Here is a 121,920-nt window from a genome sequence, read left to right as displayed (position 1 = left end):
GTGGATCATTTAGAATGTGTAATGTAACTAACATGCATATTTTTTTAGATTACAGACCACAAGAGAAAGGGAGAAACAGTGGAGAATTCATTTATGAGTCATTCTACGTTTTTTTTTTTTTTTTAAATAGCCCATTTATATGAAAGAAAAACAGATAAAACATCATAATTTATGTTTTTCTTTTTTTTTTTTTTAAGTCACAATATATTGGTCCATTCACCGTTTTCTCTGTTACAAATACTCAGGCACTTGGAAAAGACTAGGAAGTAGCTTGCTGAAGTCATTTCTGCTGAGTCATGTAGTCATTTTCTTCCTCTTGCTGGCTAAAAAGGTTGCCTGGGCCTGTGTTATGTTGACAGAGACAAAATCACTTTGACTACAGAAACATTTACATTTTATTTCAGGAATACTGTACACAAAAGGGGCGCAGCTTATTAGAAATTACATGGACTGAACAGAAAATGTGCTCTTATTCTGTAGGAAAGAACCAAATCAGTTGATCCCTCTGACAATTGCTATTTTGTGTGAACAAGCTGAATAAGCAAGTCTTAGTGGGCAGAAGGGCCCTTTTTACAACACATGCTCTCCAATGGCAGGAAATCAAGGTCAGTGTGACAAGTGTGTGCACATTTATGGCAGGGCTACACTTACTATACTCTCTAGGGCAGAGATTCATACACAACGCCACCTTGAAAAAATACTTCGCTTTAACAAGTACCACCATCATAGCTAACATCAAATACACTAGCATCGTTTATTTGTATAATTTGAAAAATGTAGTGATTTTTTTTTCCAATACTCAAGTAAACTAGCATAGCGCTACAATGTGAGTCACAACTGTCAAATTCACAATGCTTATTGTGCGACCCTATGAGAAATGTGTCACTTGTGTTTTGTTTGTTGCCCACTTTGTGGCACAGTTAAAAGGTACTAATCCTTTAAAAGCATCTGAAATGCTGGGCTGGGTCAACGAAGCATTACTGAATGAGACACGGTGCTGTGTGGTTAAGCGTTTCTCCACTTCCTAAAAAGCAGGGGTTTCATTGGCTTAAATACCAATAATATAGCAGAAAAACTACATCACAATGCTGCTGCCCATTTGTGCTATCTTTTTTCACACATTCACATTAATAATCGTCCATTTATAGCTCCCAACCACATCTGAATACATCATTTTCTACTAGTCACATGCAGTTGATACATACAATGCTGGCAATTCTTTGCTGATAATTATTCACTTTCACACATTTTTTCCTTATTCACATATATGTGGTTCATACAATTCTTGCTCCCTTTTGTTAGTAGACACAAAATTGACAATTATTGATGCATTTTATTCATATTTACATCCACTTTTATACTGTAGTTCTTCTCATTCATGTAAAGTGGTCAAATCATGTAATAATTAGGCAATTTCTTGCTGCCATCTCTTCATATTCAGAACTAATATTGTCTTAATTGTGAACGTACAGTTGGCAAAGATAATACTGCTGACTATTATTGTTGCCGTCACATGCGCTTATATAATTTTTTAATCATAGAGTCATTACATACATTATAATGCATATTTGCACACATCATTTTTTGAGTTACAGGATTAGATTTTTTCGGGGTGATTTTAATATCTTTGTGTGCTACCACTGGCTCCTCTGCCTATGTAAAACCATTATAGAGCTAATAAAGGCTTATTGTATTGTATTGTAATGTTTATGCAGGCTGCTTGTGCAGTTATTTGAAACCCCAACACGCAAGATTATTTATTGCAATCAAAAGAGTCCATGGAACAAAGACAAGAAGAAGCCACTGCCAGCAGCTGGGGCCGGCGGGTCTTTGTTTCGCACCATCCCGTTGGTTTACTTTAATATCCATTTTGCACGCATGGCCACACATAATCAATCACATTATTATGAATCCGCCACTTAACTCCGTGGTTTGAGTGAACACTTGTCATGGAAACTGCCAGCTCAACTTGCCTACACATGAGAGGTCACAAGTGTGTCACCCTGTTATTTCCTCTGGAATACTTTCCCCTTCACATCAAATCCAAGTTGTTTTTCCATCAGCAGAGGAAAATCATGCGGGGGGCCTTTTTCCAGCTCGTATCAGAGCCGACATAAGCAAAAGAGCAAAGAGGAGGAAGCTGGTTTTGTTTTCCATACCTGATAACGGCCCATCCTCTGTCTCTCCTCTGTAGGCTGTCGTGTCAGATGCCGTTTCCTGGAATGGAGTGTGTGTGGGGAGAGAAGACAAAGGGGATTGAAGTCCGTCAACAAACATAAGGACATTGCAGTAGAGAGAATACAGTATATCAGTGACACATGGTTTCAGTTAGAATTGTATAAAAATGATATCTTTTATATACTAGACAGCCATTTCATCATTAATGAATAAACAGAATCAAATAATTCGATTCTTTGGAAAGATGAAACCCAAGGTCAACTGGTTAATGATGGCAAGCAATAAGCACGTATAAGAACATGATCCAATGCATACTACATCAACATAGTGGTGGTGCTGTTTAAATACTTTCTGAAGGCAAGGAAATGGATTATTCATCACTGAGCAAGACATCCATCAGTCAGGCGACTGTTCTATTCACACATCTATCCACTCATTGCATCATCTTTTTGCCGATCATTATCCAGCTATCAGTTATCCATCCCTGCATTCAATGAGAACACTTATTGATTGATCTATCCGTCCATCCTTCCATGCCAGCTGTCTTTTGACATATACTAAACAGATGACACTGAGCTTTATGAAACAATAGACGACCAGAAATCATATGAAGTATTTTCAAATCCAACATGATGGAGTCATGAAAAATTCGAGACAAATTCTCATGCAAAAGATCTCATGTGTGATGCTACTTATTAAGTAATTAAAACACACACATGCAATGGTTAGGGGCACTCGTGCATACCAGGGAAAAAAAAAAAACAAACAAACACCTGATTTACCGCTAAATGTCTTCCTATAACCTAGGCGGTTTTGCATGGGGACACCATGTTTTGAAATGGATGTTCTATTGAGAGAGAACTATGTTCTTCTACGCACTTTTGTTAAAAAAACAACAAAAAACAACCCTGCTTAATCGCCATAGATTTGTTATGCTTTGTAATGGTTTGTGTGCGTGTGTGCGTGTGTGTATATTTGCATGTGTAAGCCACAGTGCAGAATGGTGTTATCATATCAGACATTCTTGTGTGAACCTTATCATTGTGACTACTAAGCACAGACAAACAAATTTCAGATTGCAGTTTTAGCCATCGCATAAACACTTTTGTGCACACATCACATAGAAAGGGTCACTGGTAAATGCTCAGTTTGCACAACACTCTTAGCATACTCAAATATGGAATTTTGAACCTTTGAGATCAATGCTGCATTCGTTGTGCAAGATAGCTAAGACAATATTGGATTATTGAAGTGAATGGCAAATGCAAACAGTAATCCCTTTTTCTGTCATGTGAGAGATTAGAACAGGGAACTTATTCCGATTTTCGCTCAGGAAAAGTCCATTTCTTCCAGCCAATCAGCAGAAGAAGTAACAATACATGCATAATTACAATGAAGGCAATCCTTTTTCTACCTAAATACTTTTTTTGCGCTATGTGGGCAGCAGCCCTTTCAAGCTAGTTTTGGACAGAAGACCAACATTTCTTTCTATTACATTTTTTTAGATCATAAAAGCAAAAGAAAACGTATATAGTAGTGCTCTCCAACTACCGCTGCACGGCCGGATTCTGGATTATGGTGTACTTGTTACTTTTTAAGGCCCAAAGGCAGCAACATGCATTTTCATGTCAAAGTTGGTCAGGATTTGTTCAAGGTCGCAAATGTTGGCCAAAATGTTCACCAAATTTCCACCAGCTGATGGTTAACTCTTTCAAGTTACTTTTCATGTCAATTTTGAGCGTTTTAAAAAAAATGATATTAACAAAGGGCTTTGACAATGTTTTTCCCTGCCCAGTGGGATAGGGAATTCAAAATTTGCCGGCCACATTTTTAAACTTGATTGACTTGCATGAGGCTAGACACACGCCGTTTACTGTCTAAAGCCCTGATCCCACCGAGGGGGTACTTGCTATCTTCAAAAGTGCATTTATGCAAAAGTGCACCCTCTCCTAATCAGCATTGTAATTTCCAGGATTCCCACTTAAAATCGTACACTTTTCCTCCTACTCTCCTCTTTGGCAGTTTTCCACTGTTGATCAGCATTATTGATTGTCCCCTGTGGATACAGCTTATGGTACATAATGTGCCCTCCCTGTCTCCATGCAGACACACGCACACGGATTAAGTGCTAAATACAAATACATTGTTAATTGCATTTAAAAAACAGATCCCGTTTCTGCACTTTTTATTAACACTAACACAAAATAAGGAAATGAGGAAATTTCACTCTAGTTTGTGCTTTCTTTTTTTTTTTTTAAATTTCTACTTACTATTGGAAGTGGATCGGGAATCATGCATTCACCAAATTATATATATATTTTTTACAAAGTACGTCAACCAAAGTACCGAGTAAAGTACTTTTGTGGCCTACTGAGGTGGACAAAAATGTGTAGCCGCTCAGCCAGTTCATGACTTCAATTGGTTTATTGCGCCCTCTTGTGGAGATGCAATATTCTATTCAATATTATGCTGAAAGGGCGTAATAGAAATTGATAATCGACGTATTTTTTTAGTTTTTTTTTTTAACTGATAGACTATTTGAAGTAGAATACTGAAAGACTGCGGTTTATATTGAGGAAATAACTTCAAGACCCTTTCTTCCCAATTTTCTTGATTCCATTCGGTGACGAGTCAAGTGCTAGGAAAAATATAATTCAACGTTTTTTTTCCCATCTAGATTTTAAATTAACTTTGACTTCATCCATACGACGCAGCAACAGATAAGGAATCTTTTACTAAAGTTAAAAATACAGTTGCGTGCTATTGACCTTCAAGGTCTTCTCTGAAAGCCTGAACATCTTCAAAGCACAGACTTCCATTTAAAACATTATATAAATTCATTTTCATCTGTCTTTTGGCTTCATTTAACAGTGAATGACTTAGCTGTGCAGCCCACAGTCGTTTGTGGATTACTATTATTAGTCCAATCAGATTTCAGTTTCTGTGTTTTGCTATACGATGCATACTTACCAATGCCTTCAGACTTTACTAGGTAAAGGATTTATTTGCTACATTCACAGTGGCAAAAGCTGCTAGCAAATGAGAATGGAGTTTGTTTATAAATGTATAGGCATCACTGGTGAGCATGATATACAGTATTTTATTCCAAGTTTTATATTCCTATGACATGTTATTATATGAAACGATTGAGAAATGTTATGCTATTTTGGGGTTTGATATTGAACACTACGATATTGTGGGCTGCACTGACCGATGACGAGCTCAGGGTGTTGTCTGCCTTTGATTATTTTGGTATTGAGCAAACTTTCTTCCGATACAGGTAGATTTGTCTATGAAGGGGGTTGGTGCTCAGTAAAAACTTATGTCTGAGAAGCATCACCCGGCATTGTAAACAATGTCATTCAAACCGAAATATGCTTTAGATTTTAAATGCTTCAAAGCAGGCACCTGTTTGTATTCTTCATGTATGTTGTTGTGATGCCTTCACTCATCTGTGATGTCACCACAGTAGGGTTCATAAGGGAGGACAGTCTTTACCTTGTGGTTGCTCATAATAATGGAGGGTCTGGGGATGTGAGAATATTTGAGCTCCATTTCCGCACACAACTCATCATCATCATCTGCTGAATTGGAGGAAAGGCAAAACGTTTTATCATCTCTCTCCTTAGGGCTGCATGTTGAGTTAGTTCCATTAATTTCTTGCGTGGAGAAACAGCCAATTGTCCATTGAGATCTCTGCTGAGATGAAGTGGCATCTGGCTGAGCTGTCACGGGATCAGGCACATGAGTTTGATACTCATCAGGTTCTGTTGCAAGAGCCGGATCGCTGTCGGAGGAGTTGCCAAAACAGTGGCGAAGAGATGGGCAAGGAAGTCCGTGCATGATGGGAAATTGGTTGCTAGATCCAGTGGACCAAGCTGTGTTTCTAGTATAGGAGTGCCAGGAGCTCATCTGTAAATAAAATAAAGTATGAAAAAAGTCCACTGATGGTGCAGTGATTCACTTGCCTGACTTGCATGCAAGCAGATTGGCAACGAGTCAATGGCGGTTTGGTATTATTGAACTTTTTAGTGCATTTGCATACGCAACTAAGTATTTAGATATGTCGTTAAAATCCAGTCAAATTGACAACATTTGGCTTGTCCAGAACAGAGAATGAAGACTTTGCAAACAAGAAGGCTTATTTTACTCTTATTTTTTTTTACTCAATGTTATACATTTTATGAGCATATACATGTTTTACTTTTCAAATATGGTATATTTTTCAAGTACAGTTCAGTTGCTTTTAACTTGGGTACAGTAAGTTGTACATACACTACATTTGCACTTAATCTTGTTAATTTTTTGTTTTGAAACATTGGCATGGCAATTTATTTTAATTTTATGTGCAATACATTTGAATTGAATCTTTATGTTTTGTTCTCTACTTTTAAGCACAGTGTTAATGTTCAAACTGTGTAATGTTAAACTGGTTTACAATAATAATATTGTATATTTTTTTCAGAACAAAACCTATTATGCTAGTGTATTTTACTAGTGATCATAATGGTGAAATTTGGTGTATTAAAAAAAAAAAAGTTTGTTGGTCATTGGCGTGGTGGTTCACTTGCCTGTCTTTTGTGCCTGACTGGTAACCAGTCCAGAATGTAGTCTGCCTTTTATCCAAAGTCTGCTGGGCGATAGTCCAGCTCCCCACAACCATTAAGAGGAGAAGCATTACATTGTAAAAAATTAGATAAAAATGCATAAAAAAATGAATGTGTCTCTAAATTTGCCTGTTAATCCAAGATTGTCTTCGAGGTATTGGCAGTTGTCCACTTTTCACTTGCTCGATTTGCCATTTGTAGCAATAAACAGATCCCAGAGAGTCTTTCACGAGGCTAACATTCTCTTAGTTTGTTACATCAGGAACAGTTCCAACCATCAGCATGCAAAAAAAAAAAAAAAAAAATCCTCGTTCTGCAGCTTGTCATGTCCTCTCTGGATTGTGGTATGGGTATGAAAAGTTTCTTATTACACCATCACGTAGTTCCCACACAGTGAGACAAGGTCACGTGGTCGGCAGATGATTTGGGGGGCGAGGGGGTCCAATTACGATCTGGGGTCTGTTGATAACATGCTTATCCTGCACTTGGACAGCGCTAATAAATGATTCATCTGACCTCAGAGCAGGACAAAGAAAAGCATAGAGGTTATCATAAGGTTGCATGACTGAATACGGAGACGGGTGAGGGGGCTCTGGTTACAGGCAGACAAGGTAAGTGATAGGCAGAAAGAGAAAGGAGAAAAGGATTAGAGCTTTCTTCATTTTGTGCTCAATTAGAGAGTAGCTTCTATAATAGACACACGTGAGGCCAATGTCTATAAGGTACTCACTCATCACGGTGCTGGTGCAATAAGTTTATACTGAACTCATGCATAATATATGAAAGCATGCCATAATCAATAGTTACCTTTCAAGTGCGTTCTCCAGGAATTTTGTCTGCTTTACTTTTGTTGTGCTGTGCTATGCTCTTACAATCACTACTTGTCGAAGTCCAACACTCTTGGTACTTCTCTTTTTTTCACTTTTCCCTTTATGACTACTTGTACAGTACTCCTCCAACTCCTAGCCCCTACTCAAACGCTTCCTAGTTGACATTCTACTCCTCCTTAATACGACGATAACTAATAAACCTACCCATTCCTGCTCAGACTAGTGTGCTACTTTTCATCCTCCTCTTCCTCCTACTCCACATCCTATTGATTCTTCTTCTACACTTTCCCCTTCCTTTATTGCAACTATATTGCAACTATACTTTACTACAAGTACTTTAGTAGTACTGTATTTCTAATTTCACCCAACACCAAAAACTACTTATCCTTTGCAAACACAATTTGCGTCGCATCGTCAATTAATTCCCATAACTGTACAATAGTTTTTGTCTGACATCTCGTGGTCAAACAGAATACTGCAACAACAGTATCAAAAACACAGTAACAAATAATAAATAAAATGTCAAATTGCGGGAATATTTACATTTTCCAGATGAAGACGCTTAAGGGCTTTTCCTATATTTACTCAGGCTTGTGATTTTGCAAATTATAAAGACAATACGATATTTATGAAAAGCGTCAATTCTCGGTTTTTATCTGGCGTTGTTCGTTGAAAAATTATTATTATTTTTTTTTTTTCAAATGCGAATTACAAAAAAGTCAGAATCAGGGGGCATTCGTAAACAAAGCATAAAATAAGGGTGAAAAAAACTTGCATTAAATATATATTCACATAAAAAATTTGAACATAATTCTTTTACTTCATCATTTTCACAGTCACGGAACCGTGGCTCAGCTGTCGTTATAGACACATTTGGTCGGTTACTAAAGCATAACCAGCAACAGGCTACGTTATGCGTTTTGTCTTCAAAATAAATCACATTTGTTTTTATTAGTATTGCAAGTCTGACGTTTTCAAGTGCCCTTAGCGCGTTAAATAACATTTATCCCGTAGTAGTACTTTTTCAAACAGAAAAGGGCACGACCGATTTAAATTTGAAATTGAACGCAGCAATGTGTTTTACTTTGAAAATTTGTATTCGGAAGCGCTACTCTTTCCCCAGTATCTTGACAGACGCGGGAGTGCGCTGTCCGAGGATAATCGCAGGTGGCGAGCCTGACAAATTGGCAGACGACAGAAACATGCGTTTGGATGCCGCTTAAACAACATCAAAAAAATTAAATTTGCCTCAATTATTTATCGCTCTCGGTCTTTGGATGCTCGAGAATGCGGTCGCCGGCTCAGATCGTTGCCAGCTGGGCTCTTACCATCCACATCCAACACCTCCTCCTCGACGTCGTCCTCATCTTCCTTTGCTGCACGCTGGCAATGATTGACGGGGCCGAGACACAGAGTCCCTGCACGGAGGTGAGCGATGTGCATATAATTCATGTTACGTTCATTCTGAATTATTGACCAATTCTCACCTTTCATTGTCGGTGTTGTGCACTGATTGCGCTGCGTGTGACGTTCAGTGCCCCCTGAGAAAGAAAAAAACAAAAACCCTTCCATTTCCGGTTTGCTGAGGAGAAGTCCGACTTAATTACGATAACATAGGGGTGTCCAGACGTTTCCTCTCCAAGTCCAATTTGACTTTCTTCTCCTTTACTTTATAAAAACATTTTGACTTGTGACGCGGGTCAATGGGCGCTCAAATCAACGCTCCCCATTGAAATGCATCGAACGCCCTTAATCGGTTTCACCTCCCAAAACGCCCAAACAATTTCTTGTTACCTGCACAAGCTCAAGTGAGTCCAAAAGGTTATCGTGAAGGCAAAATAAATAAAATAAGTAATACATAAATAAAATAACGGAGAGCCTTGAATGTCAAAACATTTGTTATAGGGGACAACACCGTATTTATCAAAGTAAAACTAGGACTGCAGACAAAGAAATCCAAGAGAATTACATATTGTTTTAGCATTTGTTTCAAAAACAGGTGATACGTTATGAAGTCAAAGGTTTCTCAATATTTTTGACAGAACTGAGCAGTAACAAAATAATCTTAATTTTCAGAATCAAAACAAGAGCAATCTGCTGATGAAAGTAAAGAAAGCTTTGCAAATTACGCTCTTTTCTACCGTATATATACAATTTGTATTCATCAGAGCATGATGCATCACAATGTTACACTTTTAATTATGAATATCTTCTTTGCATGTTTCCAATCTTGAAAAGCTCAATATAAAACCAGTGTCCCTTCCCTCACCTTTTAATCCAGTGTAGAATATAAATTGTATTGTACAATGCAGGCAAACGACCCGGGCCACATCATTTGTCAATTTTAATTCAGCATATGCAAAAGGCTGCTGATAAACAGGGGATGTAAATGGCCCTTGGGCCCTGGTTTGGACACCCCTGCAAGAACATGACTCATGAGCGCTTCCTTGCTCCAGTGCGTTGAACTTGGGCCACTGTGTGCTTATCAGTTTCCTGCATGGATTGTTTTTTTCCCCGTCCGACTGCTCTACATCAGCTCAACACCTCTGAAGCCCTACATTGCTGTCACACTGGTCCCTGAGATAGAGGGGCGGCATTCCTGAATGCAACCACTGCCTACTAGGGCTGGGTGATTGTGGTTTTAAAGAGACAAATTTCATGAAAAAAAATCTGATCATAGATTCTCTCTTTCTTGGAAAAGACATTTTTCAAAATTCTATCTTGGAGAGAATTTCTGCCCCCCCCCTGTAGACCTGCAGACATTTGCATGTGGCATTTCTCACTTCAAAATAACTGAAGATTTTGATCATGCAACTCCCTTTATTTGCACTGTTTTTCAAAACTTACTTGGCGGCGGACTTTTTATTTCCTCATTGCGTAACACCGCAATTTGGAATTTCTATCAAATGACTAAGATACTTACTTTGAGGTAGGTTTCATATTCACTGTTGCGGCGATAGCATGAGTGGTCCAGATGAGTCCACCAGCCCTTCTGCAGCTTAACATTTTCAAAAATTAAGACAATATTGAACTTCAAAAGAAAAGTAACACTGCAACATTAATATCACCTTCTTCATAAGTTAAGAAAAGTCTTTTCAAGAAAAAAATATTTTCAACATAAAAAAAATCTTTTTGTAGAAATGCTGTTATATTTTAAAAAATATCCATATTTGTAATATTCAGATGTTCATTGATACCTACTTTCATCAGACCAATATCAGTAGAAGTACTCAAGTCTTTAGTAGCCACCAATACCAAATATCATTTCCAGTCATACTTTTAATACACAAAACTTCTACAAAACAACAATAACAGATCATTTTCAATATCCGTTCATCCATTTTCTCGAGCCGCTTATCCTCACAAGGGTCGTAGGTTTGCTGTAGGCGGGGGATGCCCTGAACTGGTTACCAGCCAATTGAAGTGCACACAGAGACCAACAACCATTCTCGCACCCAATCACACATAAGGACGGAAAGTCCTTTTCAAAAGTGATCCCAACATTTCTTGAATAAGACCATATTTTCAAGAATAATTGCATATTTTATGTTCACAAGTCATACAATTTGAAATTAAAGTAATTTTCAAATTTCATATTTTTGAGATCCAAGCCAATACAATAATAAAGCTCTGTACTTTTGAAGCGAAAAATGTCTTCAAAATCCGTGACAGTGCAAAAAAAGTGCGCTGCCGTCTGAAGCAGTTGTTGCTATAGTTGTCAAGATGGAATGTTGTGCTTCCAGACAAACAAAAAGGAGTGGTAGTTATAGCATGGGTTCATCTCAGTGTAAATGACGTAGAAGCGCTTTGAGCTTTTAAATGTGGCAGCTTCATCTTTTATTGTTCAGTAAACCAATCTCTCTTGCATAAAAGAGGAGTGGACGAGGCAGTGGGAAGGTGTCCTTTACTCTCTGTTCCATCAAACGCACATTTCATGACGTACATATACAACATGCATAACATATACAACATAACATGTACAAACACGATCAGGTTCAATATGGATGCTGTTTGAATATATGCTTGTTTTTGCTGTTATTTTTTTTTTTTTACTACATCCCACCGATAACTCATCATTCAATATGGTACTACTATGTTGGCTGATACAGATCAGTGATGTAGGAAAAAGACACAAACACAAAAAGCCAGTCTCATTTCTTTTTTATTCGCTCTATTTACAGATTAGCACTCAATGCTAGAGTATTCATTGTACATGAGTCAACATTATTCTTCATGCCTTCTTCTAAGTCACCATTGTTGAGTTTAATGCTACCTTCAGAACAAGATGACTGAACTACCATTTAGGTATTCCTAAATACTCCTTGAAACACTGTTGAATTCAATTTTATTCTTTGCACTTTCCTATTGCACAACCACATATGTTGAATGAGACTTTTTTTCTAGCCAGTGGATATTTTCTTTCTGCAAGGCCTAGGCCGATATCAGATTCTGATGCAATGATAACCTTGAGCAAAAATATCACAGTGTCACGGTACCACAGTATTAAAATTACGGCTTTCGTTTATTTCATTCAACACAATTTATTTCATTTTTAAACAAAATATTGAAAATTTGATATTTTAAGAAATGCTTACTATGTTTAGTATAAAAAAAAGAATAAATAAATATACATTAACATCTTCTTGTATTTTAATTGTTTTTAGCTAATCACAGTGCCTCATCACTTTGTGATATTGATAGTGTGTCCTGTCTTCAATATTGATTAGGGATGCTTAATTCAATACCACTTTTCTCAGAACAATAGAAGTCACTGTTGTCGATACCAAGTACCGATACTGTGAGCACTTTGATGCACAAATTTCCACTTTAGCAATTATACTGCACCAAGAGAGCGTCTGATAGGTCGTTCTAGCAATTATCGATACCTTGAAATAAGGCGGTCGGTGTAGTACCGATTCTAGGTGTCTGTACTCGAAACTGTAAGCAGATAATGATACCTAATGTTGTAGTGTTACAGTTTGTGCTTTCTTTGTGGGTTACTTAGCAGTTGTTTTTTTCTTTTTTCATGTTTTGCAGGAAGATTACTACTTTGAGTACACTGAGTGCCGCAGCTCCGGCTCGCGGTGGCGGGTGGCCATCCCGCACAACCCCGGGGCTTGCGTTGGCCTGCCCGACCCAGTGCGCGGCACAGATTGCAGTAAGTTGTTGGCATGTTTTGTTATTCCTCCATATGTCTGAGAGGCCTGTGTGTTGTGCGTGTGTGCGTTTGTATATGTGTGTGACAGATTGTGTGTATGTATGCACGTGTTGACATCTCCTTATCCAGCAGCCCAGAATTTTCCTAAACGCATCTCGGCCGACTCTGTTTAGAGTCACCAAAGCCAGAGGCCAATGAACGCAGAACTAAAAAGAGGAGCGCCTCTCCTCATAGATGTAGAGCGTGAGCTAATTATTGAGTACTATGTTTTTTATTAACGTGGGATTAAAATTGTAATATTAGGGGAATGAAATTGCTCATCGACAAAATCTAAAATAACCCATTTTTTAAATAAAAAGTCGAGTAATTCTGAGGTTACGTTTTTAATTTTACAACTCACAAGATTGACACTTACTGTATGTAGGTAAGACATAAAGTCTTATAGGTAAAAATAAATGGAAGCAGGAAATAAATTCAGGTAAATAACTCACTAATGTGGTAAGACCAGTTGTTAGACGGAACTGCTAACAGGCGTGTCCTGTGCTGCCGTCATCACTGCTTCACTTTCAACTACTGTACCACAGCTGAGCTTGTGAACGTCACATATGCAAACTCAGAAAACAGCTGAGGTGTGATTGGTCTTTATCTGAGCCCTGAGCAACTATGATGTCATTTTCTTTTGACATAATATGGCAAGATAACTGGATACTCAGATGGATAGAAAGTACAATACAATGATCACTCGCTACTTCGCGCCTTACCTATCATGCCCTCACTGCATCATGAATTTTTTTTTTTTTTTTTTTAATCATTTAAAAAAAAGGTAAATTGTGGAGAGACGCGCTGAACATTCCCTGCCTGCCAGACTGTAAATGCACATGCCACGGGCACTCCTCGGACGTCAAACTACCGCAGTACACATATTTACTTCAATCTTTAATTATTAAACCTTTTACAGTAACTGTACTGTTATCCTTTCCCGTTTTCGATCCATCATTTATAATCTACTCCTTCCCTAATTGGTCGATGGTCGTACCGAGAACCTATCATGTATCTTGTAGGGGACCCGACTCGCTCACAAAACTCACACATGTTAAGCAGACGCGAAGCGAGAGCAGGAGAGCATTGTAAATCTCTTACCTCGATTTGTGGTAAGAGATTACTGTAAACTTTACAGTACGTACATTTTTTTTTCGAGTGTTTCGCTAATGGTGGGGTCTAAAAAAATGAGTGGTACTGAATTAATCAAGTAGTAAAGTAATTACTTCAGTAACCTAGAGTAATCAATTTCTTTAGTACCTAAAGTAATCAGTTACTTTTGTAATCAATTAATTTAGTACCCTAAGTAATAGATGAGGATAAGCGGTTATGGAAAATGGATTGATTGATGGATATACTTGGGATTGAGTGTAACAGATTCTTAAAAAAACATTAAAATGCGTCTTTGGGATTGAATGAGTTAATCAGGGTGCCTTGTTTAGACTTGTGAGAGCGCTTCGAAAATGTAATGAACACTTTGGGGCACCAGTTTTGACTTCAATATTAAACTATGTCTGGAATTTTGGTCAAAGCAAAGTTTAATAAAAGGTGAATCATTTTAAACGTTTTTGTTTTGTTTATTTTTAGTAGACAAGATGTAAGCTAATGATTGTTATACAAGAACAGTTGCCTGCCTGTGCGATATGCTGCGATTTAAATTTGATCCAATTAGTAGATTAATCCTGACTACTATCAGTGGACTAGTCAGCTAGCACAATAATCTTTTGTGGCAGGCAGCTCTAGTGCAATATCATTTAGAAAAGTGGTATTTGCCATCCCATCATGATTTCTGTTTGTGCGTGTAGCCTTTTCGTGCAAAGCCGGCGAGTTCCTGGAGATGTCTGCTCAAGAGTGCACGCGCTGCGCAGCGGGAAGCTACTCCCTGGGCAGCGGCATCCGCTTCGACCAGTGGGAATCCATGCCGCTAGGATTCAGTAGCCTAGCGACAGCCTCGGAAAATGGTGCCCACCGAGATGGTGAACTCACATGCAACAGGTGATACAAACACGCATTGTGTTTGTGGTTGTATGACACATGTAGTGGAGATAAATTGTTAAGTCTGTATATGGTATATGAGTTTTAAAAAATACAAAAGAGGATCCCTCTCACCAAAAAAAAGCAAATAGCTAAAATGTTAACCCTTTAGGTGCCAAAGATTTTCCAATCAAATATTCAGTTTTTCAAAAGCCCGTAGCTTAAAAATGGTTAGCTATGAAATGATTTATACATATTGCTGTTTTGGCACTTAAAGGGTTAATAATATGCACAGTTTGACTGCAGTTACTGTAAATCTAAAAGAAAAATTGAAACTTGTACTAGGTAAAAAGGGACCGGTTTAGAAATAATAATATGAACAATGTAAAAACAAGTTTACTTTTTTTGAGCATGTATTCTTTTGTATCATAGGAATAAACAGGTGTCTATTTTTTCCTATTTAATTATTTTTGGATGCTCAAACATGTGAATCACACCAATTTCTTTTGAATTATAGAAACAAACAGGCATGTTAATATATCGTGTAAACTATGTAAGTGATTGCAAAAATGATAACGTATTTTTTTTAAAATGTATCGTAAAACTGAGAAAATAAAAGTAAGCGAAGGAGATTACACTTTCTAGAAAAAAAATATTTGGAAATATTTTCTATTGATTTTCAAACTTAACGTGATTCTGATAAGCAACATAAATTAATATGTTTAAATAAAATGATCATGATCATGCTTGAATTTCCATCACTTTGTTTTTAAATTTCACTCAAAATAACATTAAATATAATTATTAATAATACATTTTAAAATTAATGTCCACATAATTTATCAAGAAAACTAAATTTTCTTATTGAATACCTACCATTTATTAATCAAAATACGGCTGTTCTGATGCATGCCGATTCTAATGTGCCAAATTCAATGTATATTGAACAATTTTAATGCATTTCCGGCCTCTTTTATTCACTTGTGTATATGCACTTATGATCCAGCAAGATTGAATTCATCTTGCATGTGGTTGTTTTTCCTGACCACCCCTATCCTCATTCCCTTGTGCCAGCTCCTCCTGGGTGCCTCAGGGAAGCTACCTGGAGTCCAACCGGGATGAATGCATAGTCTCGCTGGTGTACTCCGTCCATCTGAAGAAGCAGGGATCCATCACTTTTGAATACCAGTACCCAGACAATGACCTGCTGTTTGAGTTTTTTGTGAGTAGCAACACGCAAATCTTTTGCATAAACGTGTGTGCTCAGGGGTTTAGATTTTTTTTACAGTACAGATGGGCTAGCTCACTTTAATTGATGATGTTTAAAATAAAGAACATGTGTACGTTATTATTCATAATATTTATATTCCATTATAATTAAGCAGTTATTTGCAAAACAAAACTGGAACATTGGTTATTTTGATCAGACGTGTTATCCATTTTAAAATCATTCATTTTAATTTCCAGCAACAGGCTTTAAGTGTCCAGTGTGGTCATCAGTTGAAGTGAAGTTTAAATAATGGCAATTGGGTTGAATGGGTTGCAGATTCAGAATGACCAGTGTCAAGAGATGGATCAGGCCGCAGAAACTAAATGGCTTAAGCTCACCAACCAAGGAGAATGGGCCACCCACACGGTAAGGTGCAAAACACATTACATTCGCACTGACGTGTAACTGATTTTTAAACTATGACTATGACTGAAATATCTTGCACTACGCAATAACACTGGTCAGTTGTATTGAACTTCTAAGTAGAATTTATTTGTGCAAATGTGACCCATTGATGATTTTTTTTTTTTGTTTCTAACTATGTTTACCAGGTGAACCTCAAGTCTGGCACAAACATCATGTACTGGAGAACCGGGGCTGTCACGGTGGGCACCAAAGCGGTGAAACCTGTGCTGCTCAAAAATATCCATATAGAAGGTTTGTCTTTATCTTTTCCTCTTGGAATTGTATCTCCGTCAAATATTCTTCCGTTCCCCTTGTACCTTTTCCTCCCATCTCTAGGTGTAGCCTACACATCAGAGTGTTTCCCGTGTAAACCGGGCACGTTCAGCCGAGAGCCGGGCTCCTCCTCGTGTGAGCCTTGCCCTCGGGACACCTTTTCGGGCCATGGCGCGAGCTCCTGCTCCCCCTGCAACACGGCCACCCACTATGCAGGTACACAGACTGTAACTCTAACCTTTTCCATTTTTAAGCAAACAGCAGTACTGTCATTGTTTGACCAAAAACAAAACAACTTTGTGTTTCTGACCAAAAAAAAGCAGAGGAATGAGCTAGGGTTTCCTCTAAAATCTTCCTTTAAGTAATTGACAGCTGCTGCTTGTTGCAGACTGATCTTAAGTCACTGTCAAGCTTTACATCATATGAAATTACGCTATGCAAATTGGAACAAATATATATTAGCGAATATGGTCACGTACCTCCCCAGAATTGCGTGCAACCATCCTGTGCGGGTTGACCAATTGAAAAAGTTGTTAGCACCAGTGCTACCAGTGGAAGGTTAAGTGTAGTGTTATATATGTAACTATATTACTCAGTATGGAACAATACTTGTGCATGCTCATTTGCATTATGCTTGCATTACACATATTGATGAATAGTGACTTTGAAACAAATACTCAGTATATGTTTATATTTTTTGAAACCTTTGACAAACAAAACAGCAAAAGCAAGCTGATAAGTGACGTTCTGATGGGAGAATAAATTATTTTCAGATCCAACTAAGAAACTGGATTCGAGCAACACTTGACTGCTGTGTTATTTTGCAGATGAGGGATCTGAAAACTGTAAAAACAGACCTCCATGTTCCAAGAAGGACTTTTTCAGCATTCACACAGCGTGCGACGATGAGGGGAAGGTGAGGAAACCGGGTGACTCTTAACCAATCATTTATGTCGAAATCCACTCATTTCCCCCCTTTAATTACAGACCCAGGTGCAATACAAGTGGATCGAGCCAAAGGTCTGCCTGGAGAACGTGGCAGGAGCCGAGACGCTGCCCCCTGGCGGCGAAAGAGAGCCTTGCCCTCCCTGCAACCCTGGTTTCTATAACAACGCCACGTCCGTCTGCTCGCCCTGCCCAACCGGGACCTACTCAGACGGGATGAAACGTACTGGCTGTTGTTGTTGTTCTTTTTTTTTTTTTTTAATCATGGCCTTTACAGTTTTTTAATTCAAATGTTCGTTTTTGTATCCCTCGTCAGCATGTCAGCAGTGCCCGGCAGGCACAGAGCCCACCCTTGGCTTTGAGTATAAGTGGTGGAACGTCCTTCCTGCAAACATGAAGACGTCTTGCTTCAATGTGGGCAACTCCAAGTGTGACGGCATGAACGGTGAAAACAAACAAAGATATCCTTATTGGACAAAATTAACATTCAGGCGTCATTAGCCACCTTTTTATTCAAGGCGATTTTGTCTGTCTTGTGTGTCTGCCGGGTTAAGATAAAGTATGTCTGCAGAGGTGTTTACAAACTAAAACATAGTTATAAAATATGCATCAATTAAAAGAAGAAAAAGAATAGCAAAACTTTTTTTAAGTAAAATTTATAATGGGTGGTTTGACTTTAAACCATGTATGACTACTTCCTAATTATCAAGTCATCCAAACTATATAATATAAAAAGGAACATACTTTTATACTTTGAAGCAAGTTCTTCTTAAACTTGTGAATAATAATTGTTTAAATAAGCAATATTTTTTTAAAATATTTTTTTAGTTTTTGTTGATTTAAAATTTTTTTTTTTTTTTTACATTTTTTCCTTACTCTTGTCTGTGAACTTTGTGGACAAAAGGATTTGGATCTTGAATCCAATCAAAATCCTGATTGTGGCTTCTCATTCTCCAGGCTGGGAGGTGGCCCGCGATCACATCCGAAGCAGTGCAGGAAGTTCGGATAACGACTACCTCATCCTCAGCATTCATATTCCCGGCTTCAAGTGAGCATTTCGGACATATCACTCACTGTCGCGTCTCTGCTTGTCTTGTCACATCCTTCCGACTTTATCCAGGCTCCCGACATCCCTATCCAGTCACACGGGCACAGAATTTGGCCGGATTACGTTCGAGTTTGAGACGGTGTGCAGTGCTGACTGTGAATTCTACTTTATGATGGTGAGTGGAAACTCTTCGGTGTAGATAAAGGTGTGAACATTTTTGCTTTGGTGTACTGTTGACTTGTTTTACGCACGCACACACACACATACATACGTGTATGTATGTATATATAAAATATATTTTCTTTTTTTCAAGGATGTGAACCGGAAGAGCACCACCGTGGTCGAGTCATGGGAGAAGAGTAAATCAAGACAGTCTTATACACACGTCATGACCAAGAACGCCTCCGTTTCCTACACGTGGGCATTCCAAAGGACCAATATGCCCACAGACGTAAGTAGTACAATGCAAACATGAACAACTTACATGAGGCTCATTTGAAGTCCACTATAGTTTGTCTGCCTCACAGAATTTCTCTTGCAAACAGATTAGGCAGTTGATTTGCTGAGTCAATTTAAAATGCTTGGTCGCCCGAGGTACACGTATGTCCATTCACAACATATTGTACTTTTACCGTATGTTTAATGCTCCATTTGTACAGAGTACACATTTGTGTACGTTCATACAAGCATTGTACACATGTGTTTGTCCATTTGCACAATAGTCACAACTGTTCATTACACATCTATTTGCACAAGCAATGTTCAAATATGTCCATTCACACAATGTGCACAGCATTTTGTCCATTCACACTAGAAATGTAAACATCTATTGTCCATTTGCATAGCGTGCACTGCTCTTTGTCCATTTGCACTAGCAATGTACACACTGTTTGCCCATTCACACACAAGCAATGTATACACATCTGTCCATTTGCAAAACCAGTGTTCATATCTATTTGTCCATTCGCACACTGCGCACTGCTGTTTGTCCATTTGCACTAGCAATTGTACACATCAGTTTGTCCTTTTGCAACAATGTTAATAAGGATGCCTAGCTAGCTATCTAGCTGAATACTGTAGATGGATCGATTGCTAAATGGAGAGGTGGATAGATGGATGGAAAGATGCATAGAATTTATTGGAACTCCTCAGGGAAATTAACACTGAGTGCCGTTGATGTTAAAAGGGGTCAATGGGCACCGCACCATTTTTTTATTAATTTATTTTTTCTCATAGGAATGGGTAAGGGTAGCTCTGGTTTGATCATTAGACTTGGGAAGAAAAAATATGCTTGCAATTGATTGGCAGGTCCTTAAAACTGTTAAGGTTATAGCGGCATATAAAAGGAGCAGACTATTAAAAAAAATAAAAAGATTTTCTAATACAAATAGTTGTAAAAGCATCGGTTTGCTCATTCGAGCATGCAATGTTCACATTGCTTTGTCCATTCAAACAGTGTACACAGCTGTTTGCCCATTTGTACAAGCGATGTTTGTTTTCACAACCTAATGTTGCCCTGTGTGTGCGTTGCCCATTGCATAGGTTCGTCGCTACGTGAACGACGTAGCACGCATTTACTCCATCTCTGTGAGCAACGCGATGGATGGGGTGTCGTCCGATTGTCACGCCTGCGCCCTGAGTGCGCTGCCGTCCGGTTCGGCATGCGTCCCTTGCCCGCCGGGTCACTACATTGAGCCGCATAGCAGCCGGTGCATTGAGTGCCCCCCCGATACCTACCTGCTCCCCCAGGCCGCGCCGGGAAAGGACGCCTGCAAGCCTTGCGGACCAGGCAGCCAGAGCAGCCAGGTTGGTTGTGCATTCGCAGAAACATACAACGCAGCCGTACTTTATGTGTCACGTTCCGTTCCAGGACCACCGTTTATGCTACAGCGACTGTCACTTCACGCACACTGACGGCAACGCTACCATGACCTTTGACTTCAGCCCGTTGGGTTCTGTGGGAACTCTGATGAACGGGCCCAGTTTCACCTCCAAGGGAACCAAGTACTTCCACCTGTTCAACATCAGCTTATGTGGAGGACAGGTGAGATGACATGCGTGACGATGGCATGCTCGCCATGCCTCCACAGTCGAAAGAGGTCCCCATGGGATTTCATAAAATGTACGACATTTACGGGATGAAACCCCCCCCCCCCCAAAAAAAAACAAACAAACAAAAAAAACATATATATATATAAACGGTTTTCCAAGAGTCTATTTTTAACAAACAAGTTAATATATGCACTCCCCTCTTAAGGACCATCTGGCCTCGTGCAAAGACAATGTGACAGACCTGTCTGTCAGCGATTCTCTGAACGAACGCGGCGACGGGGCGAACGCCGTCAAGACCTTCATCTGCCAATCAACCATAATCCCAGCCAGCGGACGAGGCTTGAACACAGCTCTTACTTCGCAGTCCATTAACCTGGCTGACACCTTCCTCGGTGAACGGCGCAGTCCACTATGCACGCAACAATGGCTGGTTGTGATGTACGTGTTAAAACTTCACGTCCTGTTGAACAGGCGCAACGGTGGAGCGAACACTTGCTGGTATTCAGGCAAGGCCGGAGCTGTTTCCACGAACCTCCAAGAAAGTGCCAGACGTCAACTTCTATTTCCGGTAAGCCTTTTATTCATTTATGTTCTCGGTAGTATCTTTTCAAATTCTGTAATTCTATTGAGTAATACTAATCAACCGCCCCATATTTTACATGTACTGTACTCATGTCTTCTACATATGATTTATTAATTATTTAGAATGTATTTATTTATTATACTGTTTAATTTGCTAAACAGTTAGCAATTCCGATTAACATTAGCATGCTAGAGTTTACCATTTAAAGTCAACTAACTAACTACCATGAGGTTGATGCCTACGTAATGTTATATGTACATTACATGTGTAATAGTGTCTCAAGTTATTTTACTGCCCGTTTTGATTTTACCTTTTGAAACTAAGCCACGAGAGATTGTTTGCAGTAACTGGTTTTGGATTCTTGGATTTCTTGGATATTACAGCTCTATTGCTTTTAGGGAAGTTCACAATTTTTTTTTTTCCTAGTTTTTGGGGAGCTCCATCTGTTAATATTGCCTTTAATGAAAGCTTGTTAACTACTAAGTCAATGTGTGTTTTAAGCGCATAAATAGTATAAGCCAATTTGGCCACTAGGTTTTGACCATTTTGACCAGTAAGAAAAGAAATGGAGCCAGTCTTTGCATCAGGAGTTTTCTGTTTAAAGTGCGGCAACAAAGTACTGCTGTGGTATGCTGGATCCACTTCAATGTTTTAGGATTGCTTTATTTTTGTCATCCTTTTCTAAATTGTAAATTATCCATAACTTGTGATATCCTGTATTTTTCTGGAGAGGGGTATTGCAAGATTTTGCGTCTGCAGGAAAGGTCCATGTATAAAACAGTGGCACAAACATGGCAGATATTTTCAGTCGACTTCTTTTCAATGCTAACTTACGGACTATGCGCTCTTCTTTTTTTTTTTTTTTTTTTTTTGCCAAGGTCTTTGGAGCCCACGTCATCTTGCGAATCGGGCCGGAGCACAGTAGTAACAGTGCGCTGCAATCCTTTAAAAAGCGCCAAAGGAGAAGTCTCTGTGCCCAGGTAAGCACATCGCCACAGCCTTTCGATGAACCGGGTTCCAGCCATGGACATTTCGGAAATGCCTTATAAATGATCTCCTTACGTCTGTTGCAGTTCATGCCCCGCGGGAACATGCGATGGCTGCACATTTCACTTTCTCTGGGAGAGCTCCGGGGCGTGTCCCACATGCACCCAGAGCGACTACCACCGCATAGAGGGAGCCTGCAAGGCAGGACAAATGGTTTGTGAAGTCACTGCAGTCTGATGATGTTTTCAAAGCTTTATTTTACACTCCATATATATATATATATATATATATATATATATATATATATATATATATATATATATATATATATATATATAGTTTCATCAGTTTTCAGATGGTCTTGCCAGTTTTCATAAAGTTTGCTTTTCTTTGTTGTAATTTGTGTAGATTAAAGGACAAACTTGAGCGCTTGATGTGTGTTTGTGTGCAGGATCTTTTGTATGTGTGGATGGAGCCCAAGGTTTGCATGGGAGGCGTGAGTTTACCAGCCAAGGAAACGCTGCCGTGCAAAGGGATGGACCTCTGGGTGAAGCTCTGCGCCGGATCGGGCGCCATCATCGCCGTGCTGCTTGTCTCACTCACCTGCTACTTCTGGAAGAAGAACAAGCGGTATTTCATCTCTTCCTGTCTTATCTACTTATTTTTGTATGCCTCTTTTTATACACAGTTAATTTGAAAATAATTCAAATTCAATTCAAATCCCGCAAACACAATATTAATTAATGAGTCTTATTGAGACAGAGCATAGAACATATCATTGCAAAGGAACGTTTCAAGTTGACTTCCCCTTTCTAACTTATTGCTTTATAAAGGATTTTTTTCAGCCAGCTTCCCATTCACTGAACCACTCTGCATTAAATTAAATTATTTAGGAAGTCAGGAATATTCGCAGGTATTACTGTAAAACACGTATACAACTGATTGGGTCTTGAACTATCCAGTGTTCACGAGCCTAAAATGTTTATTAGCGCATTATTAGCATTTTACTAATAAAAAAGAATACAGTTTATTAATGCAGCAAAACTAATGAGATATCCCAGTGCATAGCAAGTTATGCACAAGCTATGAATGTTAAGTTTATGTTAAAAGTTGTTTTAAATCAGTATTCATTAGTTTTGTCTGAATATTTTCCAGGGGGATTTTAAAAATAAATATAACCTTTATCTTATTAGATTGAATTTAAATCTGTATTCATTATTATTTTATGAATATATTCCATACGATCTTTTAAAAATAATCATTTAAATCAGTGGTTCTCAAAGTGGAGCAATTTGGGATTTAAAAAAATATATATATTTGTGTTAATTTCATTCTATTTGATATGAAATTGTGAAAGTATTTATAACTCTTCAATAAGTCAATCAATTCAACAAGTTTAATTTATTTAAAAAAAATGTAATCGTTTGGAAATTTGTCAAATACATTTTGTGTCTACAATTGCTTGCTTACATGGTGATGAAGTCACAAAGATAAAACAGCATTTATTTTATAATCCTGTTTTTGACTAAATTGGCAGCAACCTATTTGGGGGAAATTGAGTTTGTTATAAGGATGCATTTTTTAACCCTTGTCAAATTGAATCTATTTGTGAATAAAAGGGCAGTGATGCTTGGCTTAAATGATTTTATTTATTTATATTTTATTTCCACAAATATTTGCAATAGGGTCCTTTTTAAAAGGGGTGCCTGGCTCCAAAAATTTGAGAACCCCGGCTGTAAATTATTGTTGGGTTTAGTTCTTCCATTCAAATCGATTAAAATCCTAATCATCCAGTACTATTGAAGGAAACTGACTGTAACTTTTGTCCATATAGATCATTCCTAATTTGTATTACCGTTTGTGATACACTAAACCTTTGTGGTTCAAACGGATAGGGTCATTACAGGAACATTATCCAACATTGACATCCATCACATTCACCGAGACATGAGACGCATTCAAATGTAGTCAGAGGTTTAAAATCCAAATAAAAAATGTCTCCCAGGGCAGTAAAGGTTTAAAGGTACAAATATCTTAACTATATGGGCGTGAATCTTTATGACTTCCCTTGCCAGTTCTTTCTCCACTCAGACTTTTTAATCCTCGGAATTCGTCCCATTCCCAGCGTTGACTGATTGTCATCTCTGGCAGGTTGGAGTATAAGTACTCGCGCCTGGTCATGTCCGCCAACAGCAAGGAATGCGAGCTGCCGGGGGCCGACAGCTGCGCCGTCATGGAGGGCGAGAATGAGGCCGACATGGACGACGAGGTGGTCTACTCCAAACCCTCGCTGCTCGGAAAACTCAAAGCCATAGCAGCCAAGGTGAGTTGCCTCAGACGCCCACTTGTCAAATGTTGGGCTTATTCAATTTTCAGCTGAAAACTATTTTTGTGAGTAGGATCTTGGGATAGTAGGAGGTTACTTTTGATACACTGAACCCACACTTAGCTCAAAAGAATTCTGATGTTCTGTATGTTTGAATAAGTTGACCCCTCACACATATTTTAGTTACATATGAATGGAAAACCATATAAACAGTATTCCTTAGCTCCTGTTATACTCTCTCATGGCCCCAAAATAAGAGCATAATATATATGATCGCAATGAGGAAATGATGACTCCTCTTTGAGTTCATGCTAAAAATGAAATATTAAACTAAAGATATTAAATGTTTAATCAAATATTCATGGATATTGATAGTTTTATATGACCACTGATTTTTTTTTTTTTTTTTAATGTAGAAAAATGGGGATAACTATGAAAACATGCAACTGAACTCATCTCATTCCAAAGCCTTGGTGTGGAGTTAATGCAACTGAGAAACAAACAGGGAGAGACCCTCAGGAGATTGTCCACTGGTGAGGACCCCTTTAAACCAGTCACCCACCTCTGTGAGCTTTACTGGGTGCACACACACATACGCACGCACACGCACACACACACGCACACTTTGGCCTTCTAGTGGGTATGAGTGGTTAAGAGCTCAGGGTAAGCCGGGGAGCTATGTCATTTGGTGAATTTCTTTAATTTGATTGTCAGTAATGAGGTGGGCATTTTGTGTTACCCCCCAACCCCCCATACTCCCCTCCCCACCTCCTCCTGCAGCCGCTCGTCATCTATGTGTATTGTTTTTTGTTTTGCTCAATTGTTGTACAGCGGGGTGGACGCTGTGGTTGCATACTTCAAATAAATTATGACTTATTTATGTATAAATGGACTCCAGTTTGTTGCTTGTTATTCACGTTAAAGGATTGGAAAATATTATCATTAAAAATATAAACATTGAATTGAAATTTTTAATGGAAAAAGAAAATAGATGATTAAATTAAATGATTCTAGAATAAAAATTGAGTTAAATCAGAAATTTTGCATGTCTGGTTTCAAATCTAAATACAAAATCATTTATGTAATCAAATATTTTGGTCTGTAATTTGTGGGATACATAGTATCCATCCCATCTTTTCTCATAACCGCTCATCTTCATAAAGATTCTCCTACAAACAAAATTGAGTAACTGTAGGATTAAAGTTAAATGGCAAATGACAACCTCTGTATTTCTTCACCTATATTTAAACCGTTTTTGAAAGAATACAACATTTTGAAAATGTTTAAAATGGTCAGACTTCAGTCTTCATCACAACCAAGAACCAGCTTTGTGCTAATAGCTTTATGAGAAATCATCAACAGGTGGAAACATTATTTAGACAATGGAAGACGGATACGATCACTGACGATCTTCCTCAGATTGGGGCTTCAAGCATCATCTCACCCCTTGGAGTTCAAATGATCCTGAAAACAGTAAGGAATCAGCCAGAACTACACAGCGAGAACTGTCATCACAAACATGACAATGAACATTTGTGTTGAGCACGTTTTACAAACCGCTCTGACGAATGTTTGTGTAATGACGTTTTCTACCAGCAGATGCCACTGTAACCAGGGAAAAGCAGCGTCGTCGTTATGACACTGCAACAGAATTAAGTATTCGGCCAAAAGTAGAGCCCATTTATTCGCCGGAAGTAGGAATTGAGCCGCCTTGCAAATAGGAAAAACATTTTTTTGGGCGATCATTACTCGTGTTGTTATAATAAATGTATTACCTTTATGATTTTGGAGTAAAATCTCTAGTTTATTTGATTATAATTTTAGGAGGTACAGTGTTTCAAGACGTATACCCTCTTAATAGTCAGATGTTTTTTTTTCCTCTTTTAATACCGTAATTCCTCAAATATTAGGCACACTTTTATTCCGCCAAAATGAAGGCCAAAAGTATGGGTGCGTCCTATAAACATAACTTTAAATGTATTTATTCATTTTATGATTCAACACCATTTGAGGAAGAATGATCTGTCAGGCACATGCACACACAGGCACACACTGTTTTATCTTTCTTGGAGCAGCCATTTTGTTACTTGGTGTCAATAGAAAATGACCACAGCTCAGAGTTTTGCCATTTGACATTCCCAACTGAGCTGTGATTGGTTGTTACTGAGCCCTGAGCCATTATGATGTCATTTTCAGTTGACAGCAAGTGGCAAAATGCCCCTCCCCCCCACATGTCCCAATAGAAAAATAAAATGTGGATTTTACTGCTTGATTCATTTTCTTGAATGTAATATTATTCAGAATTACATATTGAGACTAGAGGGATTCTTTGTAAAAAAAACAAACAAAAAAAAACGTTTTTAGCTTTATTATTTTTAATGCAAAGTGGCAAGGCACTTAGTCCTTGGGCGGCCAACTTGCCAGCAACTGCTTTAATTGGAGTGGCGTCACTTAGGAAACCGATTAAAGACAGCCGCAGTTGCATCTTCCAACACATCCACTCTCAATAGAGCCCCTGTGTGTGGGGGAGAGTAAAGGGCTGGTGAAGGCCTGCCAATGTTGCTGAGGAGACAGATCTATCCACACACTCACCAGTCAGCGTTTCTTCCTACAATCGAGCTGAGATTGGGAGTCACTTCACACACACACGGTTAGTTTTTTTGGGTAAGCGCATACATTTTTAAAATGTCATGGTTTGGTGATTCAGTCGCATAGCATTTTTGGTTAGGCTGGAAGAGTTCAGCATATTTTCAAACCTATTTTTGCAGAAATCCTCTGATCTTTAATCAAGCGGAGTTTTAAAAATGTGACCAACAAGTTAACTTAATACACATTGCATTGGCTCAATCCAAGCTATTCAAAGACCGCCTTCATTCGCCATGTCAGTGATCATTTGAACAGTATCTAGAAAATGTACTACATGGTCATATTCATTTTTTATCTTTACTATGGATATACAGTACATTTTACACGTTATTTTTGTATTTTTGTAAGATGTAGAGTCATTGCCTTTGAGCATCCATCCATCCATCCAATTCACCTAGCATGCATAATTTTGGGGATATGGGAAGACACGAGACTAGCCGGAGAAAACCCATGCGGGCACGGGTAGAATTTATTAGGAAATTAGAATTACATTATAAATAAATTAACACAATTATGTACAATGAATAGTCTTGATTTTTTTTTTTTTTTGTTAATCTAACCACATATTTTGATTGCATTCAACAGTTTTCTGTTTTCCCAGCCGTTCTTAATTGTGACCCCTCTACCCACTCCAAAAAAAACTCTCAGCATCTACAAAGGCATCCATGTGCTGGGTGTCATAGAAAGTGTGAGACCATTCGGCCCACTTAGTCAGAGCATAACAGGGGTTAAGTGTCCAATTAAGAGCCCCCCTCACTGAGCCAAAATCTCATCAGGCAAGACCTCCACCCAATACAGCCCCCCCACCCTCCACCCCCGCATTTGATTCCAGCTTCAAATGGACATGCCGGATGCTGTCGTCCGTAGCAACTTCGCCATCCATGCGGGGTGCATCTTTGTAGAAATGGCTGAGCTTTGTGCTAACAAAGACTGCTTGTATATAGCCCGTGTGCGTGTGCATGAGTGTGTGTTTGTGTGTGCGTGCATGTGCGTGTGTGAGTGCATGTGTGAGATATTTTGAGCTTGTACTGAAACACCATGACTTGTGGGAGTGCTTTCCATAATCTGAAAGCACCATGTTGCGTATGCATTTTTTTTTTTTAAACATGTAAAGTAAGGCTTTTATTTGTATTTTTTGAAAACCAATCATATATAGTAAACGGTTTTTCCTGAAGAAAAAAGGAAAAATAAACAAAGTAAGTGGAACTTGAAAATACTGTTTTGCCATGGTGATCAAATGGTTTAAAAGGAAACCTCCAGTGCAGGTAACCCAGTTTTATGCTTCACCATTGTTAAGTATGTAGAGTATTAGTTTTTTTTTGTACGTACTGTATATGTATAGCAGCTTTGTCCAATTTTTTTACTTTATTTTTACACAGTAAAAATCAAGCAACTGTACAATTTTTAATAAGAATAGTTACTAAATGGTTTACAATCCACATTTGGATGTGTTCAAGGATACTCAGTGCAAAAATAAGTTGCCTCGACAAACCTAAGTTAATGCGTAGCCAAAACGTCACATTTTGTCACAACAACAGAAATGACAATGTTATGGTTGGCGAATATAACACTCGCTAAACTCTACAACCTTCGCAGCTCAGTGGGATACAACCTAAAAGGACCTGGCTTGTGATATTTTAGACTTTCTAACGAGTGCACCTCTTGTCCTAGTCCACTAAATTGCTTGGAGATTGTACAGAGGCGGTATTCAATTAATGATGTAACAATGTGAGAACCCTGTTATTTTCACTGATCAGGCGGGCCTGGTTTTTGAAAGCGCAGTAATGAGCAAGAAAGCTCAGAGATGCCTGATTGGAGGAAAACACCACTTGGGGTGGTCTTAGTGAAGATGCTGTTTAGCATTCTAGCAGTTAAATTCTCATAAGTGTCACATTTGCATAACCCAGTCCCTTTAAAGTGACCCTGTGTAAGATTTAGGCCATTTTTCATTAAAAATGAATAAATTAAACTATTATAAATTTCAAACACTTAACGACCAACAGTATTTTTTAAACTATAATTCTAGGTCTAGTTATCATTAAATTATATTACATGGGGGGTGGCACCGGCGGATGTAGCCATGTCTGTTAAAGCTACGGATGGCAATAGAAGCTAAGCGCTACCCCATCACAGTTAAAGCTAGCTGCTATGCAAGCTGCTATTTGGTGTGTTTATTTTTAAAGGTGGGTATGTGTAATTTTTCACACGTGCCTGTAGGTGCTTTAGGGGCATTAAGGTAAATGTAGCAAAACACACTCCTTTCCTTGCTGTCCTACGGCACCCTCTGGAGGAGTGCCAACCCCCATGTAATATAGTTTAATGATAACTAGACCTAAGATTATATTTAAAACATACTTTCGGACATTTATTTTCAAGTTTTTGAAATTTGCAATAATTTAATTTATTCATTTTTAATGAAAAACGGTCTAAATATTACAGTGTCACTTTAAGATTTTTCCATACAAAAAAAATCAAACCTTATTAGGGCTTCTAAAAAAGCCCCATTGTGGACAGTCAGGCAATTAAAAAAAAAAAAAAAAAACGCGTGGTAAGTGGGTTTTCTACTGTATGTTGAATGTGTTTTTGTCATATTTACGTTGTTTTTGTCGCTGTCTTTTTGTTTGTCATGTATTCACATTCCATTCGTGGCGTATTTGTTAAGTGTGGTGTGTTGTATGTGCATTGTGGACTTTGTACTGCATTGTTGTTATGTGGGGTCACGCCTTCACAATCCAGCTGCTCCATCCAGCCCCTATTTAACACAGGCTACTACACCGCACACTTGAATAATCTCAGAATAAGCATGATCATAAACACGTCAACGCTTGATGTGCTTTTAATTGCAAGATGGACAAGAAAGGAAGGAAAGGGACAATACTAAACTGGTGTAGTGTCGACCACTTTTTGTTTGTTTGAAATGTTTAAAAAGCAACCTTTTACAATTTCCACCCGAGCTCTATCACACATAAGTAATAAGGCACATTGCCATATTCAAAACATCAAAGACATACACGACAAATCAGAAGAGCAGCTAGCACTCATCTGTCTCTCTTCCAACATCACATGTGTTCAACCAAGCACATCTTTCCTTTCAGTGTCATTCAGAATGACAGAAGGCTAACTCCATTTTTCTTTTTTGGGTGGGTAACTGTCCAATGCTGGATTAAATGATGTAATTTTCAAACATAGGGATAAATTAAGCATCACATTGTCTTGAATGCCAGTGCATTTTAGCATCTTTTTGGACATGGATACAACCTATGAAGAAGGTGTTGTTGGTAGCTCAGTTAGCAGATTGATTTTATAAATCATTGGTCTAAAAAGTTGCCAAAATCAGAGGTAACTAGAATCCACAAGAAGTAATCACTGCCACAAAGATATAACAACTCCCTCAGAGTTTATTGCGGCCATAAAACTTTGAATCACTCACTGCCCTGCAGATTGACAAAAATGGAGTTAGCCCACTCAATTTCTCAGCGGTGCAATTTAGCTTTACATCAAAGTGCACTTTCAGAAAGGTTAAATAACATTTCTCTTTTTTTCACAATATTGAGACTTTTTCTTAAATAGCATTACATTATTTAGGACAAAAATCTTGTCAGGATTTTATTATGCCTCTACTAATATTTCTACTGTAAATAATTTCTACTTTTGTTCATTTAAAATATATAAACTGTAATACTACTACAGTACTTAGTATATTGAGATTTTTCTGTTCTCATATTACAACCTTAATTTTAATTTAATTTGTGTTTTATTCCAGTAACATTGTAGTTTTGTCCCTTGTTATTAATAAGCCATTCTAATAATAGATAATATTCATGTGCTCATCTTTTTTTTTTTTTTGCAAAAGCTAGCACTTTCTCATGACAATTTTTTTTTTAACTTTTGGTGATGAAATTCTTTTGTAATATGTTGTAATATGTGAACTTCCATATTCTCAATTGCACCAGATTTTTTTAGAAACATTTTGAGTTATGTGATTTTCTTGTAATAATTTACCTACGTTCTCATACACACTCTTTTGTTGTAATATTCTCAATCTCACTATTTTTGTAAAATTTGGATTTTTTTTTTTTCTCAAATTTCGGCTTTGGTGTGTGCGATTAATTGATGACCAATCAAGCGTGTAAGATTGTGAGCACAAGCAGTTCAGAGGCTGGAATAAAGAATCAAAATGAGTTTTCAATTTAATTTCCAGATTTTTAATCATTTTGATCTCATAATCTCACCACTTTTGTTTTTCTTTTCTCCTTTCTTTCCTAATATTTCTATTGCTTGGGTGAACACACACAGGTAACTATGGCCATTTCAATAAAGGGTTTCTATGATTAGACTTTTTCTTTTATATAAAAACAAAAGTATCAAAAGCAACATAATCCATAAAGATGTATATGTATGTTTTTTTTTTTTTTTTTTGTAACATGTTGTCCATTGCACTCACATTCAGTCCTGCCCAAATACTGTCCCACACTTTGTGCTGTTTCAACCGTGGGCCAAACTACCGGTACACAAAAAAGTACACACTAGAAATGCATACATTGGAATATTGTTATCATTATTACAACGAGAATCTACAAAAAGACCAGGAGAATAATTATCATAACAATAATAAAAAAATCAGTGGGGTATTGCAAGGGTCTGCTTCCTCACCACCATCATGAGCCTATTTACATCATAATAACAAAGCTATCAAAAAACAAAAGGCTTCAAAAGATCCTCCTAAAAATGTTTTTTGTCTTGTCCTTTTTGATAGTCGACTTAAAACAATGTCCATTCCACGTATTTACATGCCTTTTAGAAAATAATTTATTTATAGTTACACACTTTCTACACTGCTCGGACTGGACAATTAAGGAGATTGCAACATTAGTTACGCCAATGAAATCTCATTGGATGATGGGGCATAGAGGGACGGGGCTAACAGTCGCAGGGCGTCGGGACCGGTTGGGGTGTGGGGTCGGGCGGGGTCCGCGGTCACAGAGAGGAAGTGGTAGAATCGACAATCTCTCTGCCGTTGCACACGGTCGGGACGTAGTGGGCGCTGACGGAAGCTGTAAACAAAATAAAACCATTAGCCATAAAAATTATATTTTGTGTTTTAAATGGTCAAATTGTGTTTTAAATGGTCAAATTTTCACAGATGCTGTAACAAGTGAAGACAATTGCAATTTCAGTACAGATTTTCTACCCAAAAATAGGAAGAAACCCATTTAGCCAGAAACGAGATTAGCTCTTATTGGTTTAAGAGGGCCCTAATAAATTAGGCAGCGGGCCAGCTCTGGCTCCGGGGCCTCGGGTTTGACACCGTACCATGAGCAACGTAGGAGGAGGCGGCCGCCCCGCTGACGCTGAAGCGGTTAAGGTTGAGCCTGTGACTGGTGACGTTCTTCTGGGGCTGGAACATGATGATGTGAACCTTGGGGGCAAACATGCAGCCCAGCACCACAAAGCCGCTCAGGCTCACCGAGATGCACATGGTGGTCGTCTGCACCTGAAAACGCACCCGCCATAAGGTCGACAAGTTTTTCACAGCACAGCACTACTTAACCCCTCTCCTTGCGGACAGGAGTGGACGTTACTGTACATAAAATTGGTAGTTCCATTTTTTTTCCCACCATACACCTCTCAGAGTGGTGTCATTGGCCTAATTTTTTTGTTGTTGTTTTTATTAAAAGGAAAAATACAATGAAATAAATGAGGTGTTTGTGTCTTGTGAAAGGTTATACGTACTCTGTAGTCACTGGACGTGACATAGAAGATGGGCAGAAAGGCCAGCCAGATGATACAGGTGGTATACATGGTGAAACCGATAAACTTTGCCTCGTTGAAGTTCTCGGGGCACTTTCTGGTCTTGAAGGCATAACTGCATGGGAAACAAGCATATTCATATTCAAAACCCAGTGGGGGCAAGGAAATAGAGCACTCTATTTACGGTACTTAAAAGAGTTTTCAGATGTCTGTACTTCACTTTTGTATTTATATTTCTAAAAATATACATTGCTCTTAGGTGTGATTGTGAGTGTGAATGGTTGTTTGTCTCTGCGTGCCCTGCGATTGGCTGGAAACCAGTTCAGGTCGTCCCCCGCCTAGTGCCCTTCAGCTGGAATACGCACCAGCAAGCCTGGGACCCTTGTCAGGATAAGCGCCATTCTACCTCTGTTGAGTTTTTCTATTTCATTCACTCTTTTATTTTGGCGGTTTTGCTCCTCCAAACCAATCCGTTGTTTTACTTTTACTTTTTCACGAGTGTAGAAGCAACTCTTTAAGAAACGCTAAATAACCGTGTCTTTTTCGCTGCTGTCAAAAAGAAACAAACAACAAAGGAGTGGCAACACTTACACCGTACATAAGATGACCAGGAGTACATCGTAGCTGAGTGACAGCAGCATGCTGGCGTCACGCACGTTGCACTTAAGGATGACCGTTTGCCGACGCTCAGGCAGCGTGAAGCGCCGTGTGCCCGGAACTTCTAGCAGCAGCCACACAGACACCATCACCAACTGAACCGAAATCAGGCTCAGGCAGATGAAGACCTGCGACACAAGGGTCGGGTGAGGATCTCATTGGATTGTGTTGCGTTGGACATTTTGGCCCGCCCTGACCTGAGAGGATGGGCTGATAAAGCGCGGCCTGGCCGCGCCCGCTCCGTCCTTGACGCCGCCGAAGATCCTGGCGATGCGGTTGGTCTTGGTGAGCAGCGCCGAGTAGCAGACGGCGAAGGACGTACCCAGGCCGAGGCGACGCAGGGCGCAGATGGCCGGCGACGGCTTGGCCAGGAAAAGGAATGTCATGGCGTACGACATGAAGACACCCAGGAGGAGGATGTAGCACAGTTCGCGACCCGACGCCTTCACCAGTGGCGTGTCGTTGTGGCGGACCAACACCCACAGTACCAGGCCCGTGCACATGAAACTAGAACGGGAATGGAGAGATTTTTTCCATCATGTACTGCATCCAAAAAAAACCAAGGATGCAAAGCATCACAGTGAGTGGAGACCCCTTGAGTAGGACAATAATCCATTCATCAAAATCAAACTTTAAACTCAAATACATGTGCCAGTCTAAGGCTTGGTAACACCTTTGAATTCAAATGGTTACATGCGACCCTTGTCAAGTTAAGCGGTTAAGGTCATTGATGGATGTATAAATGGATGTATGCATGTCTCTTTTTAGATGACATACATTTTGATTTCGTGACACATTTCCGGTCTGGGGCTCAGAAATCTCCCCCCAATGACAATCATTACAAGTTTGTGCTAGAAGCACTAGATAGTTGCTTATAAAGTAGGGTGCTATATTTTAGATGAACTGTGCAACAGATGCAATGTTGGCTCTATGGAAGGACGTCATATGCAAACAACTTTAGTAATTGAGGATATATTAAATAAATGGGGACATCTCTGAAACCAAAACCAGCACTTTAGCAAAACCTTGACATGAAAGCAGTACACAGCACTCCACAGCCCAGTGCATCTCAAGTAAGTTTTGCAAAGCTCCGCCTACAGAAGAGAAAACATTTCGCCCCTCTACTTGCGGCGGTGACTGTAAATAAGATCATTATCTATCAAAAAAAAATAGTACTGGTATGCCTAAAATTGTATCATTTTTAAGATTAAGAAAAAAGCAATATATAAACTTTCTACAAATGTTTACTATTAAGCCTAAATGTTAACTTTTAAGGCTGTTCCTTAGGGTTCTGCGTGCCCCCCATGTCATGGCCTTGCACCCCATGTGTGGAGTGCAACTATTTGAGAAGAACCACCAAAGACAAAGAGGACATGCTCTATGCAAGGCTAAACACTCATAAATTAAGCTATCACTGTATTTACTGGAATCATGAATTTAATGCTGCATAAGTTACTTCCAATTTAGGTATAAATTATGGAGCATACTTTAATTTCAATCAAGCAAACACAATCATTTGCAGGAGGCTAAGTCTTCCTTGGTCAAAGTGAATGCACACAAGATGCGTCATGACCATCCTCACTCACCCCACACAAGCAATGGTAATGGGCCCGATGGCCCACGCGTCTTCCCACATTATGTAATCCTCGGGGAGCTCATAGCAGGACGTCAGGTCATCTGTGGGCCACTGACCCGGAGCGCAGGGCGAGCATGTGAACTCATCGGCCAGGTATTCATGAGGCTCGCAGGCGGTGCAGATCCAGCAGCAGTATTCACCTAGGAGACACACAGAAAAAAACAAACAACAAAAACACCATGGAGCTTGGATTTGATCTGCTCCCCGACTGATAGGGTGTGTTGAAAACGCAAGGATCTCACCTGCCTGCATTTTCTTCATCTCGTTGCGCTCGCAAGGGTCGCTGCACTGCGAGGTGGGCACCGCCTCCCTCGGCCACTGGATCAGGCCGCCATTAAGACTCAGACTCTCAGCCCATTCACCGACCGGCATGTAAGCGTAGCGCTCGCCCGAGTGCTGGTAGCTGAAGATGTTGTAGCGGCCCACGCCATCACCCTGGGAGTCAAATTTGACGGCCGTCTCACTGCCGGCGGGGGAGAACGGGGCTGAAGAAAAGATGAAGTGATGAGTGGATTATTACAAACAATAACGTCACAAGAAAATTAAAGCTGCGATCAATGATAAATGAGCCCTGGCAACTTTGGAGTGTCAAACCGATCATAAAACTTTAATTCCATACTCCGCCCACCTTCTGTGGCATAGGTACAAAGATATTTGCTTGACCGGCAGAAAAAAAACACGCAGATAAGCTGCACTGGACGATAAGCCGCAAGACTCAAATTATGAGGCCTATAGTCTGAAAAATATCCCGGGGCGCTTGAAGCATAGAAGGTGGGCCGCCATAGTTTGAAAACTACTGCTCCAGGGCATCTATTTCTAATTGAAGCAGGTTCCCCGGAAGGAAAACTTGGAATTTGTCCAAAAATGGCGCCTTGAAAATAAAATGCTCCGCCTATATTAAATGGCTAGGCAAACAGAGCTGAGCAATTGGGTTAGCCTTGTCTAGGATCCAGGGCTTCTTATTTGGCCTCATTTGAGGACATTTCCAAGAAAAAGAACCTGCGATATGCCAGGATATGGCAACTGTTTCAAATCTGAATGAGATTTTTTTTCTGTACATCATATTACGATCAACAAGTCTACTGAATTCAGGTGTCAATCGGAGACACTGGCTCATTTTTTCTTACTTTGCAGACGGCATAACTTTGGCAAGGCCTGGCAGGGCTTGGCGAGCCTTCATTATAAAGTCATATCTGTGATCTGTGAGGCTGAAAAACTCACAGCGAGACGCTTTCATCAAGTATTTGCAAAGAGGCTATAAACGCCTGCTATGCTTGGTCATGTCTGCCTCTATCAATGGCCTCCAATCTGTCCCCGAGGCGACATCGGCAAAAAAATCACGGCTCCGCGATGAGATCTGACAACACCTCATACCGAAATGCGTCGTTAACAAAGGGCCCGTAAAATCATGGAGACGTGGAGGCAGAGAACGGGATCCCTGGGCATCACTCTTATAGCCCACTCGCTGATGGAATTGGCTTCAGGGGTTCCTCTGTGAGGGAACGCTGAGGAAAAGCGCCAAATTGGTTTGTACACAAGTTGTTAGGAGAGGATTAGCGTGGACCCTGAGGACATTGGACGAGATTGGAACATTGGCGGCAAGCAGAAACCGTAATGGAGAAGCCCGCCAGGAAATCGTAAGACTCGAGGAATGTGGACGAGGTAATGTCGGACATGACACCGTAACGCCTTGCCGATTTGAGACGAGCGCTGAAAGCAGCTGTGGTGTTGTCACGAAGATGACGCAAAATTATGACGTGACAACAGCCAGGATGGAGCAGAACATGACCTTTGGTCTCATAACTTTCATGGGAATCTATCGTACCTTTTAGTGAAGCCCCACATAAGGATAGTTCTGTGTCCAATCTGATCTTCTGTTATTTGCTGAAAAATTTGCCAATAGATGCCACAAGATGGTGGCAAAACACTTACCCAGAGCCGACTGAATCCTGACTTTAAAACCCTACTACCCTACTACCCCAGACCTCAGACGGAGCAATACAATGCCCTTTGAATTGAAGCAAAAAAGGCGGTGAAATGTTTCTTTTTTTTAACTTTTATTACAACAATGTCATTACTGTTTCTTTCGTCAAAATACCAACAAGCCAAAAAGCCTAGTGAGGATAAGCGGCTACAGAAAACAGTCGGATGGATATTACAGAGTGCAAATTACTCATTAGAAAACCTATTCTAAGCATTTTTGTTGTTTTCTTTGGGAAGCCAACTCGTTTTAATGGCATTTCTGTTCATTTCAATGAGGAATGTTGTTTTGTGATGAGTTTTGAGTTGAAAGTGTTGCCACCGAACAAAGACTTTGCTCTCAAATGGTAACGCCGTACTCTCAAAAATTATTTTCTTTATAAAAGTAGTAGCTGAAACTATGTCCTACACAGTAACTACCAAGCAGATACTTAAAAAAAAAACATTTGTGAGGTGTTTATGATATTCAGTTTGTCTCCAACAACCAGCGTCTGCCGTTTGACTCATAGCAGACTGCTGGATCCAGCCCATGTGTTGGACAACGCAAGCTAGCTGGGACTGGGCTATGAGTGGCATTTAAATTGAAATCTCGGCTAGCGTTGAAAAGCTGCTCCTACGGTGGCGGGAGTTGGGATTTTTATGAAATCCATAAATCACAGAGACAACATAACCCTCGCGTCGCCGTTGCAGGAAATTCCCCGTGTCAAATCTATTTCGGAGTTTGGGGGGAGGTGGTAAATGTTGAGGTGACAGCTAAATGAAAATGATTTAAATAAGCGCTGATAATATCTGCAGACGAGCAGTAGAAGATATGAATCCATTATACCGCCAAGTTGGCAGATAATAAAGTCTGTTAATAACGCTAAGGCAATAAGACAAGCCGGGCCCCCCTCCTGTTAAGACGTCCGTACACACCAACACAACAGTTGGCCGCTGATGATCATAACGGCATCTTATTAGAAGCAAAGCTGAAGCGTAATTAGCAGAGTGAGTATAATGAAAACTAAAGGGCTGCGGACCCATTTTTGGTAGCATTAGTCACAACTAACAGCTATGACCTTGCTCGAGCGACATTTTTGCACAGCTTGTGAGAGGGTGACTGAGAATTTTCGAGATTGACAGATATCAGGCTGTGGTCAAAGTGACCACCCGTCACAGTACGCAGCGGCGCTTTGGACCTGATGCCAAACGCTGATGTAAGCTCTAACCCCGAAGCAATGTCAAAATGACAAGCGGATGTCATGATCAACTGTTACATCATGTTCAGATGTTAGATTAGGGCCGCCACTGGGTTTTACAGGGAGTACGGTGACCAACCAAAACTTGCAATGAATTGCAATCATCTGCAAAACGATTTATTGCCTATTGAGGACAAACGATGCCAGGGCAACATTTTTTTAGATTAAACAAACATATGCTCCGACTAGATAAAGTTCCTCTTCTCATTTTATTATAGATTTTTGGGAAGAAGATAACGAAGTTTAGTTTTAATTACTTTTTGAGCGGATTAATTTGGTTTTATCAGTGTACATGTTTAGTTTTTGTTTTGTTTTTGCTGACCTGACCACAGTTGAGCGGCAGAATATGGATGGATGGATGGAAAGTTTTTCTTAATCAGATTTAGTTGTTTTTTTAATATATGTAGAATTTTTCAAGTGCAATTAGAGAAGAGGACACTGCATATTGTGTAATAAAGGAGGTTGCAATCTTTAAATGCTGTTTGGCTTTCCTTCTGTACGAACGCATAGTAACATCACAGTTAAGATATTTAATGTGAACTCAAAAAGCTCACGTATAGTGTAAATTTTACTTTACAATTATGGGTATATTTTATTAATGAAATGTTTTTGTTTAGCAGTTTGCAGAGTATGTAACTTGGTAGTAAGTAGAAAGGGTCACAATTGCAATAGAATATGCAATTTGTGGCAGTTATGATGAACAATTATGATGAACACTATATAAATAGGTCACTATTTTAAATATATATATATATATATATATATATATATATATATATATATATATATATATATATATATATATATATATATATATATATATATATATATATATATATATTTAAAATAGTGACCTATTTATATAGTGTTCATCATAATTGTTCATCATAACTGCCACAAATTGCCACAAATTGCCACAAATATATATATATATACATAGAGGCCTTCAGAATCAACACTGTAAGTGAACGGGCACATACAGTTAATAGACAGTTGCGATAGCCAATACAATCACGAGTTGGCGATAGTAAGGCCAGCTAGAAAGCCTCACGTTGAACGTGACATGTACGCACCCTGTGATTGGATGGATTGGATGGGAAGCAGCGCTGTGCAGATCAACCAAGCTACACGGTGTAGCTGGTTGGTCGCTGCTCAGAGACTAAAAGTTGCTTAATGTTTTAGTTTGTGTTCTCCCATGCCACTAGTTAAGCAAACAAGTCAAAAGCATGTCTAAAACCATTTAACTTTTTTAGGATTCAGTGGTGTTTGTAAGCTTTCATGCACTCTCCAGTGGGCAGGTAACAAGGGAATGACTCGCTTCTATTCTAAAGAAAAGCTGCTGGGTGTAAAGGAACAGACAGAAAAAATGAAGGTCAGAGGTGTGATTGTGATATCTGAGCACAACGAGATAATGTAGGAGGACGAAATTGTTGCCCCTCCAAAAAAGTACCATGAGAGCAAGCGGCACACAATGTCCTACAGCAAGTATTCAAAATGAAAAAGTGCTTATTATTCCAGATTAGGGGTGTGGTGAAAAGAAGCTTTTCCATTCAGAATGCGTAATTAATTATGTTCTCGAGCATGTCAGGCTAAGTCTTGCCCAAGGGGGATTGTGGGTATTAAAGGAGGGCAGCGAGAGAGAATGAGAGATAAAGAGAGACGACGACAAAGGAACTTTGTGGCTGGAAAAAGTCATCTAAAAGTAAGGAGATTAGGGTGGCCTGTTTGACTTCACTTTTCTTTGTGTGATGCATATTTGAAATGGTAATTAGGCAAGAGGACAGACAACATTACAATACATTACTGGACCGTACCACGTATTCGGGCTGGACCATTTATGGCAAAAAAGTGAGCACAAGGTCTCATATGTGCCTCATCCTTGTAGCTTCTCTTGTTAGTACAACAAAGACATTCTGAAGTCGATGACCTTAAGCATGAGTAAGTAGCCCTCATAAATGTTAACTCAAACCGAATCGAAACCCTAATTGGAGTGCCAAAACCATGTAAGTAACTTTCGTAAGCATTGGTGTGCAACTTCTCCTCAAAGATCCTTTTATCAGCACAATGATTATGCTTACATCTGTCAACCGCACTATGTGATGCTAGCTCCGCATAGAGTGGAGTAGAAAACAAGATGACTTTTGACTTGATGCTTACTTTTAAGTCTAATGTGTAAATGTCAATGTCAGGCATGAGAACACAAAAAACATGATGCCAACACACTTGGAAAGGCCAACTTCAAAATTAATGCACCAAATAATAAATATAGGTCAATGTAGTAGATCTTTAGGCTTTTATTTTGAGGATGTGCCTTGAAGTGGTGGTTGTTTGATGATTAACTTGACTCATACTCATGACTCCTTTATCCTAAATTATTGCCATCACATTACATAGCTACCAATATCAAAAAACTATCCTTAAAAAAATCATATTCAATTGCTGATTAAGGATGCTAAGAAACCACTTGCCAGTTAAGGTTTTCATTGCGCGAAACGAGACAAGTCTCCCGCTAAAAGGTAACATGGGGTCAAGCTGCATGGTGCATTCAGATACAGTTAGGCATTTCAAAGTTAAAAAGAAAAAAGGCCATTACTAGAAGACTTCAATGACTTGGTTGATGTTTTCCTTGCCTTCAGTCATTGTGGGTTAAAAAAAAAGGGAGTAGATATATTTGATTTTTCTGCTAAAGGTGCCCGGGTCTAGCTGTGGTGAAGGCTACTCTGTTAATGCAGATCAAGCAAGATACACTTTATAGCTTGGTTGAGCTGAATAGCGCTGCCTTCCATCCAATACATCTAATCAAAGGGTGCGTACATTTCACGTTCAACATGAGGCCTTCTAGCTGGCCTTACTTTCGCCAACTCGTGAGCTGATTGGCTATGGTAACTGTCTATCAACTATATGATCCTGTTCACTTACAGTGCACTGTTGATTTTGAAGGTCTCAGAGAGATTTCATACAGCTTGGTGACACAAGTTAGCTGAATTCTGACTGGATAAGAACTCTAACCTAAAACTACAACACTGGAAGCGTAACCAAATGGATATAATATGACAGAATTTGGAGAATAATATATATCTATATCTATCTATCTATCTATCTATCTATCTATCTATCTATCTATCTATCTATCTATCTAGCTATCTATCTATCTATCTATCTATCTATCTATCTATCTATCTATCTATCTATCTATCTATATATATATATATATATATATATATATATATATATATATATATATATATATATATATATATATATATATATAAAATCATTCACCTATGCATTGGAGAAAAACAACAATCAACACAATGCAGATGCTACGCCCAACCAAAACCGTCTTCTTTTTTTTTTTTTCTCTCCAGTGAGTTGATGACCTTAGCACACCTGTGACCAGCGCATGGGGCATAAAAGGGATACACTTACAGATCTGGATGCAAGGATGCACTCATATGTCACAAATGTGCACACACAGAAACACACAGTCGCTATATTTGTTCTCCCTGCGGAGTCCATCCCCAAGGGGCTGGGGAGGGGTGATGAGGAGCAGGAGCGGCACACAAAGGCGGGAAGACTAAAACAAGCAGAAGGATGCATAGACGAAAAGGTGCATTAGGAAGGTAGCTGACATACAAGAGACAAAAGGAAAATTCTAAGCAGAGCTGGGGGGCGAGCTGAGAGACAGGAGAAGGGCAAAGAAAGGTGCTGAAAAGGGGGAAGATGGAGAGAAAAGGAGATATAGGTGGACGACGGCACTCGATGGAGAAATGCAAGAAGGACGGATGGACGTACGGCTGGAGAGAGGCGACAAACAGACTGACGCAGAGAGGTGGCGAAGACAGGAGAGCAACCTTGTGAAGTCTGAGTGGGATGTGCTGTTTTTGAATGTGGCGAGAGAACACTTTCTGGGTGCGAAAGAGGAAGAGGAGAAGGGAGTCTGAGAGAGATGTAGAGGAATGAGGGATGACAAAGAGTGCGACAGAAATGGAGGAGGAGGAGATGAGGAAGGTTGCTCTACAGCATTCAAACATTGCACCAAGCTCTCTGCTGCTCAATATGGCCCCGGAGGCATGCCGCCTCTGCTAATACACGCGCATGCACATTTTTATATCATCCATATCTTAAATTTCAACTTGGTGCCAGAAAGAAAGGAAGGTTAAAGCCCGGAATCTCAGAAGTATGAGGCAGACATGCTAACAAATAGTCCAACTACAGAAAACAAGTAGAACTAAAATTCACGCCTTCTCTTTGGGCTGAATAAAACCAGCAATATGCCATATACATGAATTGCGTGAGACTTCCTCAAAGCTCTTCTCCCAAACCCAGCTGATCTACTCCAATCTGACTGGTTAAAAACAAAACCACCCAACGTTAAAAAAAAAGAAAGAAATTGACAAATGTAAAATAGACATTCGTATTCAAACTTACATCAATTTCTTGCATGTCTTTCACTTTGCTTCATCCATCTTTTATCTTAATTACTTTTATCCTATCTTGAAGCGTTACGCTTGGTTTAAACTAGATGCGTTTGCGAGCCCCATGCGTCAAATGACGTTATTTCGACAACCACGCCCCTCCAAGCGGAGTCCATGCGGAACAGAGTTTCCGCTACGTGTATCTTCCGGAATTTCTTTGCGAGCGGAAAACATGGAGGACAAACTATTGCTTGTGGAAGTTCACCGGTACAAACACCTTTACAATTCATCTTAAAAGGAACATCTAAATACTGTACGATCTAAATACGGTAAACAACTCCTGGCGAGCACCACCTTGGGGAGAGATGAGGAGTCTGCTTAAAACAATTGGAAGAGTTTAGATGGTTTAGAGGATTCTCTACCTCTGTTATAGAGTGGTGTTGTTTGTATGCTGTAGAGTCCATTTAATGCCACCTATAGTATGGGAGATTATCGTTTGACTGTGGGGGAAAGCTGCTCCGAGTATTAAGTGCTATAAAACGTCAAGCATAAACCAAGCTAGACTTTTGCTGCACACTTGTTTTCGCGATAGTGAATTTCAGTGGAACGCAAATGCAGAAAAAAATATTTTGTATTATGCAACGGGGATTTTCCCTTATATGAGAAAGTAAGAAAGAGGGAAATGCTTCAATGCATGGATTTTTTTTCACACTGGGGGGTAGTTTTGCACAGACAGGTTTTGTTGTATAAGAATTTTACTTGATATGATTAAAAAGCAAGGCTGAATCAGAGATTCTCATGATAAATAGAAAGACAATTTGAGCAAACAAACATTCTGAACTGTCCTCGTATTATATATATATATATATATATATATATATATATATATATATATATATATATATATATATATATATATATATATATTATATATATATATATATATATATATATATATATATATATATATATATATATATATATATATATATATATATACTGTATATATATATATATATATATATATATATATATATATATATATATATATATATATATATATATATATATACAGTATATATATATATATATATATATATATATATATATATATATATATATATATATACAGTATATATATATATATATATATATATATATATATATATATATATATATATATATATATATATATATATATATATATATATATATATATATATATATATATATATATATATATATATATCTTCAAAATATTGACATGCATGTCTTGAAGCTCCTGTCGCCAGCACTATTAATACATATGTTCAAGTGTGTTGAAATGGCAAGTGGAAAATAATACTGTGACTGACTTACTACCCAGTTTCACCCCCACAAAGATAGGAAGACAAACTAAAACACATGGCTTGAATGTCTCCCATGCATCATCATTATTTGTGCTTGCGCGCAAATGCGTGTTTGTGTGTGTGTATGTCTGTGTGTAGATGTGTTTGCTGTACATCAGAGGAGAGAAGTGGGTGGATGATAGCTGGTAGAGGTGTGTTTTTTTTTTTGCATGGGTTGTGTGTCTGCAATTTCATGCTAGTTGAAAAAAATAAGCTGCCTTTGTAAAATAACAAACCAAAAAAACAGCTTCAGTCTACACATGTGTCAATCTACATTACGTGTGTGCGTGTGTGTGGCTAGCAATGGGCCCTTCTTGTGATTGAGCGAATGACTCTTAAAAACTGGCAACAGTGTCGGCTTGATTACCATAGCAACCGGCGAGATGAACAGAATGTGAACACACACACCGCATGCAGCAGCAGCAGTGCACTGACACCAACACACCCTCTCATGAACTGTTTTGCAATCGGCGGCCTGGGAATCTTCAATCTTCAAATCTCAACACTTTTAATACTTTTCAGTGTTTGAACAGCACACCTCCACCCATCCATTTCTGACCGTGCTTGCCGTCAATAGGAATGCGCTGCCTGAGTTTGGGCAAGAAGTGGACATCCAGGATTGGTCGGCAGCAAATCTTAAAACAGAAGCATTTCCACCCACAGACAATTTAAAGCATGGGTGCCCAAACTTTTTTGTCCCGGGATCTGCTTTTCCAGCTGCCAATAACCTAAAAATTTATGATGGGTGGCCAATACATCTCAGCAAAAACAGAATGAATTAATAGCTCCTTTTTTTTGCAGTGATATCACTAAACAAAGTGTAAACAAAGAGTAACATAAACATTTTAACTGGCAGTAACTAATAGGAATGGGATGAGATCTTATAGCTTGTTGGGTAAGAATTGCAATGAAATGTACAGGAAGTATGTGCTGCCTGTCAATGTACTCCATTATATTAGAATGAGAAGGCCAGTTAATGCCTCAAAGTAAACTGTGCCACGATAAGTAATGTATGATATGAATGGCCATGTTCCGCTTTTTATTTTAAAGTTCCTCCCAGAAGCATGGTCGCGACAATGCTCTATTTGATCATCTTTTGCACTCAAAGGGTAAGCAGCTCCCGATGTAAACAATTTAATGTTTTTATTTTTTGCAATGACGTGATTTTGTCGGTTGACTTTTTCCCCCGTGTAGCTCAATGTGATGCACTCAGCCAAGATTACTTGGGCGGTTGACTGGTCGACCGTGATCTCCTGATTTCAAGTCTTCAATGAACTTAATGTGCATGTTTTAGAAATGTGGGAGGAGTGTGTTGACTGCGTGGCAGACATGCTATCACTCCAATGCCACGCTGCCTCGAGACAGAACCGCCTTCTTAAAACTGTGATTTTCTGCAGAGTGCTAAAAGTGGTTATTTAGTGAGCGGTTTTTCTTTGCCCTTTTTGTATTTTGACTGAAGAGTTTCATAACCATGTTTTCAAGACACCGGAGAACTATTTTAACCCTTACATAAAGGACTGTTTAAGTCGTATTCGATTTGTTACCAAACATGTTATTCTTCAGCATTGAAATTTGATATGTTTTCTGAAAGTGACTCAAAATTCTTGAAAGAAAATTGGTTGTAAAAGTGAAAATCTGAAGCTGTAATACTGTACATGGCATAAACAGTTTTGGCAACTCCCCCACAATGTTCCTCTTGCTGGCACAATACATATATTTTCAAAATGGTCATGTAGCCCAACTAAAAGAAAATAAGATGAAAATAATAAAAATAAGTGTGTACTTTTTATGAACATACAGCTGGCATACCTTAAAACATGATGCTTAAAATAAAAAAAAAAAACACTTGAACCGTCCGTGTTCCCACCACATTAGCAAAATTTCCCCAAATAAACATAAGACTTAGTACATGCCTAAAGTACACAAAGTTGATACTTTTTTTTACAAAACTAAGTTGTGTAAAACAATAAATTCCTATATAAATGAATGATCCTACTTCTAACGTTAGACAGGCAGGCTATAAATACCAGTGCTGTCGAGAGATGAGAAAAACAGAGATTAATTAATAGCTGTAATTAATTAACTTCATTTTAATCTGACTTTATAATTTTCAGGGAAAATCCTCAATCTAATTCTTTTTTCAAACTTAGATAAGGCTTGTTATTGTGGCAGATCCAAAGATTGTTATACAACAAGAGAGTGTTTTCAGTCATTAATTTTCTTTAACAGATGCAGTTATAACCATTTACCTTCTGTTGTATTTGAGACTAGTCCCAAGTGCTGGATGCAACCTTTAATTTCAACTATCAAGAGAAAGAGTGCTGTTTTTTTTATCACTTCCCAAATAATAAAAAAAAAGAAAAAAAACAAAAAACAAAACTTAACATTAAAATAAACCATCATCCATCCTGTCTGTCACAGACTTGCTCTATGGTTTTGGCCATATCCGTTGCACACTCCACATGCCCAGATCTTCATTAAAAAAATGGACTAATTTAATGGGGTGGTTTTATGACAAAGTGCTGCCTCCAATAATGAAAAACCAATTGGGATCACTCCTTACATTTTTACAGGGCAGCAAGAGAGAAGCCTCAGAACATATTTAGGTTTGATGATAATCCACCACACTAGGTGACAAGTGTGACTTGGCAAGAGAACTGCTGCCTCCACCAGTGAAAATTCAATTGTAATCACTCATTTCCTAACACAGGACAGTGCAAAAGAAGACTTTGGAATTGGAAGAGCTCCCCTGTGTTCCTGTTAGCACTGTTTTGATGTCTGGGTGTAGGAAATAAGCACCTCTACACCTGTGTCAGTCCCTGAGATGCTGCAGTTTATTTATAACGCTCCCTCTGTAGCGCTGTCTGTCAGTCAACACAATCCTCATATCCCCCCACCCTCTCTCGGGCAGCTCCGCCGAGAGCAGCAGATGCGGCGGCAGTCAGCCCGCTATAGGTGCTATTATAACGCAAAACCAATCTCATTAGTGCAACGGGGGTAGAATATGGCCCCGCGGATTAGCTGCCGCTCTCATTGCTCAAAGCAACTTAGTAGTGGCGTGTCGCCGGTAATAGTTGTCAATATCCGGCTCCCGCTGAACAATACATGGAAATTAAGCTGATTGGTCTCAGGACTTGGATGCTGTGGCTGAGAAGGAGCACAGGGCAACAACACTCCATTATCTTACCTTCCTCTGTCATTACAAAAGAGGCGGCAAAACCATTCACACTGTACTTTAGCAGGGACGATACTTGTGGGGAAAAAAATGACGGGTAAAACTAGTACAAATACACAGTACAAATTTAACTAAAAAAAAGCAAATTTGACACATAAGTAAAAATTAAATCTAAGTTCCTAATAGGTTTCTAGATGTTTTACTTGGCACTGGCCCAGAGTGGAAGGGGGCAGGATGAACAGTGCCTATTTTTCATGATACAGAACTCTCCATCCATCAGTCTGTCAGTCCATCCGTCCGTCTGTTTGGCCGTCCATCCATCCATCCATCCATCCATCCATCCATCCATCCATCCATCCATCCATCCATCCATCCATCCATCCATCCATCTAGCTTTGTCGTCGTGGTAGCCAAGCTAATTTGCTAATTTTGGGCGAGAAGCAAAGCACACCTCGGACTGGTCATCAGTCAGTCGCAGGTCACATAAAGACATTCAAACATCTACTTTCACATTCACACTAAAGCCGGATCCAGTTGTAAGATGAATGCCTGGGTGACTCCCCCGAAAACTAATGCAATAACCACGAAAACCAACCAAGCCACCAGCCATCAAGCAATTATTTCATAAAGTTCTCCACAGCAGTTGCCGCTACAGCAGAGGTCCCAAACCACCGGTCCACGGCCCGGTACCAGTCTGTGCATCAACTGGGCCGCACCTGAAATCATGAATTATTTCCGTTTTATGTATTATCTGATTCCGAGACATGAGAAGGATCGTTTATTTTGAAATACTTTTTATTTTGGATTTTCTTGTATTCGGTTTGGTCACTTGAGCGCCAAAATTTCACTCACAAATAAGTAAAATGAGTAAGAAACAGACACCTTTGGGAAAAGTAAAAGGCCCATTCAAAAGACAGGAGACGAGCCAACAATCCTACGAGTCTCCATTTAAGTCATTTCGTCATGATGTCAAAATGTAGTTATATGTTTCTCGTTGACACGGTCAAAGTGCACAGATAGCATCAACAAATATCAACTGTCATTTTCAAATATGAAATGACTTGTCATATTTCTCATCACGCAATCTTACCTGTGAAGCTGACGTTGAGGATGAAGTCCCGGTAGAGTCTGCGGCCATCCAAGACCTTCATGCTGTCGCACAAAGTGCTGGTGTTGAAGCAGAGGCTCCGCTGCATATTGTGCAGGGCGTAGGCCATAGCGTACACCGCGTTTACCACAAACATGATCTTGGACTCGGGCTCAAAGTTGCTCTTGTCCATGGATAGGTCCTTGTCGCAAGGGGGACCTGGCCATTTTTTTTCATTGCCTCCCAGTGAGCACTGAAAGCGCTGCTCCCAGAATTCCTTGAACCAGGGATTGCGAAGGTTTTTCTTGGGGTTCAGGCTGAGGAAGTAACGGTTGAACTCTGGCACGTGGTTGGCGGCCAACTCCAGCGTGATGGCTCCTTCAGCGGTCACCTCGTTGCCCTTGACGATGCTTTCCTGCGCTCCCCAGCCATCGCTGGCCACCCAGATGAAGGAAGCGTTGAGCCTGGCGGCGGCGCCCAGGAGCTCTCGGGCATCGTCGCTGCGCAGGAATAGGACGGCCACGCGGGCATTGGGCTTCTGGAGGAGCTGGCGAATTACGGCTTCGTATGACTTCTTGGCATTGGAACGTCCTACCTGTACAGATCCAAGGTTTTGAACCAAATGTCACATGCAGAATATACAAAATAAACATACTAATACAAGTCTTCCCATTACAGTTCTCAATATCTTTCAAATAAAAAACTTTACTCAATATCATTTCAAGTACCTCTTCCAATATCTGTACACACGACACCAATCGCTGTTTTAATAAGTTACACATACGTCTGGGTCCCACACTACGAATACTCAATTTTACAATTTAACATATCTGTGAGGGCCTTACAATAAAGACAAATCTCTTTTTTGAATCGTGATGTATTTGTAAGGGATTCACAATATGATTACCAATCTCTATTTTACTAGGTAACTTATCAATAAGGACATACTTTTTCTGACGTGGCAATGCAAATGTTCCTCATGCGGGCCTCCTGTTCAAAGGCTTCAATGCCCGTTTCGCCGTAGTCGCCCTCAGACGCCACCGTGGAGACATAGGTCCAGTTGAAAAAGCGCAGGATCTCAGCCATGGCCTTAGCCTGGTAGAAGTCGGGTGGCACAGTGCGCGCGAAGTAGTCATAGCGGGTCTTGTCACTGAGTTTGGCGCTGGTGGACGCGTAGCTTATTTGGGGGATCTGGAAGAGCCTGAGAAGGTTGGCAACCTGGATCAAGCGTAGATACAGAAACAACACCTGGATCATTGGCATGATCTTGCGGAATCTGTGCCACAAGACAAATTCCACACTTCAAAAAACTAGAAAAGGATTGATTTTGTGAAAAATACAAACATTAGTCCACTTTTCTCGACCAAACCCGGTGAATCATCCTCACTGGTTGATGGCGTTGATTTCCTTTTGTGAATGAGCAAAAAGCAGCTCCTGGCAATTTCATGTGATAAAGAAGTGGAGCTAAATAAAACTAGTGTAACTTTCACTTCCTTCACAGCTCTCTAATACAGCCCAATGGGAACAAAAACAAAACAAACGACACAAAACTAGGAAAACACCCTCTTGAAGCACAGTCGTCACCAGAAAATCCCGCATCGCGTCTTTGTGAGGAATCCTTGTTAGAAGGCAAATTTAGACGCACATACATAAAGCTAATGATGTATTTCGCGAATGTCAAAATATATCAAATATGGAATTATTCAGCGTCGGGGACATAGACATGTACAAGCACACGCTCTGCTTGCATTACTCTTCTAGCTGCTCTGTAATGGCCAGCGCGTCCTTGTGCGTGCGCGCGTGTGTGGAGGGTTTTAATTAAGCGCGTTAATGAAAGTTTGATCAAAAATGACTGCTGGCCCATCATCAAAATAAAAAAATAAAAAAAGCTCGAAGTGCAAAACCCATAAAAAAATGATCCTTTAATTAATGCATCCCCCCCCCTTCAAAGATAAAATGTCAATATATTTGGAAGGTTGCTGCTGACGGCAATCATGCATAATGGGATTCAGTGTAGATACGAGTAGGAAGTGCGAAGACGGAAACACACACTCATGCACACACACATACATGTAACTGTCACATGGTAGTCAGTATTTGGTTTTCATTACATTTTCCAACTACAACCAAAAAAAAGATATTCCGTGTTTCAATCCTTCCTGTGTAGAGACGGTTAATGTCATTTTGTGTAGTTTTTTTTTTTTTGCATTTGATATTTTGGTGTTTAAAAATTGTGTATCTTGGTACGGAATTATTTTGTTGCATGTTTTTTTTTTTAATTTGAGTGAATAAAAATGAGGGATGTCAAAATATTACATTAATTTCTCTCTAGTAATTACAGTGTAAAGAGTCAAATGTTTAAAGCACTTTAATATCCTTTTCATTTTTAACTTTTTGCTTTTCTGTATGCTGATGAGATGCGTTTTTATGCACCGGGCTTCTTGTGGTTCAGTTGTTGGGGGTTGGAAAACAAAGGTCAATAACAACCTGAAAAAGAACATTGATTGGCTGATTTGCTTGTGTTTAGCAAACCCTGATAGGCATCTGCTGTGGGTGGGAGTTGCAAAAGGAAGACAGAAAATAGAAGAGCATGTGAGAGTTGTTGGTTCCATTAAAGATAAATCTAACTTTAAAAATTGCCCCAACTGCACTTTTGATAAAGGTAGCATGTTATGTATTCTCTGTACAAAAGAACTAGAGTACGACAGGTTCAGCTCAAGTTTAACTTACCATATAAATGCATAGAACCAAGCTGCGACTGCAGCCACAGCTAACGTTAGCAGCAAAGGAAATAATCTCGCGAGGTGTAGCAAAGCTCATAGCCAAACTTAACTCAAGAGCACCTCTTGTTTCAGCAAATGTGTGATGGACAGGAAAGACGATGTTTTATTTCATGTTTTCTAATTATTTGGCAATCGCTTGCAATCTTTAGATCCGTCACAATAGTCTATTATACCACTTTTTCAGCACTATAAGGCACACCTTCAATGAATGGACTTTTTAGAAGAAAAAAAAATCGTATGTAAGGCGCATGGAATCAAAGCCACAGTGGTGACTGGGACTGCATTTGCATTCTGTAATGTATCCACTAGATTGAGCTGCGGTCAAGAAAATGTCAACTCAATGATCAGATAAGTCACTCAAACTTTATTAATGGAATATAAACATTCTCACAGCTCTGTTCACTCCAAAAACGAATAAACAACAGTTTATCTTTTTCCAGAAGTAATGTCTGTGAGGTGGTGTTTTCACGACACAAATTTAAGGCTTTTAGGTGCGCATGGAATCAAAACTACAATGGTGTCTGAGGCTGCATTTGCATTCAGTAATGTACCCACTAGATGTCAACTCAATGATCAGAAAAGTCAGCAGTTTATGCAGTCAGCACATGATATGATCCATGTATAAATCGCACTGGATTATAAGGCGCACCGTGGGCTTGTAATAACATGTAAGGCTTTTAGGTGCGCCTTATAGTGTGGAAAACACGGTACAATAATTATTAATTTTTGCCCACTCTGGGCTTTGCTCTCCACAGGAGATTTTTAAGCACTCTTCTGCGAATTGCTATTGGGTTTCCAACCCTGCCTGCACAGATTCCGTGCGCAAGTTCCGCACATTTGCCCAACCCCGTGGCTGCCTAGTGGATACGCTACATCACCAATGTGTAAGTATGCCCATTTTGTCATCTGTGAAACCCCTACACAATTTTCAAAAGCTCTTCATCTGGAACTTGAAGTGAAGTGAGTTACTACTCGCAAATTTGCTGCTGGACTTGTCACGAACGTTAAAAAGTCAATTCCAGTGCCTCCTTTAATTAAACCTTATCTCTCAATGCAAGTTGCGAATCATATTCTGACTCCTATCGTTTCGTAGCCCCCGATTTGCCGTGGAAATGGCACAACGAGCGAAATCCAGTTTTTTGTAGTTTTGTTGCTGACTTAATTGAAATGTATTTGTGCGACTAATTTAGATTATTAATGAGCTCTCCCACAAACAGTTCATACAGGAGTGACTCATGCATCATATGAGCGATCTGAGGCTGTGGAAGTATCATAATCAAACACACACACAAACAGGCACAGATGGCTCCAAAGACATGTAAACAGCACAGTCAAACATGCATACAGTACATAGGCGCAAATAAACACACAGACATTCTTTGATGGATTCTCCCATCTGCTCGGCTGCCACAAGGAAAAAAAGGACAATGAAAAAAACGTTTAAGCCTAACTAGAAAATGAATGATTTTAGGAACTTACGGTACATTACCGACCTACCTACCTACCAACATTTTTTTTTCATTTTTGTCATACATGTTTTGTTTTTGTTGTAACAAGTGTGTGTGTGTTTTGTTTAAATGTTGCTTTGTTCTTTCTCTCAAGGATTTGTGCACTTATGACTAATAATCCTACAAAAAAGCTTTAATATATCAATTTAATAAGCTTTGTGACAACAATTGTAACAGAATCTCAAAGCAATCACATCATGAATCATATTTCAACATTGATGAATGAAGGTCATTCCAGTCTGCCATTTAAGAAAAAAAATCGAATGCAGTATGTTATCAGCTTATTTTAAAATAATGTCGCATCTGTAATGATTTTGTCACTTGTTAGATCATTTCACGATATTTAAAGCAGGGAACTTTGGCAATGTATTAACTGGTTGCACTGCATTTTTTTTCATGTCCATTCCTGCGTCACTTTGTGTTTTGGCAATATCATGATCATTTTGCTCACTGTTACGGTGCTACGAACACACGCAGACAGTCAGACACATATGGATGGCTGCTTATGACGGCGTAGGTAGGTTTTAAGCTTTCAAGTCGGCCGTTGATTTAAATGTCAGGGAAGGTCAGAGGCGCATTGCTCCATTAGCTGCCCCCTGAACAAGCAGCACATGCCCACTTGAGGAGCTGACAGATACGCTGTAGGAATATGATGCCGACATGGGATTAAAAATGGTGCAGTGAAGAGGTGTGCCGTGTGTGTGTTTTCTGTTTGAAATGCGAGTCACATGCACGCGTGTGCAGGAGGAAGGATACCTGCGCTGTGATTATTGCCAAGGTAAAACACTTGATGGAAAAATGTGAGGTGCCGCATTGAATTGAGCCACAAGACGAGCAATTGGCTTCTAGGGGCTATTTGACAATTTGCACTTTTAAAATTCCATTGATAAATTTGTACTTTTCATCGTCTTTTTTTTCTTGTACTGTAAATACATTTTTTTGGACATTTTTGTAATGGGGCGGGTGAGTGGTTAGCACGCCCGCCTCACGGTTCAAAGGTTCCTCCCACATTCTTAAAACAGGCATGGAAGATGTATTGGACTCAGTAAATTGTCGGCACTAAAAGATGGCTGGGATAGACGCCAGCGACTCTACTGTGGATAAGCGACTATAGAAAATGGATTTTTGTAATGCAGTCAACCCCCCCCCCCCCCCCCCCCCCCCCCCAAATTTTGAGAGTTTTGGTCTGTTATTTTCTTTTTGTTCTAATACTTTTGATTTTTGTATTTACTATTTGTCTTATTTGGGGTTTGTGCGTATAGTTCCTCTATTTTTTTCTTGTCTCATAAAGTGACTTTCACTTCTGTATGTTTTGTCAAATATATTATACAATTGTCTCGAATGTTCAAATCAACTTTTTTAAAATCTAATAATTCTATTTATACAGTATATTTTTGTTTTAAGAAATGCTGCACTTTGTTTTTTTTTTTCAAAACTTAACCTAACACTAATATTATGTATTTTTATTCAATATTTCCATTTGATATTTAAGTATTTTTGCAAAATTTTTTACATATAATAAATATTTTTTCAACTACTTCTCTACTTTTGTCATATATTTTGATGTCGATAAAATATTCTTTGTGGTATGCCTAAACTTGGCACAGAGTCTCCAAATAGCTGGGCGAGATGCCTCACAATGCACACAAGAGGTCAACAAACAAATTAGATGTTGGGGGCCAAATGCTTAATCAGCCCTCCATGTTCTTCATCGCTTGAGTGTATCGTAGCAAAACCTCAAAAGAAATGCAGGATGTGCTCTTGCAGAAATAGAGATGTTTCAAGTATGATATTAAGGGAATAAAATGGACCTTTTAGGAGGATAAAAGTTTATGAGGGAAGACGTTTTATGAGTATAATGAAGAAATTTGAAGAGGATATGAACAGACAAAAAAATAGTGTTAAAGGGATAATACATTTGTAACCTAAGAGAATTGAATAATTTTCAACGGAATAATGTTGCAGTAAGAAAAATATCATTTTACAAAAATCTTTATGAGTAAATGATACAAACACAATGTTTTCATGGTATACTAAACCTGTGATTTGTGACAAGAGATTCTTTGAATATAAAATAGAATTTACGATAAACATATATTATACAGGAATACATATGTATGTTAGAATAAGTGTATGTATATTTTTACAAGATTTTTATATTATCTTCTTTCTGATGTCTGTTTATTTTTCATAATCTTGTATTCTGATTCAGGATCAGCAGATACCGGATATCAGCAGAGTCTTGAAATCAAGTTTATTCCACGGAATCAATGACGATGCATGCTTTCAAACGCAATAACCAACAATTTTCTCCATAAAACAGGAAAATGAGCTTTCATCCTTTATCGGCTGTCATGCTGGCTAAACAGAAAAACAATCCTCATGGAGGCTATAATGATGACAGGTACAGAGATGAACGAATCATCCATCACGACCTTATGGAGAAATTTCATGCTGAAGCTAGAATGTACAACGACATTTCCTGGTGACCTTAATTTGGCCTTCTCACAATTTTTGGATATCCAAATGCTTCTGTACTTTTTGCAATTTTTTGCTGTCCGACAAAAAAAGAACCGAAAGGGGAATTTCTTGACGGGTGTTTGACCAAACAAAGGACCATTTCATTTTGGAAGATGTCAAAGCGTTTGCCTTTCTGTGACACCTTTAGTGTCTGCTGAGCCCAAGTGGGCTAAGGGTTTGTCAATAACTAACTGTAATCAAGTAACTTTCTATTGTGCTGGGAGTTTTTTCCCCAGTCCTGATTTTCTGCATACTTATCACTTGCAGGTTTGATTTAATTGAATCAATTTTAATAGCACACTGAGAACATGCAGCAATGGAGGAAGTATGGAAAACCTATCTGAGCCTATGTGACAAAGTAATTGCCCCCTTTTGTTAAATCTCAAAGAAACTCCGACTAACCACAGTTTTGGGAAAGCTCAGTTCAATTTCACAGGCCAGACCTGAACCTGATTGCTCCCACCTTTGTTGAATCAAAAAAATCACCTAAATAGAATCTGTCAGACAAAGTGAACTAGGCTACAAAATTTCAACAACAAAGGTATGGTGCCATGATCCAAAGAAATGAGGGGAAAAAAAGCGATTGAAATCTATCAGTGTAGAAAAGATTACAAAGCCATTTCCAAGGCTGTGGGGCTCCAGTAAACCACTGTCATTATTCACAAATGGAGAAAACTGTGAACAGTTGCAAGCCCTCCCAGAAGTGGGCGTCCAACAAAGATTACTCAAAGAGTGCAACGACCACTCATGCAGGAGCTCACAAAAGAACCTGTAAAAACATCCAAATAACTGCAGGTCTCGCAAGTCTTAGTTAAAGACAGTGTTCACAATTCTATGATAAGTAAGACACTGGTCAAAAAATATGGCACTTATGGGAGGTTTCCTAGGGGAAAATCACTGATGTCACACAAGAACACAATGCCATATCTCACATTTGACAAAAAAGCATCTTGATGATCCTCAAGGCTTTTGGGGAAAGATTGATGAGACAAAAAAGGAACTTTTTGGAAGGCGTGCAGCTTTTTACATCTGGTATAAAAATGGCACGTCTTTCGATAAAAAGAATGTGATGGTTGAGGGAGTGTGACGGTCTGGGGCTGCTTTATCTATTCAGGACCAGGACGACTTGAAAAAATAAGTTCTGCTTTCCGGCCATCTGTATTGGATCTCAAACTCAAGTACTCTTTGATCATGCAGTGGAACAACGATCCAAAACACAACAGCAAATCCACTTTTGAATGGCTCGAAAAAAACACTTTACGGTTTTGAAGTGGCCAAGTCAAAGTCTGGATTAAAATTCCATTGACATGCTGTAAAGGTCACAGCTGGCTAGCTCATGCCAGAAAATCCTCCAAAATTATGGCATAGTTGAAACAAAAACAAAAAGAGTGGTCCAAAATTCCTCCACAGCGAATGTGAAACACTTATCACCAATTAAAGAAAGTGTTTGATTTCAATTATTGCTGTTAAACCTGGCACAACTCGCTATTAGGCAATTACTTTCACAAACAGTCAGATTGGTTTACAGCCCCTGGTAAATATAATCATAATTTAGAAATTTTAAATCTTATTGGGTTGTCTGTGCAATCTAATCTAATCTAATCTAATCTAATCTAATCTAATCTAATATAGGTTTGCTGAAAAGAAACCTTGGTGATAAATAAGTGACAAATATCCTAAAAAAAAAAACAAAACAACAGAAAACAGAGTTAAATACTTTTTCACAGCTCTGTACATAACTTAAGTAGGTATTTGTACCAACGGATCCGTAAATGTAAATAACTGTAACTAAAATACAAAATATAAGTGAATAAGTGTGACCAAATAAACAAAAAAAATGAGAAACTGTAATCATACCCATCGAATAAAGTGACTGCACCTGTAACAAAGCAGCTCCGAAATATAAGTCGACCAGATGTCGTACTAAGCATTTCATTTTGTGGCATTAATCCGAGCAAAAGAAAAGTCCGGCCTGCATTACCTGTATGGAGACGCTGCTGAAGGAACCGCCGATGACGCCAGCTATGGCGAGTGGGCTGTCGTCCTGCAGCGCGTAAGAGCCGTCCGGACAGATGAACTCCGAGTCATCCACCTTGGTGAGGGATGCGCGCACAAACTCCAGTGCCTAAAAATAAACAAAATAAAGGACAACAAAAGAGCAGTTAATAACATGTGTTATTGTCTTTCAAACGGCAAAACGTTTCATACAACCTTCACTTTGAATAGGTTTCTTATAAATAAATAAAAAAAAATATATATATATATATATATATATTTACACTTGATGCAATGTGTTATTTTTAATTTTGTTTATTTGTTTTCCTGTTTAATTTAAAAAACTCATACAGCTGCAATACTACTTTTGATTCTATTTTTAAATCTATTGGTTTCTCTATATCAGATTACGGTATCTCAGATTACGGCATTCCTGGCTGACATTTCTTTCACGTCACAAAGTGGAATACTAAATTATTTTCGTCCGCTCTTTACGACAGTTTTCCCGCTTTACGACATCTGCAATTGTCATGACCTGTGGGGTTGTCTGTGTTTATGCTTTTGCCTCCCTCTTCAGTATAAAGTAAGAAGATGATTAGTATGGAAACGAAGCTGGAGTTAATCAAGAAATATGACGAGGGCTAGACTGGGCTAGGCCACCCTCGTTTGGGATTATGGCAGTAAGTAGCTCAAGTCAACATCACTCAAAGATAAATACAATTTCATTTTTCATTGATATATTTTTTTTATGACGTTATTTAATTGTATACATGTATGTTATATACTATAAGTAGCACTAACTATACTATTTTGTTACCAATTTTTAATATGTATATCAAATATTGATGTTTTTACCTGATCCCAACCCCGGAACAGATTTATTTCGTATACAGTAACAGGGGTGAAGCCAAGATTTTTGGATTTTTGAGTTAATGTAACGTCAATTCATGATTATTATTATTTTTTTTAACTTCCATTAGTTAACTATTTGTTTTTGCATTTTTACTGTTTTTATTTGTTGGGTTAACACTTATCCAATGACGCTCATATTGTCATTTTTTGTACTATAATTTAATTATTATTACTGTGCTCAAGACAGTTATCGGTATTTACTTAGTACAGCGGCTGTCTTAAATTGTACAGTAAATATCACAAGACTGGATCAAAAGACTGGTAACCAAACCTCGCTAGAGTTTACGGAAGACATCTTATCACAGGAAGGAGATCTTATGTGTAGCATTTAGGAGAGTTTCATTGTTCGGGCGACCAACCTGTTCCAGTGCGTACGTATCTCGGGAGCAAGTGTCGAGGATATGCACACCAAGGGAGACCCCGGGCAACAGAAGGGGGTCCCGGTTGATGTTATCAATGGCAAACAGCATGGCCTCCAGTCTCTGGATTCCACGGTCCTCGTTGATGCGGCCGCACTCCTCCATGCCGCCGCCTTTCTCGTGCACTGGGAACAAGCCGCCCAGCACCAGGTCGCCTTCCATGCGGATTTCCCGGCGTGACACTGGCGGGTCTCCAACTGACAGCAGGACACCTCGACACATCATCACCACCACGAGAGCGCGGGCAACCATGGTTAGGGGTTGGTGGCGAGGCCGGGTGAAGGTGAGGAAGGTTAGGGGTGAGGGGCTAAGGGTGGAACGTCGTGGGTCACTTGGAGGCCCATGAAACGGTCGAAAGGGACACGCGGAAGATTGTGCGTTGAGGGACACACCATGAGGACATCAGCCCTGCAGGAAAGAAATGATCTGTATCAATAATATACGTAGTTGGAGCAGGCAAAAGATAGCCTGCTGATGCTATCAATGAGTATCGTCATCAAGAGGGTCTCGCCCGAAATTTAAAACTAAAATTAACACACACCAACATTGAATCACTTTAAATGGGGCACCAGCACAGTTTTTGTATTGATAAAGAATAGGCGATTACGCCGATTGTGAGGGTAAGAAACACAAATACATTGAAAGGTGGAAAGGTTTTGGCACCTCTCACTTGAACAGATTACCATATTTTCTGGACTATAAACTGTTCCAGTATATAAGCGCAGCAGCAAAATATTGAGTAAAGAAACTATTTTCATCATGAATAAGACACACTAGACCTGTTACACAGGTCGTAACATCAGATACTTACACAAAAATATTGTCCATGTAAGTTTTTTTAATTTCTTCTAATTTTTATTAAAAACTTTTTTTAATTGCCTCCTTACAGCAACATCCAATCCTCATGAGACTGAACATGTTTGCATGTTTAGCGCCAACGTATGTATAGAAAATGAATGTGGATATTGAATGAGTGTTGAATGGATATTTCTAACTAGTCTGACATAATACTGCAGAGTTGAACAGCAGGTGAAACTCAAAAACAACACTTCGATAGCTTCTTCTGTCTCCTTTTGCTTAATTGATTGATTATTTTATTGAAGATTATCATTATACTGTGTTGTTTTAGGGTTATAGAATATGTCTATTTTTACAAGTGCAATTCCTGATGTACAGTTCTGCTACTGTTACCAGTGAATCACAAAATGTGTTTAAAGCAGTGCTTCTCAAATCATGGGGCGGGCCCCCCAAGAGGTGTGTAATTGCAATAAAATAAGAATTTTCATCACTTGTTTTTTTTTTCAGGCACTTTGGTGAACTTGGTTATTTTTTTCAGTTTTAGACTAAGCTGTAACCTGTAAAAACACTGTAAAAATTAATTAACAGATTATCTATCTCACTTTTTTTCTATTGTTAATGTTAATTGGGTTGCAGGTTTAGGTATACATATAATTTTCATAGATAATACCCTTATTTAGAGTCCATGCACCGAGTGGGGGGGGGGGCGCGAAAGGTTTTCTTCTTCCTGGGGGGGCTTGGCAAAATATTATTGAGAAGCAATGGTTTAAAGTTTGTTGGAAGAGTAAAACTATTTCAAAAATGATAACGTCACTGTACTAAGTCAGAGGAAGTATTGTATGATACTGTGCTGTAAAAGTCTGTGGTCCTTCTCAGGGCACAGAGCCAATGTACCCCTAAAGGTTCAAGGATGTACTTGATATCAGAGACTATGGAGCGACACATCTGCTGCCATGACTAACACGGATTTGGAATTGTTTGGAGATTGTGTCTAGCTGATCTCCAGTCAGCTATCCTTTATATCACATGGTCAACCTTCTTCTTCTTTCGGCTGTTTGTGTATGCGTGTGCGTGTGTGTGTCTGCCCCTGGTTGTATCTGGATAAGCCAGCTTAGATGGCTGCTTGATACATGAGACTTCTCATAGCACAAATCAGGAAAGCTGCTCTAATCTGATCTTGCTTGCAACACTTCGCCACTTTCCTCCGGCGAGTGTGTGTGCGTGTTTGCAAATGTTTGTGTGTGTGACAACAAGGACATCTGATACTACCAAGTTCACAACTCAATCAAAGCGATCGGTGGCTGTGTTTTGGGTGCCGTCTTCACTAATGTGATCCCCTACAGTCACCTCAAATACTAGAATGACTATATAATAACCAGTTATATATATATATATATATATATATATATATATATATATATATATATATATATATATATATATATATATATATATATATATATATATATATATATATATATATATATATATATATATATATTTGCGTCCATTGAAGTACTTAGGTGAAATGAGGTCACAAGAAAATAGTTGTGCAAGTTGAGAAAAGGCAATTAATTTGTCGCAAGTAAAACAACGTTTGATCCTCAACGCCCCACCATTCAACATCAAAAAGCATGAACTTGTGTGGTGTTGTTGTGGCAGATATTCTCCTCCACTTCCACACTGCAAATGAATCACCCTTGCTCAAAGCCACCACTACCCAATTTGTCCAACCCCCTCAAATAAATCAACCTAAATATATTCATTTGTATGTATTTATATGTATTCATAGAAGAAGCGCTTCATCACCACATAGACTTTTCACTGTGTTTTTCTAGGTTTGTTGAAACCAGTCTGTCGCATAGCATAAGCCATTGCACATCCCGCCTGCTTCACGGGCAAAGTGGACAGTTTTGGTTTCTATGACAACCGGGCGCTGAACTATTTGTTGAGGCCAGAGTCTAAAAAAGGAAGTGATGGACTGTGAAATGCATATACAAATTAAAAGCATGGCATGTATTTTCACTCACGAAGGCAGCACAAAAGAAACCTTGATCTGTGCATTTCATGACAATGCAGCTCCGCTTAGCTTGAAAAATGGTCATATTCGTTCAGCCTATCTGCCAAGTCTCAGGTGCGAAATACAATTGCAGTAGTGGTACCTCTACTTAGGAAATTATTTCCTTCTGGCCGTAATTTTAGAATGTGAATTTTTTGGAAGTAGAGCTGCTTTTTACGAGTAAATAACCTAATTCGTTCCAGGTCCCCAAAATGCTGGTTAACCCTTTTTATTCATAATATTGATAAATTATAAAAGTGCATCAAAAACTCTAACAAATACATATTAAAATTACACTAGTGTACAATAATCATGAAAATCCTAATATATCATGTAAATTATACTAAACATATATGCTCCTAAGTTCTTTAAATTAATCATATTAATTGTAGCAGTTGACAACATGAATGCAAATCACTTGTTCGCCTTGCGATGGTGCTAGTGTGTCGGTGATGACTGCAGCGAGAGATATTTTCCGGTCGTTTTAGTTGCACGTTTTTATTTTACATTTACTGTGATCTAGGCATCATTCACAAATCCACAGAAGCAATGATATTTAATTTTTAATTATTTTGAGTATGTAAGTTAACTGAAATTTAGTTTGCGGTCATGCAAAGTGCTTCCTGTGTGATCTCAATCACCCCGCTCACTAAAGCGCTAATGACGCCATCGTCAGACGCAACAGCTTCAAGCGGTATATGTGTTTTTATGTGACTATGTACAATATTAGACAGAGATAATGTCAAATTTATGTTTGTTAGTTCGACGGTGTGAACTGTTGATGGAAAATGTGGATGACTGACCGCAGCATGCATCCAAAACTGCTACATTACAGTCTTGTTTGAGTGAGCCTTGGTGTTTTGTGTCTATTATACGCCAACAATGTTGCCTTTCGTATCCTGAACTTTCTTTCCTATCTAGAGACTATATTTTTCCGAAGTTGTGTTTCATTACCTGAATTTTTTGTAAGTAGCGGTACCATTGTGTATGCAAATTACCGGACAGGCTCCTGATAGACATAAAAGATTTGCTTGGTTATTTAATTTCACACTTGACAGGTGGGCAGCAACTCCAGAGACCCAACTATTTGTCCGCAAGCAATTAAAAAGTAATTTATCCACAATATGGTCTCCTCACTTTAAAGCAAATGCTATTTCTTGGGCTTTTGTATTATCTGAAAGCAGGTCTTATCATGCTTGGGAAGCTTTACAACAGGTTCTTAAATGTATCGCAAAGCTGGATTGCGGAATCAATGAGATGTGGTGCATAAAAGGTCAGAATCAATGCAACAAAGGGGCTGGGATCACTTCAATTGTATCATCCACTTCCACGCGTTACACAGAAAACTGATCATATCGATCTGGCCCAGCTCGGCAGTCTGGCCTGCATGGTAATGATGACCAAGTGTAAGTGAAAGATGAAGGTCGCGATCAGCCGACGGAATCAAAAGGTCAAAGTACTTTCTCCACCACATTCTCCCTTTCTTGCATAAAATACTGACATTCAGCTGAATCATGCTATTGTACATTATAGTATATTATAGTAATGCAAAAATTACAGTACGGCTGGGAAGTAGCCAAACCTAATTACAGCAAAAAATCTTTAATAAGTCCACATCACATATACCATTTATAGATACCACAATATTAGCAAAAAGGCTCTACCTGTTTCTGAATGAAACTGCTCACCTCAACATAGTTCCTTATAACATAGTGCTACTAGATGGCTGCAAAACACTTACATAAACCCCTGCTTATTCTCAGTTCAAAATTTGTTCATTGTCCGACTCTGAATAAAGCATCTCACACCTATAGCCCCAAGTCAACTGGGATAGGCACCAGCAAGTCTGCGACCCTTGTGAGGATAGAAAATGGATGGGTGGATGAATGAAGTCACTTTGACAGGTTCAAAGCACTGTGCTGCCAAAGGATGTTGGGAGACAAAATCTGACACATAGCCAAAAGAAAAAATAAAAACCAAAAAAGTCTCTCTTCAGAATGAGTTGGTCTGAAAGCCAAGAAATGTGCTATAATGCTTGACCTTTGAAATATTTCCATGAAAGCATTTCACAGACACAATAGTAAGATACCTGAAAAGCATATTAAAGTGACACTGTGTAAGATTTAGGCGGGTTTGTGTTAAAAATTAATAAATTAAATTATTACAAATTTCAGAAACTTGCAAAGAATTGTGTTCTTAACGACCAACAGCATGTTTTCAATATAATCATAGTCATCATTAAATGATATTACATGGGGGGGTGGCACTCCACCGGAGCAGGAGGAGTGTTTATTGCTCTATTTACCGTACTATCCATAAATTACACAAATAAATTACTCCCTGGGAGTATGGGTAATTTTTTGCATGCGCCTGTGGGATCTTTAAGGGAATTACGGTAAATGCAGCAATAAACACTCCTCCTGCTGTCCGTAGCTAAATCTTAAGCACTGTCACTTTAAGTTATGACACAAATGGATATCTTCTTTAAAATAAAAATCATGGCCTATAGCAAGCTTGAAAGTCAATCTCAGTATATGTGTGTGCATGCGTGTGTGTGTGGGCAGGTAGGTGGATGAAAGCCTCCTTTTTGATGCAGGCAGCAGAGATTTTTCTTCAGGCGGCTGCCATATCTTTACCACTCTACTCTGTAATATGACACACACGTAAAGACAAACAGCCGCCCCCTCTTGCACACACATACACACCTCTGCAGCTTCTCTAAGGAGTTGACCTAAAAGCAGACTATTTCTATGTCTTGCCACCTCCCTCCTTCCTCCTCTTCGAACTCTCTATCTCTCTATGCTAGACGTCTGAAATGCTCTGCAAACACCATAAACGACCGTTTTGGAAAGGAGCGAGGCGCTAACGAGACATTTGAAGTGAGATTTGTATGACCAAGTGGCATTCGTCTTCATCTTTTCCTGTCACAAACCCACAGGAGGCCAGCTGACGTGAGATGATATGCATCCATCATTGAGATTCAACAATATCTCCAGTATATGCTTTGTTGTCTAACTTTTACGTAAGAGATATCGAGGTTTTGTTATATAAATGCAGCTGAGTCTCTGAACAATGTGCATTCCTCGATATGCGCCAAATAAAACCTTCTACTGAGTGTGTGCTTTTTTTAGATCTTCTTGGAAAATACCCACAACAGCATTGCAAAACTGGTCAATTACAACATATGCCGCATATTGTCTAATATGCGAATTTAACATTAAAATTACACACACACACACACACACACATACATATATATATATATATATATATATATATATATATATATATATATATATATATATATATATATATATATATATATATATATATATATATATATATATATATATATATATATAGTGTTGCAGTTGACCAGTTTATTTTTGTCTAGAACATTGTTTAATTGATGATCCATCTTTGCCAGTTTTATATTGAATCACAATAAATAAATGCTTACATAGAGGTAATGCAAAAAACCCCCAAAACAAACACCAGAAAATAATGCTTTTTTTTTTTTTTTTTTTTACAGTCTTGCATTTCTGTTTTACGTTGTGAACGATCGGTAGATCACTGTTTATAAACATTCTATGGTACCAAAAACATTCTATGGTACCCGTTTACAAAAGTTTGGAAATGCAGCATCTATTCATATATTAAAAGTCCCTGCACATTTTGAAGCCAAAATAAGTGACATGAAAACATTGTAATGGAAGTTCAAACTTTTTGTTTATGTGTTCGAGATGACAGCTTTTCACTTTGATATTTAGTCAATTTTATGAAGTGGATGATACTTTATAACCTCTGATGACTTTCAATTCACAGCTGTGCATTCTTAAAAGTAATAGCTTGATTTTCCTGACCTCCTAACGCTTTCCTTGCCAATAATTCTCATCATGTAAATTACTAGTTGTCAGTAACTGTTAAACACTTGTGGCCAGTGCTCCTCTTAATTTTAAGCTTATTGAGCACTGTAGTATTTAAAGTGTGAGCATTTGATGGGAGTGTTGCTCTTGATTGCTACGAAAGATGCAATCAGCGGTTTGCCTTTTCCAATAACGCTTGGCACTAAAAGAGTTAATGTGTTTGAAACCAATTGAATTTTTTTTTTTTTTTCAAAAACATATCTAAATGTCTTGTTTTTACATATTATAGTCCTTTTTGGTATGTATTTTAAAATCAGCATGACATTAATGTAATTTTAAAAATACCAGAAAAATCCATTGTCCAGGTTGATTGTATTTTTGAGATTATAAGGCATTTTGCCATCAATTACAGTCTAGTCATTCTCAACCACTGTGCCGTGGCTAAGGATGGGATTTCATAATGAGAGTCCAATTTCATTATCTGTACTGTTTTTAGATCAGATTCCTTATGGATTCTCATCTCGATTATCTATTGATGAGGGAATGAAACATTACAACTGACTGCTACATTAGAGACACATTTGGATTAAGAGCAGTTAGATTGGTTATGATGTAATAGAAAAGAGACTTTTGTGTTGCTCTTTCTGAGCTAACAATGCTAACCCAATACCCTTCACATCATACAATGATTACAATATAAACGAGAGAGAGAGCACTCTGTACTTGTACAAGAGCGTCAAGTTGGTAAAGTTGCAGAGCCGAAATGCAAACATACAGAACCAGATTTCACGGTGCGTAAGCACTTTTGAAACTGAGTAAATTGAGATGGGATCATCATAATTTCAGCATCTATACTTTTTGGGTAGATTTTGGTTGGGCAGAATAGAATGAGAATTTTTCAGCTAGTACTGCACAAAAAGTTACGAGCTTGTCAAGTTCTCATTTTAACCTGTAAGTCAAGGGACCCCTGTACTCTGCAAAGTGCCTTACCTGAAAGAAGAGGCAATGGAGCAGATGGCCAAATGCAGCATGCAGCATCACCACACCTATTGAAGACAGACACACGCAACACGAGTAAACAGAAATAAACCACGGAGACAATCATGAGCGGGAGACAAGCAGTTGACGGACACGTCAAGTACACACTCTCTTCTCATGTTTCGCCTGCATTTCTTTTTTCCACCACCGCATCCTGTCCTACTCTAACAGGCAGGACTGCTGTGCAGGACACGCATCCAAGGCAGGGTCGATGCCCAGACCACCACAGAGCACTAAGCCCAGCAGATTTCATTGCAGCCTACATAGAGTTCATGTTGCTCTGTTTTTTCCTTCAAGTGTTTTTCAGCCTTTTGAGCAATTTACCGTCAAGGCACAGACAAATAATGGACTCGGTGCCAGTCATTGTCAGAGTGCATAGAAATTGAACCACTTAACATTTATTGGGCTATATAAAAGGGATTCATTACTATTATTATTATTATTATTACTATTATTATTTTTAATGTTAAGGTATAAATAGACGAATTGATTCACACCCAACATTGAGTCTTGTGGAAAAGCACTCGAAACCTCAAGGGCAACAAACAAGCTTCACACAAGATAACATGAGATGAAGATCGGAAACCAGAATCTCTCCACTGTTATATGGCAAAGTGTTCGACTGGTTATTCCGCAGTACCGTACATCATGTAGATAGCCATTGCCTTCTTGCTGAGCGCCGATCCAAATGAATTCCCCCCATTTTGGCAGACCTTAAAAAAAACAGCCCTATCCGTCAGACGACTATTCCATCAGCTGGATGACGGCCCAGCCGTCAAAGCAGAATTAGCCATCTGCGCGTGACATCTATCAAACTTAAATGTCATGTAATGACCCTGGGAGCCTTGGCGGAGGGATCATTCAAATGCATGGCCGCCGGCTTGGAATTGATTCATATCCATGCTGCAGCAGTGCAAGCGCCAGGATTTTATAAGGCGGAGTCACAAAATATTACAGGTACTACAATACATACAGACGAACAACACTAAGATTTAATGATGTGAAAATATAAGAAGATTGTCCCATTGCTTTGTCACAATTTTACGTAGATCGCATCCCAATGTCCCATTTTATCTTATTTTATTCAGCCTTGCAAGCCAAATGTTTTGGGCCGTGTATATGTCGATCACACAGTTGTCATAGGGATTTTTAAACAAAACAAAAAGGAATTCACACTGTTTACTGTCACACCATACTGTAACTAGAACTACTTCCTACTTTTGTGATGACAAATCATGGGAAATTAAGTCAGATGATAATGGCAAGTGTGGGACATCTTATGCAGTAAGCAGAATCTTGTTATCATTCAAACGGGAACCCAGTTCAACTTAGCCTTTGTAATGTGCAAAAATTGCTGATCACAATGTTCAGTGTGAAACACTAAGATGTTACCATAGACGTTACAATAGATGTTACCCAAGGATACTGAACGACTCTTTGCTAAGTAAACACTTTGAGTCTCAAAGTCTTATTTACTATCGCCATGTGTTGGTGATGACCAGTGTTTGGCCGATGGACTGCAAAATGGCAATAACATTTTCAAAAGGACAGACTAAGCCTGATGGAACTGTATATTTTGTCCATCATTGAAATATTTTGTTGCAATCGTCACCACTACCCGTCTCTTCACCACAATGGCTTATCACCTCATCCAATTAAATCTTCTAATTTTCTGAGAAAGTTTTAAATCATTTACATTACATTAAAGCATTAGGATGACTCAAACACAATTACCAAAGAAATTGTCATTAACATATTGCACTGATCAGCTGAGCTTCTCTGGAGGTCAGTTTGCGCTACATTTCAGAGTCGTGGTTTAATGGACTGAAATGCACATTGCACTCAATTTTGTTCAGCACATACTGTACATTGTAAAGATCTAAAGTAAAAATAAATGTTGAATTAAGTATTAAGAGTTTTTGGTGTTTTTTCAGTTTTTTAAACATAATTTGAATGAATAAATCTCTTGCACATGGTTGAGCAAATAATTCAGTGATGGGATGGGGCACATCTCAAAGTGACACTCACTGATTGGCACATCTCAAAGTGACACTCACTGATTGGCTCTTAGTCAGGAAATGCAGAACAGAAGTTTTTATATGACACAAAAATGAACACAAACAAGAATGAAAATGACACAAAAATGGCCAAAATACTGCACAAGGGTTAAAAAATTTAGTTTTTTAGTTTAGGTGATGGTTTGTAAACTGGGTCACTTGTAAGTGGAGGCACTGTATAAATAAACTCAGTGTATATCCTGATGAAAGAACAAAATAAAGTACATGAGATACATCCCAAAAATACATGTTACCAGTTTTTGGATAAGAATCATTTGTGGAACTATGTTGCGTTTTTAGTGAGGTACACATTAGCAGAAAATAGCAATGAGTCAGTGCCATCAAAACTTTGGATTTTAAAGGCAGGAGCGAAAGCGCCCAAGTTGATTGAGGTTGTTATCATAATTGCTGTGTCCAATACAAACACTGACCCACTTCTGCACCCTTTGGTCCAATTAGGATCACAGCCAGCTGACAACATTTGGAGCTCTCAGACCCCTTGCTGCCTTCGCGATGGACAGGCCACAAATGTCTCACTGCTTATTTACCTGCAAGATGATCACACACACACACACATGCTCACACATACTTTTCTCCTCCACTTCATCAATTATTTAAGAGTCTGATCTCTCTAAGAGACATCGCAGGCGTACATCCCACTGGCCTTTCCTCTCCGTTCAGTGAACGTCTGCGTATGAATGGTGCTGAATGCAGAGGAGGGGGTGTGACGGCGCACTGCGAACCCTGTGCGTGTGTGTGTATGCGTGTGTGTGTGTGAAAAAAAGAGAGAGGGAGTCGGAAACAGCAGCGATCTTCAGGCGCTCTTCATTAAAGCAGAAGATACAGCAAAGTATTGAAAAACACACACTCACACATTTCCCCGAAAAAGCCTGAAAAGCAGAGTGCACTACAGGAAGCCTCCAAGGTAATTAGTTTAATGTTATAATTATGGCACAACCTGAAAAATTGATACATACAAGCATCTTAATCCTATAAATGTTTTTCAAACTTAGTTTCAACACTTGCAGGGTGACTTCTGCAGGATGATTTCTATGAAATCACACTTTTTGAGTTGTGAGTATCATGTTACAATGAGGAGCTTCAACATAGCTGGAGGATACTTACAGTAAGTGACTCTTGTAAAAAGAACAGAACCACCAAACTTGAATTTGAAGTGAAAAGACAATGCAGCAAGAGGTGATTTTTTTTGTTTGTGTGACCTTATGGAATCTATATACATATATATATATATATATATATATATATATATATATATATATATATATATATATATATATATATATATATATATATATATATATATATATATATATATACATTAAATTCACATATTAGACCCAAATTTTTTAGGAGACACTTGTCTCAAATCTTATGTTTGTGAAAGAAACTCGTGTGTTCGCAAAAATTGCACTTTTGTCTAGCGCTGCCTAATTGCCTCTTTATTGTCAACGAGGCCGCGCGGATCATTTTTTTCGGCGGACTTTGACGCATTATGAAAAGGAAAAGTTGGATTGACTTGTCTCCTTCGGCCTTTGGACGAGTGCTTGAACAAGCTGGCATGGATGTCGGCAGGTGGAGGGAGAAATCTGAAGTAAGATCGCTGCAAAAAGACAAATGTCTGTTTAACGATTCACATGAGTATGACTCTAAATTGTGTTGAATTTGAATTGTTTTCCTATGAGTATGACTCTTAAATTGTTTTGAGTATGTTGTATGAGCGGCTACCGGTCCAAAGTGTCCTGGGACCAACTCCAGCTTGCCGAGCACTATAATGGGAGGACAAGAAACTTCAGAAAAAAGGTAACCACAAGAACTGATGGTGGTCGAATGTTATGAAAATGGCTGCCAGTTAGTGGTGGAATGTCCTAATATCGAAATACCTCCGTATGTTCATTCACTGCAAATGCACTCATTTCGCTGACGTCAAATGTCTCGCACTTACGAGTCAGTAGATTGTCCATTCCAAATGTTTCAGTCCATTACATGCGCTACATGCTTTAAAAGACACACACCATTGGAAGTACCACAGACTGTTCCAAGATCCTTCATCTAGCTAACACGTTCAAGGCTGCTCCCCCTAAATGTTAGAGCTTAGAGCTAGAGGATCCCTCATAAAACGAAAACAACATTTTGCATTCTTACAAAAAATGAATACATTTTGGATAAACGAAAGTCAAATAAAAAGCATCAACAAGAGACCTATTTCCTGAGTGTACATCTTCTTGACTGCTATGGTCAGTCAGCACTACTTAAACTATTAGCTTAGCAGTATATTTGTAATAACAAGATTATTTTGCTATTAAAAGCATTTTCTCCTTACCTCACAAACACATCAAGGTCACTGTTCAGTTTAACATGTTTCTTTTCACAGAGCATTGATTTTACTCCGCTTTTAGGTCAAAACAAAGTTTTTGGTTAAACTAATACTTTTAATATGTCTCTCACACACACACACCAACATCCCTGCTATGTTTCCATTGCTGTTGCTGTATACTGCAATACAGTCCAGAGAGAGGTGCCGTGTGTAAGCTGCAAGGCCACGCACGCACACACAACTCTCATCATCATCATCAAGGTGCTCCAACAGGAGCTCATGTAAGCATATTCACCAGCACAGAAGTGCTGAAACACAAGGCTATGTTGCAGACTCGCCCCCTCTCACATAAAAATACACAGCCTTTGAACACACACAAAACGCATCTATGCAGAGCACACGCGCACACTAGTGTATCGTCAAGGTTTAGCACACGGCATCAAATACCCACGCCCACGCTTTATATCCCTTTTGACCCACTGTGAAAAAGAAGAACATTAGCCCAAAAGCATTATTGCCTCTCATTTTTAGCTTCCCTTTACAATAGCAATTAAGATTGTTTTTTTTCTCTCTATGTAGATGGTCAGTCATTCCACTAGCCCGAAGACCGAATCGAAGCAACTGGACTCTCTTAGTTTCCTGAATTTGTACAGTATATTGTACAGTACATCGAGATCCTTGACAAAAATTCAGCATTTTATGCAGTTAATTAAGTTCCATTTAACAGGAATATTTTAGCATCTCTTTAGATCGCGATGTAAACACTTGCCCCAAAACTCAAGTTTTAAATATTCCAGTATGCATTTTATGGATCCTGAACATGGCTTTCCAAAAACATACTAAAGTGCCTCCTTACAAATTTAGAAACAATACACCCCTGACAGCAATTTCTCTCATCAACATGAAATTGGGTAAACATGTCTATCATAACAGGACACACAAAAACATTGAAGTAGCTATGGCGGAAATTTAGAGGAACAGGAAGCTGATTGGATTCAGGTAGCCTTGACAGATGGGCAACGCTGAATGGCCAATCTTTTTTGCCGTCTAATGTGAGCTTCAAAGTTCGATGATTCATTTTGATGATTCGCCATGAAAAAAGTTCTCATTAGGGCCCCGACAATAGTTACATCGGGCAACGTGAAAAAGTTGAAAGAACACATGCTGTTGTCCTGCTTCCTTCCACATTCCAAAACGTTGTACGTTATGTTCAATTGAGATTATAAATTGCTGTGAGTGTGACTAGTGTTAGTCTAAATTTAACCTACAATTGGCAGGCGAACAGTCCAGGGTGTATCCTGCCCTCACCCAAAGTCAACACGACAGTGACCCTCATCAAATAGGTGGTAAAGAAAATAGAAGGGAAGATGGTTATTATAGCATTTTCCTCCCCGTCATATCTCTTTTAGGCATAAACAGTTGAACAATATAATACTTCTTAATCTAAATGTGTGTTTTTTTTTTTAAGAAATATTGACTAACAATGAACCGGAGAGGCAATTGTGCGTACAAAAATAAAACAAGGTGTCTTTACAATTACATTTTTTATCATATAAGTGATGAAAACAAGCTTGGCATGTAGGGAGAATTTCGAAATGCTGTTTTTGTTTCATGATGGCTGATGTTGTTTTTTTTTTTCAATTTTGAGAATGTGCATGTGTAATTAATGTTACAATCAATCCCAATAATGACTAGCATTCATTTAAAAAGTAAGGAGAAAGCAAGGTCACACATGAACAATAGACTCAGCTCTCTACCTTCATTTGATCACAAGTGTGTCACATTCTAACATACGGCAAAGTTAAGCCTATTGCAAGGGCGGCGTGACATAATTCATGCAAATTTCATGCAACCGCTTGCTACTTCTGCACCTTAAGCTGGTGGAAAACAAACAGACTATTTGTTGACGTGGTTGTACTTTTGACAGATTTTGATGCAGGACCGCATGGGGTCATCAAATGGTCCACCTGTACGCATGAGACGGCGCCGTCTGTTTCCATGCAAAGTTCACACACACCGCTGCATCATTTCAGCTTGTCTGTCACGTATGCTGCAGAGGACCACCGACCCAAACGTGTCTTTTTATGATCAGTAGAAGTAAAACATCAAAGTTCAAAACCAATTGCAGACAAAGGCAGAGTTTCTTTTCTCTTTTATCCAGCGCATGCGAGAAACAACGAAAGCTTTTTTTTTTTTTTTTTAACTCACCTTTCCGTTGTCTTGTTGTGAATCCCTTCTCTGCTGGAAGTTTGACTGGGTCTACTCCTGATCCCCGGAGAAGTCGCGCTGAGAGAGAGGATGCATCTGCTGTGTGTTGATGTGTGTGTGCGAGTGTGTGTGTGCGAGAGAAAGGGAGAACGTGTGTTTGTATATGAGAGAGAGGGTGAGAGAGAGAGGGTGAGAAAGAGGGAGGGAGGAAAAAAAACAGACGTGGGGAGCTGAAGCCCGCTGCCAAAGGATGCTTCAGTCTCCTAGCAACAAAAATCGATCTTTGCACGGAGACATTTTTATTGGATAAAAAGAAAACTTAGCCATTCCAACACCCCCACCGCCGCCATCCTTCTTTGCACATGTTTACCACTCGGATCGACAACAGCAAGCAGAGAGAGAGAGAGCGAGGAGTAGAATTCAGCTTCAACCATCTGTCCAGCGAAGTGTCCGAAAAAATGCAAGAAAAAAAAATCATTAATAAATTAAAAGTGCAAGCAGCAATGAGGCAAATCCATGGAAATATCATAAACCTTTGGTGCCATGCTCCGCCTACATTGGATGCTCCACACAGAATAAAAAAAAGTCCTAAAATAATGGTCATCTTCGAGCAGCTGGGATGCCGATAAAATACTGTACAATAACAGGAAACTACTTTCTTGTAAAAATATTTTTCCAATATTTAAAATAGTTTTTATCTGGAATTTTTTTCAAGACTTTGACATATTTTCCAATCATTTTAATGTTTATTTAACAATACTTCCACATTTTAAAACAATGAAATCACCCACCAATATGTTAAGTGAATGTTTTATTATGATTAATAATGCTTACATTGAGAGAAATATTGTGACATCAGTTTGTTTTAATGAAATTAATTGACGGAAAATTTCTTGATGTATTATCACAATATATGACACACAAAATTACGTGATTAATCTTTCAAAACATTAAAAATAAACACTAAACTATATAATTAATCAGAATAAGGAACAAAAACATACAATTTTCCATTCTCATTATTTTTATTCAACTAACAATGCAACAGTAATAACAAATTCAATTAAAACGACTCTATGAAACAAAATCAATAAAGTTCAACTGAATCGGAAATGAAAGAAAAAGTAAAAAAAAAAAGAAATGAATAATAATTAATATATGATAAATAATCTAATAAAATAATATAGAATATAACACACGATATTGAGAAATTCAGCCTCTCCAGTTGCGGTCCCCACTTTTAGCAATCAGCATGATAATCTTGGGACTGACTGAAACTTGATTTTGGTTGGCTTTACGCTCCACTTTTAATTCCTTGTCTGGATGTATCTTAAAGATGCAACTGTCAAATAACTGAAATGTAATTTTCCATACATTTGCAAAAAGTTGACACAAAAGTGTAGGCAGAGCTTGATGTGCTAATCATTTCAGCATTTGTGCAGTGATTATGTAAATGAGTGTTGGTGCCTTACCTCTCTGTAAGAACTCCAAAGTTGATGCTTGGGCTGCTGGGTAAGATACAGTATGTTCATGCAGTCCTGAGTTCTTCGTAGACTGTATCTCTTGTCCAACCAGCGAACAAATTGCTGCCCGACCAATATCTGACACCATCGAGAAGAATAAGATGGTCTGAACAATATTTCACACTAAAAACAACCCATAAAATGTTGCATGTATTGTACGTATTGTTCTTTCGCCTCCTCACAATTACGTCATTTAGCTAGGCCAGGGGTCAGCAGCTCTGGTCATAGAGCTAACCGCTATCCCGCATTTACTCGTTGTCTCCATACTTAATAACATATTATCTGTAGTCCCTTTATCCTCACGAGGGTCACTGGCATGCTGGTGTCTATCCCAGCCGTCTTCAGGCAGTAGACGGGGGACACCCTGGACAGGTTTCCAGCCAATCGCAGGATATTCACAAATAAATTGAATATGTATGCCCAGTTCTACTATATACAGCCATTTTCTTAACCGATAATGTGTAGGTGAAATCTCACTGTGTAGGTGAAATCTCATTTTTGTTACAGGCGTTTAATAAGAGAAGCAGGTGACCTTCAACACTAGCGGATGGCCCATGTGTCTAAAAATCACCGTGAATGTTTTGTCTGCTTCCCAGAATATAACAATTCAATTTTCCAGCTGAACATGTCTCAATGATGTGTGGGTGAAATGTCATCGTTCTTTCTTAAGGCCTTTAATACAGGATGCAGATGACCTTTGACATTTGCGTAGGGCTTAAATGTTTAAAATTACCAAAAAAACATCTCCCCGGATGCAGTAAAAAACATCTGGGTGTGAGTGGGAGGTTGTAGCAATTTTTGAGAAATCCAAGCAAAACCAACCATTCAAAATAAATGTTAAACGAGTGTTAGTAAATGTTCTGCAGTCAGTTTCAGTGAAAATATTAGTCATTTAACGTAATTTCTACTGAAATTACCGTAATTCCAGAGTCACTTTAAACGGAATTTCCGTTAGTTATTGTTTTGAAATTTAATTTTACTGTATTTGCCCTAAAGTAACCGACAAAACTGATGAAAAGCTTGGTATTTTTTCGAGCGAGTGGGTTGTGCTAAGGACTGCTTTGCGTTCCAAAATCAGCATGGTGAGGCCCCCGAAGGATGCCTTTTAAAAGATGCCAGCTAACACGTGATTCTGCATTGAGGCCCATTGTCTATCAAGATGACCATCCAAAGCTAACATGTAAACAAGTCCAAAGCCCGAAATGGAGAGGAACGAGCACACGCAACAATCTGTGAGCGCTAACTTGTTTGTACGACGCCGCTCTCATTAGAATGCAAGTATGCACGTCTGCAGTGCCTATTGAACAGAAAATCCTCTTCATGCATGATTGAGTCACAGAGCCTCCTCACTCTGCTCAAACACACACACGGTCTGTGGAGAGACCTGATTTCTCCATTGTAAAGTTAGCGGAGTGCATGGAGATACACTGTCTGAGTGCTTTCTGATTGCAGCTAACGGCCAAAGACGCACGTCACGTTGGTGATTACAAGTACTTACGGGATGGACAGGTTGGCATAAATGTCAGATTTGGGGAAGAATGCGTTCAGTTTTGCATATATTTTTCAGATTGCGCTGTCACTTTGCGTCATGTTACACCACAGAAGAGTCATTCTCAAATGCATGTTCAGCCGTTTAACGGGACAAGCGGCCCAAAATACAAAATGAAAACCCTGTGAGGAGCATAGAGCAGATGTTACCTGTGTGGGAAGCTCACAAGGCCACACCCCTTCAAAGTATAAAGCACACTGTGTCTTTAAACATCATAAAACTTACTTTAAAAAAAATCGCTTTTAGTGCTCTGAGTCCCCTGCGTCCCAGGCGCGTACTTTTTAACGGGGACACATACTTTCAAATCAATGTGCGTCCCTCGGAATCATTGTTTTTTGACATAAAAAATTCATCATTGTCCAGCTACTCTTTGATTCAACAAAACTTGATGACTTTATGAACATTTTTGACAACTTTATCCACCATTTTGTTTTGATCTCACGGGAAAAAAGAACGTCAAGTGAGTAAAGAACACATCTTTGTTTTTATAAATGCTGCTCACGCAGCGGGGTTCATGCTGTGAGGTAATGATCAACAACCAGATCACGACCTTGCTTCTGGAAGTAACTTTATATTAAAATCATTCCAATGCCATTCGTTTTAAACATTACTTGATATCCCACATTTCATTTTGAAGCATTGTCTGGCTTCCTTTACAACCAGCAGCGTCACCAGACTAGGATACATGCTACAGGACTGATCTGGTGCTCTGCCAAAAATTTACTATTTAGTGCAGTAATTCAAAACTGCGGGCCGGTTCTGGTCTGCAAATGGGTTTAAGACGCCCCGTGAGATGATTTTAAAAAGTATAAAAATTAGCTGAATTCTTTAATAAATGAACTATGATTAATAGTGTTCTTGTCTTATTTTGGACAGTATTAAAAAAAAAGAATAATACATTTTAAGTTGTTGTTTTAAGGTTAAATGAAAATACACCATGATTTGATTGGTCCGGCCCACAACATAAGAGTTTTTCCCGCAAGGTTAATCGAGTTTGAAACCACTGCTCTGGATGGTGCAGTGGTACTCAAATTGTCTAACTTCAGGAGGAAAAACAATGTCTATATCATCAATTTGTGGGCCGAAGTTTTAAACCGTTCAACTTTATTTCACAGAAAAATTGCACAAGTGGACTTGTTTGTCTTTACAAAGACTCCTTCTAAAATGCTTTCTAAAAAGTGCTATCTTTAGGCCCAAAAGAAAGCAAACTGCATTTTTTTTTTTAGTATTAGTGATAAATAAAATAAATCAGGTAACAAGTAGAGAAAAGTAAAAGTAAAGAGGCGAAAACGAAACGCTTCAGAAGCTCCAGAAGAGGAACAAAACAAACATGTTCAAAGTAAACACTCAAAGTGAAAAGCAGACTTTTCTACCAAAATGGACTGTTATATCAATGGTTGTAATATGAAAAAGATGATGACGGATGCTACGTGAAAGTTCATTCTGTTTCGATACATTTTACTGTGGCATTTGTTCATATCTTTTGTTGTTTTTTCCGATGTCTTGTAAAGGCAGTTCGAACCTTCGACTTTGTCTTTTTTACAGCACAATTTTTAGGATGCTAAACATTTCTGTTGGGACCCATTGTTTTTTTTAAAGTATTGTGAGTCCCGGAGACCCAACAGTTTTCAGAGGTAAAATAAGCATTACTTAAAGTGACTCCTGCAACATGATGATATTTGGCAGTCTGTCTACCACATGGTTAAGTTCATGGTTAGAAATAATCTCAACTGAGTTTTATGAGATAGAGTTAATTTGGTTAGATACACATGATGCAATTCTTTAAAGGGATATTGTATAAGATTTAGGCTGTTTTTTACTTCAGACAACAGGGGGTGCTGCAGATGCTGCATTTAGCATTGTCTGTAGCTATAACAAACATGGCCGCCTCCGGAGAAGGTGCCCCCGTGTAATATATATTTATGATAACTAGACCTATGCGGACTTTTAAAACATATTGTTGGTCTTTAAGAACACATTTATTTTCAAATTTGTGACATTTACAATCATTTCATTTATTCCTTTTTACTGAAAATCCTACATACTGTCCCTTTAATGTTTAGTTTGACAGTAAGCGTCAACTGAAACTGGCATTAAAACATCTAAATCGTCTTTTTGGAAGAACTTCACTATCTGCCTGGTCAATCCAATCATTCGTATTTGAAGGCAGCACTGTATCTAACAAACTGACATTATTTGAGAAAAATCATGATTTCTGTTTAAAAAAAAATCTCCCAAAAAGTAGACATTTCCATATAAACCCCTGAGATATAAAATCCGCTCTACTTTATGACAGCTATAAAACTTCAAACTCCTTGCCCTGCAAAATAGCAAAAATTGAGTCAGCCAATGCTACTTCTCATTGCCTCAAAAGAGCTTCTGATAAGTATGCCTGCTTGGACAGTTTGTGATGTCATTTTTTATACAGTATATCATATTTTGTCTTCACCTCTTTAGTGCTACAGCGCTGTGCAGGGGAAAACTGCATGTGATCAGACAGTGATTGATCACTTCCGTGATCAGGGAGTACTGAGAGTACCATCTACTTCACACTTCTGTGACTTGCATGTGCACAGGCACAAAGTGGGAACTGTGCACAAGCGCGCGCGCTCACACACACACAAACACACACACACACACACAGACAGACTCATGCTCACACAGTGTCAGTCACAGCTTTCCCCGAGCGAGCAAGCAAGAGGCCGGTCGCTCTAATAAGGGCCTCATTGTCTGCATGGCATGCATATATGCAGCGAGGCCCAGAAAACCAGCTTTGTCCAATAAGGGTCCCTCAGCGAGGGGGCTTTGTGCCCAAAACTTCCCCACGGACAGACGGGCAAAAATAAGTTAAAAAAAAAAGAGATGGGAGGAAAATAAAGGAATACATTAATGCAGGAAGATATCCAGATAATAGTCAATAAAAAATGGGCCATTTGAAGACCACATGCCACCGCTACGCGTGTGTCTGTCCGCGTGTAGATGCGCGCGCTTGTGTGTACGGCAATGCTGTGTTTCGCCTCATCTCCAGTTCATGTAGCAGGAAGTAGGTCCACAGAGGCTGCACACGCTTCCTTTTCCGATTCCCCACAGATGGTTTGCGTCCGTGCGCTAATAGCATTAGCAGCGCTTCATTTCACACGCCCCTCGTCTCAACGGATGGTGCGCGCGCATGCACTCACACACACACGTGCACGCACTCACTGATGGCCTGACGTTGTAAGCGCCCATTGACTTTTGCTCTAGTAGTCACTTGAGATGTGGCCAAGTGGACAAAAGTTCGCCCAATAGTCATTAAAAGACTTAACAAGCGCAACTTAACAGGACACTCGCGAACAAATTACAGTCCGCAAATCACACCCACTCGGCAATTGACCCTCGCACATAACCAACTTGATGCGCTGGTAAAACTGTGACCTCCGGTGGTCTTATGGGGAGATAACATTTTGAGCCACTGATTCAACAGTCTGAATGCAGACTGCATGACCGGGGCTTCCGTAGTTAATGATTGATAAAAAAAAAACAAAAAAAAATCTGAAAAACAAAAAACAAAACCTTCTATAAATGACATTAACATGCAAATAAATAATAATTCTATCACCAACATTTTTTTGTATAATTGTTACTCAAATTAGCGTGCGGCTCCTGAAGCTGCCATGCTTTGTTGCCATCTTTTACTTACCGATATCCAAATGAGGAAAAAGCGTAATCCAAGTCGCGTTTTGAATGTCGGTTTGCTTCTTGTGTGCAGCTGGTTTGTATGCCAATCTCAAATAAAAAAAGGAAGAATTTGAAAATGAATGTTTGCATGCCTGTTGCGTTTGCAGCTTTAACATCCGTCTCGGGAAAGGTTAAACAGGTTTGTCGTCTTGCCTTGTTTTTGTAGCCGTACTTTGCACAACATTTTCTTTTTCTCCAAGTCATTTTGGAGCTACTTTCTCTTGTCAAAATAGTTTCATCTTGACACCATCAGCTGCATGTTTAGCTGCACTTTGATCATTGTTACGATTACTTTTTGTTGTTTACTGCTTCTTCTTTTATTTATTGGTGGGTAAACTTCAAATTGCAAACCAAATTTAGAAGGGAAAGCTGGACTCGAATTGCCCTCAGCCACACACTTTTTTCTTCGCATCGGATTGAGGAAATATGATCACAGATGGTCGCATAATAGTCATGGGATGAGATAAAAATTCCACGAGATGAGAGTGAGTCCACGAGAACGAGATACGACAAGATTTTTGCAAAATTTTCAAAATAACTGCGAATCTAAATTTTCCATTTTTAAATCATTTATTTTCATTGAGCATTATTTTATTTTAACGACAGGTTGGGATGGTGTATGGTTGACACATATGCGGCACATTTTGGGGCTTTGTGTGGCCCCGTCCCATTTTTGGCCTTTCTGTGGCCCAGTACTGGTCCATAGGTCATTGTTGCGTCAAGGTTTGTGGTCACATTATCCCAAGGATTTTTTTTTTTCTTATAAAGTTTGTAATTTTTTTTATGAACTTGGTAACATGTTCTGCCGCACATTGATTTCATGTGTAATCAAACTGGCAACCACGATATGTACCGCTCTATTTTGCTTGATTGTTTATTTGAAAGAAGGACAAAAGCAGGTCAGCCAAATTCAACAGTAAAAATGCAAAAAATTATGCTATAAACATACTGTTTAACATGAGTTTTGTCTGCTTCATCTTGACACACCTCGACCAGAACTATTTACAGACTATTATTAACAGCAATTGTACAGCGAATATTAGCGTTAGCTTGCCTCGTCGTTATTGCAAGTTGCGACAGGGATCTTGCTCACAAGATTTTGAAATGCTGGCGAATCCACTGTGGAATGCAATGTGGAAAGCGGCAGCATGTCTTCTAACGAATCTCCTAACCTCTTGAGGTGGAAGGGGCATCCCTCAGCAAAAGAGCGCAATCCTCCACGTGTTTTCTTTTTGCTAACTTGCTAACTTAAGTTTTTATGGCCCCACTCTAAATGGTTTGTCTAATTACCCTTCCTATTTTGCAAAGTGGACAACTTTTTAGGTGTCGTGCGCAAAGTAGTCTTCTTGTCTTTATCTCGAACTGAAGGTAATGGGTGTATGTCTATCTAGTGTACATATAGTCCATATTCAACCTGCTGTCTGCTGATGCCGCATTCATGTCTGCTGTAGTAGATCAGCAAGTAAACATTTTGCCTTGGACTTTTCTCATCCGAGCTTGCGGTGTTTTTGGCGAATTAGGGGGTGACACCACTTTCAGGTTAAAAATGCATTGTAATGCATTGCTCTCATTTGTAAAGAGTACAATATTACTATTTTTTGTGTGTAATATAATACACTACCGCATTACAGCAAAGAGTAACACATTACAGTAATTACATTACTTTTGTAATGTATTACTCCCAACACTGACCATATATACTATACTATACTATACTATACTATACTATACTATACTATACTATACTATACTATACTATACTATACGATATGTTGTAAAATGTGTGTTCACTGTATGAGGTAAAATGTGCTTGTTAAAATGTGTGTACACACCTTACACATTTTTAACAAAATCTTGCATATTTCACCTGTTGCATAGGACACAGTTTGTGGCCTTAAACCTAACCAGATGATGGAGGGTGGGGATTGCTGTGCATGGTATGAGTCAGACATGGTGTCTGCTTCATATCAGTACAAAAGAAATTTCAAATCACATCAGTCCAGTTGGTGATTTTCTTGTGTGTGCATGACTCTGCTATAGTTGATTGTTTAGGGCCGTGTGGGTCTCCAAATGGGGAGCCTTGTAATTAACTTGTGCACACAGGCATGGCAAACGCACTTCATAGGACATGCACTGACCTGTCGACTGTTCATCTGCTCACGTTACTCATTTTCACTCCTGGAAATAAACACAGCACCACTTAAAAACTGCAAAAGTGTCAGCAAACCAATCTGATTTCTAGAGAAAATAAATATAAAATAATATGAAGACCCACCGCCCACACACGTACCCCAAAATCTAGTGTACAGTGTGTGATTTGTGGCCTCCTCAGAGCTTTCTGACTACGAGCACTATTCATTAGTAATTGACCGCAGAAGCCTCGCTCATGAAACATTAACAAGCTTGTGGTGAATAATTGATTAATGATATGAGGCGATCTGCAGCAGCATTCTGACAATAAGAGCAGCAGCAGAGCACAGTGGCCACACTGTCACTCCATGCATACCTTCCAACACATATGCACATCACTCACTCACTCACTTGTAATCTCTTGTAGACAGTCACATTGCGCACTTACCACTCATTCACTTGCTCACTCGCCCATTCATTCATCATTCCATTTAAATGCCTTACTGATGACTTCCTTGGAAGTGAATCGTAGATTAGAAAGTTAAGTTAATATGGCAATGAAAACAGAAAAAGACACACTTGGAACAGCAGCAGCAGTTGAACATGCAGCAGCTAAGCATAAAGCTAAGCATAAAGTATAATGCATTCATTATAAATGCATGTATGGTATGTTGCATGTCAATTTCGGCCTAAGGAATCCTCATAATTGTATATGATTGTCTATTTCAATTTTCTTCAAGTTGGATGCATTCATTCACTTTCGTGGACGTTCATATTAATCAAACTGGAATCCGCCTTTTACTGCCACCGATGAAAATATTCTTCAAGGGTGTTTTTTTTCCAAGTAGGCATGTAAGACAGTCTTGAATCGCCATAGCTTTTGAGTAGCAATCAAAGATTAGGAAGTGACTCTCGGCTTGTTACATCAATTATAGGAGGAGAAAAAATTAAAGGAGAAAAATGCAAACAATCAATGGAACATTCACCCGATTTGACCCCATTTACTGGGTAGAGAGCAAGTGAAAAGGTACAATTTCCTTTGCTAATCTTAATCACCGCACTGCAGTCCACTGATATGTAGCTTGCTTGCTCTTTATTTTTCTATGTTGCTTCATGTTCTTCTCAACTGTATGAAAGCACACTTCAAACATGCACTTTGTTCTATCTGACATAGTTTGGCGAGCTGTAATTGAGTCCGACTGAGACTATATTCCATCCTGGGATTGGCCTGTTTGTCTAATGAGAACAAAAAAAAAGTCTGATGAGTGCCTGACTCATCATTTGTAGTAAGAAAAGAAAACCATTAATTTTCTTCTACTCAAGTGGGGCACACACATACCTATAATGAGGCCAGTTGATTTTCCTCCATTTGTAATTTAAAAAAAAAAAAAAAAAAAACAACAGAGACTGGCAATGGTATGTCTCAGAAATATTTGATTTTGAGGGATTATTCTGAGGAGTGTGATGTACTGAGTGTTTTTTCACCACTGATCTGCTAAGACAAATTGTAAATCTGTTCAATATTTACAACCACCAACTGATTGACATGCTTCATCCTGTAGTATTTTGAGCAACAAAAGTATACCTTAAAGGTGCAATAACATTTTTAAATGTTAAAAATACATGTATTTATCGCCTAATAAGTGCTCAAGCAACACCTTGATATGTACAAAAATCTTGACATGGTTACTGCAACAACCACATAAAGTCTATTCAGGCATTAATAAAAGTCCAAACTCAGGTTGCATTCAATTAAGATTGGAAGTTGGATTTATCCCTTGCGGACTCTCCAGTTTCTGACCTCAAAGCGTTTGTGGTGTACAACAAATATGGCCGATAGTGATCATTTGTTTTTTTTTTTTGTGTAGTCGGCATCCTTTTTTCCTGACTCAGACCTGCCAGTTCAAAGGGGCATTTAAGTGTATTTTCCTAGTTGAAGGTTAGAAAAGTCAGCATATGACAACAGTAAACATTGGATACGCATTTGTCGAACAGCTCACAAGAGCTTTTTGTTTGAAAATAGACCACCCGCCGGCTTTGCTTTTACCCGAAAGGTAAGAGAAGCAAAAACATATGTGAAAATTAAATACGTCACCTGACCATAAGTGCATGGACATTCCATCAGATGTTGTCATTGAAAATTGAACTTTAAACAGCTTTACCACGCATTTAAATCGACTAATGATCTGTATGTGTGTGTGTGTGTGTGTGTGTGTGTGCGTGTGTGTGTTCAAAAGAGTGGGCTCACCGTTTTTGTATATAATTGATCTGATGCAAAGACATGCTACTTTCATGGCAGTGCCCAAAAGAACATTCAAGTGTAATACACCTACAGTTATGGTGAAACCTTGACTTACAAATAGTCAATATTATAAAGTATGTTTTTTATGAAGTAAGTTTGCTGAATTATTAACATTCTCCCTTGTTTGTTTTTTTTTTCCAAGCTAATGTTGAAACATAACTAATTGATTAAGACTGTAAAGCTTGCCCAGGGCAGTAAAATAATTTCTAAACTGCAGTCCTGTGTCCATGAAAATTGAAGGAAAAAAAACAAATTAACTTCACTGAGTGTTTTTTAAAAATAATTAATTGAGCAAAAGGTGTTCATTTCTCTCTATTTGACTATCAATGTTTGGAAATGGTGCAAAATAAGAAAATCTAAATATTGGGTTGGGGCATGGGACTGTGCATTTAATATAAAGAATGATTTCAGTTAGGAGCAGTCTTGTAACAAATTGAACTTGCATATCAAGGTATCACTTTCCTACTTTCAGTGTATCACAGAACAGAAATGTTTGAAATACAATTTCAGACCACGAACAATAGACTTTCAAAACCTAACTAAAGGACTTATTATGATTGGACATTTGGGAAAAATTAGTCTAGTCGTTGAACTAAACTATGACGGTTCAAGTAGGAATCGAGGCTGTGTTTATATTTGACAAAATTCTTCAAACCGTGTATTCAAAAAAACTTCAGAAAAAACTTTTTTTTTTCAAGCCTTTATTTGTTTAAACAGCCACACATGCACATACACACACACACAAACACACTCTGAAAATAATAATTCTGTCTTGAAATGCGTTGCTTAAATACAATTACAAAGTAAAAGTACATTCAATTTGATGAGAAATGTTGCAGAGACATTTTGTGAAAAAGTGTGATACCCTCTTGTAATCCTCCTATTCTGAGCGTATCTGGTCATTATCTGCTATGAGATCCTGTTATCTCTGGCGACATGCATGCTTGAACAGCGCCCAAATCATCCCCCCGTCCATTAATCTGCCATCTGCTTCATTATCACAGTTGCTATTTGTGAAGCGTTCGGCTCACGTACACCGACCCTCCTAACATTTCTGTGTCGCCGTGCTCAAGGTGGCACACTAAACAAAGTTAGGAAGGGCGGACGCAGCCAAAAGATGCTTTGGGGAGTGGATGCTGCCCAAGTGTCTCTAGGCATGGCGTTGCTATTTCCGGCCACGCTGCACTGGCCGTTATTACAACCTCTGAGGAAATGCCCAGGTGGGAACTTGGCAATGGAGCTGCGTTTTCTGTTATCTATCCTCCATGCAGTGCTAGAAAACTTCCCAAATTAATTGCAGGATGACAGGCTTATGCTCCATGGAGTCCCAAACGTTATTGTAGTCAAACCCGAAGAAAGGGAGAGTGTTGACAAATATTGTGTGTCCAGGAGGGCGGGAGGATGATGGATGCAACAAAAAGCAGCATATATTCTTTTTGGCTTGAAATATGGCAGGGGTTTTCAAGACCTGTCTGAAAATCAATTATACGAGCTTGAAATGTGTTTTAAATTTCAGCCTTATGAAAACAAAAACAAATAAAACTACTTCAATCATAACGTAAGAGGAGGAAATATAATTTACGTGTCCTGAAATTTACCGTGACTTTTCCAGCCCCATCTTAAAATCCATTATCTGGGCTTGGTGCGTGCCGTGAATTTAAAGGGAAAGTCAAGTCAAAAGTTTTTTCCAATAACATTCTCAATGTCTGTCTTCCATGTTGTTTGTGGAATACATAATTATCAGCGAAATCAAATCATTTCTATCCATTTTGACGCGTGCTGTCAGCTAAAAATGGAAACCCTCAGAAAGTGTGCTTCAAGTTCCTGCTTTCCCAAAACCTGTTTTAATAACACTTATTTTTGGCTCAAAATAGGGCACACAGTTTAAAGCCCTGTACAAATACCAAATTTAATGTGCATTGCTATGTCTATCTGCTCAAAATTCAAAGATTTTGCAGCTTGATCATTTATCTTCCTTTGTCTCAAATTGGAAGGAATTTGAAACATTTTGAATGGATGGCAGCAATACAATGTCCTAAAATTTGGCCTGCATTTTTAAACTGCCTCTTTTAACAACAAATACTTCACTTTCGAATTGAGTGTGAACTTATAACCCATAAGAAAATAAGATTAAAGAAACACATTGGAATGTGATTACTGGCTTTTGACATGTATTTTCAAGCTACCTGTTTAAAAAGAAAGCCTTTCTACTGTCATTTGGATATCCACCTGCTTTAGTTCGGCATCCTCTTTGATCTTGTAGCTTTCAAACCGTTAGATGAGACCATATGTGCCTGCTTGTGTTTGTGTGTAATTACCTGTGTAGTTTTATGCCGACGTTTAACCGAGGCAATGGAGCCGTTTTGGGAAAATAAACCCTTTTAAGTGCTGGATGGTCTGAAGCGCTTAAGTGTAGTCATTTCCTGCTCCATCTAGCTTTTATATAGCATTTGTGAATATATAACAGATAAAACATTAGGAAGACTTTTAAATTCCAAATGAAGCAAATTTCCCCCATTGAAATGAATGGGACTGCCATTCATTAATTCTAGCATCACAAAACACCCATTAAAAAAAGGGAGGGGGGGGGTGTCGAATTAAAAAAAAAAGGAATGGTACATTGCTGCACTGTAACAGAATGTAAACAGTAATTTTTACTTTCCTTTCACTTCACTGAATTTTACAATTGTTTCTGTGCCTTTATCACTCCCTTGCTCATATTTTCCTGGGATTTCATGCTTTCATTCAATGGACATCATTTACTGAAATGTGTATGCTTATTTCATAGCATTTTTATGAAATCGAAATGTGCCAAAGTATCTATACAAAATAGAAAACATGTAAGCAAAGAACCCAATAGATACCTGTAGTGGAAGTTCAATGTAATATTGTAACATGAAAGAGGCCACATGTTGTGATTTGCAGCGGTGTCTGAATGACACTCGTAAGTCTGTTTTTTCCTCAGCACAAAGCAAAAAAAAAAAAAAAGAAAAAAAATGTGGCTTACAAGTTTTTTTTTTTTATCATTTTGTATTAGTGCATGTTTCTCAATTATTTTTTGTAAAGCCGCCCCCAGGAAAGAGGAAACATTTCACGCCCCCCCACCACTCCCCATTGTATCCTTTTTAACACCACCAAGAGAAAAATGCAATATAAATTAGCGTTCAACAAATATTAACTATACTTTTTACAAGGTTTATACAAGTTACATTGAATCTGAAGCTGAAAAAAAAATATAATATAGTACTGAGATAAAAACAAAAACAATATCAATCTATATTCGAACTAGAATTTTTTTTGACCAAATGAACCACTTGCTGCAAAGTAATAATATAAATTGATTTGTAAGAGTAACACAGGAGCATGACTATTTTGAACAGTTTCACCTGAAGAAAAAGCTCTAAAACATTGTGTGATTGTTTTTCTAAATCAATAAATGAAGGCCATTGTGCAGATTTAAAAACGCCGCCCGTTTTACTTTGAAAGGACACATCGCCTATCATTCTTCCCCCACAAGTAGCGGGGGACCATTTGCAGCACAAACAGGGCCGAGGTTCATTTTGCATGCTGGCTCACAGTTGGTGTAGCCGGCTCCAAAACAGACCACCAAGCAGCAGCAAGCGCACTGTAAATGAGTCTTGATGGCGTTCCAGGCCTTGATTTTTTTGCACTGTTAGAGAGCCCCATGGGATGTCAAATGCTCCTGCTGCTGCTAATATCACCCAAAAGGTGACACTGCTGCCACTTAGTCACATACGCTCAGGTAATTGCACACTTTGGGCATAATGTACAATATGTACAGTGTCGGGATAAGGTATTTGCCCTTTTCCTGACTTTTTTCTTCATATTTATCATGCGTAACCTGAACATAATAACATTCAATATTTTGGCGTATTCTGGATAGTTTTAGAGTAATGAAATTTTAGGGTGAAAGAATGACATTTATGGTACAATATTTATTGCTGTTTACTGGCAAAATGGGTCAAATTTGCTACAGTCAGCATGTAAGGAAAAAATGTTTTGGATTGTCGAGCCAATTTTATACATCACAGCAAAGCCAAGTAAATACATAATGAGGTTTCTAAATGATGATTACATTTGTCAAAGGTGAAATCCAAACCAATGTGACCTCAAATATAATTGCGAAATTGAGGCGACTGATTAAGCACAATATTTTGAAAGCCGATTTGAATTTCACTGTCCAAACTCAGGCTCGATTACTGTCAGTTTCGTAGAAGAATGAAATCACTTAAGCAAAGGAAGCAGCCTACAAGATTACTAAAAGAAATTAATCATGTCACAATTCAAAGAAATATGAGAAGAAATGATAAGCAAAGTTATATCCCTGTGATTGGTCACAACGCCATTTCCAAAGATTTACGACTACGGTAAACTACGGTCAGAGCCATTATTCACAAAAGGAGAAATTTGTGAACAATTGTGAACCTTCCCTGGAGCGGTCAGCCAAACCCAAATTGCACTTAAATATGACAGCTGGAAAACTATTCTGTAAAGAAACTAAGCCAAAATGACTCCTTTCCCTCAGATTCCCAAAAACATGCATGATACGTACTATATTGGACACGGCACATTACCCTAAGGTGGTGTTTGTGAGTATGAATATTTGTTTATCACTGTGTGCCCTTCGAGTAGTTGGCAAGCAGGTCGGAGTGTATCCCGCCTGCTGCGCAAAGACACCTCGGTAGACACCAGCTAGCCTGCGACCCAAGTGAGGACAAGCTTAATGAACTTAAAATCCAACTCACGCAGGGTGCAAAAAAGTGAGATTAACTCTCATACATGAATAGAGGCCATTCGTGTATGCTAGATTTGGACATGATCATATACAGTTTGGTAGGTAAATTGTATGTAGGGTGGTTGGGACAAGTAAGCAAGATTGGTAGACATTGTCATATATTCTCCTAGAATAAGAAAAATCATTTTGCAGCACCTGCAAGCTGAGTATGTGGGGCAGCATACATTAATCACAATGATTTTTGCACAGAGTGACAGATACTCATATCAGCATTTACATAAACAAGGAGAAGTGCTTAGGAATCCAAAACGAGGCGCCGTAAAGAATGCAAGGACTAAGATGAGAACGCCAGCGTAAACGCTGAGCGGGGTGGCGGAAGTCTCGGCGAAGCTGCGGGCGACAGCAAATAAGTGAGAAAAGAAGACGGATGGCGCAACGTGGCAGTCGCCATCTGCAGGTTCAGCTCACATCAACGAGCTTGGAAAAAGTTCAACTGAAAGCTGCTGCGGTGGTTCAAATACTAGAAAGCAATCATTTCAGTTTTAGTGTGTTGCTCATGTTCACTTGAAATGAGGGAAAAAAGTTGACCATGTCGGATGGATGGATGGATGGATGGATGGATGGATGGGTAGGTAGGTAGGTAGGTAGGTAGGTAGGTAGATAGATAGATAGATAGATAGATAGATAGATAGATAGACTAAAATAATTAAAAAATGGGAGAAAGAATGCTATTTAAGTATTGATTTTGAGTTTGAACTGCTATTTAACTCTGCAGTATTCTGTAGGTACTATTCATCCATCCATTTTCTATAAATATAATGTTGGTATTAAATATGCAGGCATGTTCAGTCTGTTAAAGAGAGGATATTGCAGTTGGTAGACAAAAAAAATTAAGAAAATTTAAAAATTTCATATTACCACCATACGTGCGTCCTGCGTCTTACAGGAATCACCGTATATATATATGACAATAAAGAGGAGATGTAGCCACTCACTTTCTCATGTTCGACCTTAAAATATAAAAAAAAACAAAAACAAAAAAACAGTAGTGAATGTTCTATTTAAATGTGAGTCCCTATTATTCCCCCCAAAATTATAAAACAAGTCACTGCCCTTCATCACTGACTTTGACTAAGTGGAAAAAAGAGACAGATAGTTTTGCACATTGACTTATTGAGCAGGCAGGTCACCTCCGTGTGTTTGTGTATGTGTGTGTTTGTGCTTGTCTTTCTTTACAGCTTGCAGGTAAACAGGTGAACTGACATTGATGCACAGGCTAGACCCAATACACACAATGTATCAATATTTGTCAGACGCCAGTTATGCGCTGCGTTGAAGATGTCTTTAAAATATCCAAAGGCAAAAAAAATCCGTGTGACGTCTTTGTAACCTACACACTTTCTAAATATGTTCATTTAGTTTCAGATTTGGCAACAAACTGAGTCATTTGGCTCCGGGTGGATACATTTTGAAACTCCCTTGAAGCAAATGCCTTCCTTGCCTTTTCCATTCTTGACTCACACTTTTTGTGCGCAGGATCGCTCAGCTGTCTCATCTTTGAAATGTTTGATCTAATGCTTGGAGTGTGCAAAAATAGTTCCAAATAGATTATTAAAAAGTAAAATATTCAAATTCCGAGGTAGATTACCTGCCTGATTTAAGAAATGTGGGCATTGGTATGTTTGAAAGGTATGTCGGAAAGTAGGGCAGGTTGGGATTGGCTTGTCAGTTTGGTGGATTGGTTACGTCGTATGTAGGTGAAAGTAGGGACCAATATAAACAATAGGTAGGGCTAAAAGCAGTGGCACCCTAATTACTGTGGGAAAGTAACTAAATTTACGTATTACTTGATTGGAAAATTCATAAAACAACTTAAAATCCAGTTAGTTACTTTTGGCGGAAACTGACAATTTCGCTTAGTAAAAATGACAAATACCTTTAGCATTTTTAACAGTAATGATTTTTTTTTTTTTAATTAACGATAAAATAAAGAGATTTTTAGTTGGCAGCTGCAGACAGGCAGGCAGATTGGTAGGTAGGTTGGCTTCTTTATACATTTCAGACCAGTAGAATATTAGTGTTACCAAACTTTTAACTGGTACTGTATGTATGGAAGGAAGTAACTCAAGAAGCTAGATATCTACGTGCTGACTCATAATCAACAAACTTCTGTCCCAAGTGCAGTGTATTCAAACAGGTGTAGCTTTCTGACAAGACTATGGTGTGCATAGGCGTGTGTGTGTGTGTGTGTATTCAGCAGTACACTTGTGTGTTTCTCCAGTGCACACGTTCAGGGAATAGGTGATGCGATGCGTTTGAAGTGCGGCTGTGCGGCGGCGGCAACAGCGCCAACCCAAGTGTTGCATGCCGTCGGATGGCTTTGTTGCCACATGAAACGCCATGAAGGAAGGAGGGGGCGCGGGGGGTGTGGAGAAAGACAGAATGGGAGCCACAGCTGAACCTGAGTAACCCTCAGACGCTTTGAATTTAAGCGAGAATTTAACTCAAAGTTAAACTTTTCCTGATTGTCACTTCCACCCCTACTTCTGCGGCAGAACATTCGAGACGCAACTGTCGGTACTTCAGTCAACTAGGGAGGGAAGGTGGATAGGTACTGCACATTGGTATTTAGTTTAGTGAATTAAATTGGAAGGTAAAGTCGCTATGAAGTTGGCTACTTTTGAACAAGGATCTTTCTAGACCTCATCAACCATGGAAGTAAACAAACGTTTATTGCGTAATCGACAACTAATCGATTATACTGGTAGTTGGTTAATTGCTTAGAGATCTCCAGTCATCCATCAATCATCTACGGGGGCAGGAGCTTCAGCAGGAAAGCCCAGACTTCCCTCTCCCCGGTCTCCTCCGTGAGGATTCACAGGTGTTCCCAGGGCAGCCAAGACACATTGTTTCTCCGGTATATCCTGGGTCATCCTCGGGGCCTCTTCCCAGAAGGAAGTGTCAGGAGAACCTCACCAGGGAGGCATCCGGGAGGCATCCTAACCAGATGCCCGAACCACCTCAACTGGGTCCGCTCAACGCAGAGGAGCAGCGGCTCGACACTGAATCCCTCCTGGATGACTGAGCTTCTCACTTTGGCTCTAAGGGAGCGCCTGGACACCCTGCGGAGGAAACTCATTTTGGCTGCTTGAATCCGGGATCTCTTTCTTTGATCATTACTTGAAAATAATTGAATGCAAAAGTGCGCCCAAACTTTTGGCTTGTGCTGTTTTTTTGTTGTTCGTGTTAGGTGTGAACGAGAGTCTAAATAACGGATACTTCTGAATGAGTTAATTGAATCATTAGCTGTATCGCCAATGTAGTTCTTTTTAAGATAATGAGAATAAAGTATTATGTGTGCCACAGGCACAGAAGTGATGTTTGACTAGACTAACAGTTGGCTGCATTTGAAGCAGAAAGCATCCATCTTACATTGCCATATTACTGAGTTCTGATTTCTAAGTTATGTCATTATTTATTTTTTTTAATCACTTTTAAAAGTGCATGTTTAATACCAAAACCCTCTGTGGAGCCTCTCATATAATAAACTTTCTGGGAAAGTAAAAAAAAAAAAAAAAAAGACTGAGTTCAATTGATTACAGTCAAAGTTATTTTTGTCGTAATTTTTGTAATTGCAATAATTACATTTTTAATCTCTATATTATGGCTTTCTGGATGCTGATTAGATCCATTTTTATGCATTAAGCTTTTTTTGCTTAAGCTGTTGGGGGTTGGAAAACAAAGGGCGATCACACCAGTGGAACGTGATTGGCTGTCCGTGGCATCACCTGATAGGCTCCTGTTGTGGGTGGGAGGGCCATGTTCAGGAGCAGAAGCAAGATGGAAAGTATAGAATTTCAAGCATATCTTTGGCTTGCCTGCTTAGAATTCTGTCAGTGGACTATAATATTAGCTGTCTACCAAAGGTGTGACCCACCCACTCACCCACCATCACCAGTCAGCAACAGTTTCTCAGGGGGCCTATGAGGGAGTTGCTGACATCAAAGTAATGCTTTGTCATTGATATGGCCCAATGTCAGCTAAGTAGAAAAGTATGGAACATAAAAATGGATTGGGTAGGTAGATATGCGACTCAAGTAAGTAGGTAAGTAGGCACATTCACTCAAACAATCGATGGAAAGCAAACTTTTAAAATGCATGCGTAACACCTTAATCTGACCATGTTCGACTTTTTAAAAGATGGATTAAAACCCCCAGACTATTGGACTGGAAATCAAATACCTCTGACTTGTTTACACTTTGGTTAATCAAATATCCGAGACGGCTTTCTGTGCATGTGTATGAATATCGGGAGATGAATGTGTACTTTAGAACTTTAATGTTTCTCCAGCAAGAGTAATCACATGACAAAAACTAACTGTTTAGTTTTTTTCAACTGTATTTTTGGCCTCATGAGTCATGCTTGCATTTGGCTGACGGTGAAGGGTGGGGATTTGGGTGTTGGAGTGTTAGGGGGGGGCTTCATTCATCTGATTTACATCGCCCACAGCAGTGAGCTGTTTTAAAAGCGCAGTGGGGCTCTTTTATCATAACCTTGATCTCTCAGATTGAGCGCTGACTTGTGACTTATGTGTCAGAGCTTGGGAAGTCGCACGCGTGCAAAGACCCTACCACATATATATATATATATATATATATATATATATATATATATATATATATATATATATATATATATATATATATATATATATATATATATATATATATATATATATATATATATATGGCTAATTTTACCACATATTATTTTGTCAATACCCAAATAGTTGCCATAGTTTTGTGCTGCGCTCATTTTCGTTCATGCTTGCAGGTTTGCCCTACATCAGTAAATGCAAAACTACAGAGATAAACATCAGAAATGGAACTTTCGTTGATATTGACAGAGTTTCCGTGATGGAACAGACCGCCGTGTGACGAACATTTTAAAATGACAGACTAAGACAATTGGAGGAGTAGATTTCATCAGTTATTTGAATTCGTCGCCGTAACCGTCATCACCTTTCTCACCTGAGAATGTTGGTAAATGTTTATTACCCAGTTAAATCTAAATTTCTGAGAAATGTCTAAATAGCCATGTACTTAGGAGCAAGGAAACGGTCTTAAATGATGAGACTGTAAATGACAGTCAAGCACTAAAAATGTACCTCTGCTAAACATGTTTTTTATTTATTAAAAGCATGGTAAGAATAAGCTTAAAAAGTGGTTAAAAGCAGTACATTTCCAGAATGCATTGTGTAAATTAACACTGGGGAATTAGTCCAAGTTCAAACATTCCAGGGAAATTTACTCAGAATTGATGGGAGTTGAAGAATTCCATTTTATCTGTGCATGGATGAATTGTTTTAGTTGCATAAGGAACAGCAAACAATCAACACAATTTAAGACACATGAGTGCAGTGTTGATATGTGAAATAACACATGTTTCTGAAGGTGTGTGATTGGTGTTGCTTGCACGTAATATAAAACGATGGCTGTTTTTGGAACCTTACCTTGCTTCTTTCACATTGCTGGATTTTCTTAAATGGATTGAGCAGCGGTGAGAATGAAGCACAAAAATAAATGGGCCGGTTTATTCCTCTCAGGATGGTGCTCTGTTTATAAGCAGCTTTTGGAGGTTGATTCTCTACACTACATTTGGGTTCTTATTTTGGGTGTTAAAAACAAATTTTACTCCAATCTTTCCATTTGGATTGGGAGGATATTCATTTTATCCAGTCAGAAGGTACCCAAAATGTTAGGTTGCTCTCACCATGATGGAAATTTTTTCACAGAGGTGGGCAGTCCTTAGGCACGGAAAGACGGAATGGACCGTTTGTCCGTGATAGACTGACATTTGGCGGGCAGACCACCAAAAGACAAAAACATTTAACAAACGACTGATGCTTAACTGATGGAACAGTACATTTCATTTGTCACTTTAATGGGTCATTGTAATCACATTTGTTACCTCACCCAGTTAAAGCTTCCATATTTCTAAAAAGCAATGTTTAGAATAAAGTTTTATGAGATATCTGCGTTATTTAAAATTCCCTCCAAAAAGCATTATCCAGTAAATTAAGCTCAGCAAATCTTTGCTTTTTTACTATTAACGATTAGAGTCCATGCATTTCATTGGTGCTTATCCTTAGAATGGTTGCGGGCTTGCTGGTACTTATCCCGGCTGCCTTTAATCAGTAGGCTTGAACTTTCTGAACCGGTTGCAAGCCAATCACAGGGCACACAGAGACGAACGACCATTCACACACACAAACACACCGAAGGCAATTTGGAAAGTCCGGAGCAAACCGGAGTACCTGAAGAAAACCCACAGGGTCACAGGGAGAAAATGCAAGGCCGGAGCTGGATTCGAAGCTACGACCTCCGCATGTGAGGTAGGTAACCAAAAGCGATCTAAAGGAAAGACGTTTTCAACAATGAACCAGTCCCACATGTAATTGGTTGAATTCTAAAAATAAACTCAAACTCTTGAAAAAATGCGGCAGATCCAAAATGGCATGACTGGACTTGCTAATGGGAGGCGTACTGTATCGTATTACTGGCATTAACAATTCAGCGCCCAAATGTCTATTCATCTACTCCGTCGTCTCCACAAGTCAAATATTTATTAGCTCTGATTAACAAATTCATATTTTAGATAGGCCCAGCCTCATCAATATTCAGCGTTCGATTCACCACCAAGAGTTTCCGGAGTGTTTCTGACACACACACAAAAAAGAATCGGCCACCGGGGTGAACGACAAAAGTTTCTTTGAGCTTGATGATTATCTCCCCTGACTGAATTGGGAGCTGCCAAGCGAGACTGAGATTACTTTCGATAAGACTGCAGTGGGTCAATGAATGTGTTGATGAGTGTCATTGGCACTTTTTCCAACTTGAAGAGACCCCCAGTTGGACCAGGAGGGTCATGGGAACCCACTTTCTTTCTTTCTCGCTGTCTCCATTGGCCATCGCAACACACACGCACACTTACGCACACACACCGTGTCCTCCCTCTCGAATAGATTAGCGCCACTTGTTTCGGCCAACTACTTTGCAGACTAACGTGTTTCAACTTGACTTAAAGGGCCAGTGGTTCCAGTTGAGATTTCCGGTGACCACTTCAAGGGGTTTTCAAAAATGGGACAGGAGATTCTTCCCAGGCCTTTCATAGTTATGGTAATGTTATTTTAAAATTCTTGGACTTGATATTTCACAAAGAACCTGTGATCGTTACAGGGTCTTTGTGAAATATTAACCCCTTAAATCTTTTAACAAATCATTGAGTTGTGTCCCTGAAATATAATACATTAATAATATATTTTTATCTGCCCTTGCTGAGGCACTTCATGCATGCATTTTTGTCTAGTTGAGTCTATTTTCTTGGAGTTTCTACTCAGAGTTTGAAGAACTAAACTTCAAATGCAATAATCAGAGTAATGTTGAACATGTGAAAGTGGGCTCTGAAAACGAAATAAAAAACAAATAAATGTGGCAAGGTTGGATGAAATTTATTTGGAACCTGTGCTTATTCACAGTCAGATTTTCTGGGGTTCCCTGCTTGCTTCATATATATTGTATATATATATATATATATATATATATATATATATATATATATATATATATATATATATATATATATATATATATATATATATATATATATATATATTGGTGTGAAAGCAAAAACTAAAGCAAGCACACATCTTATTTCTTTGTTTTTTTTTTTGTTTTTTTTTTTTTTACAATGTTTGAGGAAAAAAAACATAATTATTGTATTCCCCAATCCCTACTATATGAAATATTATAAACTAAAAGTATGTCTCACATGTATGTCTCATTCATAACTTTGCACACTGCTGCTGCTTTCTTTATTTTGCTCATGTTAAGTTTGCTAAGCCTGATTAAACATGGCTCTTTGTAACAACAGTGTTTTAAAACATATCCTAGTTGTTTTTTACAAGAAATAACCCATGTTGAAAAATTGCTAACAAGAACATGAAGCTGAAGTAATTTCTTCCTCATCGTTTTTCTCAACATTGTTGAAAATCAAGCAAATTAAGTTCAATGCAAAATGTCTGACGCTCATGTGATGCTGCTTCCTTCAGATTGTACACACAGACACACAAACACCCACAAAAGTACCATATATTTAGAGAATACAAACACGCATTTTGCATAGGTCATTTAAAAAGAAGAGCACAGGCCACATGCAGTGACCGCTTGTTCACTTATTTATGTTAACATGTCTTCCTTGCGTGTTATTTGTATTGCTGTTACAGTATCCTACATTCTTAGAGGCTTTAAAAGCTGAATTAATAAAGTTTTATCATCATCATTAAATAGAGGAAATAAATCCTGTGAGTGATAAAATAATGGCTGGCGGCTTGATCGCCTGACATCACGATATCATTAAAAAATACTTAGAGCTCTTGTTAGCGTGTGCTATGGAAATAATTACTGTATGAAGTCAAAACACTAGTCATCTTGCATCCAATATTGTTAAAAAAAAAATACAATTAATAAGAATATCCCACAGCAGCAGAAGTAGTTATCACATTAACATTAGGTAGTAAGTCCAGTGTGCTGATAAACAACGGTTCGGTGCACTGGCACTTCTCAGCTTTAGTCTCTAATGTACCAGGTCTTCACGAGCCCACAGTAACCTCTCTTGTTACGTTTCTCAGCGTGATCTGAGTGATTACGAAGATGACTCGTTCAGTAATTTGGTTATCCCAAATATCCGTCATTGAAGGATATGTCGCAAGCTAGCTGTGATGGGAGTGTTTCTTTTCACAATGCGCACATGGCATGAGGTGCATTCAAATGCACCCGCGCATTTTAAAGTCAAAATGTATTCATTTCTATATGTATACACATTTAGCCATTATAGATATCTTTATTAATGAACTAACTAAATGACTTGTTACTGGCAGCCAAATTTACTAGGCAGCAGTCAAAATAGATACTATAGAACTGACTCTTTTTCCCCACTTACAGAAGCACGGGGTAAGCCTATCAATAATACATTTTTATTATTAAGGTTCCTGATATTGAAACTGCAATGTGTGTAAACATTTCAAACACCAGTTCAAAATTAATTCCCAGCCCAACCCCGCCCCTAAAAAACAAAATGGTTGGGTTCTACTGCGTCACCAATTAAGGTCATATATATATATATATATATATATATATATATATATATATATATATATATATATATATATATATATATATATATATATATATATATATATATATATATATTGTCACAGATAAGGCGCAGATCATAACATCAGGTATTTGCTCAGAAAGATACTACGGTACTCAGCATCTATGGATGTGCGTCGTTTTGCAGTTTTTTTCACTGGTAATTTACACAATAGTATTTTTTTGCAGAATTTCCTTTCAAACAACCCTCCCCCAACATGTAAGCCTTTAAAATGAACAGGGTTTGTCTAAAGCTGAAAGGGCAATAATTGGGCAACGCTTGAAGGCTTGAAGAAATCAGCAGTGATGAACTTGTGTTATACAGTACATCTTAATTGGATGCTTTAATTATTGCAACATTTCAGCGAGGGACAGCACGAACCACAAAACAGGAGCAAGGGAATGTTTCGAAGCTACCTACACCCAAAACAATTACACGCCTTAAATCAGCCGGCAATGGCATGATGCATGGCCTCAATTAAGCTCATTTTGCCAGGTCGGAGTGATTTGCAATCCATTAAGCAATTTGCACGAGACTGAGTTTGTTTTGAGGGGGGACGCAAGCAAGAAGACATGGAGGAGGAGGAGAAGAAAAGGAGAGAACTGTGTAATTGGCCTATTGCGTGTAGAGTACTTAATGAGGTTTTCACTCACATATACAAACATGCATGTGTCAGCTGCGGGCATGCAAATTATTCTAGATTACTGTATCAAACATGTCTGACTAGAGAGAATCTCTCACACATGCTACGCAGTTAGTTGCTGTTTAAGTAATACTCAAAATGCTGATTATTGATCAAAGGCAACAGAAGGTTGTTTGGAAAAAAAAACCCAAAACAAAACAAGACTACATCATCCGACCAAGACAGAGTGATTGAGAAAGGGAAGATGGCTACATTACCTTCTTCTCTGCAACTGTTTGAAAGTGTGGAGTGGTGAACTTGACTAATTTAGCCATTTGAAACCAAAAAAAACATTCAGAATTCTATTTTTTGTGACAGGAATACATCTTTTGCAGGTCCTACATAGTTTGTGTGACTGTCCAGAGTCAATTTTGACTTGAATCTTGAAAGAGTGAGAACTGTACTGACACAAAAAACAAAACAAAAGAAAAAAACAATACAGGAGTGGGGTGGGTGGTGGTGGTGTTGGGAAAAAACATTTCAACCAAAAATTGAAAACAACATAAAATTGCTGCCAAATAGAGCTATGCGATACTTTACATTTTGTTATCGATTGACACCAAGTAAATAATGGGGCCAGTATTGCCAATACAATCTGGATACCAAATGCGTTTAGTTTCATAAAATATTATATTTAAATAATTTGTCCTGTTAGTAAGATTAATAAACGTCTTGTTCAGTCGTTTTACTATGCCATAATGTTATTAGTTATAAAATTACCGTAACAAAAAAAAAAAAACAAAGGCATATAGATAGGGTGACATGGAGAACGGGAATCAAAGCAAGAATACACTCAAGTAATCCTGAAACTGGAATTGAAAATATGTAAAAATAAATAAACTGTGCTCCAAAATAGTGTTAAATGATGGTAAAAATATAATTCACTATATGGTCTCGCGCTGAGACCATTTTGTTTTTCTGTGCATCAGTTAACGTTATAAACAAATAGGAATTGACAAAAACTCCAAATTTTACATCATGCCCTGCAGTGTGAACCTAACCGAAGTTACTTGCTACATTTGAGGACATTCATCCTTTGGTTTCTGTCTTCTGTCACCCAAACACGCACAGAGTTGTAATGAGCTAATCCATGTCGCCGCAGTGGAGTCCGCGCTCGAGAGCCCGTGTTCTCTCAGGCTGAACCATCAGCAAGCTGTCCCCCCCCTCAGATACTTAATGACTTTCTGCTCCGTGGACAACTCGGGCCAAAGAGATTACTGTATATAAAAAGAAAAAAAGAGTGAGGAGAAAGGACAAAGAAAGACAAAGAGAAGTCAAAAAGAGAGAGATGTGGTAAAGCATGGCCATTTCTCCAAGTTGAGGGTAAATTGGATCAGATGCTGTTGATATTGATTATTGATCGATGCTTCAGGCCTGCAAAGAACTCAGAACACCTGAGCCTACATATTCCAGTTTGCATCAGTGAAGGAACAACAGCAGGATAAAGGAATCTTGTGAATAGTATTTGAAGGTGACTCTCGTTCATCAAAAGTTCATTTTAGAGTACACATATAAAAGTCTATTACAATGGTTGTGCATAAAATTCAATGTGCCTGTGATTCAACCATTACAGTGACTTACAAACTCTAATATTCAATTTGAAAGTAAAAACAAGAAACTGAAACAAGTTGGTTGCCAAAGTGTGTGCACCCCAACTACATGGAAGTCGCTGTGTTCACAAAAGACACGCGGCAATCCAAAATGCTTCTGATTAACATTCAATGTTCAAAGTATACTTTATCATTGCTTTTTTGTAGCAGAAACATAATTATATTGTTTTCAGTTGAGTTGGTCATATTATGGGGTCACATTTGGGTTTTATCTTGGTCTCATTTTTCAAACCATGACAAGCAGGCAGTTAAACAGGTGTGTAGAGTCGACTTTTTAAAGCCTAGGAAGGCAGCTGTCCATCTGTCTATCTAGCTGACAGATAATAGATGGACAGCGGGGCAGACAGACGGTAATATTTGCACCTTAGCTATAAACCGATGCCTGTACGTGTAATTTCAATATCAGACGGTCCTAGCTAATAACAATGGCCCCATTATGCTAGCAGATGTTCCTTTCAGACACAGAGAGCCAGATACAGGCAACGGCACTGTACATTGTTGCCTCCCTGGCGGTCTTGCACCAATTACGTGCCGGTTGGAATGCCTTCCCTCTCCTACGGTGACCTGGCGGGCTCATTGTCATGCTAAACTACTTTTCATCTGCTAACGACCCCCCCGCCTGAATATGTATGGGGGGCCGGTGGCTATAATGGAGATGGGCTTGCTCCTGCCCAATTGTCTAACACATCAGCCTTCAATCACCACTCAATCTGGCCGCACTAGCACCTGCATGGGTGTGTGTTGCCGCCAACTTCGAGCCATGATTTGGCGGTGGCTTCGGCTAATACGCGAGCATAACAGAGCCTCTCTGATATGCAAAGCCTCCACTTCACTGCACCTGGCATCCAGACGCTCCTCGTCCTAATTTGCTCCCTGTTCAAATGTAATAGGAAAACACTCATACAGGACAATGCTTTGTTTTGTCCGCCCGCCTTGATAATGATGATTTTGGGCTATTATGTCAGGGATGTGGCCCTGTATGTTTGGGATGAACAAAAGATTGTGTTTATACGGAGCAGGGGTTACAGGTGTGAGTGAAAGTTTAACGCGCGTAACAGCTACTATTCAATTGTCACATTGAGAAAACCTAGCTCCGAGTCTCATACGGGCAGTGTGCAACCGATTACAAAAACAGGGAGGTGTCACGTGACAAGATGGGACAAACCATTTAGTATGGGGGAGAATCTGGCTTTTTAAAATACTGTAATGACATTGAATAACCTACTGAACATACAATTTGTTTCATGAACTTATATTTTCAAGAACCATTTAATCGACTCAATAATTATTTTTAAAGTATTTTTGAATGCTTGTTTGTTTTATTCATAACCTCAAGTACCCCCTGGAGTTCCCTCAAGTACCCCGAGAAGTACCTGTACCCCATTTGAGAACCACTGATCTAATTGATAGAACGTGCAAGAAACTGCAACTTTCAAGCGACAGCTCAGACAACACAAAACACAACAGTTTATAATGTCAAAGCCAAAATCTAAGCAGATTAGTTAGCTTCTGTTAATCTGCTTAATGAAATCATTCTCACTTTGTATTCCTATTATTATGGTTGTTATTTTTAACGTTTCACATGCAGTCTCTGAACAAACGTGCCTTACTAGTAAGCCAGCATTGAGGAACGTTTGGAATGCGCACAACAAATCTTTTCCAAAGAGTTGTTAACATGGAAACAACCTTCACCTTCATGGCTGTTTTTGTGTGCTGCATACCTAGCCTTAAAAGAAAAAAGAAAAAAAAAGGATGTGCAGAGAAATGACACATCGCCATGACAACAGCGAGGAGTAGGACACATGCCATTCCATTTGAAAGGATGGAATAGATATGTGCTGCTCGTTCATCCTGTTAAATGCGGGGATGGAAAATGTACTCGCACTCAGTACAGAAGTACTGATTTTCCTGATTTTTGTTTGTGGTTAAAACAGGGCCCTGTAATGGATTTGGACACCTGCCAGCTATTCCTAACCCTGAAAACACATCTCCATTTGGCTAGTTTGCTTTAGTGGTTTCTTTAGAGTGCCTTGTTGTCTGCTGTAAGTGCACAAACCTGACGCAGAGAAAGATGGAAGTCCAAGGTAAATCATAAATTAAAGAAAACAGCTACCTAATGCGTTTGGGCAGGTGTTTAGGGGGAAGATTTAGAGCGTTTTTCAATAAAAAAGAATACATTAAATTTCAAAAACGTCCAAATGAATGTTTTCTTACTGACCAGGAGTATGTTTTAAAAATAATCATAGGTCTAGTTACCATCAAATGATATTACTTGGGGGGTTGCACTTCTCCGGAGGCAGCCATGTTTGTTATAGCTACGGACAATGGTAAATGCAGCACCTGCACCACCTCCTGCTGTCCAAAATGAAAAAACGTAATAAATCTTACACATTATCCCTTTAAGCGATTTGATGTTTGTGGCTGAAACGTAGTAATTTGTAGGTTGAAGAAAGATGCTCGACGAAGCAGCATTCATTTTCAGTTTGCAACAGTGGTATTTGATCGACAGTTGAGTGGGGTGTATTCGACAGACATACCCAACGGAGTTTGAGAGCGGATAGACATGCTTAAATTTGGCTGATTTTGAAGACTCATGGCGATTTTTTTACTCATTCAAATTCAGCAGGCTTGCTAATATGCACTTTCTGTGCTGTGTCAAATGTATTTTACTTTTTGTAAGGACTTTAGGTACATTAATAACGTATTTGTAGCTAGCTTGTTCTCACCATCGCTATCGTAAGCGTGTGTACACGTGCATTGGTAACACATGCTGAGCATACGCACTAATCCATTTATTTAGGTCGTGCCTAATTTACCGCATCGACGCATTTCCTCCACCCATTTTCTTCATAATTTTTTTTTATTCCAGTTCAACGACCTCCTGAACAACTCCGCCTAAACTGATTACTTGCTGCTCATTTGCATATTTATTGTTTCAAGGCCATACATGCTCACTTTTATTTTCTCCTTTTGCATTGAAGTTGCACATAAATGAACAGCCCCAGCCATCGTCAGTTAAACAATTGGAGCTTTTGTGAGAGATCCTTGATACAATTTACCAAATCTGTGCAAATTGAGTCTTTTTGAGAGGGAAGAATGTCAAGCCACATGTCGTCAGAGCCTGCTGGCAATACGATTGCACACAGGCACACTAGTGACACCCAGTGGACCTTCATGAGTGGTGGGGGACTTGTGCGAGCCCTTTACAAATGCACCTACAATTATTTTCTCTTTGTCTACCTCCAAAAAGCCTTGCAAGGACAACACATTTTATTCACAAATTTTCCTGCTATCTTCTGAATCTAATAATTTCTCAAAGGAGCGTGTGCATGATAATTACTCATTACGTTCATCCTATTAATGGAGAAAAAAATATTAATGCAAACATTTTGCTTTTGCTCCTGATTTCTAATAAAACTAAATCCTACATGCAAATATTAGGATTTTTTTTTTTCAATTTTGGTGAGACCGTTACTGCGACAACACATATTTTTATTCTCATATTAAGAGCAAAATTAAATCATACTATACTTCATTTTATGAGTTTTCACTGGTTTAAAATGTATTGTTGCTTTTATAACATATCTTGCTTTTGTCCTTGTTCACATCATTTAAATATAGATCAATTTATGTTATTTTTGTTTCTTTCATTGTTGAAGTAATACAATACAGAGGATATGTCATTTTTCTGTTACTTTTATTTGTTGATGTTCCACTGTGTGTACAGTACATTATTAAGGTTAAATTTTGCAAGCTCTTTTGTTCTCTATTACACTTACAGTATCTCTTAATAGTTTTGTGTTTCTTATTTTATTTATTGCTAGATCCCTTTTGTTTTTATGTCGACCAAAAGGCACCATATTTTTCCTCCCATAAAACAATGAGAAAATATATATTAGAGACTTTTTATAAGGTAATAATCCAAATTAATTTTAGACAATCTATTTATTTGAATATTTATAATTGGCTGGGGAAAGAAACAATTCAACCTAAAACAATGCACAAAACACAAATTCTCCTCCTAGCACAGCCCTGATTTTATGATTGATGATTTTATGCATGCAGACATTTTTGCAGGATGCATCGTGATCATCAAACGAAGGGTGGAATGTCCCGAAGTTAAATACAAGATCGGCGTGGTGCAAATAAATCAAATCCACGATGACAGCAAAAAGATTGCAGGCCACGCCATCGTAGTTCAATAAAGCCAAGCACATACATGTGGACAGTCGGAGCAATTTTAGCTCTTACAAAGAAATTATTGGATGTGTCTGACAGGGTATCCTGACCAATTATTCTGTGCTGCCTTGACTTGTATCTCAAATATCTTAATCTTTAACAATAAATCAAAACAAAGCTGATAAGTAAGCTGCAGTAATACTTGTTTACAGAGGATAAATAATATATGTCATTATATCTGACTACAACTGCTGCTTCAGCATTTGTGCAATAAAAAATTAATGCAACATATGATATGTTTTAAAATAATAATACAGTAATACAATTTAAGAATTGTAATTCCAACACATGGTAGTTTTGTAAACCCATCAATGGCATGTTAACATTAATCTAGTGGAATATATGTTTTATGTTTAGTTTTACGGTTATATCAAAATCATGAAAAACTCCGGTCACTTGTAATGTCAGGTACTGCTGAAGTGGTTTGCTCCCCTTTGTGGCATATATTGTTTTTGGGGCAAATGTTCAGTATTTGGTTTATTCTGCCTTGATTCCTTGAAAATGGCTTCACAAAAAATAAGTATGTGTAAAATGACTTTTGTCCGCAAGGATCATCGTCACAGGGTGATAAACGACGACAGCGTTCTTTGAAGACCGCTGCCTCAAGGGGACCAAGCGACCCCAGGAAACCTTTTTGCCCTCCCCTTGTGACACCCGACAAACTGGGTGACCACGTTAAAACAGGTCGTAATAGGAGGAGGAGCGTTCGAGAGGGAAATTTGTGTTGTGTCTGTCTTGGCAGGAACAAGAGTGAGGATAGAAAATAACATTCTGAAAGCCAAAAACAAGAAATTTAAATTTACAGCTGCACAGTAGGACAACAGTGGAAAAGGGAAATAAGAGGATGAAAGAGTGGATTTATTGGCTGTGATTCCGTCTGTATGCAGATGTAACGACATGTAGGCGGCAGTAGCTTGGCCCTTGGAGAACAAAGAGGTGAAAGTTTAAATGCGGCGGCTGTAAACCAAAAATAGGAACGTTAATGGAGGGATTTTATGTATTTTCTTCCTCGTGCAGTTGAGACGCTGCACACCCCGTCAGACTGAATACAAAGCTGAATACAGATTAAGCAATTGTGAACATTAATGAATGTACAAGTACTACACACACATATACATACATACATTCATACACACACACATATATATATATATATATATATATATACATACATACATTCATACACACACACACATACATATATATATATATATATATATATATATATATATATATATATATATATATATAGTCACACACAAACACTTTTATTTATTTATTTTTTAATTGTTAAGTGTATTTGAATGATCACAATTCAAAAAATGTCAAGAAAAGACATTGGTAGCAAACTGCAACTCGGGCCAGATGTTAGGCTAATTGACTTCAATATTGTTTGAGCGAATTTACGGACAATTACTAAATATGGACCCTGTGGAGCCATTGCCAAGCTTCTGCAAAGAACAAACTCCAGCACGAGCAGCTTACCTTGATAATGTGGATTCGTGGCCCCTTGATTGTTGCAAAGGTGGAACAGCGACGGTGTTAATGTGCTGCCGTCCCTGTTTTCAATTTCACACTCAATGACTTCCATGTGGTAGCGCTTAATTGGTGGATCAACGGGGGACCTTGTGCAGGTCTGCAAGCACGTGCATATCAACACTCGGGCAAACTTTTGTGCTCACTTGCCACATTTGATCTTTAACCAAATCATTTGTAGATGACATTATGAAAATTTCCCTAAGTATCTTTTTTGATAAAATGAAAACAATGTATTATTGTTAATCAGTGTAATTTTCTACTCAAATCATTATGTAACACAATGCAAAATAAATAAATTAAAAAAAAGGTTATCTTCTGCATTTTTCTCTAACAAGAACTGCCCTCATGTCTACCCTCACAACATCGATCAATCTTTTCTTTGGTCTTGCACTAGCTCTCTTTTCCAACAGCTTCATACTCATCATCCTTCTACTGATGATCTCGCCTCAGGATGTGTGCAAAACATCAAAATGTGGTCATCTGGTCTCTAATTTTTCCTTAAAAACATCTAACCTGAGCTGTTCCGCTGACAAGTTCATTTTGAATCAATCCTGGTCACTCACTCAAAACCTCAAAATCTTTATTTTCACTGCACAGCTCTTACTAATGTAATGAATGAAGCAGGCCAAGTGCTTTACACTGTGCCCGTGTTAAAGTGAATCTCACCGCCGCCTCCTCAAAGAAGGCCAAAGACACTTTAATGACTGGCACAAAAGTGACTTCTTTTTACGACGCTTTACCCTCCATGTAAGCTCTTAAAAGCAACATCAATTGGCTTCGGAGAACTGTAAATCTCTTCAACAAAGTCGACATCTGGAAATGGAAACAACAAAGTGGAGCGACTCCATTTTTTAAGACCTGTACCACCATATTTAGTTCAACAGCAAAATTTAAGTATATATTTAAGTATATATATATATACCGTATACATCCATTTTCTACAGCTGTTTATCCTCACTAGGATCACTGGCTTGCTGATGCCTATCCCATTTGTTTATGGGGAAAAACCTAACCTGGTTGCCAGCCAAATGCAGGGCAAAACAACCATTCACTCACTCAAAGGACAATTTTGGGTGTCCAATACACTTGCTAAGCATGTTTTTGGAGAGTGGGAGGAAGCAGGCTCGGGGAGAACATGCAAACAGCACACATGTAGCCACACACACACACACACACACACACACACACACACGTACGCACGCACGCACACACGCACACCACATACACACCACATACACACCACACACAGGTATATCTGGCTCGGAATCCCCACAAAATAGCCCCAAGTGAGTATCTGAGCAAGAATTGATTCATTGAAAAAGTGTTTACAGCTTTGACTTTGGAAAGGGCCACAGATGTCAGCGGGGGTCAAAAGTGGCATGTGGGCCTCAGGGAGGATCAGCGCTGCCCTCCATCTGTCAATGTCAAGCGCCTGACACCATCTTGCGGCCCTCTGCTCCTTCAACAAATGACAGAGAAAGACACGTGCAACTTTGTTACATGTTGCTTGCATGTTAATTTTTTTCAAAAGTAGTCATTCGCAGCATGGTACAAATCTCTAAGTGAAATGATGGTAAAAATTCTCAAAAGTCATGTAAAATCTGAAATAAAATTAAACATATTAGGATCAGGGGAAAACATCAATAGATGCCAAGAAAATGAAGGGATATACACATTTAATCATTATATAATGAATATGAATCAGCACATTTCTCTCTTAGACCAAACCCCATGGGGAGAGATTTAGATAAGGGTGAACGTACTGTGCTGCTATCCGAATATCAAAAATACTGACTGGCTGCATTTCTCCAAAAAGTTTGAATTTTTTTTAAATTGGCTTTTTTCTACAATGTTTAACACACAGGCCACCATACGATCTATTGCATGTTACGTCTCTCATCTGAAAATCTGTGGCTTTTCAATTCCCTGAAGCTAAATTATCCATAGATTTGACTGTGAGTGTGAATTCTTGTTTGAGGAAATGTGCCTTGCCACTTGGCTGGCGACCAATCCTACCATAATAGTAATCTGGGACAGGCTCCAGCTCAGCCGTGACACTAATGAGGACAAGCAGTATAGAAAATGAATAGATGAAAACACTGACTTGGATTAAGCACACAAAACCACATAACAAACACACATACGCATTCTCAGGAGGGTAGAACGGTGAGATGAAAGCAGGTGTCACACGAGATGATGTGCTATGTGAACTGTTACAAGAGAACCACAACAAAGGAGGCCAACCAGGTCAGTTGAAGACATTAGGACCAGTGGATTCATCCATAAGTGTTCAAAGAATTCACGTACATAATGAATAACTTTCTGGGCTCTTTGAGTAAACGTATATGTTGGTGTATAAGCACAAAAGCAGGAAACTAATCAACTGAAACCCATTCCATATTAATGTGATGTATTACTGCTGCACAACCAAAATGCTGAAATTTCCATGATTTTCACCAATAGGAACACTACCCAGGCCCCAAGATGTGTCGGGTTTCCTCTTTGCTGACAGCCGGTGTTCTTTACTTGGACCTCTCGGGACGGTGGGATTGCGAGGAAGACTCCTCCGGTTAAATTTGAGTGATGAATGCGTAAGCAAACGCAGCCGTCAGCTAATTGTTTGTGTAAAGGCGGCGGAGGAGCGAGCATGACGCAGTGAAAGATGATATACGGAAGGACACAAATAGACGTTTGCATAACAGGCGCCAGGATACGTTCGGGTGGCAGAAAGACAGTCAACACCACTGACCTGAACTGAATTGAAAACAAAAGATGTGTCGACCCAATCAAAATATTGTATGTAATCCAGCCAAACAGCTGAGTGATAATGATTGAATGGCGGTCGTAAAAGGTTGGCCAGAGAAAGACTGCTTTACAATCAGGCAGTCCATCAATCCATCATAATGATCATGATGACAATGATAATCATGACAATTTCAAAATCACAACACCGCTGTTATCGTTGGATAACAACTACCTGACAAAACAACAACAAGGTGACGGAGAACAAACGCTGTAAAAAATTAAAGCAACTCGGAAGCTGAAGTGTTGGCCCCTACCCATTTCTACCTCACCAAATTTGTCCCTTTTTGAAAAATCTTTGGACACCCATGGCCGAGACTCAAAAAAAAGAACAAGCAGCTCAGCTCCTCTGCACATAATTCCATAAAAAAACAGCACCCAGAAATAGCTGAGTGTCGGTTTCCTGTTGTTATGAGCGACAAAAGGCTGCGAAAATCGGAAAACATCATGCTCCTGTCGCAACTGTGACACATGTAACCTAGGAAACAGGAAGTTAGGCTGCAATTACAAAAGAGCAACAACAGAGGGAAATTCACAAGGGAGACTTGCGAAAAAAAAAAAAAGTTTTATGTTTTACTGTAATGTAAAAGTCTTTATTTTTGTCACATCTACATTTTGGTTGCCATAGTGATGTATTTACATTTAGTGCTCTTTTATGATGGTGGAAACAATTAATGGCTTAAAAACACATGCACACGCACTTACCCAAACGCACGCACACCCGTGGACAAAAACACACAAAGCTGATGATTGATGACTGGCCTCAGGCTGTCCCTCTGTTTGAACTTCCTGGTTTTAAATCCCGTTTCCTGCGTGGATCATTTTAGTGTTTAGCTATGTGATTAAAGCGCCCGGATGAGGTCACGATGCACTCTGGGGTCTTTGCGCAGGTAAGAGAGGGTAGAGTCCTCCGTTGTCTGCCTTGCATGGTCAAAAGGGTGACATGGCAATTCGGTCCACTTCTGAGGTATCACTGTAAACAATCAATTGGTGATTTTCACTAGTCTCCAAAATTCCTCCACAAGTCTTATTGGGGTCTGGAATGAAATAAGGCAATCACTCAAAATAAAGTTTGAGGTTACAGAGCTAACATATGCTTTATTTGTTCACCATATTGGAGAAATAAGCATTAGAATTTGATTGTCCAGAACTCTTTGGGTATTGGAGCAAACTATTCTCGTGAATCAAAATGCAATTGATCTAAATCAAGGCTGATTAGTGTCCCGGAAGAGCTTTCGCGTTACCACGGGATATGGTGACCCTTTTTGGATCTCCGCTGAAACACTCAAGATGATGCGTCAGCCCAGGAGTAAAGAGATGACTGGGTCGGATGCCTTTCAAAATTCCAGCCCTTGTTGAGAGTTTCCGGCCAAGAGCTCGTCGGAACAGAACAACACGTTCAGGATGTTGACTTGGTCTCCAAATTCTCCGCTCATTTCAAAGCAATTGAACATCTGTGCAGAACAATCCACGACGGCCCCATCTCACAGTGTGAGCTACTTGATGATCTTGCGCTGAATATCACAGCACACCTTTGACGAGGCGGATCAGATGGCGGTCTTGGCTTTGGATCTAATGTTATCATTTGCGTGAGCTGCACGGGCCGTGAGAAACCATCATTATTGGACCAGCTGGGAATGTTGCCGTTTGAACTTTCAGGGCGAGAACGTGCTTGAGCTAAAGTCCAGACATGTGAAGGTTGGCTGGGAAGTTTTCAAAGCAGCAAAGGTTAAAGTCTATCACTTTGTAACACGGGGCCGTGTTTGTGCCCCCTCAGAGAGAAACTCACATGCAATTATAAGAATACATTCATCGGTGTCTCGGAAAAACACATATGGAAATCATGTCTCTTGCTGCTTTTGGTCCACGACCGTGTGTGGTGTCCTCCTGAAACTCGATGCTATATCACATGGAGCCTGTTTGCGTGCTAATTGAGTTTCGTACTTTGACAAGCATATGGTCTTGATTTCAAATGCGTCGTTCCAATCTAATGAGCAATCCCAGGTGGAAGGAGAAAATATAAAACTCTTTGGATTTACAAGCAGATCCAACTTGTCAGTAGTGACCTGGGATTCGGAAAGGTTAAACATGTAGACGAGCGCTAACTCCACCAAGGACCATTAGCACAGATGAAAAGCAGACATGGGGGTTTCTTTATCTGGATTTGCATCGCTATGTTATTCTTCTTTCCATTCTAGTTAGAGCGCCTTTAAACTGACGATCGCATTCTTTTTTTAAAGAGTGTCAAATTGAGGCTAAATTATCATGCAAGTGTCGTTTTTAATGGTTTCCTGTGATTCCTCAGTAGTTTTTCCAGGGCGCACAAACACAAAATGGCTGTCCACTGAACACATCTCAAAATGTTATCTTTTACATTTAGGACCAATAAGCTTGATCAATGAGGAAAATCATTAATTACACTTGATAGCGTTTTTACGGCCATCATAATAGATTGATTGCAAATCAATTAATTATAATCATATTGAAGGCATTACGTTTTTAAATCAAGGTATTTAATGACATTAATCTTGTCTTTATTTTCTAATTTTATGCATGTATGATGATTAGAACTGTCTGAGTTCTTAGGGGTTAGAAAACAAATGTCAATCACACCCTGTAGACAATAATTGGCTGTCATTGTGTTTGATCTAACAGGCCCCTGTTGCAGGCAGGGGAGCAAATTCAGAAGGATGGCGTCAAAATGGAAAAGCATGTGAGAGCTGCCTGGTGAATGGTAATTTTAACTTTAAAAAAAATGCACCGGCAGCGTCTTTGATAAAGGTATAGGAGTGATACGTATTCTTTGTAAGGAGGTGCTTGCTTGCCACAGAAACAGCTCAAGTTTAGCCAACCACATACATGCAAAACAACCAGCTGCAACTGCTGCTTTAGCTAACAATAGCAAAAAAGACGCTAAAATATTGATCCATAGCAAAGCTCGCTGCTCAACTAAACTATGGAACAGTCAAGACGGATGATGTTTTTAATTGTATTTTTTTGTAGGTATTTGCTAATAGACATACACCACTGTTCTTGTTAGTTGAAACTAAAGGTTGCCGCCAGTTTGGGACGAGTTTCAAGTTCACCACTATTAACACAATAACACAATGTATATAAATTAAGATAAACATTGAGGTTTAGGGTTTTCCTCAGAAATCTGTAGGTGAGATTACAAAAAGATGAATTAGGTCAATTAATTACAGTTTTGTTTTAATTCTGTTCACAAAAAATTGTTTGTATATTCAGGACTCATTTTTGACATTTATGACTGGTTTATGACATTTTTTGGGAGTGACAACTTGTCCTTACTCAAGTAATCATTTGAGGATGATGACCATTCCACTTTGACTTCATGTTTCCTCACAGACATTTCAAAAACCCATAGAAATGTTCTCCGTAAAGAGAGGAGGTCAAACTAAAGAACACAATCTACCCCAGGCTGGATGATGTTCCATTTTTCCAGAAATCCAAATAAATGTACCAATTAAAAGCAATGTAAATCAAAATAATTAGCTTTATAGTAAGATGGTTGTTTTCATACAAAATTTGTGAAGAACTTTTACTGTTAAAGTTGCCAAATTGACTTTGTAATTGCTTATATAAAAAAATACCATAGTGTCAACTAGCTCTATTTGCGAGGAGCAGGGTCCACAAAAGTTCGCGTCTAAATGGACCCCCATGTGCCATAAATGCTGATAAAGATTGAATAACTGCTTCCCACAAAAATGGCGAGGGCTCGTTTGCCCTCGCCCTTCAAAAACAAACTTTTTTTTTTTTTAAATAGTTGTTTGAATTTAAAAAATGCAGACGCCTTCAATAATGGACAAATTGTTAAATTAAAGATGTATGATGGACTCCTAATAAGCAATCGTTTGTGTTAGCAGAAGTCAGTTATTGAAGTAAGAATGAGAATAGGTGGACTAGCAGATTGCTGGAATTTTGTTTGATATTACTGTCATTTACTCTTTTCATTGAAAAGTTAATATTATAATTATTTGAAAAAGGCAATTGTTGAAGCACAGTCTTCCACGAGGGCTGTTGAGGATGTATGATACAGCAGTTACTGCATCAGTACTGTGTTCATTCATCACATTATAATTAGGTAAGGTTTTACCAGCATGTGTTGAAGAGAGAGTAATATGAAACACTCTTCCATGTAGTTAACACACTGACCCACTACATTTAACAGACCCATACACAGTCCACGAAACATCATGTAGTGTGAATGAGCTGAAGAGCTTCCTGCTTCCCCGCCGTGTAGTCCCTGGAGGTCAATAAGCGCCATACTTGACAGACGCAGCCGCTAACAGCGATAGCCTACGCTTTTGCCCGGTTTCACTTGCACTCCACAGTGACTCATTGTACCAGTCGCTCCTAATTTCCTGCTAGGCTGAAGCATGGCGAGATGTGTGCCGTTTTCCGCAGACTCGTTAGAAACAAATGGACGGGAAGGTGTTTTTATAGCTTACGTCTGGACCAGGTATTGCCACAAGTGCCCATACACACATCTTGCCTTCTACCATTGTGGTCCCCACTTTAGAAAAAGGCTCAATTTTTATTCAAACTTTTTACTGCTGCGTGGTGTTTCTAATTAGCTGTAATTGCTCCTTCCAGTCTTGGGTTTTACTGACTTGCATCAAACCTGGAATCTGACTGGCACTGCTCTACTTTGAATCATGTAAAAGTTCCTCAGTAACAGCACATGTTGCTCATTGGATACTTGACCGTGTGCAATTTATTCCCAACTATGTAAAGTACAAGTGACTGGGGTATATGTGAATAAGAACAACCAGAAAAAAAATTAAAACACACCTGAGGTAAAAGATATGGAAATGGCGGTCAAGCTAGGCTAAGGATATGTAAGAAGTAGCCTCTATTATCAGCAAAATTTGCAGTCTTTGCTGGATCTGAATGCTTTATAATTTGAAAAAAGGAATCCATTATGGGTGTGCATGCAATACATGTTACACCTCTAACCAAGAACTGCAATGACTACCTATGATGTACCTAGGGCCAACCCAAATGAATAATTGAGGAGCACAAAGGATCTGTAACTAGACTGGATGGAGCTTTCAGAAGGTGAAGGTTCCTGTCTGCTCTCCTCGTGAGAAAAGGTTCGTTGTCTTCTCTCTGCTTTTTTGTTTCCTAATTGATTCAGGTTGCCTGAACACTCAACAGTATATATTATCAGATTTCTTTAGTTTTTTATGAAACCGATTGACTATCATTGTGTTAGATCCAAATGAAACATTTATAAAGATTTGTTTTCATTTTAGAGAACAATGGTCAACATTTTTGCTTCTTTTATGAGATTACGGACCACAGAAATAGTCAGTCAAAGTAATTCTATTTGCCACTTTGTATTTTACAAATAGAGTCCCAATTTTAAATAAAAAGTTGGAAATGTAAACATGTTTTTTAAAAACCAATTCAATCGATTAATTGACATTTCGACCACCTGGTCTAATAATCGTTAGTTGCAGCCCTAGTGCATACAGTATATTATTATATGATCGTGCACACAAGAAAATGCAAAATAACCTTCGTTGCAAAGTGCATGTAAATTAATGGTGGCTGAATGGTTGCTTCTGCTACCTGGTGACAGGGTGGTTGGAGCCCCACGATTTGCTCACAAGTCAAAGCACATTATAGAACACTTATAACAAAATAACTTGTAAGTTAGGGCACTGCTGTAATTGTGAATAAAACATACAAGGTAGGCATGCTCCATGCATAGTGAGACTTAATAAAATTCTCACAAAAAAAACTATAGTAAAAGGGTGATAAAACAAATAAATCAATAACGTAGTAATAACAGTCGATGCTTTGTCGGTGAACAAATAGGCCAACTAAGTCTGCGCTATGTTCCTTGTGTCCTTTCAGGGATGACCGGCTGTAATTTAAGAATGAGGATCTTGTTTGTATTTTTCAACAATAAAAAAAAGCTTGACTGTTTTGTGAGTGGACCCTGTAAGCAGTAAGTTAATCAAAAAAATCCATCTTGCCCCATTCCCCTTCTCCTTTTCGTTTGTGGTCTTTCTGCTCCAGCGAACACACTTATGAGCTGAGGCCAACACACAGGATGCGGCCGTAATTTACAGTGATTCATTTCGTGAGCGCTGAAACCCGACGTACCAAAACGCACACCCCCACTGCATTGCCTCCGCTCACGTTAATGTCGACACGCTTTAATAACGTAAAGAAAACCTAAAGGTGTCGGTTGAGTGGACGCGTGCCCTTTACAATGTCTCTTGTCCCGTCTGCTTCAACACTTCTTAAATCTTGGTTCTACTCTATCGGCCGACCATGCTCTGGCTTGCAGGAAACAAATGCCGACCACAATTTATTCAAATCCTGATTCTGTCTGTCCCAATGGTTGGGGAAAGGCAAGCTACTTCAGTTAATCACACCTGACTTTACAGGTCTACCAGTCACACTTGCAGAGCTTCAAAATAACCTTTGAAAACGTTTCTAGTTGCCCCATGTAATGCAAAACTTCACAACTGATACTGTACAAGGCAAGCCTCACTTTTTCAAACTGAGAGCTACTACTTTGGTACTGAGTTATACAAAAGGCTACCAATTTGATACCACTTATGAAATGACAAAATTGTTCAAAGTATCTGTCTTACGTGAAGAAGCCAATCATGTTAATGGTTCCTCACAATAATCAAGAAACAGCTGAAATAAATATGCAAATGAAGTGTAATATGTAATGTAAATGTAATATTTATATAACAGCAAAACTACTAGAAAATCATAGTTTTTTTACTTGTAAGGTTTTGCTAAAACAGTGCTAGTCATGGGGGCTATCAGGTGCCCGCGGGTGACGTTGGTGACCCCTGGTATAACGGGTGTCAGTGTAAATTCCCCAAACTTTCGTACAGGTCAGTGGAAACTTTTATTAATTTTCTTTCTCTATGATGAAAAGCTTCAATGTCAGATAAATATTAAGGGAACTTTCTTGTACAGTTTAATGAGAACACTTACACATTTCATCCATCCATCCATTTTCTAGAGCTGCTTATCCTCACAATGGTCGTGGGTTTGCTGCTGCCTATCCCAGCTGGCTTTGGGCAGTAGGCGGTGGACACGCTGAACTGGTTGCCAGTCAATTTCTGTACACATGTAATACTTATTTTTGTCATATTTATTTTTGCTGTATTTTTTATTTTACTTCCAGCAGTTTATTACAGCCAAGGATGTTTTTTTTGTTTTTTTCTCTGTTTAAGTGCTTCATAAATAAAATGGACTTGAGTTAAGAAAAAAAATCCAGTATCACAATTATTTACTGTGTACATACGCTGTCAAAGTCTCCAAGGCACCAAACTATGGTCTTTCTGTCTATATACATGTGGTTTACATCTCAAATATGAACATATTATTTCACAGTAAATCTGTGTCACACCCCTGTTGGGTGGGCTAATATATTAACAATGGTTGTTTTTTGGCATGTCTCCCAGACTACTACAAGCAGTGCAAAAGCATACTGCACATTCTCCTCATCTTCACTTCCATTCATTGACCAACAACGTAACCCGGAATGGGTTAGAGGTTAGGGTGCAAGGTTGGCCAACTCATCTTTTTCTTGGCTTGTGATCGGTTCGGGTCGAGTTATCACAATGATTCTTCCTGCTTTACCCAACAAGCGGCGATTTTAAATCATTACTTGACGGAAAAAAATGCGAGATGTGCTTGTTTTTTTTTTTCTTACAGTTTTAGACCAACCTGTAACTTGTATAAACACACGAAAAAAAAAGTAGTTATCAGTCGTTCAAAGTCAGTGCGGTTATGTAAAGGGTGGGGGCTTTGCAAAATATAATTGAGAAGCACTGGCGTAAACATTGGGAGCAAAAAAAGTTCACAGCGAATATTGTTCTGAAGCTCATGCATGTTCTTCCATCTTCTGTTTATCCATGCTTCTGTAAGCACGTTGCGAGTCGGGGAACACAGAGCAAATGGTTTTGATTCTTTTTCATCTCTTTGTCATTAATGGTGGCGGTTTTGCCCATCTAGTTGCCTGTGATGCATATTCAAATCTGTCTCAGACCAATCAATGACCTCAAACGTATTTAGGTCACGTTTTGTAACCGGGCTACTTTTTTTGGAACCACAATGCAACAGGTATCAGAAAAAGTGAGTGAGGTAGATTAGAGCTGTTTCTCGGTGGAAACTGTGACTCTGTCAAGTAGAGTAGGGTAGATAACGTCAGTGGAGGTGGGGCTTTAGTTTTTTTTTATGGGTGCAAAGATGACAGTCAAGCTTATACAGGCGGCCCTGGCGACAGACAAGCCTAAAGTACGCCAAGATACATCACAAAGCCTGTTTGTTGTATCACGCCTGATAAAGCATGCTGTCTAGCTGAACGTATCAATCGTGGAAAAGGAGATTTTTACTGTAGGATTGGAATATTTACTTAACACTGTGAGAACAGCTGGCGGAGGTGGGGCAGGTCGCTGTGATAAAATCACACAGCTGCCCTTCATCAACACCCAAACAGACACACACACAAACACGCATTCAACTGGACATGGGAGGAAGCTGCTCACTGAGTTCAAAGTCATCCTGTAGGTCCAATTAATATGTTGTCCCCCTTTGCAGCTTCCCTGTCCTCCTTCAGAAGCGCTGCCGACGTTATCGAGATGAGATCCACGTCGTGTTTATTTCAGCAGAGAGGAATGTAAGGGCACGTCAGAGTTCCAGACAGACGTCAGCGCAAGTATTTAGTCTGCAGGCTCTGCCAAAAGAAATGAAGGCCATGGACTAGAGCGGCAGGAAAGTACAGTACCTTTATGGCAGCGGGCTGTTTTTTGGGTGTGACAATCAAATTCATTGCTTTGCTGAACATCAACCTGTATGAAGCTGCTCAGGAAGGGAAGGGGGGCTTTTTCCTTAAAATAACATTTATTTTTATAAGTGAGGACAAGATAAGACAGCAGTTCATTTCCTCAGGCAGGCCATGATTGGTTCTTTCCTCCTTGCTTCTGCAAGCGGGAGATTAGGGAAAGAGGCCCATCCTCACTTGTGGGATTACCTGACAATTTAATAGCATTTTAATCACATTTTTAACATTTAGGGCACTTTTTGGACTGCCTTCGATTCCTGATCCAAACCTGAAGTTTGTTTGGCATGTCTATCATGAAGACACCGACAAAAAATTCTAAAGAAGCCCTGCCTGAAAAAGTGCAAGTCAGTCATTTTGCTTTGAAGTGTCAATTTTGGACACATTTTAGTTATTTAACAAATTAAACTTGTACCTTTAGGTAGCACCGTGATTGTAATGGTTACGTTCCAACACAGATTGGATATGTATTGTGGCGTACATTAATATTACAACTCAGCAGTGCGCTAGTGTGAGGCGAGCTGTAAATAAATAAATGATCACACACTCGCTCAGTCATTGCTAACAAAGCCAAAGATGTGATAAATAAACAACATGTAGAGCTTCTTCTCTGCGCTTTGCTGTTTACTCCCAAAAGGCCCCTTTTTGTTTATGTGCATTTAATTGGGCAGTGTGGCTTTTTGCTGGCTTCAGTGTGTCGATGTTTGAAGTTGTCGTCTTTCTTTTGTCAATTATAGATTGTTATGTCTGATAAGAAGTAATGGACTGAATTTTGTTTGTTTTCATTACAGTGAACATTTTGTTTGGGGATAATGATCAGATAATAGAGATGTAAGTCAGTTTGTGTGACTATACAAAAACGGATGCTGTTAGAAGTATTTGAATTGCAAAAAAAATGTTGGTGAAACCAGCGTTGATAATACATACAGGATTATGCATTCATCTAAACTTTCTGGATGTGTCAAACTGCGGGGCAAGGCCCAAAAAATTGGAGGATGACAAGGAAGGATTCCTTGTCTTTTCTCTTGCTGCAAAATGCTCTCTCCATAATTTAGAGCTGTTATTTGCATTTGAAACTACCAATTAAGACATACAAAAAGAAAAACTGAAAATTGGAAAAACAAGAGAAAAACATGTCAAGTAAAACAACAAAGTAGGAATTTGTTCAGATGATTTCCTGCGTTCTGTTTTGCCTCGTGTATATATATATATATATATATATATATATATATATATATATATATATCTTCACCATATATTACTTATGTATTCCGTCACAAAATGTTACTTTTCCCAAAATGTATTACTTATACTACATCTTTCTTATGCTACAACTTTTTCCAGTCATACAAACAAACAAATATAATTAAAATAAAAAAAAAAACTTTTTTGGTAAAAATATTTGAGCCATGCATTTTTTTTTCAATGAAACATTTTCTTTAAATTAGAACTTAGAAACAACAAAAATTGAATTCAGAATATATAATACCATATCCATTTACACATTTGAAAAAAGGTCACCATATGACAATGATACACTGTTTGTTACTGACCTTGATGTTACAGTTCTATTACATGTACAAGATTTAAGATTCCCTATTTGAGCATTTCATATTGATGTTAGGTGACATTGTTATTCCTTTTATGTACTGCGCACATTACTTGCCATCTGTGGTTTACTGGTGTTGGGAGCTTGTAAATAGTAGCCGCTTGCTTTCCCTCGTGTAGTCTACTTGAGATAAGGCCCATGATCGCATGCCTGACCTTGATATATAGCTGCTCCAGCTTGTGCCTGATAGGTGGCATTGCATGTAATCAAGATAAACAAATGAGTACTAAGCTACATGGCCATTTAAAATCTCCGACTGTGCTTGTGTGGGAGCTGCCTGGGTGAGCAAGCGTGGCCTTTCGCTGGAGATCTTCCTGATTATAGCTTGAAATGACTCACAGATTGTACTGCCTGCTCTCACACGCACACACGCTGACCTCCTGCCGCTGCATGCGGGTTTGTATGAAAGATACTTTCTCTAAACAACGGAAAGACAGCCAGCCTTCTAATAAAACATGCGCATTTGTGCGCTCGCACCTCATTTTGCAAAGACTCTCAGCCAAGGGGGGACTATAAGTTAACCCTCTGTGTATCAATTGCCAACTACTTGGAGAAGAATGAGCTCCAAGCCACTTAGACAATCCAAACACATTAATAAGAAGTGAAAGTTTGGCCAATATAACATGCGTTAATCCCTCTAACAGGGAAAGAATTTAGCCAGCTGCCTGCGAACAGAGAACTGAGCCTTCCTCCTGAGCCTGCGCCGCTAATTGTGTTCTCCGTCAGTGGACAACCACTGACTGGGATATTTGTAGAGTTGCATACTTGAATCGACCTCTAATTGATTACCAGATTGATAGTCTTTTTTGACATTTCATATGATATGTTTCAAATATTAAATATTTCAACCTCTCACCAGTAAATATTCTGCTATCTGTCATCCTCTTTAAAAACACACTGATTTTGTTGCAAATCAATGATAAACGTTTTTGCCAATTTTAGAAGCAAATTTAGGTTTATTTTGAAAAAAAAAACCTTATCAGTTAACTAAACAAAAAAAAAAAAATATCAGATTGTTAATTAAGTGCACATGTGGTACTGAGAAGGAAAAATATACATGATTTATCCCCCCCAAAATATATTGCATCCAAAGGTTTGAACACACTATGGCCAAACTTGGCAGCAGGGGTGGAGACGTGACATGGTATCATTGACAGCATGCCTGGCTCCCATTCATCACCCGTTTCAATCAATGGGTGTCTTTTTGTTGGTCATGGTCTGATGAATCTGTGTCACTCTAGCAATTCTCTAGAATCATTATTGATAGATTGAAGGGCCTTTCATCAGCATTGACTTTGGAAAATTGCGACACCAGCTCAGATTAGTTAGAATCTGACCATGAAAATGACATGCATTGAATGGGAGACAATAGAAAGAAGGATCAGCAGTCCGGGAGGCCATCACATCTCTGCCCCCTGCTGGCAAGTATTGCTGTGTGCACGTTGTCTCGAGAAATAGCTTTTATAAGTTTGCAATTATAAAAACAGTGAAACAAAAATTTGGATGCAGTTTATATATATATATATATATATATATATATATATATATATATATATATATATATATATATATATATATATATATATATATATATATATATATATAGTATCTTCATAATGAATAGACCTATAGTGTGTTTATAATATATATATTATAGAGACCAACCCGCAGAATTTATTTATTTATTTTCTTAAACGGGAACTTTTCTCAAACTAGAACATATCACCGGCGATTTCCTTCTCTTTAATCCATAATAGAAGAAGCCTCTCAATTTTGTTGTTGATCGAGGTCCATACCCTGGCAAGGAAATTCTTGCCCTTAGAAGATTGCCGAGCAGTTACGGCCATACTCACGAGCAAGGTTAACCATGCGTGCGCCTCCTTCGTATTTTTTTTTTATTATCTCCTGCTTCGTTTCTATTGTCATCATCCTCTAACTTCTTCCTTTACCGCCACTAGCAATTTTAGAAGCCGTGTCTAACAGATAAAGTTTGCAAAGTCGTAACATTCCTTCCTTCTGTTTTTGACTCATTTTCTCGCCTTCCTTCCGTCCCGACCAGCTGTGCCATCAAGCTAGATAAAGGCGTTCGGCCAATAGCATATCGGCATTTCTGTGATTGATGTGATGCCGGCCAATAGCATCTCCGTGAGTGAGACCGGTACTGTGACCTTAATCGACCAATATCATATTGGCATCTCCGTGACTGACTCCGTGACTGACACCGTGACTGAGACAGTGACTGTGACATTTTAAGAGC

General features: G+C 38.8%; 3 protein-coding genes and 1 long non-coding RNA gene across 5 annotated transcripts; 2 read left to right on the top strand and 2 right to left on the bottom strand.

Moving 5' to 3' along the window:
- Positions 1–377: 377 nt before the first annotated feature.
- On the bottom strand, positions 378–9,320 carry LOC148422312 (uncharacterized). The gene is given in 5 exon segments (XM_088417325.1): positions 378–2,138; positions 2,140–2,217; positions 5,677–6,090; positions 6,750–9,033; positions 9,103–9,320. Coding segments are annotated over 3 exon segments (528 nt in total). The 5' UTR covers positions 6,750–9,033; positions 9,103–9,320; the 3' UTR covers positions 378–2,102.
- On the top strand, positions 8,746–25,567 carry elapor2a (endosome-lysosome associated apoptosis and autophagy regulator family member 2a). Its single transcript, XM_088417324.1, has 22 exons — positions 8,746–9,043; positions 12,653–12,773; positions 14,618–14,807; positions 15,861–16,008; positions 16,333–16,422; positions 16,608–16,713; positions 16,798–16,950; positions 17,562–17,650; positions 17,722–17,902; positions 17,996–18,124; positions 18,637–18,727; positions 18,800–18,902; positions 19,041–19,178; positions 20,270–20,533; positions 20,598–20,771; positions 20,985–21,171; positions 21,251–21,347; positions 22,241–22,342; positions 22,436–22,562; positions 22,801–22,979; positions 24,501–24,672; positions 25,092–25,567. Exons 1-22 carry the CDS (start codon positions 8,903–8,905, stop codon positions 25,158–25,160), a joined length of 3,051 nt encoding a protein of 1,016 aa, XP_088273450.1. The 5' UTR covers positions 8,746–8,902; the 3' UTR covers positions 25,161–25,567.
- A 4,574-nt stretch (positions 25,568–30,141) lies between these two features.
- On the bottom strand, positions 30,142–73,273 carry grm3 (glutamate receptor, metabotropic 3). 2 transcript variants are annotated; one of them, XM_088416899.1, is made up of 13 exons: positions 73,150–73,269; positions 66,502–66,557; positions 58,729–59,196; positions 57,444–57,587; positions 49,600–49,869; positions 48,655–49,246; positions 35,608–35,850; positions 35,316–35,505; positions 33,927–34,236; positions 33,664–33,857; positions 33,055–33,187; positions 32,635–32,815; positions 30,142–32,375 (listed from the first exon to the last, which is right to left on the bottom strand). In XM_088416899.1, the coding sequence occupies exons 3-13, from the start codon at positions 59,038–59,040 to the stop codon at positions 32,299–32,301; spliced, it is 2,646 nt and encodes an 881-aa protein (XP_088273025.1). In that variant the 5' UTR covers positions 59,041–59,196; positions 66,502–66,557; positions 73,150–73,269; the 3' UTR covers positions 30,142–32,298. The 2 variants fall into 2 exon arrangements, with proteins under 2 accessions (XP_088273025.1, XP_088273026.1); XM_088416900.1 differs by lacking the exon at positions 66,502–66,557 and having other exon boundaries at positions 73,150–73,273.
- Positions 43,210–46,064, top strand: LOC148422310 (uncharacterized). Its single transcript, XR_015865882.1, has 3 exons — positions 43,210–43,268; positions 45,440–45,498; positions 45,584–46,064. It is a non-coding gene; the product is annotated as an uncharacterized LOC148422310 (long non-coding RNA).
- Positions 73,274–121,920: the final 48,647 nt, after the last annotated feature.

The sequence above is a fragment of the Hippichthys cyanospilos genome, chromosome 6 (assembly GCF_059441005.1).
Source record: "Hippichthys cyanospilos isolate Australia breed blue-spotted pipefish chromosome 6, RoL_Hcya_1.0, whole genome shotgun sequence".
In the NCBI taxonomy this organism is placed as follows: Eukaryota; Metazoa; Chordata; class Actinopteri; order Syngnathiformes; family Syngnathidae; genus Hippichthys; species Hippichthys cyanospilos.
The sequence above is the reverse complement of the archived record's forward strand: the minus strand, read 5'-3'. Positions and strand labels throughout refer to the sequence as shown.

Bases quoted from the DNA above. Each gene is read 5' to 3' on its own strand.
- elapor2a (XM_088417324.1), top strand. From the start codon at position 8,903: ATGCGGTCGCCGGCTCAGATCGTTGCCAGCTGGGCTCTTACCATCCAC. The intron at 9,044-12,652 runs GTGAGCGATGTG...CATGTTTTGCAG, and splicing joins CACAGAGTCCCTGCACGGAG to GAAGATTACTACTTTGAGTA. The intron at 22,343-22,435 runs GTAAGCACATCG...CGTCTGTTGCAG, and splicing joins GGAGAAGTCTCTGTGCCCAG to TTCATGCCCCGCGGGAACAT.
- grm3 (XM_088416900.1), bottom strand. From the start codon at position 59,040: ATGGTTGCCCGCGCTCTCGTGGTGGTGATGATGTGTCGAGGTGTCCTG. The intron at 33,858-33,926 runs GTCAGGGCGGGC...CTTGTGTCGCAG, and splicing joins TTATCAGCCCATCCTCTCAG to GTCTTCATCTGCCTGAGCCT. The intron at 32,376-32,634 runs GTACGGTGTCAA...TTTTGTTTACAG, and splicing joins CTCCTCCTACGTTGCTCATG to CTTCCGTCAGCGCCCACTAC.